The sequence below is a fragment of the Plectrocnemia conspersa genome, unplaced genomic scaffold (genome assembly GCF_051122295.1).
Source record: "Plectrocnemia conspersa isolate PC_06_02 unplaced genomic scaffold, ASM5112229v1 ptg000012l, whole genome shotgun sequence".
Classification (NCBI taxonomy): Eukaryota; Metazoa; Arthropoda; class Insecta; order Trichoptera; family Polycentropodidae; genus Plectrocnemia; species Plectrocnemia conspersa.
In genome coordinates, this window is record NW_028277176.1 from 10,284,370 (window position 1) to 10,428,548 (window position 144,179).

The 144,179-nt window shown below is 31.3% G+C and overlaps 8 protein-coding genes across 24 annotated transcripts; 5 read left to right on the top strand and 3 right to left on the bottom strand.

Moving 5' to 3' along the window:
- The first annotated feature begins 4,274 nt into the window (after window positions 1-4,274).
- On the top strand, window positions 4,275-44,908 carry Zasp66 (PDZ_signaling and DUF4749 domain-containing protein Zasp66). Of its 7 annotated transcripts, XM_088199332.1 has the most exons (12): window positions 4,275-4,506; window positions 6,905-6,989; window positions 20,806-20,954; window positions 24,347-24,466; window positions 26,906-27,134; window positions 41,663-41,806; window positions 42,185-42,235; window positions 42,762-42,850; window positions 43,017-43,055; window positions 43,805-43,955; window positions 44,032-44,070; window positions 44,147-44,908. In XM_088199332.1, exons 2-12 carry the CDS (start codon window positions 6,918-6,920, stop codon window positions 44,231-44,233), a joined length of 1,170 nt encoding a protein of 389 aa, XP_088055458.1. In that variant the 5' UTR covers window positions 4,275-4,506; window positions 6,905-6,917; the 3' UTR covers window positions 44,234-44,908. The 7 variants fall into 7 exon arrangements, with proteins under 7 accessions (XP_088055458.1, XP_088055457.1, XP_088055459.1 ...); XM_088199331.1 differs by lacking the exons at window positions 4,275-4,506; window positions 6,905-6,989 and adding an exon at window positions 18,273-18,644; XM_088199333.1 differs by lacking the exons at window positions 4,275-4,506; window positions 6,905-6,989; window positions 42,185-42,235 and adding an exon at window positions 18,273-18,644.
- A 1,520-nt stretch (window positions 44,909-46,428) lies between these two features.
- Nup205 (nuclear pore complex protein Nup205) lies at window positions 46,429-54,851 on the top strand. Its single transcript, XM_088199080.1, has 11 exons — window positions 46,429-46,540; window positions 46,772-46,923; window positions 47,471-48,159; window positions 48,227-48,598; window positions 48,670-48,852; window positions 48,921-49,127; window positions 49,192-49,382; window positions 49,994-51,489; window positions 51,571-53,761; window positions 53,827-53,948; window positions 54,469-54,851. The coding sequence occupies exons 1-11, from the start codon at window positions 46,525-46,527 to the stop codon at window positions 54,547-54,549; spliced, it is 5,700 nt and encodes a 1,899-aa protein (XP_088055206.1). The 5' UTR covers window positions 46,429-46,524; the 3' UTR covers window positions 54,550-54,851.
- On the bottom strand, window positions 54,666-57,886 carry LOC148228177 (pre-mRNA-splicing factor 38B-like). Of its 4 annotated transcripts, none has more exons than XM_088199086.1 (7): window positions 57,802-57,886; window positions 57,357-57,479; window positions 56,483-56,607; window positions 56,270-56,405; window positions 55,957-56,170; window positions 55,219-55,308; window positions 54,666-55,150 (listed from the first exon to the last, which is right to left on the bottom strand). In XM_088199086.1, the coding sequence occupies exons 1-7, from the start codon at window positions 57,818-57,820 to the stop codon at window positions 54,877-54,879; spliced, it is 981 nt and encodes a 326-aa protein (XP_088055212.1). In that variant the 5' UTR covers window positions 57,821-57,886; the 3' UTR covers window positions 54,666-54,876. The 4 variants fall into 4 exon arrangements, with proteins under 4 accessions (XP_088055212.1, XP_088055214.1, XP_088055213.1 ...); XM_088199088.1 differs by having other exon boundaries at window positions 56,266-56,405; XM_088199087.1 differs by having other exon boundaries at window positions 57,353-57,479.
- Window positions 57,887-60,562: 2,676 nt separating this feature from the next.
- LOC148228178 (tRNA N(3)-cytidine methyltransferase METTL6) lies at window positions 60,563-61,585 on the top strand. Its single transcript, XM_088199090.1, has 2 exons — window positions 60,563-61,321; window positions 61,398-61,585. The coding sequence occupies exons 1-2, from the start codon at window positions 60,627-60,629 to the stop codon at window positions 61,582-61,584; spliced, it is 882 nt and encodes a 293-aa protein (XP_088055216.1). The 5' UTR covers window positions 60,563-60,626; the 3' UTR covers window position 61,585.
- Window positions 61,586-63,928: 2,343 nt separating this feature from the next.
- Hsc70-3 (heat shock protein 70 cognate 3) lies at window positions 63,929-82,019 on the bottom strand. The gene is made up of 14 exons (XM_088200192.1): window positions 81,924-82,019; window positions 81,120-81,244; window positions 80,900-81,047; window positions 79,047-79,266; window positions 78,888-78,976; window positions 78,671-78,814; window positions 76,940-77,056; window positions 76,781-76,874; window positions 76,654-76,704; window positions 70,302-70,443; window positions 67,616-67,847; window positions 66,510-67,544; window positions 66,074-66,436; window positions 63,929-64,947 (listed from the first exon to the last, which is right to left on the bottom strand). Exons 2-14 carry the CDS (start codon window positions 81,236-81,238, stop codon window positions 64,735-64,737), a joined length of 2,967 nt encoding a protein of 988 aa, XP_088056318.1. The 5' UTR covers window positions 81,239-81,244; window positions 81,924-82,019; the 3' UTR covers window positions 63,929-64,734.
- A 2,311-nt stretch (window positions 82,020-84,330) lies between these two features.
- On the bottom strand, window positions 84,331-101,892 carry LOC148228180 (uncharacterized). Of its 6 annotated transcripts, none has more exons than XR_015811547.1 (13): window positions 101,743-101,892; window positions 99,539-99,795; window positions 98,803-99,030; window positions 98,526-98,705; window positions 97,448-97,671; window positions 97,241-97,372; window positions 93,064-94,227; window positions 92,872-92,995; window positions 92,707-92,801; window positions 90,922-91,016; window positions 90,370-90,843; window positions 87,340-88,646; window positions 84,331-85,454 (listed from the first exon to the last, which is right to left on the bottom strand). XR_015811547.1 is itself a non-coding variant. In XM_088199085.1 (13 exons), the coding sequence occupies exons 1-13, from the start codon at window positions 101,828-101,830 to the stop codon at window positions 85,364-85,366; spliced, it is 3,294 nt and encodes a 1,097-aa protein (XP_088055211.1). In that variant the 5' UTR covers window positions 101,831-101,892; the 3' UTR covers window positions 84,331-85,363. The 6 variants fall into 6 exon arrangements, 4 of the variants coding, with proteins under 4 accessions (XP_088055211.1, XP_088055208.1, XP_088055209.1 ...); XM_088199085.1 differs by having other exon boundaries at window positions 87,340-87,481; XM_088199082.1 differs by having other exon boundaries at window positions 87,340-87,565.
- A 2,232-nt stretch (window positions 101,893-104,124) lies between these two features.
- Hmg-2 (High mobility group protein 2) lies at window positions 104,125-106,751 on the top strand. Its single transcript, XM_088199972.1, has 7 exons — window positions 104,125-104,352; window positions 104,432-104,591; window positions 104,656-104,822; window positions 104,907-105,004; window positions 105,075-105,224; window positions 105,345-105,504; window positions 105,568-106,751. The coding sequence occupies exons 1-7, from the start codon at window positions 104,193-104,195 to the stop codon at window positions 105,702-105,704; spliced, it is 1,032 nt and encodes a 343-aa protein (XP_088056098.1). The 5' UTR covers window positions 104,125-104,192; the 3' UTR covers window positions 105,705-106,751.
- A 1,282-nt stretch (window positions 106,752-108,033) lies between these two features.
- Window positions 108,034-117,774, top strand: Vav (Vav guanine nucleotide exchange factor). 3 transcript variants are annotated; one of them, XM_088200058.1, is made up of 16 exons: window positions 108,034-108,353; window positions 111,621-111,796; window positions 111,867-111,926; window positions 112,819-113,041; window positions 114,432-114,602; window positions 114,673-114,900; window positions 114,961-115,080; window positions 115,149-115,265; window positions 115,345-115,509; window positions 115,587-115,786; window positions 115,973-116,090; window positions 116,164-116,315; window positions 116,387-116,518; window positions 116,773-116,922; window positions 116,994-117,162; window positions 117,658-117,774. In XM_088200058.1, the coding sequence occupies exons 1-16, from the start codon at window positions 108,144-108,146 to the stop codon at window positions 117,733-117,735; spliced, it is 2,469 nt and encodes an 822-aa protein (XP_088056184.1). In that variant the 5' UTR covers window positions 108,034-108,143; the 3' UTR covers window positions 117,736-117,774. The 3 variants fall into 3 exon arrangements, with proteins under 3 accessions (XP_088056184.1, XP_088056186.1, XP_088056185.1); XM_088200060.1 differs by having other exon boundaries at window positions 115,348-115,509; XM_088200059.1 differs by having other exon boundaries at window positions 112,822-113,041.
- Window positions 117,775-144,179: the final 26,405 nt, after the last annotated feature.

Here is a 144,179-nt window from a genome sequence, read left to right on the forward strand (position 1 = left end):
GTCGTAGTATGCCTTTGTCAATTTATTTGTTATTTCTTTCCACTTATTGGTGCATTATTGTGATGCAGTGTACGTACAAAAAAAGATTTTTCTTTATGAATTACATCGGCGCGCATTTTAAAGTCGTGCGTGATTGCGTTTCAGAATGCATTTTAGCAGTCTTTAGGTGTTTTCTTATCTGTGGACTAATTTTTTTGTGTAACATAATTTGTTATATGATGACTTATTATAGCCATAATTCACAAAAAAAGATAAATTAATTTATTAAAACGGAGCATAAATAAAACCTTTGAGTGTTTTTTTTTAATTTCGATTTTAAATTGGGATGTTGAGTAATTATTTTTTCAGATATTTGACTCACATTTCCATTTAATATAGATAAAACCATAGAATAAATTGTTCGCGTTGTCAAATATGTTTGTAAAATAATAACAAATGTTTTTTATGGATTTCCTAAATTCATCAGCATTTCAATTTCATTCTTAACTTTTTACTCAAAATCTAGTGACACTATATTTATTATTTTATTGCTTCAACATTTGCCAAAACATACTACAATTTTTAACAAGTCACTTTTCTTTAATTTTTTTTTTGCTTTTATTATATAATTCCCATTAAAGCAGTATATATATAAAAATCTCAGTTTAGTGGTCAACAGTCAAATACACGTTCCATTAGTAAATGAATCTGAATAAACTTCAAGCTGTGATAAAGAAGATAGTGCTCATCACTTTTATCTAAGTTTTTGAAAGTTATCATCTTCTGCTGAATTGTTTTTTCAAAGCTCTTAGTTTTATACGATATTATATTTTATTATTATTAGTATGATTAAAATGCGACATACATATGAATGAAATCATTGAACTTAGAGAGCTTTATTTATATAATTAATTAATTTTCAATGATCACCCTTGAATAATATTTATATAATATTAACAATCAATATTTAAAAATATATATATATATATATATATATACATTATTATTACATATTAAAATCATGTACGTAAATAAAAATTGTTTAGTGTTTAACCAGTCAGTAATTTTTGGCACTGTTACAAGGTATATAAACATGATGATGTATTTTTGGCTTTAACAAAACAGCTGTTACTAATGAAAGATAATTGTAATCAAAACCAATCTGAATACAGTTTTGTATTTGAAGTTATCATGGCATAAGGCAATGAATATATTGTTGATAAACATAGTGTTTGATAGATTATTTAATATAATATCTTAAGCAATATTTGCTAAAGCAATAGTTTTGATTAATAAATAAATTTCACTAACCTTAAGTCTAAATGCAATCATATGTTTCTACAATTAAATAGTGTTGAAATTTATATACATAGTATATTTATATATTATAGAAAAATATATTTTTGTGTAAAATCAACCTTTCTATACTAATAAAAGTAGTATTTGCTATCAATTATTATACAAATAAAAATAGTGTGTATTTTACATGATATTCGTATTGCTTATTCATTGTATTATTGTAAATCTATATGCACATGTTCAAATGAAAAAGTTAACGTTATCATGTTGAAACTATTTAAAAAATAGTCCATTTTTATACGTCTGATATCAACTTTAAATGAAACTGTGCCAAGAAATACACAATGGATCTGAAGCCTGATAGGATTTTCAACTATTTTTAAACATCCGCTGCTGTAATCTAAAATATATTGTGTACATAACATACATCTTACTCGAATGTAATAAATATTGTAATGTTAGATATACTCCAACTGCACATTGAATTATCGTTTCAAACAAATAATAATACATCACCTTCAAGTGAGAGATGCACTTTGAGAGGTTTGCCAAGCATCGCTTATTGATAATTTGCAACTTTAGCACAGTCAGTTAAATATGAATCAGTCAATTATTGCGTTCCATTTATTGTCGATTTTTCTTAGTCTTTTTTTAGAGAAGCAATGAAATTTTATTGAATGGATTGCACAATAGAGAAATGAGATTTTACACGTTGGATATGCTTCAGAGCAGTGTAGTCTTTCTGGTGCATGAAAATATGGCCTATTATTGGGCGAAGAGCCAAACATTTGATAGATGGAAATAGTTGGGTGTTTAGACATTCGTCCGGCGAAATTTACAGCAACCATCGAAGTTTACATGGTTCGTGGTGGCGTTTTGGAGACTTATTCTTAATAAAATCATTCATATTATATTTGGAATAATTATTTTAATAAATTATATTTAGAATAATGAAATTAATTTAATTATTAATAGTATATACGCCTGTTTCCTTACAGCATCCGCTTTTTGCTATCATATCTCTTTTTGCAACAATTTTGTGACTAATGCTCACATGATTCCAGTCTACACATTAAGATGATTTTTGAATAGTGTATGAAGTCTAAATTCTATCAATACAATGAATAACATATTGTAATATCATTACTTTTGCGGTCCCTGCAAACATCAGAAAAGTTAGATTCTATTCACACTGTGAATGAGAATCAGCTGCATAAATTGAACTAAGCTTCTAGTCCATTTATTTTAATTAATTCGTTCTTTAGTTACAACATATCAAGATTTTTGTTCTTAGTAAACAGTGGTTCACATCTTTTTTAATACATCACTAACATCTTACAAAAACAAAAAGTTGGTTACATCGAGTCTATTAGTACTTTCACCTAATTGAGTCACTATCATGAGTTATACGTTGACTCCACGCGTTGATCTAAAATGGGAGTCGGATAAATTATTTTCTGAAGGGAGAGATCGTTAATATCATAGGCTTGGCGGGCCAGGAAACAAATCTTAAGTGAGCTTCTAAGGAAAAGGAGTAGCTTTCATATATGAGCACTGTTTTTCCTTGTATTTTTAAGTTAAATTCGTTAAGAAATTCAATGATATTTGCAGCAAAGGTTAAATTTCCAAAGCCATTTACTATTCTGTAATAATATCTAAGGGCGTTTTTTTCGTTAAGAAAAATTTCAAACGCTCCTCTGAGTTTAAAAAATCTCAATAAAACTTTACCATAAATGAGCCATTGAACTGCTATATGCCAAAGCAGGATATTCGGCCTTTGTTTCTGATAAAATAAGTTTACGAGAGCGATTAAAGTTCACCGCTGACATAACTGGTTCAATAAATCATAATAGATTAAGATTTTTCCTACAGTGTACCTGCTAATAAATAATACAATGTATATAATCAGTCTTGCATTTTCACAATCTTCATATTTTTTAATCTGTTTCGCATGTATTTTAACCACCATCTTATAAGACAAATTTAAGTGAATTTCATGTTAGAATAAACATTGTTTTCTCAGCTTCGTTAATTTTTTTTGTCTATAGTTGTTCCATGTAGACTATTCGTTGAAGCTAATTTTACAGTTGACATAAATAATGTGGTCACTTAGTAACTAACTGTTTGCAGAATACTATAAAAATAAGTACTTACTGGTACTAGTTTTACATTCGCTATTTTGCAAAGTGAACTTGTTATATTATGACATATGCGCCTTGGAAAAATTATGATTCCGCAAGAACACCGAGAGTTGAAGAAGTGTGAAAATCACTGGGTGAAGCTGAAAAAACATTTTAAATTTAATTGGCTATTGATGTTACTCACAATGTACTCAACAAAAAAATAATTTAAATAAATTTATAACGCTGTCAAATTATAACTGTGTCACAGTGGAATGCAAAGCAATAGGAGCACCACATACTGTCATATCTCGCAACTCCTCAACTGAACGATTGACCGTTTCATTATAGCGCATATTTTGAAATTTTAAAGAGTTTAAAAATATATATTTTCCCTTCGAGGCGTAGTTTGCTGACCCGTGATCTAAAACATCCAAATTCTTATATCTTTGAACCTTGCCCAAGCAGACCAAACGTATATAAGCGCCCAAAACTGAACAAATAATTATTCCATATCACGTGTGCAAAGCTTTTTAGTTTATGGTTAATTAAATATTATTTGTATAACGTACATTAACACATATGTATACGTTTAGTTTTGCTGAATTTGTTAATATATTTAGATAGACCTATAGCTAAATGATGGGGGGATACTACAGTACTGACCTCATGACCTTCTCTACCGCCTGAAACATTTTTAATCCTAAAACACTGATCTAACGTCGCCTCGAATCTTCGCCTTTCGATGGTTAGAAAAGGCGGGGCCCCCGTGGCCCCTGCGCCCTGAAGCAACGCTGTGCTCCGAATCTAAAAAGTGACGGACGAAATTAAAATGGAGCATAACCCATTCGGCCAACCATTCCTTCCACCGTCCACAATACTCGGCCGGCAGTCGCACATCTTGGTCGGCGACCGCCAATCCTCTCTCTCCCTCACTTCCTCCTGCAAACTTTCACCAGCGAAAGCTCTTGAAAAGTTTACACAGGGTCTGGAAAGATTATCTAGTTCGCCGGCCGAGGTGTGCATTTGTGTTTCATTGCCAAGGTGAAGCGTGGCAGAAGCACGTGAGCCAAAACACCTGGAAACAGTAAATAAGCACCGGCCAAAGGTGAGTGCTCTCTCGAAAGTTTCATAGCTTCTTGGCGGGTTTTCTGGCGCGGACGCCAGACGTCCATTTTTCTTTCAGGACCTGACACATGTACCAATTTCCGAGATGTGAGATGTCATATTAATGTTGTGTGTGTATATTTAAATAATACATAAAGCATATAGTGAACGAGATATTAGAGCATAATGTTGTAACGTCTCAAAAGTGATGAATATATCATAAAGTGAAATAAGTGAAACTTAAATTTGCCCATAAAATTATTACAATAAGAAATAGATCTAATTAAATATAATCATATTTAGTTTGCATTAAATTACATACAAATAAAATATAACAATAATTATCAAAAAAACATTTTTTCGAAAGTTCGGATAAATTTATCTGTAAGTTATTTTACTACTATTTATTAAAATAAATACAAATTAAAAAAAAAACAATTATTAGAAAATCGAAGCCTAGATTCTATGTTCCATAAAAGAAAAATCAAGTAGCATTTTCTTAAGAAATGTAAAAAAATCATGAAATCACACAAATAAATAAATATAATAGAACTAAATATTTATTAAATATATTAAAGCAGTTTATCATTTTTAGCTAGATTTTTTTATACGTATAAATTTAAATAAATAATGTAATAAATATTGTATTGGCTCGTGTTTGATTTTATTTCACTCTTTAAAATCCAATCTAAGAATATAAAAAAATTGCAAATCATGTGATCTTTTTTTAACGAATGTATTAACATAAAACATATATTTAATACAAAAATAATAATTTATAAGTTTTGATTATATTTCTCGTATTAAAGCAAATTAAAGATATTTAAAAAATATAAAGTAATAATAATATAAAAATAGTGAAAATTGTAAAACTTTTTAATATGAGAAAATAATAAGTTGGTACATAAGAAATGATCAAAATTATTAAGATTAAAATATATTTACTTATGTATTTATTAAAAGTAAAATAATATTTTGAAAACATTTTTTTTATTTATTTATTTTATCAAATTTAAATTATAAAAAACACGATGTTTGCGCATTTTACAATTATTTTTAAATTTCTAAGTTAATACTTAATTTTCGTACTTTACCATAGTCTATTTTAAAACTTTTTAATTAATTAGTATATATATTATAGTAAAGATATTTGTTATGAATCAATCACTCTCTGACGTATGTAGTGTAGAATAAAATTAAAATATTAATTCATAAAGTTTTCCTTAAATAAGGAATAAAATTGTTAAAATATTTTTTACATTTAGTAAATTTATTTTTATTGTACCCTAATATTTACTTAATGTAACTTGTATCTTTTAAAATTATTATTGATATCTTTACATTGATAGTAATATCTATATCAGGGGTGGGGAATAAAAATATATTTCCATATATTTCCTTTGATCAAAGAATTATACGCAAGCCATCAATCCATGATATGTTCTCAAAATTTCTGGTACTAATTTTGAGGTCATCAATTGAAATTTCTTAAATGCGGCCTTTTTTGTTTGGAACTAACGTGAAAAGGTTCTTCCAATGTAATATGGCCTTCCAACGTGAAAAGGTTCCCCCACCCCTGATCTATAAACTTATAAAACTTAACGCTCATTTAAAATTTTTTCACATTTTCAGATAAGTTGACATTTCAGATATTTTTTAATTAAATAATTTTTATGTTTTATATTTTAATAAGGTACTATATTATATATATCTCATAATGGCACAAATAAAAAAAATTTTAGTCAACCCAGTATATTTAATAAGAAAACTATCATTTATACGATAAACCAAAAGTATCTGCGCATTTGATAATTAAATTATGTTATCCTTACAAATTATTACTATATTTTAAATTGTATAAAAACTTTTTATTACATTTTTTATTTGTTATAAAGTAGTTATAGTGTAGAAATTACAAAACATATTAAATTAAATGTATGTAGTGTTTTATAAACATGTTTTTGTTTTGTAATAGTAATTGATAATTCAAATTCACCATCTTAGAGCAAATAATTTATTAGTTATATCTGCAATATTAACTATTTAATAAAAAAAAATATAGAAAATATTTTTTAAATATCAGTTAGCATATTATTGCTTCATTGATTTAATATTTCAATTAAAAATATGTATATTATATTATTTCATACACTTAATTTAACAATATCAAAATATGTGAGAACCATCTATTAATTATTTGAGATGTATTTCTAAGACGAAGCATCAAATAATGATGTGTTTAATTGGAATAATTAGAGGTATGCTATAACCCTTTTTTTATAATTTTTTATATATTATAAATGATATTATCTAATATAATTTATTTTATAAATATATATATTTGTATTTACATAATATAATACGCTGATATTTAAACATATTTACAAATTATTTTTCAGAAAATTCAATAAAATGGCGTTTCAACGACCGGCGTTCTGGAGAGTACCCCATAATAGACCCGACCCTGACTTCAGAAAGAAAAAGGTACACTCAGCATTTAACTTATTTTATAATAGAAAATCTAATTCTGAAGATATCGTACACTCGTGTTAAATCGTAAATACGTTTCTTGACGGTAATACGTTCCAGAATTAAATATGATCAAATTCATCCGGCCGCTAATGATCAATCATAAATAATGAAATGGACAAATGTCTCCGAGGAAATAAAATATGTCTGGATCTCACGGAACATTGACTCGTGGAAGAATATTTTATTTTCATCGGGAAAGATAGAAAATGTAGAGGAGAGGAAGAACGACGAAAATAAATCGAGTTTCCGACAATGTAGACTATTTTTGTTCCAAGACAGATTTTTATTTCATTTTCTTTTTTGTCGACCGATTAGCCGAACGCATTAATTGCCCGTAAATCTATCGAAAGGATCGATTTACTCTAAACATGTGACTGCACGTGGAACTGTTTAGTATTGGAATGGAATTCAACGGTATAAAAATAGCTAGATATGTATTATGTGTGGAAGTTAAAAAAGTAGTTCTCAATCAAACTTGAGTAGTTTCTATAAATCTTTCAGTTTGGATATATTACAAAATATTAAAATATAAGAATTTCAAGGATATCTAAACACATCATAAGAACAATTTATCGTATTTTTAGTAGTTTATTTAGGATATTTTTAACTATTAATTATTTAAAGTAATTTTATCCATACACTTCCTTTAAGATATTTCGTCTATTATGTACTTTTTCTGTATGATCAACAGAAAATGTCACTAACAATTTTATAGAAAAAATCGTTTGTTTTTGAGTTTGTCATTTTATTATTTCAAATTGACATACAAGCAAATTTAAGGCAAGCAGTAAAGTTAGATCAGTGATCATATTCTTACTATTCTTACGTAAATTTATCATACACATGTTTTGTCCTGATATAATATAATATGTGTTAAATTACTTCTTTTTTTTCTGATACATTTATTAAATTTATAGGTATGGTTAAACTAATATTTAACAATTAAAATTGTTGATTTACATATTTATATAATTGTATATATGTATGTAAATCTTTCCTCTATTATTACGTATATCTATAAATGAAAATTAAATAGGGTAAGTGAAATTGGAACACTGAATACGATTATTTTTATTACAACGCAGGCGTTTGCTTATTGTAAATTGTATTGACTCATATGTTTAAACATAGATTGTGATATATTGAATACATGTTATAATGTATTAAGATAATATTAAACAGTTTCCGTTGGTTTAATATGTGTAGGTATTTACATGATATAATAAATATTTAAAAACTGCATTGTAACATATCAGCGATCTGTCGTCATCTGTATTATTCAGCGAAATACAATTTCACAGACCCTGACCTTAGTGAAAAAGTCGAAAAAGCTCGTCCAGCTTTCGTCGTGTCACGTTTTTTTCTTCTCGCTGTTGCCAAATAGTTTGTCGCCGTTCCAACGGAACAAAACGCCATTAGAAATATCGTGCGAGCTTATCGTTATTAATTGATTATGTTCGGGGGTATAAGCGCAGTAACAATAGAACTACAGTCCTTTTAGAGGTCTGCCAATAATTAAGCAATCGAGGTCACCTTCTGTCGACGATTTTCGTCACAACGTCATAACAGAAATTATAGATGATTAATTGTTTTCGGTCCGAAACGCGAGATCGACGTTTTTGCGAGACCGGTTTCATTCATACGTGAATTTGCGTCACAGGATTGGAGCCAAAAAAATCCAATTTAGATGCTTTATTGCTCATATCATGTGAATTCTTAGCTCCATGGATATTTTATAATATCTCTGGCGATTTTGTAGACATTTTATAATATTTTAAATATATTTAAACATTTACTATGTATATAAAAATATTTTGTTATAGAAACATTTAGAGTAGTAAGATTAGTAGCGTTTTTATTTTACTTTTTAACTATTTAAAAAAAAAATATTCAACAACAATGTTCCCAAGAATCTTGTTTTTTACATTTATTGCCTCATTTAATTTAAGTCTCTCGTTATCGTTATCACTTAATTTATTTCTAGTGTCTTAATTTGACACAAAGTAATACACTAAATAAGAAACTGTAAATGCAGAAAGAAAATTTTAAAATAAAATGAAAAATTGCGCTAATTATAAACAAAATAAATAAAAAAAACATATTGTTGAAGTGAATTTGAAAAAAACCTTATAACAGTTGTTGCTATTTCACATATTCATATACAAGATACAGATAAAAAAAACCTCTTTGGGTCCGCCGACAGGTTAATTTTATGACGTAAGTCTGTGAAAAACTCTCATACATTTTTGCAATCTGTCGATTTCTTCTTATCTAATTATTAATACAATTATAAGATTAGCAAAGCGAAGATAATGCTGATTAAAGTAGCTTAGAAAATTGTAAACAATTATTTGCCAATAAATACTTCCAACCTCTATTAAAAGCTTGCAAGAAAGCATGCACATTTTCAAACATCCAGCACGGATCCATCCTTTCTTATGCAGCGGTATGAAAAAATGGCTCTATAATTTTTTTAATTTTGCATTTGTCTCGAACAATTCTGTAAGCAAATACTAGTTACATACAATAAATTGAATATATTTTAAACATAGTTTTGACTCTTAGTTTTGGTAATCAACTGCTAAGAGTCTTTTCTGGCAAATAGGTAAACATGTATTTTAGTCATTTTTTACTGTTAATGCTACGTACAATATAAATTATTAACCGTAAAAAATTAAAAGCAACTAGAAAAAAAACGACTTATAGCAAAAGATTAATAAATCATTGATTTTCTGCTTAAAGCTATTAATAATACGCATATTAGCTTATTTTGTGATTAACAAAAGTAGCAATTTAAGATCATATAACTCTTTCATATGTACATATGTATATAAAAAATCAAATGGAACATTTTTGATAATGTTTGTTTTTGATAATCTATATTCCAAATTCAACTTACTATTTTATATAGCATTATATATTTTTTTTAATTTAAAGAAGCTCAATATAATAAATAAAATCACACGATTGACTTACGTGGATATTCTTCTAGACTTAAAAAAATTTAAATAATTAGTGAGATGATCATCTCGTATGAAAATCAATATCAACTATGTTTAATGATATTTGTGTTATTAGATATTTTATGTATATGTTATTTTTTTATAAAAAAATACATTTCTAGATTTCGTAAATTCAGTCACTGTAAAATCTCTAAATTAAGCATATCTGCTGATGATGTATCTTTATGAATACAATTGTATCACCTGTAAATCGTTCACGTGCCAGAATTTTTTGTGCCACATCTGGCACGCGTGCCATTATTTTTTGTTAGAAAATTAAGAAGACACGTATTGTTTTTTCGTATTTACTTAGGATCGAAGTCACCCGAAATCTATACTTTCATATAGCATTTATAATATATTTTGATGGACAAACTATTTATATAAACATTCTAAATACCTCACTAATATTCCACTATAAAACATCCAAAAAAAATTAAATTTTGAAGCAAATATACAAAATAAATATCACAACCTGTTTTAAAGAAACATAAATTAATTAAGTATAAATCTTTCTAATGAAAAAATATTTTTAAAAGATATGTTATTTGTATGTAAACAACATGCTTACTGTCTATCTGTACGACAGCATCTTGACAGTGATTTTCTCATTGAAGTTTTCAATGAAAATCTTTCGTTGTTTATTACGTAATTTTAACAAAAATACCATTATCTTCCCGCATTCTAAAAGCTCGTTTGTTTGTAATACAAGCAGGCGAACCAAATTGTGTCAATAAAATGGACCAGACGCTTTTAGCCATCGTCGCAGGGTCACCGATTGCAAATCGCAGAAGTTTCAACTTGACACACATATTGGATATGTCTGTATGCATATGACAATTTTTCGATTCAATTACCAAAACCCTAAATCTCGCATCGGCGTATGCCAGCAGAACGCGTCCGACAAAACAACGCCTAGCGAAATCTATTAATATCCCAAACCGCGAGCATTCGAAGAAAATTTACGACGTTGAACAGCTCAAACAATTATGTGAAAAATAAAAATTCTAAAGACTCATTTTCTTTAGAGATAATAATATGAGAGGTATCAATCAGTCTTGTTTAGTTATGTTGAGAAGCATTTAATACATGCTTATGCTTTGCTATAAAATTGTTTGAAACTAGCTTCTTGCGCAAATTCGAGTAATAGCGCCGACGCACAGGCGGCATATTTGTATTTATTTTTGGAAAACTATATTGCGAACAAATCGCAATTTTATCTCACAAAATAAACTCTAAAGTAGTTTAACTGAGTTGTCCCAGAAACATGTCTAAATCACATTAATTCGGGCGACAGTATGAATATAAATTTAAGGCTCGTATCTTTAATCAAAAAAATATTTTTCTTATAAAGATCTATCAGAACGTGCATTTAATGTTAAGAAAACGCGTCATTAGTTTAACGATATAATAAAAATATATACAAAATCTCGTTAACGTTCTTGCCAAGAATTAAAAAAATAAAAATATATTAGTGGTGTAGTTTTTTTTAATAAAGGTTTTAAACATATTTTTAAAATAAAATATGTGACATTTAAAACGTCTTTATAAAATTTGAGTTAAGTAGTACAGTGTTAAAAAAAGATAAATTATGAAGCTTCCTACTTTCTTAAGTTACTTTTACATTATGACAAATTCAATTGAAATAGAGAACGTATTTATAAACTTGTATATATGAATCTGTTTTATCCACATTGTATTAAAATAACACATAACTAAACCTGGACATTTGTAATGTTACTACCTAAAAATTCAAGATAAATTAAAATTTATATTATATTTTCTAATAAAACATTAATTTTTGCTGATTGAATAAGTAATTATTATGTATTGCAAATAAAATAAACTTATGTACTTTATCCTAGTTCCCTTTTGCTAGGAGCGTTGGGCCATAAGTCATTATATTTTTGACATAGCTTCTATTAAATGAAGTACTTTTTGAAGTTGCTGCGAGGCAGTATTGCTGGCCTTAGATTTCCCTTAAGAGTCGCAATCGCGTCCCTTATTCTAGTCAGATTTGTATTAAAATATGTATTATAAATTCAATTTGGTATTGCATAGCAATTTTTTAATATATAAAGCTATCTGAAAAAACTTGAATTTTAGCTAACAAGCATATTTTAATTAGTATTAATCATTCATATTAAAACATAAATTAACTTTGTTGAATTTAAATATGAAATATGTTTAAAATCAGATTAACGGGTATCGATGGATTGTCAACACCTCCCTTCAGAGTCCATGTTTCGTTGAGAGAACAATGAATTTTCCTCCAACGCTTCCAGCAAAATACACTAAGATAAAAATATGGATATGATCCATACTTCTCTCAATCCACTTCAACGACAAATAGTACTTTGCTGGATTTCAGGCAATGTAGTAATATTTGAAGACGCTGTAAATATACGTATCGTATAAAATGCAAAGCACTAAGAAACCGAGCATCTTCGACATCTTATTGCAAAATTCGCGATGAGCCTACTAAATATTCATTCACTTTTAAGTGCACGACGAAAGTATTTATGGTTTTAATACTAAACTGTAAACTGTAAGTTCTAGAAAATGTAGCAATGTTAACAATGTTGAAACGAATCTGCATTTGTGCGAATATCGGTCATTCGGCATATTTAATCCCTGTGATATGCCACTTGAATAATTCAAAAAGTTTATTAACCGTTCGACAAACGTAAGTTGTGCAACTTCCAAAAAATAAGTTCATGACAAACTTAATATTTATCATTCTATAAAGACTTTTCTAAAATTCTGTAAGCAGTATATTTCCTAATTTTACAAAACGGTTGTTCAAATTTAATAGCTCTATATTTTAATAACACATTTAAACGCAATATTTTAAAATTAAATTGTCTAATAGGAAATCGAAAGAGAAAAGCGCCATCGTGTGTTTATTAGTTAAAACTTCAGATTTTTATGTTATTTTTTTATAATCAAACACACTGAAAATTTTCGTTAAAATGTGGTTCAAAACTTAGCTAAGTGAAATTTTCTTTTCTTTTAATATTTTCTCTCAATAAAAATGTACATTTAAAAACGTTATTATTAGATATTTTTCACGCGGTTTATATAACTGTCTACTTTGAAGCGAGCGCCGCTATAAATCACGTTTATTGGCCGGAAAACTGAGTTCGATTTTGGATATTTACAGCAAGTAAACACGCTCGTAAAATAGTCGTGGAAAATTTGGGCGCTGTGAAAAATTCTTGCCGAAAATCTTCGGCGCTCGTCGCATTTCGATTGACCTTTCACTAGAATAGCGACCGTACTTTGCGTACAGACTTCCGTGTTCCATCCACGTGGCAAAAATAGATTTTTAAATATCGAGCCGAATGAAGAAGGGCAACGATCTCGCTTATGGCGAAACAATGCGAATTTATTTGCATCACCCAGAGTAAATAACCGAAACGTTATTAACGCGCTTAGGCTAACGCTCAGTGCGCTTGCGCGAAACGATCGAGACGGTTATTTCAGCGGCTAACCAAATAAATAGGCATCACACAAAAATATCCACAACGAACATCTGCGTCGCGGGCGAAAGTGTAAATTTGGAAAATTTGAGAAATTTCTGATAAATAAATAAGCATAAAAAATATTAACATCGATATAAACAATGCACAGTGTGAGATTGAAAGATATATTATATCTATAAAGCGTTTTACTATTCTTTTTTTATTATCAAATATATTTATTAGTTTACCAGTACATGGCGCAAAAGCCATGTACTGATAAATTTCTTTCAGTTTTTTTCTTGAAAATAATTTAGAACTAAACAATCATGTAGATATAAAAACAATCCTAAAAATATCTTACAGGATTCGAACACTTCAGATTTTTTTTAGGTAACGATTCATTTCAATAATTTTATTTTGGCCTTTTGGTTTACCAAAGTTGAGGCCTTCTGACTTCTTATTATATATTTAAATAAACGAAATAAAATCCATTCATGAAAAAATATACAAAAATAAATTACATAGTATAAACTGAGATATTTGAGAGATGTTTTATTCTTAATATTTAAAATACTTTATATACAATATTAGATAAAAACTATAGTTATCCTCAACCGTTGTGCCACGGACGATGCAGTGAGAAAAAAACATCCTAAATAACACTGTAGAGCAATATTTTTGTAGCAAAAACAATATTTTTATATAAAATTAAACATCTTTTCACGCATAAAAATCTAACCGATTCCTGCCGCCTTTGTTTTGTGCCAAATGATAATTTGATAAAACAAATTCTAAGCACAGTTTATTTATCAAATAGCATATAATAGACCAGTGGTATATATAGGTTGGTGACTAATGACGTGAGGTTCAAATCCCATATGGACTATAGAGTTTTTCTATTGTTTCTGTTAAATCAGAATATAATTATTTAATAATTATAATACCGATCAATCATTTCAGATTAGGTTTTCTTAGATTTTTATAATCTCAGGGTTTAATATCATAATTAATTTTAATAAAATTAAGCTTGGTCATGCACATATTTTGATAGTAAGCTGTGATAATATTTAATAATTAATATATTTTATATCACTAAATTACATACATTGATTTCAGTCTGGTGTCTCACTACTTACTTAGTAGTTGTACATTGTGTTTATTCTATTATAACGCGCTGGGTTGAAGCCTTTCATGTTGCAACGAAAGATTTATAATGAATAAATAAATTAATTATTAAAATAAAATCTTTCTTTCTTTAAAAAAATTTTAATGTTACAGCTAAATTAATGATGTAATTTTTCATCAGAATATTATTTTTATGTTAAAAATGTTTTACTCAATAACTTATTTATAAATTGCAGTACACATCGGTTTACAACATTTTTATTAGTTAGAATCTACAGAATAAAATTCACTTTAATTTTCATTTAAAGTCCACTAAGCTTTTCCATAGTTTAAATATCGTTTAAACTACCCTACAATATGATTCCACTGTAATAGTCTCGCATGGCTTAAGAAACGATCGATGAATAATTCACCTAAAATACCACCATACTATCACCATAATTTGTTTCGGGCTTCCATTTTATGGAACTTCTTTGCTGTTAAGCAATTGTCCTAATATTTACTGGTGATCGTAGAGGATTAATTTCTCATCACAAGTAATGCTTATCTTTAAGAGTAGTCCTCTATTGCTTTTGAGAACTAATGAAAAACAGACTTCGAAACGTTGTTTTTGCCTTCCAGTCAATTCTTGCGGTACCCATTTGTCCATTTATAGTATCTATATGTTGTTAAAAGGTTGCGATAGAAATTTTCTACTCCTCTGCTGCAAGAGTACTGACAGTTGCTTGTGGATTAATTAGCTTCAGCAGTGCTTCGCAATTTTTTTCATCAACAACAGATGGAGGGCTTACATGTAGGTTAATATGCCAGTACGATATTTTTCGAAATAACACTTTCTCTGAGTAACAATACCTTTGCCAAATTACAAATTACTATTCCTCATACAAAAATAATACGTAAATCTTTTGTCCACACCATGATGCATAAGAGCTAAAATATAATAAAAAAATATAGCACAAAAAATACCTCTCGTGTAAAATAAATAAAAAAATATGGTTATTCACTATAAACGTCTCGTTACAATCACTATTTTCTTTCGATAAGTAAAAATCGGTCAAAATATTATTATATTAGACTTGTATTATTTCTATCTATGTTTTTAACAATTCATAACAATATTTAATTTTCACTTGTGTACCATTAGCACATTCTTACAGCTAATACAAATATATTCATAACTTTTTACAAGTCCTTCATCTTTAGATTTCTTCATTTTAAAATGAAAATTCTGTGTATGCACAGATTTTATTGTATTTATTATATCAATGTTATTACATATATTTGACTTGTGGTGTGACGTTGGTGTTTGAAATGATTTTTTTCCAAAATGTAATACATTATATACTTGCCATTATTATTAAAAAAAAATTCCCATCTTCCTCTTAAATTTTAAATTCCCTGATGATATAAGAATTTTATCATAACAATAAATATAAATCTATTTGGACATCATCCCCTATATTAAACCGTCTCCAATTAATGTGGTACTGAGATATGAGAATATAGAGAAAGGTTTCGTTTAAATTGCCCAGTTTTGGTGTTTGTTTTATGCCATATAAAGCCTAGCATTATCGTAATGGAAAATGGCTACTATTTTGCTAGACAGTACTGGCCATTTTTATTCAATGGACTGTTTTGTCCAATCCAATTGTTGGCATTAGCTCCATCGTATTCCAACAAACGGACATCAATTATAAAACAATCTTTCTAGAATAGTGTCTTTCTTACGACTATGGCAATGGTGTCTCCTTCAGTTGATTGTTTTCGACGAATTATATTATTTTACACAATCTATTTCTCATTACCAGTTACATCATCAAACTCCTGGGGGCGTCTAAACTATGCCTCATATTCAAGTATATAGTACCAGGAATAAAAACTCTAGAATCACCTTTCTTCTTAACTCACACATAGTGTCTGAACCATAAATATTGCACAGTTTATTCACAGCTGTTGTTGCATTAGTGACGAAACTCCCTTAGCATGAATGCTGATCTTTATTTATAGAATTTATAGAATAAATTATTTATCAAATGACCTGTCTTTGTATTTTCTCAAAATTAAAAATCAATTTATCTGTGATAAGATTTTGACTTTATACTAAATATTTTTAATAATTCTTTATTTAGAAACACTATGTGTATACATTGCTTAATACGATCATTTTTTCCTTTCGCAATTAAAGATATCAAATCCTTTTAAGATTCGGATTATGATTAACTATCGCAATAGATCAAAATGAGTTCATTGGTTCTGGAATAAAGAAGGATTAATGATGGACCTACAGTAACTGTGATCCTAGAGAAGAATTCTCGTTTTCACTTAGTAATGTTGGAATCTTATTCTTGAAACTCGCCTTAAAGACTGTGACTAAAAATAATCATTTATCAACAATTGAGAGAAACAAGACAATATAGTGTAAAGAATGGGACAACACAAAAGCCCTCGTTACGACTAGAAAAAATGGACACATAAATAACACGCAAAGATTCTCCTATGCATTGACAGAATATTTTGTTGTTGACATGACATACGTCAACATGGTCATGGACGTCCATGACATACGGTCATGGACGCTCACATACTGAGAGGGACTCCACCATACAAGCACCGCAGCAGAGAAGGATCAACCTCCACTATACTGTCGCTGCCACACCAATCAGATCGTCCACTGACATCATCCCTCTGCTAGCTTATCCACCACCGCTCGGAGAATAACGACAAGGAACAGACAAGGAACATTACGAATCAAGCTTGCAATACAAAGGCAAAGCAGTAGCTTAAAATGGCTACAAGATTCAAACAAGTAAAGCAGCGTTCTGTGTAGTTAAGAGTAAATGTCACTTCAACAAGTATATGAAAATACGAAATAAAATCATATATGTATATCGTGAAGGAAATTTGTAGAGACAAATGAATGAAATAATCTCACTTCTGGAGATGTCATTGATCAGTTTTTCACCATCTGACTTCAGAATTTCAAGAAATTGATGCCTGCATAGTTCGTAAAATTCCGCCCACCGACAACATACTGTCATGAGCGTACACATCCTGACAGGGACTCCTATATACGAGCACCACCGTAGCAGAGAGGGATCATCTTCCACTATACTGTCGCTGCCACGCCACCTACAATACCTTTAAGTACCTCCTACGGAAATGTCGTGCGCCAGCTTTTCCACCACCGCTCAGAGAAAACATCTCGCCATTTATCGTCTGTCGCAATTGTAATACAATCTAATAAAACTCTTAACTAGATTTCACCAAGCGTCTCACTGGCTATGAAGTCACACCCCCTAGGGTTCTCAAACCTTAATGTTTTTATTATAAAAAATATGAGATAAATCACATTTAAAGTTTTTACTCAACTTTCTCTCATAAAAGAGTTGGGTTTCTAAGAGCGACTATCAGCAATGTGCAGTACTTCGGACATTTCATACTATATCGCGAAGGTATAAAGACAAGCTGGATTGAAAATTTGGCTAGTTAACTGATACCTGATATCTGGTACAAAAATAAATTCTAAATATTGTTTACAGCGTTTCATCTCAACCCCAGTCCGCCGTAGCTCTCGGACCCACTGCTTGGCGACCCCTATCGTCCGCGAATTTTGCAACTCGTCTAAATCGGCATCTGGCTGCACCAGTGTCGGTTGCATTTCGGTCCAAAAAACACGGCCGATAGACTCCGATTGACCGTCCGACAAAACGACCATCGCCATCGACAACACGCGCAGTTTATTCTCGGCGCGCGTTTAACCCATATACCCAGCTCCGGCAAAACATGTCTTGACCCAAGTGTTTTTCTCTCCACCGCGACTGAAACCAAACGTCAAGTGACACGTGCTAAGCGAACCACTGTGAACTAGTAATCCCTTTTTATACAAAAAATCCGAGAAAATGGGTGGAAAAGTGCACCACTTTGTTGTGACTCTGAAGAGAGGAGGCAAAGATTTGCCATGGGGGCTGAGGCTCGTCGGCGGATCGGATATTGACACTCCTCTCATCATCACCAGGGTAAATATCGTGTCATTGTGTTTGATAGAGAGTCCCTTAACGTCGATCTATTCTTGGTGCTAAGTCTAAGTGTTGAAACGGGTTGATAAGCGGCCAAAAGTTTCATACAAATTGATTATGACATTGTTTCTACGACCTTTAATTATACTTAATACACTATTTAATCCTCTCGTGAACTTATTTGTGTATATAGATATAAAATACAGTGATTTGATAAAAAAAAATACTATCGATAAAGCATTATTAATATGTTAGTGATCATAGAAAAAATCATTTAAAGATAATATTCATTAGCAAAAAAATACTTCAATGATATACACTTTTGTTGTGTACTCCATAATTTCCAGATTCACAAAAATACTAAATAAGTTATAGTTATATTTATAGTAAAGAATTTAGTATAAAAAAATCTGTAGAATCTTATTAAATAATATACTTTTTAAAAATATATATTCGATATTTAAAGTATAATTAAAAATTATTATTAGGACACATAATTTTTTTAAATTTAAAAACATGTTATATACGTTTAAAAATACATATAAAATACGTAATCTTCAATTAAATTCCTGATATTTTAGCTAAATAAAAAAACTTAATAATTTCTTTATTTCCCAATTTTTTATTTATATATACTATTAAATTAAAATTTGATTTTGTCTTTATTATTTTCTTTATTTACTTAAATTTATAATTAGTAACTACAATACAATATAACTATTACACAAGTTTTTTTAAAAAACATTGCGAAAGGTATAGTGTTTTATTCGATAGTATTAAGGTAATTAAAAGATTATAGAATTTTCTCTATGCATCGTTTTAACGAAACTGCTACATTTATTATTAAAATCTGATTACAACAGAACAGTTATTATGTCACATATTTAAAAAATCTGTGTTTTTATTTTTTATGATCTTTAAGCTGTGTTACAAAGTTTTTAAATGGCAGCCATTTAAAACAAGATGGCAAATCAGACGTAGTAGCAAACATAGCTGAAATATTTACAAGGTCAATTTTTCAGAATAGTTTAATAGATAAAATTTACAAGCTTTTCGCAAAAGGTAGTATTTGTAACTTAATCTACATAGTTATATGTAGATATCGTCTAAAAATCTAGTTCGATAGAAATATTCTAAAACGTGGTATGTTATTGAATTTATAAATATAAAATTGTTGTTTTATGTAAGTGATTTAAAAATACAGTATAACTATACTTTCATACTATAATTTCCTTTAAAATAAATCTAAGGTATTTCAAGTATTCAAAGTAGTTTTTAATTAAGCAATTATAAAACCGAAAATACTACATTTCGTAAATATTAACCTTGACATTTCAGCAAAGCTTACGCAAAATTTTTTCTTTGATTTTTTTATTCTGGCATGTCTTACATTTTTCAGAAGCGTAAAATTGCAAAGTCAAAAACGTCTGACATTGAACGTGTCTAGAGAATTTCATTTTAAATATATTCAGAACATTATAAATTGTCTGTAACAACCAATGAAAGCTATCCCATCCTCAAAGATTAACCTTAAAATCATCTCGATAATCGCTATACTCTTGAACTGATACGTTTAAAACGAAAAAAGTCTGGAACAGTTCCAAAATGCTACAAAACGTAAACGTTCACGGTGGTATTAATTTTCACGACACACATGATATTAAAAATCAGTTAACTTATCTAGATTAACTCAAATAAATATTGCGTGCCTAATTCTTTGCTATACACGATTACATGTATTATATATTTAAATGGCTGCTCTGAAATTATATTATTATTTTTGGGATTAAAACATATGTTGCTTATAAATCAATCTAAAGCTTTGCGTTTAGCGACAGACTATTTGTATTTCTATTATACGGAATATGATTTTTTATTGCGGTCTTCTGAAACGCTTTTAACCAGGAAGAGACGTTATAAACGTCCGATTACTCAATAAATTTGCTTTCAACCTATGACAGAAATGTAGTTCAATGTTTAAATTGAACGCAGAAGTAGGTCATGGGATAACTTAATATATATTTTTTTTGTAACTTGTCTTATGTAAGCATTACTCTAGGCGTCATAACAAGTTTATTCTGCGTCATGCCATTTGGCAGAAGCAGCTTCAGAAGAGTTGAAAAATAAACATAATAGTGAATATTTAACTTTGGTGTTTCAGGTGAATCCTGCTACTCCGGCTCAAGCCGAGCTGGTAAGAGGAGATGTAATCACGAAGATAGACGACTATGACGCTCGAGACCTTCGCCACGAAGATGCCCAGAATTTGTTCAAAAACGCGGGAAGCACCATCAAGCTGGCCATACAACGGTACATAGACGTTGGGTTAAAAATAAGATTCCATAAAGCTTAAAAATTCAACCTTTAGCATTGAACTTGAAGAGCGATTTTAAAATTGACATTCATGAACGATATGGGTATATAAAACAAAATGATTAATAACTATTGTAAACTGATTATAATAATATTTATATAAATCTTAAAGTATTTGGAGCTAATCAGAAAAACAATATCATTTTGCTTTATATGCTTGAAATGAAATAGAAAAATAATTAACTCATTACCATTTTGTTCAGAAGCAAAAATTTATTAAGAGATTTTTTACTCATGCATAAAATATTTTCTAAAAAGCATTAAAGTGCTGGCATTAAAATTACATAGAAAAGTAGTTCCTTATTATAATAAAATAAATGCTTACTATTAGGTTGCTAGGAAAATAATTGCAGTTTATGACCTTGAAATTCAAATTCAGCTTATAATTCACTGTATTAATCTGTTCAATTCCTAAAGTCCCCAAGTCGTATGAAGATGAGTCGAACTCTTGGAGATTTGATGTAGCCAGATTAGATTAAACGGTCGGAGTGAAAGCGGCTTCTTTTCTCGGGCTTCTATGGGTGGTCTCGGTCGATTCGGCGTAGCTCTGCTTAGTACGAATACGACCGAATTCTTTTTATTATATGTAAAAAGCCAATTGATAATTCTAAGCCAATGATTCTAAATGGAACTAGATTATTTCTGTACAATATATTTGGTGACGTTGTTATCTTCTAAAATTTTCCATTCGGAGATGCTATCTGCATGGCGATTTTTTTTCGTTAAATTAGGTTCCAACGGTGTTTAAGTGCAATTGCTACGACACTCTGAATGAATACCGTTAATTGATATCCGCACAGTTATGCATATCTACTCTATTGTTTGCTAACCACTAAATCTCGGATTCTTGGTTAATTCAAGGAACATTAATTTAATTTTATGACTCTTCAATTATGCGTGCATCATATAAATACTATTAAAATCGACACTTTTTACCAAATATTTATTCCGATGGTATACAGTTACAGAGTTCTAGAGTTAATATAACCTCGAAATTAACTTTTAGCAGCAGCTTGCTTGTTGAAGACTAACCTGTAAGAAGTTGTCAAAATCCTTTACAAAGCGATAAGCGAGATGTTTGATAAATATGCTGGATGTGGCAATATTTCATAGCCAAACATATTAAACTATAGGTCAGTCGTGCGATGTATTGCTCATTGTCGTGCAATATAATCAGATCGAATGTAGCTAATTATTAATTAAGATTTTCATTCGTGGGATTAGAAAAATCTTTGGTCGTCGTTTGGAATTATATATTTTAAACAATAACTGATTCTGATTTTATAGATTAATTCTAATCTCCCAGACATTCGAGTTTCACAGAACATCTGATTAAAAATATAGTGTGTTATACCGAGCGCATACTTAGTTTTAGTTTCACAAAATTATTTTGATTACGATAAAGGATCCACTTTTTGTCGTACGTTGAAATACGATCGAGAAATTTATCATTTCTGTAACATACAAAAAATCTGAACAAACGCTGGTTTTCATGATTTGATGTAGCACCTATTTCTCATTATTTTTGCTTTCTAGCATAGAATGGTTATATTTTAAATAATACCTTCAGTTGCTCTTTCCTTTTTTATCAATAATGTTTTTTTGGACCATTTAATTTATGATATTTTATCTGTTTTGAGCTCGAGTTTAAGGCCTTGTGCAGCCATTTCTCATTCAGTTGATTTATAAGATTCAGAAGTTTCGGTCCGTCAGAAACTGCGTGGAATGAGGCTAGGCTCGACCTCCTACCTCGGCTGTCACGAGTTAAAGCTGTGATTGGGTAATTGTACCCATCATTTATAGTCAAAATAAAAATATTAGATATAAAAGAGCTGGTGTAGGGGAGGTATGAAAAAATAAATTATCATAAATTTCATACATTGCTATAAATACCAACGCTGAAAAATGTAGATTATTTTATTATCTCCATAAGAGAAAATCACATCATTAATTCATTTCAATAAGTTTTTTTATTTATTTATTTTAAATCATCAATTCAACAGCACAGCTTAAAGCATAATTTACATGCATTTTATTGGCTTAAATAAAAAGAAAGCTCAATTATTATCCTAGAAAACTAATATAAATAAACAACTATTGGTTGTTACTATAACTAATTTAGTAATAAACATTCACTTATTAATTTAATTTTTATTTATTTTAAAATATCAAGTATACGGACACAAAAATATATATTTTCAAGGTAATACAATAAACACATTACTTTAAAAAAATGTATACATATATACAAAGTGATTATTTACATGAAAAATAAGTTTAAACACAACAAAAGCTGTACATATACAAGTGAAATGCGAGTATAGTAAATATCGTAGATTTATGCATGCGCAAAATATTAAATTGTATAAAAAATAAATAAAAAAAGGCAAAAAAAATAAATAAAAATGATATCACAGCATCCATAATTAGCACATTCGAATTACATATTTATTCAAAGATGTATTTCGTTTCATGCAATAACGCAATTTTAAATACGGATTAAACATACATATATACATTTTTGTAATTTTAATTAAATTTATTAATTGAGCAAATCATTTATTAATCGTTAGTTGTGTTTTTAATTAGGGGTGTGTCAAACAAACACCTGTACCGGGGCTCCTACGTTGGAAGATGTAGGACGCCGACGTTTAGAGCCGAAATGATGTCTCCGTAAGGTTTTAAGTTTTATCAAACAGCATCGTACAAAAGAGGATATGAAGCCATCCTGCAACAAAAAGGATTTAGCGCATTTTGATGCAAATTGTTATTAACGTCTGCATCTCGTTCATTAACATAATCATCATTTTAAATTATCCGTATTTCCATTGTAGATTATGTATTATACAAGTTGCGACACATTTGTGTAACTGAACTTATAAATATATAGCGTTTAACTTTAAAATGCTCTTTAAAAAATATAGCCCGGGTTATACAGGGTCAGTCTTTTGTGTCGCAGCATGTAACGTCACTCACCCTTATTTGTCTCGAATACGTCGAATTGTATTTGCATTCTGTCCAATAGCGACTGGACCTTGATAAGACAATTACTGACAATTTTGTATGTCAGACGCGTATCCGCAATGAACACCATAAACAGAAAAAGAATGTTTTATGCGATCGAATACATTCGAAAACGATCATTCGTCATTCGTCGTCCGTCCCGTCTGAATTGTTCTCACTCTCATTGCTCGTCCTAGTTGATATGAAATTTTGGTTGATGTAAGTTCACCCTTTCATAGTTATAGTCCGTTTGTACCTTATGTTAAGGATTATTTTTTATTGTGTTGTATGTTTGTTTACATATTTATGATTTGTTTATATTGCAGTGACGTTACCAGCACTAGACCAATACCATCCATGAGCAATGGGTCATCTCGTTGTAGCTCGGCTATGCTACAATCTCCGCTACCACCGCCATACATACCTGTGGCAACAACACCATACAAGTAATTTGATTACTTTTATTTTACAATAATATAAAAATAATATTAAAATCATATTTATAATAAAAAAAGTAGATTTGAATTAATAATTATTTTCACAGTAAGATGTCTCTTCTTAAATTATATTTTTTAATTATTTAATATAGTGAAATCAACTAAATACATTAAAAAATATATTCACCATAAGGTAGTTATGGTTTTATCTGATTTAAGTTGTGTTTGATGAGATTGAGATAAAAATTGCAACATCTATAATAAACTATATTATTATTTATTTTTCAAATATTAAAAACGTGGGGTCATAAAATTTAACAATAGTGATACACCAAACTGAAATTAGTATATACTTAATTATAGACTATTATTTTAGCTTACAATCATTTTGTCACTATGCACAACTCAATTTTTTTGTTTATGTGGGTGAGTTCAAATACATTATAACAAATAAATTGGAAGGTTTGGAAAGCTCTTATATATTATATTGTACAAAATATAATACAAGTAATTGGTAATTGAAATAAAAATATTACATATTGTGTATATTTTTTCAATGATCTTTATGATTTTTTTAGTAAAATTTATCTAATTTGTTTACAATAAATTGTAACACAGTTTTTATTACGATTTTCAGAGCTTATAAAAATATGTATGTATATCTATAGTGAAAAATGCACACTCAATGCTTTCGTCAAAATGCACAGTCAATGGTGTTTTGCACTTATTCGTTGGATCTGAACCTCTTTTCTTCCAACCAAGACACTAGAAGAGCAGATCTTAGAGCTTTGTAACCCTTGACAATTCTTCCTTTGAAGACATTACATTCTGCCTTAAATTGCTTGTAATTTAATAGTTAATTTATTGTCCAGTCGAATACTTTCTGGAGTAACATATTATATATAAACCACCTACTGATTTTTTTTTAATATAAAAAAAATATTCTCAATACAATGAAAATTGTCAATACCAAATAACCACGATCTAACTCAATTTTAGTTAATCATCACGATATTCATCTGCGAGATTCGGAAAATCTAAGTTAATCTAATCTGTGATAATCTATTGAAATTATAATTATACAATACCACACAAGATAGAAATTTAAAAATACTAGGGTGCATATGGGAATCGAACCCAGATCTTTAAGGTCAATAGTCAGTGACTTATACTACTCGTCCACATCTGTTAGTATTTGTATTATTCGTAAATTAAATTCATTTGTTCTAAATAATACATATAATGGTGGTCATTTTAAGCTTATGTTACATGCCTAATTTGTACTGCCATTTGTAAGCCATTCTTCAAACTATATGCAACACTCGGATTTTTATTGAAATTTTAAGGTATTTCTTAGTCAGACTATATGATATATAATAATATACTATATACTCGATTATTAAAATATATTTTTATTATTTTTTTAATAATGTTATCATTTCGTTTTAAGCAATAAAAACAAATTTATAATATATTATTTTATACTATTTAACTACAAATTTAATAAATTTTTATATAGATTTATTTTTGTGTTGTATCTTTGTATATTCAACTTATGAATTTATAAATATTTTTGTTGAGAAGTGATTGATTTCTGACTGATTTAAAAAAATTATCAAGCAATACATTAGTTAAAAATACATATTTAAATTGAATTATACAATATATTTAGAATATATTATTACTGCAGCAAATAGTGATATTTTTAATCAGTTCTCAAAATGTCAACATTTTCTTTCTTGATTTAAAAATTATATTTTTCATGAGATTTAATTTTTACAATATTTTCATTAGAAAATTAAATCATTTTATTCTTACAAATTTAATTAGGTGCATGTTATTAAACATTAATATATTTCAATTTACTATATAGATAGTTTAACATAATCAACCAGCGGTTTACAACGTTCTTTAAATTTTATGTTTATAAAAGTAATATAAAAACAAACTGTCTTATTACTTCATTTTAATTAAATATATACATATGTTTACTTGAAAATATATAACACATTTCTTTCAGATATCATAATATGTAACCTAAGTTAAATATATCTGATTACATATAGTTGTATTCTTATGTATTTAAATATACTTACACTAGAAATTATAGCAAAATCAACCACTGGTTCACATATTTTTTAATTTAAAAAATAAAATTAGTTATTTAATTGTTTAACTTTATAAATAAAAATAAATAAAATATATGACATATTGATTCCTAATAATATTATGAAGCCATCACTTATGCTTTGAAATTTGATCAACAAAAAAAAAAGGTATTTGTTATATTTATTATATGCAATATCTTGATAATACTTTTGTTGTTGTTAAAAATATCCTATTTGTTCAGTCGGGTCCGTGAAGGGTCAAAAGAAAACTTTATGAATATTTACATGCGTATATATTATTAGAGTTCTTAAATAAAATACTATTTTATTTTTTATTTAGTGGTAGCCCAATGCCCAGCGGACCTAGCCCGATGTTCAAGTCGACAATAGCAGCCCCAGTAGCCAACTTGCCTCATACAGTTTTCCCACCAGAGTTACCCAACGTGTTGTCACCCTACAGAAACTGCAGCACTCCAGTTTCCACATTGGGGCGCAAGAGTCCCGGACTTTTCACGCCGATCTACTTCAACGAAGAAACTCCAGAAGAAAACGAATCGCTTGTGAATCAGGTAAATACATACAATAATTCTATACTTATTATAAAACAATTATAGTAATACTACATTTAGTTACTACTGAAAAAGATTAGTTTTATATGTACGTATAAACCAAGGCCAAACTTGATACAGAAAAAGCCATGTGTTCGTATTTAGAAATAGAACCGTTTCTACCGATTTGCTGAATTAAGAAAAATATAATCGAATGTGTGTTTTGCGAATAATTTTTCAATGTGCTCTATCTGTCTCTCGTTTCAGATAGCTAGAATTTTCTCAGGATTAAAAATATGATATTTTGTTTTTGTACATTAATGCCGCAGTATTTTGCCAAGTTTAAGTATTTTTGGGTATTTTTTTATATTAAAAGGAAAAACTTTCCAACGCCTGCTTGCTGCCATCTGATATATTCCATATTGTAAATAAAAACTAAAATTAAATCGCGGGTCGACGACTTTCTCAGAATGAGTGATAAATTATATAAACGCGCATTGAAAACTCTCGCTCACGTTTGTTTAATACGACATTAGAAATAGTAGAAGTAAAGAAAAAATGGTTATTGGGACGAAACCCAAATATTTTATACAACCATTTTGTTTCGCTTTAATATATAAATACATACTTAGAAGTTTCGTGTAAAAAAATATTTATTTTGAGCTCATTAATTATGTTAAAAAAGCAATTCACTTTCTACATATATCTTACAACTTTAAAACCATGAATCATTTTTCCAACGTCTCCGAGATGTAATAAAACTATTTTCATTCTCAACATGGTAAGAATTCTCGATTAAGCCAATCCGTTCAATTATTAATTTGATTATTATTTTTAATCTAAATTATGTGTGTTGCATATATAAATTAATATCGACGGGTGATGAATGTTAATTATATTTTGGTTAACTTCTGATCTCTTTTTGGAATCTCATGAATTGCATACTACTTTGGCAAATCCCGAGATGTAGGATTTTTGCTTATATTATACATAAATATACATGTTTTTTGGAAATTTATTCATCTAGAATTATTTAATCTGGTTTCAAAATTTTTTATACCTCCTCTTAAATTATTATAACTTCCGTGTTGTAATTTTTATAAGTAATTAATTAATCACTGTTTATATAAATTAGAGCATCTGCTTTACACCCAATAAAGTTAATTAAATCAGCAGCTACTAAAAATATGTTTAATGTTAAAATCCGGAACCGTTAAAAAATATCAAACTTTCGAGACTTTTATTTATATGCTATTTTAATTTAAAGCTCTTTTTACTATTACAGAATCTTTATCTCCCTTTAGAATAATTGTATTGAACATTGAATATTTGTCTTCGGCTAATTATGAGTAATCAATACTTTAATTCTGAAATTTATTTATATTATTTCCCAAATTACCTTAATATTAAAATTATAGAATTTAATTTTGGCGTAACTTATTGAATTATTTATATTAAATATTTCCAGAGCTATTGTTAAAATATTACTAAATTATAATTCCAAAGTATATGTAATATTTTAGAATTTTTAATCGTCTTTACTATTATTATAATTAGAATTAGAATTTAAACTTCGATCTTGCATTTTTTGCACAACATTATAACACGATTTAAACATAGCTTATTTATTACATGACTTTCAGGCGAAGACCTATATTTTTAATTAAAAAAAATAATTAACACAGCTTTTTTGTTAATAAGTTTACACACTTTTTATGTGTAATTCATTTTTACAATATTAAGTTATTACCTTAATCTACAACATTATCAGTTTCTTAAAATTACTATCTTATTAAAGATGGCAAAAATCTCTTTGCAGACCTGTTATTTTTAATTCAAAGATTTTTTTAAATAGTTTTCAAAAACAGTTTTCAAACCAATTACGGCTAGCAATCAAAAATATTTTAACATATAACTAATTAACACATTTTACAATTTGGATGTACTCGCACGAGAAGCTTTACATGGCTTTTTTGTTTCAATGTTGAGTGCCGGAGCTCTTGTGAGGATTTTAAACCGAAAATTTGGCGCCCCCACTTTCTCCTAGGACTTGCAGGTGTCACAGCAGTAAGCACCTGAATGCAGATCATTAAACTACGGTTCGTTTCTTTATATATGTTTAGCTAGCTTATGCTTATACCTAAACACTATGTTATTGCTATATAATTATTTTTTTAATTAAGCTTTCTCGAGCAAAGTAAATTAGATTTCTATGTTTCTACTTTGAGAGTACCACATTATTCTGAAATTAAAGCATCGAAGTACATTACCCTAAAAGGTATTGGTTTAACTTAAAATAGTCAAGGTTACAATCTGTGCTCGGTTTTTCTCCATTTTTATTAGATGGACAGCTTTTTATGACTCGTGTCGTTTTTATTTCGCACATATAAATAGTAATGAAGAGTCAGATATATTTAAAGAGACATTCCCTAAACTTTTCTTGTCTTATTTATTTACTAATTTCTCTTAAACTTTACCATAATGAAGCAAGCGTAACATTTTAAAAGAAGGCAGATCTGCTTATTTCTGGATGTTACTACAAAGGTTTTTACAATTGCGGACGAGGAAAAATAAAAATATGCAGTAGTTTGCGTTATAAAGATACTTTTGAGACCGAAGGGGGTGGGACTATACAGCCAAATAACGCCGGAAGAGCTGGTAACAGTTTATTTTATGAACATATATATATTGCCACATACATAGAAAAATGTGGATGCCGCTATCAGGCGGTGGAGTTTAAATGGCAGTTCTTAAAAGTCAGAGAGTCTTCGCTGGCATGTCGAATTGTATTTTTGTCAGCTGTGATTTCTTGAAGCAGCTAGGATCTGTCGTGATGTGTCCCGTGTCCATATAGGGTCCTGACACGTTTATGTTTTTTTTTTTTGTACTATTTGTACTATTACTATTTTCAGTTAGTTGGCTTAGTTTGTTAATTTTGTATTTATGTTGAACTCTTTTCAGATTAAACATACATGGAAAATTAATATAAATAAATAATTAGCAAAATTAAAGTTATCTTTAAACATAATGACAATTTATGAGTAAGATGTTTGAAACGTGTTTTTTCATAATCTAATTTTTTCCTCAAAGAAAATGTATGCTGCTGTGGCAAATGAAACAATTTATTTTTTACAAAATGTTGTATGTATCATTTATTTTATGTTTTTGTCTATATTATTTACATATTTTTATGTAATGTATTTTCAATTTAATGATTATGGTAATTTTGTATTATTTTATCTCGAAAAATCCTGATGTAAATTGGCAGTAAAATTTTACACAAAAAAAATTGCGCTGCATACAAAGTTGATCTATAACATTAATGGAGTAATATAACCGTTATACACAAAAAAAATCAGTATTAAAAAATAGTTCGGCCCTGGTCTAAATAAAATATGAATGATATAAACCTCGACTAGTTGGCAATAATCTGAAAGCTTTGCCAATATATTGTTTCACGGTCGTTAGCTTTACAGTCGTTTTACCCCAAAATATTTTAATACCGTCTTATTTGGCACGTCTATTAGTCGCATTGGCTATACGATATGGCAGATTCTATTCGGATGAACTGCGTCAAAAGTGCACCAGGCACGACAGGGGCGGCTAGCCTGACCATCCACCATGTCCAATGTTACTCGTCGCAAATTTGAACATTTTGGATGCGAACCAAAGACCGTGGGCGTGTTGTATGTAATAGACGGATATTTCTGTATCGCCGTTGCAAAACTCGAACTTCGGCAACGGCGGCCCATGCGCGTTTCACCGTCATATTCGATATTATTATAATGACCCAATTAGTCTCGAGGTTTGCCTTCAATCGTCACGTCTTGGATGTTTTCAATTAGAGGACGCAATCTTATAGGTTCTAAGATATAAAAAATGCTTCTGACTAACGAGATTAATACAGAACATGACTTCATATCTAATAGAAAAAGAGCGTACAGAAAACATTTCTCCTTCTTGTATAAATAAAAAGTTGTATCATTATCTCCCTTAACTTTAAACTCACGATTGTATTGATACGTTATTCTGTTCTAGGAACTAGTTAAATTATGATTTTAAGAATCTATTACAGATATTATACAGATAATGAGTAAACAATATCATATGAGGCGTTAAGAATATTAAAGGCGTGCTCAACAAGTTTTGAAATAATGAACTTCTATTAAGTTATAATTGCCAACGAAAGTCACTATAATCGCCATCAATGTCTGGCCATTAACAGTTACTCATTTAAATCATTGAGTTAAAACGTAGTTTAACTTTAAAGCAAACTTATTTGCTATTCTATAATATAATTCAAACCATCTCCAATCACTCTCATGAAATCGGAAAACTTCAGAGGCTCAAAAAATGCAAACAATGTATGTATAATATATACAATTGATTCATTCATAGTGTAAATTACTTTCGTAGAATACTGTATGTAGTGTAAAATATTCAGTATAAACAAGCCAATAAAATAAATCAATATGTTACATATATTCAGATATAATCTATATTTTAATGTATAAAAATTCAGATAAAATCTATCTTAAAAAAATATTGGATCGATGCGTTAATATGTTTTCACGCATAAACATTTTTTGCGCTTTTAGCGTTAAATATTATACAGAGAGTAGCAAAAGCAATTAATCAATCAACGTTTTTATATATTGTAAAATTATCAATTTTATTTTTAATATTCGATCAATATAGATTAGAGAAATTATTCAATTTATTATTTAGTCTTATTGATGTTAGTTCAGTTAGATTGGTAATATTTGACATCATTTCGTCATACATCTAAATATAATTGAGTAATAAAACTTTCAGAATATATATTAACATCAATCAAAATACATTATTGATCAATTAAAGATTAATCATTGATGGGAAATCCATGCATATAATTTGTGTTACGCATTGTGTTTCATATACTTCCGATTGTATTGAATTGTTAATTTGGTATTAAATAATTGTTTTTTGATTCATCGATTAAGTTAGTAATCATCTCATTGTTCAGCAATGCGATGAATTTTGGCTTGAGAGTGATGTTTCTATTTACTCTTGAGATAAAATTATGTTAAATAATAAGATCATTAACCTATTTAAAAATATTTTCACTTTCTGTGAGACAAATGTTTTTGAGTCAGAAAAATCAGTATTTTTGTTATTATACATATGTAAATTGGATTGTTCCTTAGTCTTGCAAATTTTTCAATGACCCAAATCCAGAATCCCATTCATACGGACGATTCAAGATTTATTTCTGTTTCGATTAACGTCGTTCGTGGTGAATTGATCGACCAATAATAATCCTACAGACATACATAAAAATGTTCTTTAAAATACAGTTATTTTTCTCATAAAATATTGGCAAATATACAATAATCGGTAGATATAAAAATATAAAACATTGAAAATTATTTGTGTTATATTAAATTTCATAAGCAACATTACTAGCATGAATCAGTTTGCTATAATTACTAATGCAATATTGATCGGAAAATAGTAAAAAGCCTATACACAATTTCAAAGAAATGGTTGCATCTAAATTAACTTATTTATAAATTACTAAGAAAATAATAACTGTGTATTAGTTTGGACTTGATATTATTTATAGATCTAAGGAAAATGTTTTAAGTATTTAGATTTTTAATATATGTAGTCATAAAAATGAATCATTTCTATGCAACAACTTATAAAACGTTATTCAAGGAATGATTCAATTCACAAGAATTCTGTGTACGAATTCAATTTTTGTTCTGAAGTAATCAAAAGTCAGATTCTCGTATCTGGCGGCTATCAAGCACCCATCGTCGACAAATGTATATTATATTTATCGATAATAAGTCCACGTTACAACTGCAAATTGTGCAATCGTGACGTTTTTTGTACAGAGACGAATATATTTCTGTTCAAATTGTAAAAAATCTGATGCGCAGTGAATTCTTTTTACTTCTAAATATTTACGATCGAATATATTCGACTGTGTATTTTTTTAAAGATGAAATCATCTTGAAAGGTTTTCCTTGGGCATGAATTGCACTTTTATTTTGTTCTGTAAGATATTGCATATTGTGGAAAATTGGCAAGATTATTGAAATTTTGCAATCCAGTGCCAATATTTTCTGTGTCTGTGACGTTTGTTCATATGAGTGTCTATGAATAATTTATTAATGTTGATCATGTGTGCTCAATTTATTATGACATACAAAGTTAAAACTAGACCTTTTATCTAGTTGCGTTTAAATACTATTATTTATTACAAAAATAAATATTATTAGAATATGCAACGATAAAATATATGTGAAAGTATAAAATTATATACTTTCGAAATATTTGTTGTTTGCTTTTTTATCAACAGCATCTAACACCTGTCGATCGAAGAGTTGCCAATTTACGTCATCCGCCTTATTTTAGAATTACAATTATAAATATATTCTATTCTTATGTAGTTTAATCACTACACAATATCTTGAACGAAACCTAAAAATATCCACTATGTTCATAAATATAAAATTAATTATCTGAGTGACATATTCGAGTTTTATATAGATGACAATGGTAAATACTTTTCGAGAAAAATAATAATACTAAATAAAAGTAATTTGCCTAAATATAAAACATGTTTATCAACACGTCGTTAATGAACGTTGTGTACATTTTATGACGATCATATTTTCAAACAATTAGAATGCACGTATAAAATGTTTATTTTTAAGTACAATATAAAAATAAGTACATTTTTGTTGTCTGAAAAGGAAAAACATAAACAGCTTAGCTTACATATTTACTTATAAATATATATTTTTAATTTTATTATCTTTTTATTTCACTAGTAAAATTATAAGTTTATTTTAAAGCTATAAAAGAAACATGAAAAGAAGATGAATTTACACTATTTCATAGCTGTATAAAATGTTTTCTTAAAACGAGTATGGCGATTGATCTTAAAACACGTTTTATCCATCCCTCGTTTAGAACGTCTGTAATTTTTCCAACGTATGTAAAATTAGAGTATATTTACTATAGTTTCTGCCGTTCGTGAGATTTATACGTTTTTGGGTCACCTATTTATTATTATTAAATAAAATTAAAAAAATACTGCAAACCATTTAAAGTTTGCCAAGAATCGGGTTTCACCACGATTGTGATATATTTCGTGACTTCCGAGTATATATGTATTATTTGCGATAGATACTTGATAGATGCGTTCTTCAATGATTTAATATTTATATATCCTTAATATTTTTATCTTCTTCAGAGCCAATTAAATTATATTTTACGTTCATGATATTTTCAACTGAAGTGGAAAGCGGCTGCTTTCTCGATCTCAGTCGATAATGGATGTAGCTCCTCTTCGAGCGAGTTCGAATGAACTCTCGTGTGTCTCAAAATGAAAATATTTGGTGAAATCTCTAGATATGAAGGTTCCTACGGAAGTGTCTGATTTACGCGCTTTTTTTTAAATAGGGAAGGTACTGTAACTCTGCCTACCTTCAGCGTTTGGACAAATTCGACGATGATAAAGACACCACTCAATCATTGATTATGATTCATTTTAAGATGAATTAATGTAATGCGTCCAAATAATCGCGTAACTTGGCGTAACAAATATGCTTGGCAAGTCGTGAAGATTAATAATAATTTAATTTATTACGCTTTTAACACGTATTTGCGATAAATCTTTTCTTATGGTTGAGTGATGTGGTGCATATTTGTTGGCTGTTGTAGCCTTTTTTGAGTTTATTCGATGCGTTACAAAATTTTTATTCTTGCTATTTTACTACACAAAAAACTAATTCAGTAAATATAATATATGCTATAATTTAATAAAAATAATATAATAACGCGTTTTTAGGGTGTATGGACTTACGGTAAAATCAGGGCTGATCGCCTGGGGCACCAAAAATTAAAATAAAGGCAAAAAATGTTCAAACAATTTGGCTAAAAAAACTTAAATTACTAAAATAAATAATAAAAATAAGAGAACACTTAAAAGGTATGAAAAGCTCTCTGGCAAATCATAACCGTGCAGCGACTTTTCAGCCAATTCTTGCACTTGCTTATTTGAGCAACAAAATATGTCCACGCAACTAGAAAGTTACATTTGCTTAAGGTCGAATTGTGCAACGGGCTAAATTTTAACGGTGCTTTTTTGTCGTCGGATGGAGTGTTGTTTCCGCAACCGTTACGCAAAAAAAAATTCTATATAAAAGGACATCATGACTGTTGTTCGATTGTTCCCTTTTTTCTTCTGGATATAACGAGGGCTATTGTGGTGGTCCGCTCAGTTACAGTCTTTTGTCACGGTCATCTTTATAATTACTGTGGTTAGAACCCCCACAAAAATATTAAACTATTCATAGAAAAAATTACATGTTAAATTGAACCTAAAAATTTTGAAAAAACAGACGTGGCTAAGACTCTTTCAGTCTCTTCGCTATAGGAGTTGAACTCTGATGAATAATAATTATAGCTCACGATACAATTCTAGTAAAAGTTATTTTTATAGCTAATCATTATGAATAAAGAAGCACGTATTTATAAATTTGCGATTATGTGTCAATAATTATTAATTCTTCAATACACTTTTTATTAACAATTGGTTTCAGGATACTGTATATGTTGATTAAATTATTGCATATTTTTAAAATAAAAAGTTGGAAAATGCAAATATAAACTGTAATATATCTGTTAAAAATTATAATAATGAAAAAGTATCGCGTTGATAAACAGCAGATATAAAATCATGTTATTATGAGCAAACTGAAATGCGTGGCTCAGATTGGGTGCGATATAATACGTAAGAACTACGATAAATATATACATATGTATATAAAATATATATTTTTGTTTAAGGAACATAGTAAGTTATTGAATTATAAAAATATATTATTTGATATCTCTTTCGTATGTAATGAATCAATTTTTTTAATAATTAATGAGAAAGTTTTTAATGTAAAATATAATTAATGTAAAATATAATTAATGAGAAAGTTTTCGATTACTTATATAAAAGAAAATATTTATCTATATTCATCACTGTAGTTATATTATATTATATAATAAACAAATCTTACTTAGATGAATGAATGCGTCGGGTCACATTCATCACCACTATGACAACTAAAATAGCAACTAGCAATCTAATATCAACTCATACATTCTTTAAGCCTACGTATATTTTTAAATAATATTTCACTATATCCATCAGCAATTGTCATATATTCTTCGAAAAAAATTGCGCTCGTCACTTTCCCACGAATACTAAAAAGAAAAACAACGCCAGTGACGTGTGTCAAGATCACGCAGAAGCCAGAAAGGTTCCAATAAAATAATTTTGGAATCCCTCCGAAAATCGCCCACGGTCACCCGCCTCTTGAGCGAAAACACCAGTTGGCGTCCGGACGCTCGGCACTCTGCTCCTCATCCAAGAGGGCAATCCCAAGTCCCCGGGGACTCTCCAACCCTGACGATCCTTTCTTCCCTTCGCGACGCGTTTCTTTTCTAGCCAGTAAAATGTTCGCCTTAAGGACCATTACCGAAGGATTTTACGACGGAAAGGAGGAAGAATCGGCCTCTCTATGGGTTCGTCATGACATTAGTAACTCCCAAACTGTATTATATGCGACTCCATAATTTACCCTTCTAAAAATATATGACTAGGAACTCTTAAGATTAAGTCCTATATAAAAACATTAGAATAATAATTTAATCTGTGATTTGTGTAATGTGCTTCTAATTATTAATATTTAAATATTTTGAGAATCGCTGCGCTGGAGTATCATATTTCATCTTAATACTGATTCCTTTAGTTTGAGTTGCGCAATAGTTGCTAATCTTGTCTGAAATACATCGACTGTGCAAAAAATTCCTGAACTCTTATTAAAATGGCGAATCTACCCTTTTGCGGTAAGTGATGTTTCCTTGGATCATATTGCAAATATCTACATTCATTATTAAATATTTACAATCTTGCAAAAAAGTAGTTTGGTGAATGTGTGGTTTTGATCAACCCTAAATTTTTTATAATATTAATAAAAGCAAATATAATAAATTTATTGAAAAATCTAATTTAAATAGTATGAATCAAATATTAAAAACTTTCCTGAAAAAACAGTGAGTATGTTATGATAATTATATAGATCTATACTATCAATATAAATTTAGCCAAGTTTAAAACCTTTGTTTCACTCGCCACTAACTTTATGTGATACGCACGCATTTGTGTGTTTCTTACACTAATTGGCTTTCGTACTGAGTCGTTTTATCAAACGAATACTGAACAAAATAGTCAGGGGACTACCAAACTAAAACTAAAGTCGAAAATAGCACGATAGACAGTGGTATATCTCATGCTTGACATTTAAATGTCGAGGATTCAAATCACTCATCACATATGATGTCTTTCAATTTATATTGCATACGAAAGGTCGTAATAATTAATTATTATAATTACTAGAGATATGACTTGCTAAAAACATTTCTAAATTTCTGTTTTCTGATTATAAAATTAAAATTCACTTTAAAGTGTAAATGCATTAAATGCATTTCTTAGGCTACAGTAAACCAGTACCAAAAATATGATATAAAAGTCCGATAGATTTTTGAACAGCCCACGTACATAAATCTCATAGCAAAAATCATGCGATGGAAAAGCGAGAGCGTGTTGTAACATTCTTGAACTCCCAACACCTACAAAGCTAGAGCTACTCAGTTCGCCGACGAGAAACTATTTTTGATACGCTCAAGTTTATATTAATTACGATCCCTCTATAAATACTACCCGTTTTTTCTCTCCTTCGCATATAACCAAGACCACTCGGCGCTTTTATGTCTTAAATGCGCCGTTCCAAAATCAATTCATCGGTGGAAATTAAATTTAGAAAATTTCCAGATACTTCTGATGTGGGTTTGGATCTAAGTCAGGTGTGCGCGCGGCTGACCTAGACCTCGCAGGAATCATGCAATATAGCCACACTGAATTATTTAATTTATATATAGAAGTGTCAAAATGGGTCAGCGGTTATTCAAGACGGCCTGCATTCGAGCCAATTATACAAATCGCTCACTGTGCGCGTAAACAAACCGGCTGGAATTTGCCGTTTTTGCTTTTTAGATGTGTCATCGTGGAGATGAGTGCAAAATACATTATATATCATATCACACAAACAATCTCCTGTGTTTGTTTCTAAGCTTCCCATACCGTTTCTTTCGAATGTAACCACAATTTATCGAGAAATACTTGCTGATGTTTTTTCACCTCTTCTTTCAAAGTCCTCACACACAAGATCTCGTTTGTAACGAACACTAGAATGTTTTAGAAGATTGAGGCTCTCTCCTAATATTGAAAGTTATTTACGCCTATCAATGGCTTAAATTCTCCATAGTTTCAGCTAGTCCTGAATCTCCTGCAGATATGTTGACACGACTACAGAATCATTGTGTGATGGAAGTAGAACTGTATCATCCAAAAAATTGATATTTTGTTGCAGGAATATCAACATCAGGACGTTCCCATAAAACTGTCCTATATATTATTTACTGAGTTATATTCATTTCTTCTGGTAATTGACATAAAAATAGGTAAGCCCTCGTTCAGTAGTTGCATAAGGTTCAAAAGTTGTAGCCCATTAAAAACTACAACCCATATCTAATCGGGCTTTAGCTTCAGTACACTGCGCGAACTGAGGCTAGGTCCGACCTCCTACCTGAGCTGTCACGTGTGACAGCCGCGGTCGGATAAAACGGTCTGTAGCATCACTAATCAATTTTATAAAATGTTTATGGTGGAGATAGCAGTCATTCGCGCTCCGCATACCCAAAAATGATCATTGATGATCAAGACCTTAAAACAAAGTCATTAAACATTTCTTTATCTCCGTTTCCAAAAATAAAAATACCAAAAAAAATCATTCTCTTATTCTTTTTATAATACATGTCAGTGTCAGTATATATTTTCCAATTATGACTCTAGGTTATGATTATATAGATATTTTCCAATATGTAAAGCAGAGTAAACCATCAATAAACTATTTTTTTAGTTATTTAAAATCCTTCAGTAAAATAGATTAGAGTCAGATGCATTATTAAAATTGATCTTTGCCTTGCTAATGAATTTTACAGTTGGCGATATTCAGAAAGATTGCATAATTGTTTTATTTTAACCTTTCTGGCTTTTACGTGATCTTGGTACGTCACAAGAGCGTTGTTTTTCTTTTGAATATTCGTGGGATGGCAATGAGCGCATTTTTCGGTGAAAATATGAGAATTGCTGAAACAAATATTATTTTAATTTATACATAATCTTATAGAATGCGTAAATTGATTTTTAAACGCTAGTTGATATTTTAGCTATCATGGTAGTGATGAATATGAGCTGACACGTTAATTTATCTTTGTAAGATTGGTTTGTTATATAGTATAAAAGTCTAGCAAGTCGTTTTAAAAAATCACATGGTGAAAGTTTAATAAAAGTAAAAATAGTTCTAATGCTATACTTACATAAAGAAATAGATTTGATTTTATAAATAAAAAAAGAATAATAATTACACACGAAAGACATCATTATTTATACAAGTAGATATATTTTTTATGCAGATATTTGGTGCTTACGTATTATATCGCACCCGATCTAAGCCACTCATTACCGGATAAGTTTTTATCTACTTTATATCATCGCGGTACTTTGTTGTGATCGTTTATTTCTTAATATATACCATATAGTTTATATTCGTCATTTACTTACATATTTTTTAAAGAACCAATGTTATATTCAACATATACAGCATCTTGAATTTAATTGTTTTTGCTGTTTGCCGTATAATATGAGGTGTTGAGAATATTAAGGGCGAACTCAATAAATGTGTGTTCTAATATAATCAACTATAAAGGTATTAAAAAGTTGTTTTATAATATTAACAATCATCTAAACCCATGGATCTAATCACCATCGGGTGATTGAAAAAGTTTATTTTTCATATTCAGATAATATACTATTTTATAAACTGTTACAACTACATATATCCTATATTTTTTTAAGTTATACTGCGTATTATAAAAAACATTATTGCTAAGTTTAAAATAATAAAACTTTATTGCGAAGATAAAAATTGTGATTTTGCCTTTAATATTCTGAATGCTTCATCTATTGTTTAATGAATCAGACTCTAAATATATGTTTTTTTTATTTTTGGTTGTGTGATAATATTTTTTTAATAATCTAAAAGATAGACAGGACATATATAAAACGTAAGAACTAGATATATGTAGTAAAAATATAATTTTTTGGGATAAAACAGGATTATTTTAATGACTGGGAACGCCCTATTTCTTTCTCGCATCTCATTTGCCGACGTTTCGACAACCGATGTTGGGGTCATCATCTAGAGCGTAATCTTGACCATATCATGGAAACATCCGCAAACAAGATACAAGAAAGAAAAGGCGCAATACTCAAGCCCTCACATCTCAAAAAGCTGAGTAGCGTGTTGAATAAAGCCGTCAAAAATTTAAAAATAAAAACATACGTTTATTTAAAAAAATAATACATAATTGTGGCTTTCTAAACAAATACTACAATTTCAAAATTGAAATATTATTATTACCATCTCCCCTCTCAATATCGATTTTTATTTCTTTTCCTTAAAATTATATATTATAATAATTTGTATTAAACTGTAAATTGATATATTGTATAGTTTATTAAAAAATAATTCTAATCTATGTTGACGATAATATTTTCGCTTGAAAAATGAAAAAGAATTGAACGAAATGCAAGGTTCAGAAATCACAGTCAGTGGTCAATCTTTTTCGTCAGCATTCGTAAGTCAGCATTCGAAATGATAATATTTGGGTTACACCAATATGCTAATATTCACTCTTTTTATATTTTATTTTAAATGATCTGACAAAATAATCGGAATTTTCAAATATGCACTTTTTAGAACTCCTTATATTATACATACAATATTACCAGTTTTTATTTTTTTTAATATAGTATTTATATACAAATTATTTACAATAAAACAAACTTCTGAAGTATTGACAAAATAACGTAACCTGACTGGTTTATTTGGCGAAAACGGACCGATGAAAGCTTATGTAAGGTGCTTCTTACTGATGATTTCTATTAATATATAGTGACAGGTTATCTATATTTCTTTACCAATACTGTACAAGCTACTTACATATACATACCTGGACATCAATGTCAGATAAATGCTATCTGTTTCTATCAGTAGTCGAACTAGTAACTAGTCAGCGGTTGCTTAAAAAAATATTTGGCATAACTCATAGATATATAGTATAATATTAGCTTTTATACAAAACATATCCACCGTTAGGAAAAGAAAGACTCTTTTGCGGATTTTTTCAAACTAAATAGGGCTGATGGAGCGTAAATTGAATTTGCATAAAATTTGTAGTATTTTTGCTACCCAATCTTCGACGTATCCTACTTAAAAAAATTATGTTTTGTCAAATTAATGCTACACAATCATATCCTTATATTGTACATATTGAGGATTAATAATAATCGAATTTATTACCCGTACTTTCAGCCATACAGGACCACTCCGTTGGTACTCCCAGGCGCCAAGGTGAAGAAGGAAAACGGCCCCACCGAAAGCTATTTACGCCACCATCCTAATCCTGCAATGAGGGCAGCGCCACACCACGACCACGACGTGCTCATGAAACAAAAGGTATACAAGAAATGTAACCTAAAAAATGTTTTTAATAACTTCATGCTTTTTTATGAAACGCATGAACGCTATTTTTACAACACACCACACTCAATCACACAACCTAAATATGCATCAACAGAAAGTTTAATTTGCAGTAAGAAACTATTATTTTTACAATGAATAAAACTTTCTACTATGCCTTTAAGCGACACTATTGATTCGACACAACAATTACATATACTATTTAACCCTCAGACTCGGCATTTAAATGGTAAAGCTTTTTTGCCTTAGATTTAGACAGATTTGTAGTTCTTCATACACTTAATACACGAAAAATACACTCAATCGCACTCTTTAATACCAAAGGTAATATTAGATGTATTTTTTGGCATATAGGTGGCCGATACTATGTTGCATCGAGTAGCCGGAGAAGATGGACCTATTAAGGTGTTTATTTTGCAAAAAATAAGTTTTTTTTGTGTTCGACTCGAATCATTAATGCTTTCATTCACTACAAGCGATATTATTTAAATATAAAATCATAAATAATTATGACTAATATATCATGTTCATTAATTCATAAAAAATTAGCTTCCAAAGCTGTGCGATATAAATGTACCTTTAATATCATTATGTGTTAATAATAATAATTAAATATAAATATTTAAGCATATGACATATATAAATACGATAAAAATATCATACTTTAAATATAAGTGGAAATGATTATACTTGTTTTATATGAAAATATCTTAGGTTTAGTTAGTTTGTATACATACATATGTGTATATCTGATCAAGTATTTTTGTAACCACTTCTCAATGTCGTTTGAATCTTATTGTCAATATTTTATAAGCATAACTATTTAAAATATCATTGTTTTAAGTGTGAAAATTTCCTCAAATGCTTATACATATTATTATGCATTTATTATTAAATAAAATTTATTATATTATTTCCATTTATTTTTCAGTATGCACACAAGCAATTCAATTCTCCAATCGGACTATACTCTGATGCAAATATAGTTGAAAGTATCAAAAGGGATACCAATACTGTGCCGTAAGTATTAATTTTATAATTGTATATAAAAATAATTTTAATGAATATGTAAATATTAAATTATCATACAATTTATTTAAAAGTCAGAAAAATATCTATGTATTTTAATAGTATACTAGATTACTGATCTAAATTTTAATGCTTATACATTTTTATTTTGGATTAGAACGAACGGTTATCTAGGAAGACCCATAAAGTCTAAGAGGCAAGTGTACATATAAGTAGAAGCAAAAAGAATATATCGCCATAATGCTTTATTTAATCAATATTCATACTATTTTATTGTGTAGGTACTAAAAATTCGTTGTAGAATCTTTTGAAATCTTTCTCTGTCTATCTATCTCTATCAGTTATTCTCACAAAATTGACAACAATGCACAAAATATTGATGCACTATTTATGTATTTTATGTCTACATAATATGTATATTATATACTAATTTATTTATTTATAAAATGTTTTAGTATAAATTCATAGTGTATTTTATATTTATTTATTAGTATATAAGTCATTTTATTTCATTATTTAAGAACATCTTCTGCATTATTAATTTTAGTATTTTCATTGATCTTTCATTCATAAAACAAAAACAACAAATACTTCGCAATAACAAAGCCGATGACTAATAAAACAATTTTTACTATCAATCGCTTGCACCCTTCGTTTGTCATGTCATATGATCAATGTCATATTTGTTAAATAACGTTTAGTTTATTAGTTTCATCTTAACATTTTAACATTTATTGAAAAGCATTTTTATATATTTTATAAATAAAAAGAATACTAACTTTACATTGTTTTTTTATGTACACATTTAACTTTCTTACTAACTAAAAATATTATTATTATTATTATTATTATACTTGCGCTTTTTTAATCTTAACCATTTACTAACAACTTCTTTTTGTGGATATGAGCTCCCTTACATTATACCTCTTATGACACTACCCATAGCTACAAGAAAACGGTTCTTTATAACCCTGCAAATTCTGAGACCTACAAGGCACTTCAAGAAGATTCATTAGGCGACGTAGTCCAAGAAGTTCCGCTTCCAGCACAAACCAAAGTTTTCCATGCTCCTGTGGCTAAAACAGGACCAATCAAGGTACATTTTTAATTTTGTATAATTTCAGATTAATACTTATTTCAATATATTTATATTTTTCACAACTGCTTTCCAGAAACCTGCAACTCCACAACCACAGCAGAAAGTTACTTTCGTGAGTATAATACTTTATACTTAAGTTTTAAATTAATTAATATTAAATATTATTAATAAATCTCTTTTAATTGTAGGTGAGTGCTCTACACGACGAAACAATCCAACAATCAAATTCATTTAAAAGACTTATGCACAACGTTTTGGGAGAAAGCGACTATTAATTTATTTTTAAAAATGTAAAAATATATTTTTTATTAAAAAAACTAATTTTAATATTCAAACATTTTTTCAATATAACGAAAAAATATTATTAAATATTTCTCAATAAATCTCGTCGTAAAAAAGTGTTTAATATAATATTACATTATATATTATTATAATTAATATTAATTAACAGGCACTCATGAAAACAACTTTTTTAAAATACACCTTTGCTGTAATAATATATAACTAAGTTGTAAATTTATTAAGGGGTATATATCTATAAAAACGAAAGTATTTTTGTTTAATTTACTTTAATTTGAGGGAAGAAGTTTCAATGTAATGTTTTTACAGAATACAATCGAAATAATACGTTGTTTAATTATTTTGTTTGATCATCTGTGTATATATTTTATGTATTATATATTTATTTATGTGCAGAGTGTAATATCTAGTCAATGATTCATTATATTCTTAAAATAAATAATTGTGACTTTTAATAAAGTTGAAATTATTGTATGTAAAAACATCATAACAAATGTATATGATAGTTAAAATAGTATATATTTTTCCACGTAACACTTATATAACTAATTTCATTATTATAGTGGAATATATCCCACAAATTATGTCTATTATATATACTCCTGCTTTATTTATTTTAATAAAAACCAAATAAACTTGCTTCAGTTCTCGAATATGGTTTTATTTGTATTGATAATAATTACTAGTACATAATTCCAATTAATGTTACAGATGTTTCATAGCCAATGAAAAATACTTGATAATTAACTTGCCTTTGATATTATCTTTTATAATTAAATATTAGTGTTTTGATTTATTTTGGTAATGGACATTACAAAGATTATAATGGCCAAAAAATGTTTGGGCCAATTCGAACGCTCCCGCTTGGACTTTTTGTTCCTTCGGCTCGCGGACTGCGTGGACGCGATGGCGAGCCTGTATATTATTGATACATATAAATAAAATACATCCAGCAAAGTATGGTCTTTTGAGCACCGGTAAGATGATTTTCCAAGGTCGAACGAAAAATAAGAAATCCACACACCGATTTTTTCTCGAAAGAAAAAAATTAAGTTATTAGGAAACACGTATAATAAACTATATATGTTAAAAAAATCGCAGATAATAATAAATTTACAGTGAAGATTTGACTTAAAGGAATTGTTTAATAAGTAATTTATTTTAGTATATATCTTTGGTGATTTTTTGTTATGTTATTAACTATTTCATAAACTTTTTGTTGCTTTTCAGAAGCAATGATAATATTTTTATAAACCGAAGTAACAATAATATTGCATAAATAAGCCGTACATGTGTATGTAGTTTAAATGGCGTTTACTTTCAATAATCTAAAATATTGGGTAATATTATATTAATTACATTATTTAAATAGTTTCTTTAAGCTTTCAAATAAAATGTTTGCTCTAAATTTATATAAGATTAATGTCTTTACAAAGTAAATGAAAACTTGACAAATTAATTATAAGTATTTCGAATATTAAAGCACATATGTTTAGCTTAACCATTGTGGGCAATCTGTAACCAAAAATATTTTTAATATACTACATGCTCTAGTGGCCCAGCATCGCGGATTATGTCCGCGTCGTTCCATGGTTACTAACCAAGAATCATAATGCTTCTCAAAATGAATGACTAAATCACTCGATTCTGAAATCCAGGTCGACTTAGTTACTTTCCGACTTTAAAGAAAAACCCCCACAATATTTAATTTAGAATATTTTAAAGAAATTAGAATTAACACTGAATTAGGAACGAAATAGTTTTACTTTAACCCGTTGACCGCGGATGACACCTATAGAAGTAATCAAAAAAATCTCCAGTATGCATTGGGCACCTAAGTGTCATGAACCTTTGAGCTTTGTATTATGTTTTTTTTATATAATTTAAGGTTGGAAAACACTTTATTTAATTGAAATAATATTAAAATAACTTATGGCATAAATAGTTACTCCCTCACATATTAGCAAATTTCAAAATGGCGATAAAAATATCAGCCGCGGTGAAAGGGTTAAGATAAATAATTTGAAATTAATATAATTATATTTTTAAATATATAATAATTTGATTTGACAGATCTATATTATTAATATATTTAGTGCACATTATTTTTATACTTCAATTATAACCTCTTTTATTTTTAAATATTATTTACCCAAAACAAACATGCTTCGTGTGTGGCAACACTAGATTTAAAAGGGCGCGCTGTCCGGTACGACAGGCAGTTGCGCCCCCAGCCGACAATTCAGTTTCATTTCACTGCCTAAACATGGATATCTTACACGGTACGAACCAAACGACCTATTTATTAAATTCTGAGATATCACCGAGCAGCCATTTTGTACCGGCTAACCTAACTTTTTAAACAACATGACAAGTTGTAACGCGTTTTACGCTCTAAACTTGAATGTAAGAGCGATGACTCGTGTTTAATTTGTGATACATTGTGAAATTGTGTTTAGAACATATATTTGTTCATATTAATCCGATAAGTTATGTGCATTGATCATTTATAGGTACTAAGAGTGAAGATATGTGGACTCCTTACAAGGAGCTTCTGTCGATAGTCAATCACCATGTCAGTAAAGCGAGCTCAGGATCGTACGCTTCGTTTGAGGCAGCTTTACGGAGACACCGGCAGAATTTTTTGGCTGTTCTCAAGAATCCGGTAAATATAATATTTTTTTTATTAATAACTTGAAAGTGAAATGAAAGGAATATAAGTATTTGCCTGTTATCATATATCAAATTTATTCATTTGTTTATACATTTTATTTATTTATATACAATTATATTTTCATTGAAAATAAACGTGTTCAAACTACTTCATACCGAGACAGAAACAATTCCTGCAAGAACCTGTTGTCTTGTGTTCATGGAATGCTCATTCTAACCTGTTTAAATTTTCAATGTTTTAATACATAAATATGTTTTAAAATTTAAACAGGTTAGGTGTGAACGAACGACAGCTAGTGAGCATTAGTCAAAACAGTGAACGCCCTATGAATATTTCTGTCAGGAATCTACATAAAATGTATAAATTAATGAATAAATATTTTTTTAGATTAAATTTTACCCATGATAACAGGAAATTATCTAATATATATGATCATATAAAGTAACACTGTAACTTTCTTCTTTTGAGAAAGTATTTTACTACTCCACTACTTTATAATTCATATCATATATTAAATTTAATTTGTTGTCGATTTCAGCCTAAAAATCCATTGAGTCGCGAAGAAATAAAGCTGGGAGCTACAAATGGCGTCACATTATCCGGATGCGGCCACACTGTCCTTCCACAACAATTGGTCGACGAAACGTTAATTATATCGGACATGTACGAATTGAACGAATACTTAGCTTTGGAGCTGCTTTGTACTGCTCAACGGCAAATGCCAGCTCATCCCGGATTACCGAGAGGCGTTGTAGCAGTACTTTTATACTACGACGGAAGAAAATCTCTCGTACAAGCATTGAAAAATTTAGTTACAGCCAGGAGAGGTGTATCTTGGAGCACTGATGCTTCTGACGAAATCGTCAGTTACATCACTTCCTATACGGATAGACTGATCGCTGACGGAATCGTGGCTCATATATTAGACGTTCTGGAAACGTGGGATTTGAATAAAGAAATGGAACTGTTACAAACGAACAGAGCTTTAGGTGGTCCGAAGCATAGGCGACAGATCTGGAGGTTGTTAACGGAGACAAAGAACATGTTAGCCAGTACTTTGGTCTCTTGGGGGGCTCAAGGTGGTTTGACTAGGGAGCCGGTGATCAGACTCGTGGTGCATTTGAGGCGGTGTCCGGCCGAACCTGACTCTTCGGGGGCTTTGGATGATGTTACGTTGGCACTGATGATGGCCTTTCTCTATTCGATTGATTTATCAGTCATACATAGGTATGTTTTAATTGCTTTTAAGTATATTTTATTTTATTTTATTTTATATTTTTATTATGCATTTTAGACGTGAAGACGGTGAAGAACTTGTCAAGATTCTTCCGATAATGAAAGATGCCGATTTTGTCACGGCTTTAAGCGCTGAATTTGCTCCAAATAGAGGCAACTGGAAATGTCAAGGCCTCCAAGCCATCGCCATTTTAGGATGGTCTCTAACGCTAGCTGGCTTACGATTGACTTCCCACATTCCTCAACTGCCCGATAACGACGAGATCCTAGCCGATACCGCTATTAACATGAAAGTATTTGAATACTTACACGAGACGTTTCTCTTAAACGAAAATATACACAAAGAAGAATTCTACATGAAACGCATGCATACTTTAATAACGGATTTTATTATTCTGATGCACTCAAAACTCACAGATTTGAGATTAAAGTACGTGTGAATCAATCTTCAGTTTGTTACAATTAAAACCTGTATTAAACCGATTTATTAATATATTATAGAGCTGAAGAAGCAGCACGAACAGCACAACAATATGCGGCCGAAGGCTTAGAAGTTCCTCCGGCTTTACCGAAACATTTTGAAGCTCTACTATTAGGAGTCTCTCGCTTATACTTAAATGACTCTCATAATTTACGTTTGCAATATTGGGCCGCTCCAGATCATCCGTCTTCTTCTACATATAGGTTGATTAAATACCAAAATGCTCATTAAATCAATATATTTGATACTAATACCAATATGTTTATAATAGAGGATCGGCTCGGAGTATCTCTCTAGCTAAATTTGTAAGAACGGCCGGTTCTTTAGCTCCCACGAGGGTCTTGGCTCCGTGGGCTCGTGCCTGTGCTGCTTTAGCTGCTGGTCCAGGTGCAGCGGCTCGCGCTCATGCTTTACTACATCCGCCGTCAGCTCCGTTATCTTGGGAACACTTATTCACATCCTTAGATCGATATTACAGGTGAGTGAGTGATTTAAACAGACGGTTTGTGTGAATTGAGATTAATTCGTATTTATATTTCCAGTAATTTGAAACAAGAATGCAGTTCTATTGGGTTGATGTCGAGTGCAGGAACTAAAAGAGCAGTACGTTCAGATGAAGTGAATGCTTTGAGGGCTGCTTTGGAATTAGTCAGAGCTGTGGTGGCAAACGACGCTGTGGCTCGGCAGGCAATCTGTGACCATCCCAATTGGGCAGTTGTTCCAGTTCTCATAGGTATCTTAACTATTTAACAGCCAAACCTCAAAATTACTGAATCTGAATGACACATGAGCGCCACAGCGCGCACATATGCGCGTTAGGATATATTTTTAATGTTAAGGGATGTCACTATTATGATTTTACGAATTTCTTCCTCATTCAACAACCAAGACATTGTTATAAAGATAAATTTCTCTAAAAATATTTTAAAATAAAACAATTGCATAGCAATACATGATAAAATAATATAATATATACCTTACTAAAATATGGCGAAAGCTCAAAACTTCAAAAGCAAACACAAGCACTCTATAATTGCCAAGGGACAACTAATCTGCGGCTGGTAAACTGGGGATGGCAAAGCTTATTGTAAAATCTTGAAAATTGTGATATTTTTAAATTTAATTGGTTAGATTAGAGAAAGACTCACGGGAATTAATACTGATAATACATATATATATTCAGGCAAAAGTGGACACGGCCGCTGCAGCCTGTAGAATGAGGTTAATGGTTAATATGCACTTGATATAAAGTTATATATTTTAATATTTTTCGCCCTGTTCTTATGTGAACATGTGTGTTCAGAGTTCCCAGCATTCATGTATTAATTGAATCTTATATTTCAGGTCTCGTCGGATGCAGCATACCCATCGGTCTCAAAGCCGATCTCGTATTGACCTTAGCTTCGTTGGGAATGAGTCCCGAAACAGCAGCTTACATTTGGAATTCGATAGAAGCGGCTCAACTCATAAACACGGTACCGATCACGACCAACTACCAACCGTGCGGTGTCGAAACCGAGCTCGAAGAAGTCGAAGCCAGGAACGAAGAATTCCCTCTGACGAGAGCTCTACTTCAATTGTTCGATACACTATCGACATCGGGCATACCTCGCACTCTTGGCGCCGGACCGAGAAAGCCAGGATTCGATCCTTATCTGACGTTCATAATCAATTCAGTGTTCCTCCGCTTTCCGACAAGATCGTACAAGAATATGGAAGAGAAATGGCAGATTGCAGCTCTATGCTTATCGCTATTTGAGAAATTCGTGAATCAATACGAACCGAACGTCGCCGATTTTCCTATGCCCTTGAAAGAAAACGAGATGAATCCTCCTCCTGGACTGCATATCATGTTACAGATGAACACTAAATCAGACTTTTTACGCTTAATTTTATACATTTTAGATGAGAGCGTTTGCTTATTAGATAACTTCCAACCATTCCCCGGAAAAAAATATTTAGAATCATCAGCAATGAGTTGCTTGAATCTTTTAGAGAAAATCTTATTAACTCAGCATCATTTCATGTCTGAACTAGCCAACTCCGGATGTTCCATTCTAGTGATTGGACTCAGTAAATTGCTTTTAGGTGTCAATCCCCGCACCGGTAAACCCGATCATATGCTAAACATAACCAAATTCGTCACATATAACTCATGGCTATTGGAACATTCGTTGGCTGCTGTCAATATCTTATCAATGGTGGCTACACAGCCGACTGCATCTCAGCATCTAATAAGCATCTTAACTTCCGATCCTAATCTTCGCACTGACATAAGACACGGATTCATTGAATGCTTAGAGATGGAAGATGCCGAATGCGGTGACGATCAAGAAAAATCTATCACAACTGAAATAAAAGTATCGATCTTAAATCTACTGCAAGTATGTCTATATTGCAATCCACCGAATCTAACGCATTACCTTCTCGGATTCGATCTAAACAAAGACATAGGAAAGACGGCTTTTCATCAGCCCGGCATCATGGGCTTCCCGAGAACTTGCCTGCACTCAATTGTGTCAATCTTGGATGTAGCCATCTCGCTAGAGAGCGATAAAAAGATGGGGATTTTGGAGGAGTATTCATACAAGTTGCTGTATTCGCTGTGTGCAAAGCAGAATACAATGGGACCTGTTTTGAGATATTTGAGATCGTGCGGAGAATTCATTCCGAGACATGTTAGCATTTTGAAAGCGCCTGGAGTATCTGATTCCGAAGGACTTGCTGCTGTTACTTGGCTTTTGAGGCTGTGCGCTATCGAGCTTCACGTAACTGCTACTGAAAGACAAATGTCGCACTTTACAGCCTTGGCTAGACAATTGATAGATTCCCCTGATAAGGTAATGATCTTATTACAGTTATAAATTAGATACTGATCTATATTTTAATAAAAAATTGTTCTAAAGCTCATATTATTTCAGGTCGAAGGCGGCGGAGCTTTATTACGCTTGCTACCAGCATTATCTCGAGCTCCGGAAACTCCTTCCGAACCGAATTGGAAACTTCTCGACGCCTCAGCTCTATCGGCAGCCCGCCAAGTGTGCTTCGTAAACAGTGTTGATCCAGCTCAGATGAACACCATAAGCATTCCAAAACTGAGAGCTCTCCTAGCTAACGAATTATCGGCTCCGTTGCGTCCGACAGCACCAAATCGCAAAACGCTTTTACGAGAAATAGAAGAAGCTCTATCGCACGCCGTTTCACTCAACCAATGGGCCAGAGCGTGCTCTGCTGGAACACAATTGGCAGCAGCCTGGAGAATCGCAGCTGAAGCTTTATGCTGTTGCGGTCGAGCTCCAGCTGCTGCGGCTCCGTTATTACGTGCACTACTGTCGGCTCCAACTCCACATTTAGCCGATAAAGCTTCCGGGACAGTCTTGATTCTACTCGTGAGTCTTAGACACGGTTTTGTGGTAGAACGCCGTCAATCTTTCTTAGCCGCAAATCATCTAGAATCAACAATCGCGATTCCTTCTCTCGGACAACATAATAATTTGAACTTGAAGTTCATATTGGAACGCATATTAGACTGGATGCTATTATCTAGCTCGTCTTCTCAGAAAATGAGAGTCAATCTTTATGGATCGTTCCTCAATTTCATGCGAATCGTTAATGTTAAACCTTTTTCAATCAACGATTTAATCGATTCGGAAATAGAATTGGAGACAACGTACGTGAGCAGATTAGACTCGACTAAAAATAAATTGGTCAGGAACGACGATTCAACTTTGAAGTCGATTGTTTTGGAAACGATTTCGGAATGCGGAGATGCGCTGAGAGACTGTATCAGCACTGACGCTACCGGAAGTGGACACGAAGTTTGCAAGGTAGCGGCTCTAGCTTGCTTGGAAGAGCTGGTAGCTTTGGAACCGGGCGAGTATTGGCTCAAAGCTTTGCAAGTGGCCGGACATTTGAGAAACTTGATCGATTCGTTATTGAAAGACGATATAGCTTTAAGACAAGTGCTAGAGCTAACGCCGAAGACTATGAAATCGTTATTTGTATACGAATCTAAGATGAGTCTTTTGAATAAGATTGCTACTACGAGATACGGCGCCGAATTACTGCTCCAACAAGGCACATTAGCTTGTTTGGCTAACATGCAAGTGTTCGATAGTCACCCTGATGTTCAAAACGGATTGGAGCCATCTAGAGATTTTATACCTTCAGTGGCTAGTCGATATAAACAGATTTTAATACCAGCGTTAGCGTTTTGCGATAGTTTAATTACAACCTTAGGCTCTGAGAATCATAGTTGTTTGATACAGATCATTCATTTCTTATTGAGTCATTCGGAAACGGTCGAATCGATCTTGAGAGCTGGAAATCCTACAGTTTCATTAGACTTATTGACTGAATTAGAAGCCTTGACGTGCGTCATTGCTAGATCGTCGAATCAAGAAATATTCGGATCCGTCGAAACTAATACGGCATTACAAGATAGCGTCGTATCAGTTTATAGAATTCAAAAGCTGATGTTGTCTTTGTTCCCACGATTTTTATTATCGGATAGTCTATTACGAGATATGTCCGAGAGTACTAAGTTACCGGATGCCGATTATGAAAATGTAGATGATCACGATAATAGAATGATCTTATACTTCAAGATCATCTCAAATTTAGTTTGTTACGCTAGAAACATAACAGCTAATAACGGAGTCGACCACGGAAACATTGGGGTCGTGTTTCGACCCGTTTTAAACTCGGGCGGATTAGATCGGAGAGGACAATGGGCCAATCCTCCATCGGAGAATTCACCGCATCTCGGAATCATAGTGCAACAGTTGGTCAACTCAGTCATATATTTGAATAAAGAAAAGTTGGTATTGGAATTACTCGTCAGAAAGCTGAAGAACGTGCCAGATATGAGCATAGCCGAATTGGAAGATATCGTACCGAGCGACGTTATCGACGTGTCAATTGTCGAAAGCAAACTCGTCGCTTACGAAAAATTATCGAAGAAAGCCAGAGAAAAGCAGAAGGAGATGGAGTATTGCAGATACACAGTAGATAATTGTTTATATATAATTTGGGCACATTTGGACTTTTATATGTTGAAAGCACTGCCAATTAATGGACAAACATTTGCCTCGAATAATTCGCATAATCATTGTAAGTGTGACATTGTAATATGAGTAAGTAACGGTTTCAATTATTGATATTTTATTTTCCAATAGCTATTATGACGCCTGCGGATGCGAATTTCCAATCTTCAGTTCAAGACATAACTGATTTGAAGCATGGTTTGGTTTCTTTGTTCAATGACACGTTCTGCAGACAACTTATTGAAACGTCGATGGTAAATATATCAAATACTAAATAATTATATCTTCGTGTACCGAGGGTGATAACCCCAATGCCTTGACATCTAAGTTTTTTATCTAGTACACCGCTTTGTGTACTAGATAATTTATAAAGATACTATCATTGAAAGCTTCTTTTTGATTAGTCAATCAATTGTAGGGAAGATCTTTCTCATATCGTTCCTCTGACTTTTCCAGTGACTACATACCATTTTCATGGTGCATATTGTCGACACTTATACTGTGGAAACAGGTTCTTTCGTTTTTCAAATACAAAGACAATTTTTTTCTAACCCTTAATTGTTACAATATGTCTTTACGAGGTCTGTAAAATAGGTATGTGATGAAGGGAGATGGAATTACGGCAAACATTATTAGGTCTGATTTTTTCTTCCAAAATATTTATTTTATTTCCAAGCAGTACTCCCAATTTTATATGAATTAATAATGAATACGTTTTTTGATGTTTTTTTGACAAAGTTTATCAAATGTGGCTAATAAAAATATTATTTTCAGGATAAGCAGTCACAGAAAGCTTTCTTGGATACACTACTGAGGAAAATTAAGTGTTTGTTACAATTTGCACCTATTAGTTAATTTTCAATAAAAACAACAGGAAATAAACATATTTTTATAATAAAATCTAGTATTTTTACTATTTAAATTAACTCAAAATCGACTTCGAAGGAAACATTGTACATAAAACGAAAACAACAATTTAACAATTAATTTATTTAAATTCCACTGTACACTTAAGTCTCAAGGTTTCATGTTATTATATAATACACTGCAAATTATTTTTTATCTTTGTGAATTTTCTTACATATTTATGATAACACTATGGCATTGTTAATAAACTTTGTATATGATTAATCATTAAACTGGTTCTTGTACAAAAATTCTTTTAATTAAAAATTAAATCGACTATCTGTGTCGTCTGTCTCTCGGTGAGCGATCCCTGGTCCTATATCGATCCCTGTCCCTGTCTCTCTCTCGTTCGCGATCCCTATCTCTCTCCCTTTCTCGTTCTATTCTTCTATCCCTGTCGCGATCTACGTCTCTCTCTCGATCATACCGGTCTCTTTCAGGATCCCGATCATATCTAACTCGATCCACATCTCTGTCTCGTTCTCGATTATCGACTTCTCTCTCTCGGTGAGGTTCTCGATCTCGACGTCCGTTTCTTTCTCTTGTATATCTGAAAAAAATATGTATAAATAAATATACATAAATCAAAAACAAATAAATAGAAATTAGTTTGCATACTTGTCCGGTGGATTTGCTGGTTGCTGCTGTTCTCTTTCTGGCGCTCTCCATGCATTATTTGTGTTATTTTGTCGATCAAATTCTGATAATCTAAAATACAATTCATTAATAAGTAACATGATTATACCTGTTCTCGTCATATTTAACTGTAAAATAATTTTACTTTGTTTGTCACAAAGATTTCAGCCGTATCATTTTATTATATAATAGGATGTTTCTTGGATTAATCGTTTTTCAAAATTTTAACTTTAACAAACAATATAACAATCGACACATTATAAACATTAAATTCATTTAAATGTGAATTTTGATCTGATTATATTTAAATAGAAAATTTAGGTATAGAAATCAATTTTATTATTGTAATGAACGATACTTCAAAGCTGTGATTGGTTTTCGCCAACACATGAAATATTTTTATAGTGATTATATCATTTTTACAGTTAAGTATGACACATTATTTTTCTGGGATTAAACTCGATTATATTATTTTGCCACAAAAGTTGAATAACCTGATTTGTATGTTGATGCGCATATTGCAAAAAAAGTTATTATTACTTTTTGTCATTTGTTATTCATTGTTATCGAAATACTAATGTAGCAAAACATTGTTGGCTACTTTCAAACAAGAAAAAAGCAGAACAAATGTCCATAACCATTAGATTCTAAGTGTGGCGCCAATATTCTTAACAAGTATCGTTACATACAACAATATCAACAAAATATTACACAACTCACTTTTGTTCAATGTTCTTTTGTATCGGAACTGGAATGCGAGGGAATAAGGTCGAGAACCAATCTAATTTTGTAAGCAAGTGCCGCGCCATGGCTCCGATTGTCGTCGGTTGTCCACCTCCGGCTCTCGGATCGACTGCTTCTTCGTCATTGAGGTAGTCTTCATACCAGGTAAATAAGTCCGCAGGGGGCTGTGTGTATCTAACGTACATAAAACCTAAAAAAAGGGCATTCGCATGCACGTTTAAAATCGCATTCGCATTTTGAATAAGATAATCCAACGGGAGAGGCTCATCACTGCCATTTCCATACCTACCGAGGGATCTGATGAAAGGTGAATCGGTATGAGCAAGAAGACCGTTGAGTTGCTTACGTGTCAACCGTAAGGTGTATAACTTATACAAGAGACAATAAGCAGTCGAAACTATCCCGCCGGCGCCGACTCCTCTGACCTAAAATTATAATCCGGTTTAACGATGTGATGAAATTTGTCCAGTGCCAACGTGAAAAGATTAGAAGACATACTCACGCCGCCACACATTCCGGTTTGACCGGCCGTTTTTCTCGAGCCCCGCTCCCACGGTTCCAGATGCTTTACCTGGTAATAAATCTCATCTACTACTTCATGGTAAGTTTTCAGCTTGAACAGATGCACTAAAATAAATATATGAACTGAGTATGTTTTTGAATACAGGAATGTTGTACCTTAGTGACAGTTGTACATAGGGATAGTGTCTATATTTGTGAGATTATATTGTTTTGAGAACTTTTAGAATATGATAAGACAGAGGTGACTAATTAATTAGCACAATTTATACTCTTTGAAGTCCAAATAAAAAAATGTTTATTAGAAGTCTCGATTCCTAGAAAACGCTTCGTACCAAATAGGTTCTTGAAGTGAAGGATTTTTTTCAAATAAAGGATACTTAGTATTATTATTAGTTAATGTTCCTAGTTCAAATAAAAACAAAATCTGCCTTGTTTGTAAAAAATTTACTGATAAATCCCAATGAAACGACATTTAGTTTTTATCTGTTTTGCGTTAAAATAGTATATGATTTTAGTTGCTTATTGCTATGTTGGTACAGGCTTATGTGACTAATTTATTAAATAAAATTTCAACTTTATTTTATAAATTTAAAAAAATTACTTTCAAACGTTGCTTTCATTTTATTTATAATATATGACATCAAGAGGAAGACCAACGTGTGTAAAACTAATAGTACAATGCCCTTGGACCTCTGACAGTTGTGATATTGGTATCGCAAGTTTTAACATATTTCAAAAATTCAAAACCTTGTCTGTTTTTATAAAACGACACTCTCCCCTCATACACTCTGATCGTAAATGATAATCGTCAAAAATAAAGAAACCAATCGCAAAGTGACACATTTCTTACCTACCTTTGAAGTAACTAGAACCTTGTATGTTGGCTAAAATTAATGGATTTAGATTCATAGTGGATTCGTTGCCCCATACTGGCAACACGTTATGCAACTTTCCTGTTTTGTTTGGTTTAGAATATTCTGAAAAGATTCGAAAATGTTACTTTGACGCACATGACATACATATAAGTGAAAATAAATAAACATGGCGATGAACGAACGAAAACACCAGCAATCGACATCATCGTATATGAACACGAATCTGTATTGAAATCAGCGTTATTTGGAACTGAATCGAAATAAAAAAAATCCAAAGAACGCTAACGGTAACCATGATTGCTGATATATGTCAACGAACGCTCGAAAGGAATGCGCCTTCGATGTATAGATGCGATGTTGTTTTTGAGCTTAGCGACGAGCTTAAAAAGAGCTCGATCGTATTTGGATCTTGATTATGAGTCACCTTCCGAGTCGTCGGCCATATCGCAGAATTGCGATCGCGCCTCTCGAGACGCGCGGACACGCGTACGGTGTTGCCGCTTTGCAATGGCGTTGTGTCGTAACTCAATTATTTTTGAGCATGTCTCAATGCTTTTTTTAACTATGGGAGTAATATCGAACATAGCTTCCTGTTATATTAAATTTCTAACAAAGTAAGAGATATTGGAGAGTCAATCGTGCGCTGTGTGGTCGCAAATTTTCATGCAAGAGAATTATACTTTTGATTGACATGTGTGGGAATCAGGCGTTGCAATTCTTGGTGCATTTTATCACTTCTCAATGAAAACTCAAGCTAAAATGGTTTAATAGATTATATAATATAATTGATTGTAAATACACTAAACAAAACATTTATACAAAATATTAACATTAACCACTTGACAAATTTGCCCGAGCGCGACTCGGGCGCGGAGTTTGATCGTGTATTGACTAGCTCGAGCGACGCTCGGGCTAAACTTGTTTTGATTTATTTGGTAGTGATTTCCTCGAATGACGTTCGGGCTTATCATGTTTTGATTTGTTTTAGTGGTGGGGATGTCCCTGAGCGGAAAAAATATGTGCATACCAGAGAGGGAAAGTTTGTATAATAAAGTGGAAAGATAAAAAGAAGGTAACATTTATTATCAACAGTACACAATCCAAAAATGGTAAAAATCAAGAGAAGGGGAGATTCGAAAAGAATTCCGAAACTTGTCGGGGACTACAAAAATTTCATGGGTGGTGTTGACAGAATTGATCAATTCGAAAAAAGAGTAGATATTATTGCCCGGATTGTGATGTAGGGTTGTGTATTGAATGTTTTAAATTTATCATACAAAAAAAATATTGAATTAATTGTAACTTTTTGAATTATTTTTTTGAGATCTTAAAAATATATTACTCGGTAATTATTTACATTAGTCAGTAATTATTTTCCTTAAAAAAAAATTTTGTTTGTTTTTTTTTTTTAAAAAAAGGTGACATTTTTTTAAAAAAAAAACAACTGTTAAGTGGTTAACAGAATTAAAAAACTTAAATATTATAATTTATTTCTTAATGCACGAATGTATTTCTTTATTTTATTAAGGAAACCTGCTGAATTATTTCGGTTACACGACAACTGAATTACTGAACACGCAACAGTTGAACACAAAGACAATTGCACACAGTGACAAATAAACACCTAACAAATTATTGGTAAAACGATCATTTATACTAAACAGAATAATAATTTAAAAAATAATATAATACATACAGATTGTAAGTAGGTAGTATCTGTTATAATAAAAAAATAAACATGAATTATCGAAATTTTTGCTGTGAAGTTAAATAAATTATAATAATTTTAGAAATGTTATCTGGCAAGATAAAGTCGAAAATGTATATATTTTGTCTTTAAAATTATTTGTTTAAGCATATAGCAGAGTGAATGAAAACAAAGCTTTGATCAGGACAATGGCAGAACTTCATAATTAAAATCCTTATAGACACAGTATTGAGAGGCATTTCAAATTATAATTTAACGCCTTTAATTGGTAGTTATCTGACCTTTTTTATCTTCAAGCACTAGCGTAGCTAGGAGGGAGGGAGGTGGCATTTTTGGTCTACTGAAGTGGTTGGAGAACCTAATAACATATTTTGCTAATGAAGTGAAACCGTTTAAAAAACGAACTTTTCTTAAGTAACCTTCTTTGATATTTTCAAAATCTGGTCCCCTTAATTTAATTAATCAAGAATAATCATTTAAAACTCGTTTCAAACGAAAACCTCCTGTTGACGCCCATTTCGCCTCTTGTATGCGTTCGAGGATGTCCCCGAATCGACAGCAATCGGGTCCGATCGTTGTTACAAAGCGATCGGATCACGCCGAGCTCAATAAAGGCTTACACACAAACCCACGTGTTTTGGATTCAGACCTAAGAACTAACCAGCACGCGTATCCTTACACGCAACATATTGGTCCTTCGAACTAGATTCGTTAGACGACGTTTACACGTCGTGAAGGTCTGAATCTAAAAACAACGTCGTAACCCCGAAGACGTCCACCACGTGGACGAACTTTGAGACGCGGAGCCGTGCAGCGCTACAGCTGTCAGGTTACGACAGAGAGTGTTACTACGTTTTCCATTGCAAGAACCACTACCGTTACCGGTAATAGGGCCCTACGAGACCAACTCAATGGGCGGCATCCAGCTTTTATGGGCCGGATGAGCGGGATCCACCCCCCGTAGTACTACGTTATTTGTCAAAGTCTCAGTAGTGTTTCTTCCGAGCGTTTTTGGGAAACGCTCTCTTGACCACCAGCAAATCCGTTGCATTGCATTTTCATAGCATTAGCTTTGCATGCTACTGCATTTCTACACTTCATCCTTGTATATCACTTTCGTGATGCCTCAGTTCCAGATTTAGTCCCCGGTCTCTAAGGGCTGGGCCCTTATTAGCCAACTGGAGTTGAAATGCAATGCTTTGGAATGTTCCCGAATCGACACCAGTCGGCTCCGATCGTCGTTACGAAGCAATCGAATCTCGCCGTGCTCAATAAAGGTTTACACACAAACCCACGTGTTTTGGATTCAGACCTAAGAACTTAAACGAGATCGTTAATATGAGTACATCATTAAATGTTTACTTACTACCCCGTATATGATCTACAGTTTAATCAATTGTTTTAATAATATATTATTGGTCAGCGTTACTTAAATGTTTTCCTAATCCTAAATCTTGTGGCAAGGTTAAATTTTCTTAGATTATTTTAATTAATGACAACACTGAAACGCATGTGTCGTTTTGACGTTGACAGTTTGCGCTATGGAAAAGGCAAACGATGAATCGAGCGAATATATCACAAACGATGACAAAATGAATGAAGAAGTCGATAAAATCACTTCAAGATTGCGCCAGTTGACTGCCGAAGAATTAGATCTCCTTCAAAAGCAAGCGGCACGACCTTTAGCCCCGAACATGGTGAAGCGATTTGAAAAAGATTCTAGCAAACACTGGGACTTGTTTTACAAGCGGCACGGTGGCGATTTCTTTAGAGAACGACACTGGGCAGTTCACGAATTGACAGACTTGATAGCCTTGCCTCCGGAAGCTAATCTTTTAGAAGCTGGTTGTGGTGCAGGTGCCTTTTTAGCTGGACTGATAGCTGCTGGAATTCGTTGCAATTTGTACGGTTGCGATTTATCACCGCGAGCCGTTGATTTATTGAAATCAAAGCCACTTCTTGGAGGACGTGTTACGGCATTCAGAGCCGATCTGGTGTCCGGTGAGGGTTTGGATGAGGTATCGTTGAGTTCAATGGATGTGCTTACGTGCGTGTTTTTACTATCTGCGCTCAGTCCAGAGCGGCAGAAGATAGCTCTTATGAATTTATATAAATTATTGCGTCCTGGAGGTGTGTTGTATTTTAGAGATTATGCTAGATATGATATGACTCAATTGCGATTCAAGCCTGGAAGAATGGTTTACGACAACTTTTATATACGACACGATGGTACTGGGTAAATATTATATTTTATAACTGATTCAATCATCTACAAAATAAATATTTTTATATTATAATTATTTTTATTTCAGGAGTTATTTTTTCGAAATGGAAGAATTGAAGAAAATGTTTTTAGATATGGATTTTGAAATTAACACCATTGAATATATCGAAAGAAGGACTATTAACAAGAAAGAAAATATTGATGTGCCTCGGTACTTTCTACAAGCTAAAGTTAGAAAAACATTATTATGTGATCAAAGTAAACATATAAAATGATTTTTGTTTGTCTTCTTAAACCATTCCTTTCCTTATGTAAATTATTTTCACTATAACTTATTATTAGGGATACTGCAAAAATTATTATTATCGATTGGGGATGTATGGTATATATTAATTTAATTTAAAGCAGATTTTGGTACCAGATAATATATACAATGGAACCTTGACTTTAGAGTTTTTTGAAATACAAAATTTTTTCGTGTCGATCCGTGAAGCAGACAATTAATTTATTGTTGTAATTATTGCAAAAAGTGTTTTTTCTTAATTCCTGCAATCACAAAAGTAGCGTCGAAGCATATGCTGAAAAATTATTGCAACTAGCATTTTGTGACGCACAAAACGATTTTGTACGGGTATTTTGTCATAATCTACCAGGAGTGCATATGAGTGAGAAGGTAGTTGACAATTAATTTATTATTTTAATTATTAGGAAAAGCATTTTTTTTCAATTTCTGCAAATTAAGCTTGGATTTCAAATTAAGCACCTCAAAGAGTCAAGTCAAAGCATATTCAGAAAGAAAAAACGCTTCAAACTACCGTTTTTGTACGGGTTTTTTGTCATAATCTACCAGGAGTATAGAATAGGTGAGGAGGTAGTGGAGCTAATAATTTATTTATTATTATATTTAATTGTTAATAGCTATCTGCTATGGAATAATAGTATCTATTTACATATACATAAAGCCTATTATTGCATAATCGTAGTTCTCAACTCGTTTCGACCAATCAGAAAAAATAATTTAATTATTTTAAATTTCCATGGATACGCATGATCTTAGAAAATGGTTACTATGTACATAAATAAACAAAATACACAAGGCTCACTATTGAATGCGTATATAATGTTATTTTTTTAAGTTTAAGAGCTTACAATGATTAATCATACAATATAATTAAAATAATTCATATAAAATAAAAAAGATGGTCGATAACGCAATGACATCTGATGATAAGAGTATTTTCCATTGAATTACTGATTTAATATAATTATTCGAATTGCAAATAAACCAGGTACATGTTAATCATAAATATGTTATACTTATTTAGTATTATGTATGAGGATTGAAAGTTAATGTGGATCAAACTACCTAAACGGTAATAAAACGTATTTTTTATCCTGTGATATTCTGGGATTTGTCATGGCGATCGCGTAACAATGATTATGATCCAGGCAGTTATTTAACTGAATAAGTTTGGTTCCATTTCGGCGTAAAGTCATCTTATTAATAGCTCATTGCTTCTGAAATAATAAAATATAAAATTATGCACAATAATTAGAATCTAAGCACAATGTTCCCACAAAGAACTGATAATGATATGACATAATTTTAAAATTAATTTATAATCATCCTAAAATATAAGTCATAGGTGCTTGTCTTCTTTATTCTTACGTTTATTGTGCCATATAGTGATAAGCAGTGACAGCTGGTGAAAATAGAAACAGGTGGAGCCAGGGGCCAAAAAATATATTTATTTTTTATCAAAGTAAACATAATATGTGCTATACATATAGGGACAAATCATAATAAGTTTTTAATAAAAACAGATACTGAAAAAACAAAGACCAAGAGAATAAATTATATATGAATCCAGAAAAATATAACCAAATTCACTAATTATTTTATCTCATACATTTTTAGAATCTTCTTTCGTGTTTGTTTTTTTTCTTTTTAAATGCATTTCTTTGCTATCATCTCAGGAATAAAATCAGCCATGTGATTCTGTACGAGTTTAAGGGATGATTCAAATTTATTGCAGTTTTGATCACAATTTAATGTATAATATAATATTATAATTGTAAAAGTTTGATTATGGATGCCATAAGTTTCACATAATACAACTTTTGATATGTTATACATTTTAAAGATTTCTAAACATTGTTGTATGACATACCGCTGCACGATCACTTGTAAATGTTTACTGATTGTATTTGTTCCAGTAAAACAATAAATAAATTTTAGTCTACAAATGTCTCCAATTTTAATTTCTAGTTCTTTGGGGCACCCTTATAAATAAAAATAAATTCAATATACAGTAGTTCCCACTAAAATTTGAATGCAGACCATAAAGTATATTTAAAGATTCTTCGCAATGCGGAGAGATTGGAAGCTAAAAAGAAAACATCATAACCTCTTTGTATACATAAATTGAATATGGCTTATTTCAATTTTAACCATTGGAGTTCAATGGCATATGACAATATCATTTATCATATATCGAAATAACTCCATTGTTTCAAAAGATCACAAGCAAATTCAATATCAATTTTCCAATATAAACTATAATGGGAGAATGATTAAGGTAATAACAGGATGCTTAAATGGCAATGGAAAAAACAAGCTTAAAAAAAGAAATAATTTTTATTCATTATCATTTTTTTACAATAAGTCGCTGAGAACAATTTGATTTACATCAGAAAAAACTAATGCAAGGGACAGTCTCGCTCGCTTGGAAAGTTCACGTGGAGACATAGCCGCAATCGTTTCACAAATACCTATACATATTTGAATCATATTAAAAAAAAAATATTAGACAACTCATCTATGTCTCCACACGAGGAACTATAAAACATAACACGATCCGCACAGATTATAATCTAATTCGCAGAACAAACAGGATAATCTCAGTGTTTCCCGCATCTTCTCCATCTCTATCGCCCTCTTGAAATAAATAATGACATATATAAATACTATCAGACATGCCCATGGATCAGATTCATACATTGATCGCATGAAAAAATCATATTCCAACCGATCATACTCAAGTGCTCATAAATGACAAAATGTTTTGAAGATATTTGGTTCTATTTTATAAATTTAATTTAAATTCATAAAAGCTTCTCTTTAGGGATACTACGATACATCCATATTACATTATTTGAAATCAGTCTGAGATGTATAAACGTAACATTTTTACAACTATGACCGTTTGTGTAACCCGTGCGCTGGACTGTTAGTCCGTACTAAAAAAATCATTATAATAATTAAAGTAGGTAAAAATATCAGGTAGACGGCTCCGCTGCACAAATGTCTTGACCATCATCACACTGTTATTATTAATTCACTATATAAATGCACCCAGTTTTCGTGTCACACGCAAAGATGTTTTGAAAGTCTTTTTATAATTGAATATCATTGGACTAGTAGTTTACAGTTCATCCTTCATGTCATCTTCTTGCTCGGCAGAAGGCGGGGGACCACCTTGACCTTGGTAGAGTTTTGAGATGATCGGTTGCACTACGTCTTCCAATTGCTTCTTCTGTTTCTTATATTCTTCGGAGTCAGTGTCTTGGTTTTCTTCCAACCATTTGATGGCAGCGTCGATGGCTTCTTCCATCTTCGACTTATCCTCGTCAGCAACCTGAAACAATCATTTAAAATATAAAATAAAGAGATCGGCCCATAAGAATAGCATATTACTGTCTTATTCACTTTCGTGGATAGATGACATGATTTTAATTATACAACCCAGTTAATGCACAGTAGCAGTACTGGAAAATTTAAGCATTTTTATGTCACGTTTTGCAAGTTTGGTAAAAAAAAAATTAGAACAGAGAAAAGCAAAATAGAAGCATACATCTATTGCCATTTCATAGACTAAGATACATTTCACACTTACATGTCTCAAAATAAGTTTTCTATTTTGACTCTACATAGACAAAAAGTAATTATCACTCTGGGTAAATAAGTAAAAAAAAAAAGAGAAAATTAAATTTTGTCAGAACAATGGTTATATATTTTTTTAAATTAAAAAAATCAATTATTGTTGTTTTTTTAATATTTTTACTTTCAAGCTGAAGGCCCTTTTAAATAATTAAAATATGAACAAGTTTAATTAAAATATTTTTAAACCAGGCTAATGTCTACTATTTTATTAATTAATTTGTCAATAAAATAAAACAACAAATTATATGTAAAATTACACACCGACTTCAACTGTTTGTTTTTTTACATCACTGATTTTGTAACAAATAATAAAATCATTTAATTACATTTTATGGATTGATTGATACCTACTACATATTAATTTCATTCAACGTCAAGATTAAATATAATACTTATGGATTTTTTAATAGAAACAAATTGAATTCTGTATAAAATGTAAAATCTGTATAATCACTACAAAAATATTGGGGTTTTTTTTTTATCATGTCAATGTGTAATATTATATATAAATCAAGTTATTTTATATTGTGGCCAAAAAATTGTTATTCAGTATTATTAATAATATGGAAATAACTCTAATAAATAAAAATAAACCAAAACGAGCCAAGTTATAAGTAGAATATCAAAAAAATGAATACACTCGGTAGGCGTAAAAATTTATCTACTATAATGTATGATTTTGATCTGACCGAGTTTCACATCTCATCGGGGACTTCGTAGTGTCCGTGAGCAGACTGTTAAAAAAAATGGCTTTTCAATACTCTTCTGCCAAATCTATCGGCACTCTCGATCTTGTACAAAAGATAAGAATTTAAAATTACCTTGGCGCCAAGCTTCTCCTTATCTTGGAGCTGGTTCTTTAGCGAGTAAGCGTAGCTCTCCAAGTCGTTGCGGGCTTCGACGCGCTCCTTCAATTTCTTGTCGTCGTCAGCGAATCTCTCAGCATCCTTGATCATGCGCTCGATGTCATCGGGCGTCAGTCTGTTTTGATCGTTGGTGATGACGATCTTCTCTCGGTTGCCGGTTCCCTTGTCTTCGGCAGACACTTGAAGAATACCGTTGGCGTCGATTTCGAACGTCACTTCGATTTGTGGGATTCCACGAGGAGCCGGAGGAATACCGGTGAGATCGAACTTGCCCAATAAATGATTGTCTTTGGTCATTGGACGTTCTCCTTCATATACCTTTGATATGGAAAAATTTAAATCAGTTTGGATTGTACAGAATTAAATCGATATAAAAGATTAAAATGCTCACTTGGATGGTGACGGTGTGTTGGTTATCGCTGGCGGTCGAGAAGATTTGCGATTTCTTGGTTGGGATAACGGTGTTACGCGGAATCAATTTGGTCATGACTCCTCCGACGGTTTCGATACCCATGGTCAAAGGATTGACGTCCAAAAGTACGATAGCATCGGTGTCTTGCTCTCCGCTCAGAACTCCAGCTTGTACGGCCGCTCCGTAAGCGACGGCTTCATCGGGATTGATGCCTCGGGACGGTTCCTTTCCTCCGAAGAATTCCTTAACCAATTGTTGCACTTTAGGGATACGAGTGGATCCTCCGACCAACACAATCTCGTCTACGTCTTTCTTGTTCATGTCGGCGTCTTCCAATACTTTCTGCACGGGTTTCATGGTCGACCTGAATAGATCCATGTTCAACTCTTCGAATTTAGCTCTGGTGAGGGTTTCAGAGAAGTCGTCTCCTTCGAAGAAGGATTCAATTTCGATCCTGACTTGATGACTGGCTGATAGAGCTCTCTTCGCCTTTTCTACTTCACGACGCAACTTTTGAACGGCTCTGTTGTCTTTTCTGATGTCCTTGCCCTTCTTTTTCTTGTACAGTTTGATGAAGTGATCCATGACGCGCTGATCGAAATCTTCGCCTCCGAGATGGGTGTCTCCATTTGTGGCCACTACTTCGAATACTCCGTTATCAATGGTCAAGAGGGAGACGTCGAAGGTACCGCCGCCAAGATCGAAGACCAAAACGTTCTTCTCTCCGTCTTTCTTGTCGAGACCGTAAGCGATGGCGGCGGCAGTGGGTTCGTTGATGATTCTCATGACGTTGAGACCTGCAATGACGCCAGCGTCTTTGGTGGCTTGACGTTGAGCATCATTGAAGTAAGCCGGTACCGTCACTACGGCGTGCGTTACTTTCTTGCCGAGATAAGCTTCGGCGGTTTCCTTCATCTTTCCTAAGACCATAGCGGAGATTTCTTCAGGTGCGAAGATCTTGTTACCTTGGCCGGTAGCGACTTCGACATGGGGTTTGCTGTTCTTTTCGATGACCTGAAATTGTATCAATTTGATTAAATATTCCTCAAGATCGACGTTACAATTATATTTATTCAAAGACATACCTTAAATGGGAAAAATTTGATGTCGTGTTGGACATTTGCGTCAGTCCATTCGCGACCGATCAAACGTTTGGCATCGAAGACTGTGTTTTCAGGATTGGTGGTGAGCTGATTCTTAGCAGCATCTCCGATGAGACGTTCGCCTTCAGCTGTGAAAGCTACGTACGAGGGAGTGATACGGTTTCCTTGGTCGTTAGCGATGATTTCTACTCTTCCATTTTTGTACACACCGACGCTGAAAATTCATAATTATTAAGACACAAAATACAATTTTACAGGAGAGTAAAAGCTTCATACATGGACTTTAAATATAAATAATAAAATACATGAAAAAAAAATTTCATGGTGCAGTGTATTTTTTTCAACAACCTATTATAACCAAACTTTTATGGGTGGTTTTATAATGAGGCATTGCGAACGAAGGGCTAACTCAACGTTAAGCGAATTTTTTTCACATATCTTGGTTTGTAAGACATTAGTGAATAATGGTAGATACTTTTTTTGTTTTCTTTTTCAACCATACTGTCAGCCCTACTTTTATATTACAAAAGTAGCTCTCCTATCTTCTAAGAGCGGTCGAGATCCAGATAAGGGCGAACTCAACACCTTAGTGTCCCTTATACTCGCACCCGCCCACCCAACTCTACTTCTTTTCCCATGGCTTGGACATATTTAGAAAAAGGTTCGGCTTTTTTTATTCAAAAACATCAGAAAACACTACGCTGTTCTTAAAAAATATACGACAAAAGCTGAACTCCAAGGCACCAAATTTAAGGATGGTAAAATTTTTTGAGTTCACGAAAGACTACAAACAGGGGTTTTACATCTACAAAGCTTACAATTTGAACGTCAAAACCACAGAGAAATTTAAAAAAGGAAAGACCAACTCTTATGACCCATTAAAGTTTGATTTGGCCAAAGTTAAGTTACCACATTTTTAAGAGATCTACTGTCGTACATTCCATTGCCATGATCAATATACTTCACAACTATTCTAGAAAATCAACCTGGAGCTAGCTCCACGCTAAGCGAGGGTGACGCTGAGGAAATAAAAGACGACCAAGTGGATTACGAAAAATAAATGAAATACTGTTCAGTTTAAAATCAAGTTTTCTTTTTAAGTTGAATGAGAAAAAAAAATAAAAAAAGTTCTGATTTTTCTATTAATATTTTGGGCATCAGTTTTTTTCATTACAAGTCTGGTTTGCCCCAATTTTTTCCTTGGATAGTTTTGGTCTTTGCTCACTTTAGAATGTTGGTTATAGATAACATTCATTAAAAAATTGAGTTCCTAGAGTGCAAAAATAATTAATCTAGAAACCAGCATTTATTGAGTTCGCCCTATACCGCAACGCTTTAAGTGTACACATGTGTTTGATCGTTTGAAAAAATTAGACATATAGCAAAAAACACATCAACTACAATAGTTTCTGAAAAAATTATCCATTCGTGAAATTCTTTCGTATCGTTTAAACAATAAAAATTATTCATTGAAATATTTCTGAAGTACGTCTATTTGTCTAAAATAAATTATTTTATCAGATACAATCTCTGTCCATAAAGCTATATCTTGAGGAAAATCTAATCGTATTTCATTGTTGCCTTCTATCTGCTCTATTGGTTGCTTTTGCATTTCTTATATTTATTTGCATACTACCGATTGTTTTTCGATGTTTCTTTCTTTTATATCTTTGTTATTTTTCACACATTGTTTGATATATATTTTTGATAAAAAGCATTCTAAGAATTTGTTTTGCTCCATTTTCTTGTTTTTTTCATTTTTAAGCTCCAGGTGCATATGTTCGCTTCATTTATTGGGAGCCCAAGCATTTTAAAACGTTCAATGTTACAGTGAATTTTTTTCATAAAAAATCGTTTAATTGTACCCTTTAATTAATGTTTAAATGTATACAAATATTATAATTTAACAAAATTCGCACGTAAGTTTGGCAACAAATGTCTGATTTAGACTGATTAAAATCAAAGATTATCCACCAATGTCATTTTTGAAGACTAAAATTATTTGTTACCGAATGAAGACGAAAGCTGTGCATTCACATGCATTCTCAGAAATACGATATTTAGAGGAAACAATAAATCAAACCAAACTCAAGACTACAAATAAATGCAAATATGTAGCTTTTGGAAGTGTGATGCATTTAGTAAAATAACGAACGCTTTTTTTTCTACAGAAAGTGATTCAACTTTCATGATGATGCATTGGATTGCTATAGAAAAAGTATAATAATTCAGCAAAAAAATATTTTTCAGAAATGCTAGGGCCTTTTCGGGGACCGAGGCGAGCGCCTCTCCCGTCTGTGCTTAAATCCGCCACTGCCTATATTTTGGATTTGGCAGCCATCAATCAATGCGAGGATATTGTTAAAAAGATCATTGGAGTGAATAGCATATTAAAATTAAAGAACTAGAAAGTGATTGTAGATAGCTCGATACTATTTCTAACCTATAAATCGGATATACAATATCCAGGTCCAGCCAAATCTAATATTTTTTTGCAAGTTTGCATGTGCAATGAACTCGCATGTAAAAAATTCATTTTGAAGAAAAATGAACTGGTTCAGTCGTTTGAGCAAAAAATGTGTTCTTTAGAGAATTAAAAATTGGACGTTGTCAGTCTTCAGATTACGAATTAAAGTAGGTTAAGTTTAAGTAGAGAATTAATATTTACCAAGAGTATGTAGTTCCCAAATCGATACCAATAACTGTGCCGATATCTTTATCTTTCTCCTTCTTTTCGTCGGCCAAAACGCTGGCTACTGCCAAAAGGCAGCACACGCTGATGAAAAACTTCATTGTGCTTCGATTCACTCAACTTATAGTGTATCTGAAAGTATAAATAAAAATAGTTATAAAGTGATGTGTCAAAACGTAATGTAACGGGACCGTACGTCGTAACGGGATGTTGGCCAAAACGGGTCGATTCGCGGCTCGCGAGAATCCAATAGGAATATGACTCGACGAAGACACGTCACTAAGTTCACGGGCCGAAACGCCAACGTGGCGTCAAAACACGCGAAAATTCTAGTTACAACTTCGGGATGAGCCACGTCACGTAAGACACTCGACCGATTCGACACAGGATAGGTTAGGTTATGGCGGAATCGATCGAAATCAGAGGCGTTATGGCCAATTGAACAAAATGGACGATGGACGACGGACGTAAGGGTAAACTGGCGCACCTGGACTCTTCTCGCTTAGGGCCGATCGAATCGCTTCGGGACGAGCGACACTGACAACTGGACTGAGATCTTGGAGAAGAATGTGGTCCGCCGGCGATTCCGCCGGTTTTCTATGCGTCCGGGGCGCCGTGGGCCACCGCAATTGGTCGAACGTTCAGACGAACGCTACTATCCGACCGTCGATTGGTCCACACGCGCACCCCCACCGCGGCTGTCGGCGCCAGTTGTCTCAAGCGGATTGGCCCACGTTTTTCTCGGCCATTCTCACACGTTCCGGCGCCAAACTCAAATTGGGTGAGCTATACAGCGAAATTTTACGTTTTTTTATAAACTGTAACTACCGATTAAACCTAATAAAAATGATACCAAATTCAATACTTTCTATTTTACCAATTGTCTTTTTCATCAAAAGTAAGCCACGACTCTACGAACCGCCGTACTTATTTTAAAATAATAATCAGCATTTATACTCAATATAAAATTCATTTTTTATGTTTTTGTAAAATGCTGCATAAGTTATACAACCGCAAATTATTTATAAAAAGCGCAACAATGATCTGTTCTTTACTATTGTTTAACTAAAGAACTAAAGTGACCAGATTTTAAAAACACCAAAGGAGGACACTAAAAATAAAAAGACCATCTCTGAAATTCCAAGGAGAACAAAACAGAACAAATTGCAATGGGCAGGTGGGGGGGCATTTGCCCCCCACCTCTTGAATTTGACCAGAAAAATGCATGTCATTTAATGAAATACTATGAATCTTAATAAAATTTGAATATTAAGAAAACGATCACTGACTGTCCAACTTTTGCCCCCACCCTAGAAAATGCTGAAATGATGTCGCTGATTCTAAGCCAGAAAATCTCTAGTTATCCCTCAAAGACGATCTAAATAAAAAATAGGCTCGAATCTATCGCAAGTTTTTTTTATACATGTCATTTTAGTGAAATCATATCGGAATAAGTACATTTTCATCGCTAAATATATATTCTTACCAGTAAAATATAGTTTATTTGGCAGGTGCTAGTCAAATTATATGACTTCAACTTTTCCATATGTAATAATATATACGTTTACATACTTATCACTATTTATTTACACTCGATGTATACTTACATGTTAGAGTGAATCTATATATTCAATGAAGTTATATTTTCATTAATGAAGTCTAAATACATTTTCCCAAGTAGATATATATTTCTACTAGCGAAAACATAATTTAACTGATAGGCGCTAGTGAAATTATATGCTGCTCTAAAATGTCTATGAAGCGCAATTTGACAGTTGCGAAACGTCAATTTGCTGTTCAAACCCAAGCATAACATAATGAAAGTTTTAAAACTAATTATAGTTGCAAAACTTTCATTTGGTCAAGTCTATAATATAAACTAAACTCACTCAACTCTCAGGGAAAAATAAGCGGAAGAAGAAGTACAAACAGACGTTACATCTCAAATATGACAGCTATGTTTATTCACATTACTACGGACTTCTGATATTTGTCAAAGTGTATTCAAACCGAATTTTGGTCAATAGGAGGGCGCAAAAATAATTAACACTTATCGGAAGTCAAAATTTCATGTCAAAAGCAATAAAATTGTGTCGGCGCAGTTGCAGTGGGAACGCTCGATACCGAGTGCTTTACGATTTTATTCCTTTTGACGTGGATTTTTGCCTTCTGAAAAGTGATAATTGTTTTTTGCGCTCTGATATTGATTAAAATTTGGTTTAGACATGTTTCATTCGATTCCCACTTACTGTAAGTCATAATATTGTTATAAAAAGCCTTAATATGAACGCTAGATAACCGAGCGTTACCAGTGCGACGGTGACGGCGTGATTTTGCTTTTGTCGTGGATTGAATTTTGCCAGAAAAATGCATGTGATTTATTGAAATGCTATGAATCTTATTGAAATGGAAATATTATAGAAACGACTATTGACTAGTCAACTTTTGCCCCCTGGAAAAAGCTGAAATGACGTCCCTGATGGGACCTAAAAAATATAATTTTAGAAATTTTTGTTCAAGGAGGACAACATTTTTGAAGTGGACGTTTGGTCACCTTAGTTTAACGCTTATCCTAAAACAGTTTTGTTAATATATATGTTATCATATTTAATCCACTTCGAAACATAAAGTGCAGCAGGCGTGAATACGTCTGCACGAGTGTTCTCATTTTATTTATCAGTGCTGATTTTATTATCAGTAAATAAACATTACTTTCTAACTTATTGAACAAAATTATTTTATCATCGGTTTTTATAGTGCAGTTTTATAATTCAGAATGACTATCGATGCATATGCGTTATATTTTGACCTTTCGGTCAAAATATAACTTACCATTTAATTTTAAAGCAGAACTTAACTGCTTCAATAAAAATTATAGTAGATAAATTGTTCTTACATATAGGAGGTATATTTAAGAAGTTACATGTATGTATTTTCACTCTAATACTGTGATTTAAAATTTCGTCCTCCATAGATGAGAATTGTCCTCTTTTGTCCTTCTTTGTCCTCCTCAAACAAAAAAATCCGAAATAGCCTTTCTATCATATATTTAGTGTCCTCCTTTGAAATTTTCAAAATTTAGTCACCTTAGTATGGTTAAATTTAAGCTACAACTAAGAAGACGCACAAAAGGACGTCCGTCAAAGCTCGCACAGAAAACACATCAACTTTCACTCGAATCGCAGAAATCTCATAGAAAAAATATGTTATGTTGCGTCACTCCATAAATCTGAGGATAGTCATTGAGAGTTTTAATTAGAATTCCTGAAACCTTCTACAAACCGTCATTATATTACATTACATTTTATTTTTATTTATGTATTCTTAAGTTGAAGTTACATTAGATTCACTTTCTATAAATAATAAAATAATTGACCCAATAAAGCATTAAGCGTCAAATTTAGAGTTGGAGTTGCATCAGACTCGCCCGAACCGAAATTTAAGTTAACATTTTTTTAACATGTAAGATTTTGAAGTTGTAGAACGAATGTATGTGTCTTAGATATTTATATATAAATAGAAGAATTACTATAAAAGCAAATCTTTCAGTATATATATAAATGTACATGTAAAATTCAGGTAATAATTTCACGCTCATTTAAATCTCGTTATTTTCAGAAAACTTTTTTACTGTAAAATAAATATATCTAGATGTTCTAAATTTCAATAATATGACAATTTCTACGGCTAAATGCAATGATCTGGTCTTTGATTTGTAATTTCGTTCCATTCTCCTTATATAACTGGTGACTAATAAAATACAAATATTCTGAGAATATTATTAAAAAATATGATATATGATTCATTGTTGAAAATTTTTGCGTGGGCATAATCGAGCTTTAACGGGATTTTTTTCAAGCCCTTTGTAATTTAAGGCTAAGATTGAATATTATTTTTGTATAGTTCTGAAAAGTACAAGAATTCTATCATTCTTTATTTTACTAAAACAAATATTTAAAGTATGTTCGAGCATATATCAACAGCTGGTCGTACATAGAATTCGATTGCTAAAACAACTGTCAATTGTCAAATATTTGCTTAAGAACCTTCTGTAAAATTATATTTAACTTAGTCAAAATTCTAATATAACATATTCGAACTATTTATCTTCATAATGACCTAGAAACAGAACATATTTAAAAAATAAATCGAAATAATCGAAATATATAGTTTGCGTGTAAGCTCAATACACGTATACAAAACGAGTAACAATATTGTTATTTGTATTAAAAATAATCAGCAAAGTATCTTATTCATCACGGACACTGGGCATTCAGAAGTAACGGTACTCTGAGCAGAACTAAACAGGAAGTAGGTCAGTGTACTTCAAAAGAACTCGCTTTTTGCGATTTTTTTTAGTCGCTCTTTTACAATGGAACATATGAGACGTTGAATATGAATACGATTAAGTTACATGTGAATCGTAACGAATAGTAACAGTGTAAATAAATTATTTATATTACGTTTTGTTCATGACGTTGAAAGAAAAGACGCATTTTTGTAAACATTTTTTTATTAATAAGAGTACAATATCAGTACAATTCAAAGCTCAACAACCATTGAAGATTAAGTATATTTTTGTAGAATCATTAGTATTATATAATAAACTTCCACTACCCTAGGTTAGGATAAAATATTTTTCTTTACATATATAATAAAATATATGTATTTGTTCGTACACATAGAATACAATGCAACCCGAATTAAAATTAATATTTTTTTAACATTAAACAACAAATAAAATATGTTATGTTTTATAGCCTCAACAACAATATTTAATTATTTTCAAAATATGATCTGATAATACAGTATTAAAAATTTATATTTTATGCACATACATACAAAAAACAATATTGCTTAATTTTATAATTGTTGGCTTGGAATAAGACCACCATAACTTAAAATAAATTGATTTTCAGGAGAAGCATTTAAAAATATGTACATATGTATTATATATACTCTTAAAGAAATGCAGGCATTTTCAGTTATAATGAGAATTCAGTGTTTATTTATATACTTGCTCAAAACATAAATAAATAAAATAAAATATTTTAGAAAAAACGTTAACTATAAGTAAATAATGTTTTAATAGAATTCCTTTGCAATAGAAATTTATGATAAATAGCTGTTTTTTGCATATCGTTTCAAAATTTACATAATAATAAAATATAATAGGAACAATCGACTTTGCATTAACATCATTGTTTCTCACTTTGATAGAAAAAATACACATGCAAGAACCACTTTCATTTCATTCTCCTTACTTGTTCTTTATGTCAAACATAGCAACTAACTTTTTTACTTTACAGCTGATATGTAGATACATTGAAAACATTAAATTTTGATACATAGTAATAAGAACAAGAGGATGCATTCACATTTGACATAAGAGCACTGCTTGCAAAGCATAAATAGCAATTACGCTATTGAGTGACATAAACATAAAAAGCGACGATTCCACAACAACATTTAACACTCAGAATGGCAACATAAACTGTTATAAACGTTATCTAGCAATTTATATACGAGTTAGAACTTGCAACTTTCCACTAAATAAGAATATTGGTCATTTTTTGTTCTTTCAAATAAAACTGTGTAAAATACTATTCTTAGGTTGTGGTGGTTTTATTCCAAAACGGCAACAAAAAAAAACAATGTTTTTCAGATCTTTTATAATATTCAAAATTTATCTATGAAAAAAATATAGCTAGAATAAAAATCCACAATATCTTTCTGTGTGTTAAAGATTTATTAATTAGAAACCGAAATTTAAAATGTATTGAATGTGAAAACGTATGAGTTATGTATAAACACCAAATCTAGTATATTCCCTAGCAATAAGACTAAACGGGCTTAAGATAATCTGTCACCTTATAACTGAAACCTCTGAAAAAATAATAATATAGCAAACTTATACATATATTCTTTTTTAATAAAATAATGTTTATCATTCAAATCGTAGCTAACAACTCTATGACCAAAAGCAGATATCATGAATTATTATTCAGCTATATTTAATCTACTTAGAGATTGAACTCTATTTGTTTTATGTTGCACTAGAATGTTGTCAGAAAGTCAAAAACGAAGCACAATAAATACTAAAAAGTTGTACATTTATTCAATTTGTACATAATAATTTGTAGAATGTTATGGAATGTTTTCTAAGCTAATTAGGTTATTTTATTTATAAGACTATTTATTCAGTATTCATCACTACAATACATTTATGATATTTTACTAATTGGTTCGCTTTTAACTATGAAATAAATGTCATTGATGCATATTGTTCCCTAAAACAATAATAATTAAAGGTTGAATTCGTTGTTGCTGATCCACTCCAGAATGAGTGGCGCGAAGTAAGTGATGATACAATCAGCTCCTAAAAATGATAATATCGTTATAAGTAAAATAGGAAAAAAAGTCATTTTTAAAAATAATGATATACGTATATATACCTGCACGGCGCATTGAATATAATACTTCAATGAGGAGCATCCTGAGCTCTCCGTCTTCTCCCGCTTTCTGCAGCATAGTATATTCACCGGATACCTAAAAATAATTAAAAGATTTATTTTAACATTAAAGTTAATAATTATCAACGTAAATTTACATACCTGATAAATAAATAATGGATGATTTGGATGACGGTCTTTCGTTTGCCTCACAATGTCCAAATAAGGAAGTCCAGGTTTTACCATCAGCATGTCAGCACCTTCTTCAACATCTCTGTCCTAAAAATGAAATAAATAAATTCAACTGACGTAATTTATAAAAAAGCAATTTACAGCAGTGCTATTATAAGACTCGCATGTTCAATTGATTTTTTTCGTTTTAGCTAAAACATTTATTAAAGAAAATATTAATATTTATTTGGTCATACAGCACAAAATTACTGAAACATGAACTATTTTATAAAAATAGTATTTAACAAAATGTTTCAGTAACTTCAGAAACAACATGTTTAAAAAAAAGTGTAAATTAACTATCTCTACTTTTGATTAAAAATTACTTAATAATGCCACTTCATTTCTACCATTTAAATAAACATGCTATGAAAATCTCACTTTGTCAAAATCGCTGACCAAAAGAATTCCCTTCATGAAAGCCAAGAATTAAGTAGATTTCTGTATTAAAAGAGTAAAAAAAGATTTATATTTTTATTTATATATTATTTTAATAAATATCTTAGAATATTTTTGACATATTTTCTAGGATTTTTTAAGCGGAGTAAAAAAAATATTTTTATTGATAAACATTTTTTGAATTGTTTATTTTTTTCTTAGGATTTTATTAAGTTTTTGATTAGTCACTATTTTGAAACAAGATGGCGTATCTATCAGGCTGGCTAATGGGATTAGCCGAAATATTTATAAGATCTATTTTTAGAAAAAGTTTTATGACAATACAATTAAAACTATGTCAGTTAACGATTGCTTAAATATTACATCAATGACAAAAAAAAAATGTTTTTGACTTCTTTACTTATTTCGTTGGGATTTTTTTTTAAATTTTATTATTTCTTAGTAAATCTACCTGAAAATTGACATCTATAGAATCACAGAAAATTAACACAGTAAATTGTGTAATTTTACCATTTTTCTGGACTATTAAAAGTGTTTATTAAATTTTTAATTAGTTAACTAATTAAAAATTTCTGTAAAAATAACAGGAAATAGAAAAGATATATATCTAGAAGAACATATTGTAAAGTTGGCAATTGTGTACTAATTTACACTTATGGTCATCAATATGATGCACGTATTTATATAAAAGTTAACTAATGTGATAGTGGAATTTGATACCGCCAAGCAAAACGAATAGCTTTTGTTTTCACTATGACCCCAAAAGAACCAAGAAAAATAATTTTAGCTCTTGATTAACAGCCAAGTCACACAGCTATTTTTCATAAGCAATATTGAAAGGCAACTCACCCTTTCTTTTGATATATGTATAGTGTGTAACCAAACTGTTTGACAAGATGTCAGAATTTTTTAATTAAAATAGTGTAATTTTGTGTATCACAGTAAATTTTCATATATTTTAATTTTAAAATTATATTTACACTTATTCGTTTTTATTTCATTTTATCGGTGATTCGCAGACCACTATTTAAGTAGCACTGTTTTACAGTGTATGAGAAAACATTAAAGATTAGAGGAGAAATCCAAAGTTTATATTGTATTGTAAATAATTTCTTGCAAACTTTTCCCTTACCTTATAAGTTAAATAATTATAAAAATCCTAGTCAATTTAAGAGAAGAGAGATTCAAGAATCATTACTATTTTTAAAAGGGAAAGATATATTGGATCAAAAATGTGTGCTTCTACCTCACTCTAATACTTACTGCTGCTCGAGCGGCAAGAGTTGCACTACCAGGTGGCAGTTGATAGCATTTTCGATTACCAAACTGAGGAGCAGCATTTGCTGCTTCTCTAAATGGTCCGTAGAGAGCGGATGCAAACTTACATGAATATGACAAGACAGATACCTAAAATTAAAATACAGTAACATTAACATCAATAAATAATTTACAGGTAATCATAATCATAGAATATACTAACCGCATTATGAAGATTATTCTCAAACAAAAGTTTCTTAATGAGCTTGACACGATTATCGTTCATATCAGAAGGCGCTACAATATGCGCACCTATAAATATTAAAAAAAATTACTTTATATTCTAATATATAATATTGTAAGAATTAAAAAATAAAATTACCAGCTTTAGCATAAGCTAAAGCAATCTCGGCGATTCTATTTATGGATGGAATATGATTTAGTCTGCCATCGGATGTTAACAAACCGCAATGTCCCTCTATTGTATAAGGGCACAAACAAACATCGCAAGCAATCACTAATTCTGGAAACCAACATCTTAGCTCCGGCAAAGCTTTTATGACAGGATTAAATTCTGAATCTGCATGAGTGCCCCTATCATCCTAAAAATTGATACATAATTACAATTCATGTTTTTAATATACATAGTTTTTTAATAGTTTGAAGTACATTTTTTTAAATTACATTATTATTAACATTGCATGGTTGCATTTTTATATATTATTTGTGGTAGATTATAATAATACAACCACACAGTTTTTTCAAACATAATCATTTATAAAATCAGAACAGCGATATGAATTTTTTTAAATGATGTTTTGATTTCAACTTCCCAGTTAATTGTATTATTAATGCAACTTTTTTAAATGAAATTATGTGAGTAGGTACTATTTCTTAATATAAATTGAATGAATATACAGGTACATACAATAAATAGCTACAAAACAACTTTTGTGACATCAATTGTGGCTTCAATTCCTAATTTGCCATGACAATAAATAAGCCTTTCAATGTGAGAGGAATTGATTTGAGAGATGAATGCTTCTCTCATCGAGCAGAGTATCCAAATCACTTAGCTGTGCAAGCAGATGAAAAAAATTAGCAAAAAACGTTGTTTATGTATTGAAGGATATGATATAATAAAAGCTGGATAGTCAAACTTAGATAACCTTGCAATAAGGAGACTAAAAACATTGTATATATTAGCAAAAAATTAAATTGTTATTTTTAAAGATAAGTGGTCAATAACTTAAACAATTAGCATATAGTAGATAAGGTCATTTAAAAATTTGTTGATAAAATATATTATATGTTAAATTTTTAACAAGTTGTTTCATAATGTATAATGTCTAGGAATGTATTTTGCTAATTTCTTTTAAGATACAAAGCATCTTTTAAAATATAGCTAATGACCATATAAATATTTAAAATACTGTCCGTTTAATTAAATTATTAAAAGCTTTGAGCTTTAGATTATAATTATGAATTCTTAAAGTAGAAAATGTATAATATTGAAGTATTTTATTTGTTTTATTTTTATTTAAATTAAATTAAAACCATTGTGACCTAACAGGCCAATGCGTCACAATGGTCAAAAATAATGTATAGTATATAAAAAGGCAAAAAACTCCTGAAGGGTTGAAATATTCTTTCGACAATTAGCCAATCAGGAGGAAAACAAACTTTGCAATAAAAGGATGAGTAAAAAAGACAATAATTAAAATACCGTTCCACTGTTCTATAGTTTGCCAGCAAGCAGGTGACCATACATATTAGGTATACAACATAAAGGCACGGCTGTAGTTTAAAATGGCTGCAGCACGAACCAAAGCACTGTCATTAGAATTTTATATGGTAAAGGGTTGAAAAATTTAGTATGGTGACGCATGTCTGATGCTCCAATAAGTATATGAGTGAACTAGTGCATGAAAGATTACGGTAATTCTTTTTCCCAATAAAACTATTTTAATTTCCCCAGGAAACAACTTTGAAAGATTTTGTTGAAACGTGTCAATACTCAACCTCATACCGTAAGAACTGGAAAGCTTGTAAGATTGTTCTTTTGTATATTTAAAAATATTTAGGGTTTTCATTTGATTCAGTATTGTATATATAGAAATATAAACACTCTACAATATATAGTACTTCTATCGAAATCTACACAAAAACTAACAGTATAGCTGAAATCACAATGTAATTGTATTTTTGTAGCGTAATTAATTATTCAAGTAATACCTTAGCTAATGATTCAGGGACACCGAAGAGCAGAATATATTTCAGTCCATTTTCTACGAGGGGCAATAATGCCTGTCTCAATTTAGATAGTCCATAGCGATATACATTAGGCATGCTACTGATTTCCTCCTTAGCATCATCGTTGTCACTGCAATGTGTATTTTATTATTTATTATTTATAATGATTAGATTTTTTTCTATGAATTGGCGAAAAACTCACGATAAAAATACCGGATACATGATATTCATTGGTGTTACCCTAATGTTATTCTGTTGAAGTTGCCGAAGAGTAGGATGGAAAATGCCACCGTGCAACATGTGCTTCGCCTCGTAGTTCATATTTATCTATGGAGGAAATTGTGATATAATTGGAAATTATATGGAGGAAATTGTGGGATATAAATGAATAATGTAATTCAATAAGGTGCGTGCAACATGTTGATTAAATTAACTGATTATTTGTAGTAACATGAGTGACAATGGTAAAGCTTATCAAAATACATATTTTACTAGGTAAAAGTAAGTATTTTTATAGTTTCAATTACATATGGTTGGTCTCGAAACATTAAAAAAATGATTTGATTGAGATTAGAATGTACAATGTGATATACAACATCAAATTATTATTTTTTAAAGTAAAATCGCTATTATAAATCATAGATCTAACCACATCTTATGTTTTAATTGATTTGTATGGGTTTTATTTTATTTATGAAACTAATATGACCTCATTTATAATTATCGCATGCATTTAAGTAAGGTGACCAGATTTTGAAAATATCAAGGGACACAAAAAAAGAGGTCATCTCGGAAATTTTTGTTCATTTAGTAACGTCTCGGACATTTTTGTTCGAGGAGGACAAAAGGTGTCATAATTTTTGAGGACGACGTCTGGTTACCTTAATTTAAGTAACAAAGATTAAAACCAACTAAAAAACATGGAATCATCAATAAATTTTATACAAAAATCAGATACGATTGGATAAGATCCATTTTAAAATTTTAATTAAACATGTCTACTTACATTTAATTTTATATAAAATGATAAAAATGGCAAATCACGCACAGAAAAGGTACGCAACTAAAATATTTTGAGGTTATACGTCAAATGTTCTTGACGTATAGAAAGGTACATAAATTCTATTATCGATTGAGAAGAACTTAATTTTCATATCATACCATATGTTATTTATGTATATATATATTTAAATAAGTCAGCAGTAATAATATTTAGTTATTTTTGAAAAAATGGAAAAATAAGCAAAATTCATTATAAAATTTACAATTTACTTATGAACTGATAATTATCTATTAAAAAAATACTATAAACTATGTGGGGGCTATTCTTCTGTTTATTTATTCATTCATAATTGCCGGCACTCTGGTAACACTGACGTGACAGTGGCGATAGACAGCACATTCTTTTGGTGGACCTTGATAGGAAAACAACGGCCGGTGGTTCGTCGTCCGCCGTTCACTCGCATATATTTCAATAACAAACATGTAAACTCTATATACTTTTATAAAAAACACTACTGCAGCGGCTCAATCTGTGTGTAAATGGCACCCGTCACCATCTGTTCGGCAATATTACATAAAAAACTAAAATTTAAAAATACAATATATTACATCAAAAAATCAAATTTAATTATTAATTTATAGTAAAACGATTCGAAGATTTATGATATACACACATATGTAGCTTAAATGTAATCTTTTTTAAATTACTTTTTAACATATCTTTTAGTCAATTGGCTGTAGTTTCGGCGGCATATATTACGTATATACACCTAGTCTATATTAAGATATGGCTAATCGTCTCAAGTGTCCAGGGGGCACTTTAATCAAGTTACTAGTTGATCTTTGGTCGATTGCTTGAGTACAAATCGAGAAGTGGTGTAGTGGCAAATTAAATAGTGCTAGAGGGGAGGGGTAGTTATTTTGATCGGAACTACCCCCCCTCCTTTTCTTCATAAAATAATATAATTTTGTTTATAAGTTTAACAATTCTGTGATACTCTATGAACTGATACTGTATAGGAGCTTGAAAAAAGTACCAGCACCACTACATTACTGGAATTGAGTTTAAAAAGCAAATGATTGTATATGTGATACAATTTTGATGATCATTTGGTTGCGCATTGATTTCGTTTATGTGAGAAAGGGAAATGGCATTTTAATTTAATTCATTAATTCCTTTTAACATACCATCTAGCTGGTTGTTGACATTTACACTGTAGTTGTTTTCACGGTAATCGAAGGAAAATACTTCTCTTACAATTTTTCTTCGCTTATCAATATTGATTTTATATTCATAAATATTGCTTCAACATTTTAAAAAACATATATAGTCATATTTACAAAAACATACACACTTATTTCATAAATGCAGTTATAAGAACAATACTATATTTGTGATACGTCTTATGTCACTTCCATTTATATTTTTTTAATAAATGAATGTATGAATAAGTTAATTCAAAACAAAAAAGATATTATCCCCAACATTGCAGTATAAAAGTGTAGCTCTTTACCACTTCTATCTATTTCAAAGCTACTATTTTTATCGTAACGTTTTGTGATGTATTAGAAACTATGTTTGATTTTTATTTGTAAATCTTTGGTTGTAACCTGACAGGCATAAAGCTCAATGCGTTACAATGGGAGTAAATCTGTAGCAACTGGGTAAGTCAGACATAATGAATACCTACAAGTATTAATAACCACCAGACTGAAGTCTGGGAATCGGTGACATCTATATTATTAATTATTATGTGTAATATTATTTATAATCAATAGATTTCACTTTGCAGCTTTGGCTGGTTTAAATAATAGCGCATTTTTATAAATAAAAATTCAAGTATGTTGCCGTTGGGGCTTGAATCCGCCACCTCAACGTCACTAGTCTGAAACGTTACGGATTGCTATTCCGACCATACGTGATAAAATATATTTGCTTGAAACTCAGTTTGGAAATAAAACAAAATACATGTTTTTACGATTACTTTTTAAATAGTTTCGGGTAAAAGGAGCAAATAATAATAAACAATTATAATTTCTAAATATTTCCGTGAGTAAGTATACTACAAGACTTTTGCTGTTAAGTATTACAAGCTTGTATAATTATTACAAAGTTATTTGTATTACTGCAACGAAAAAATCGCTCTTATTATTGTCAGGTTATTTGACTAGGATCGATATGTTAATTTTATTTATAGTTCTCTGCAATCAAAAGGAAAAATTTTAACTGATCAGTTCCGAGGTGCGACAACAACGTATAATTGGTAACTCACCCAATTAAATAATAATATAGTGGCAAATATGTTATTTAGAAACATCTTATAAACCTACTGTAGCAAAAGATTCTAGTAACTCTCCAATTTTTTTATATTAATTTAAAAAATCAGAATTCATAAATCAAACAATGTATATTATATGATACTTTTATTTTATAAATCGATTAAAAAGCATAATTATCTCTTAGAAAATAAAATAAATAACATTTTCGTAACTAGTTTTCTTTCATTGAAAAATAGTATTTTTTAATAAACTGTCCACAATTAATCAAAACGATTGTTTTGATACAAATAGTGATGACTATAATATACGCATGTACGTATACACACAATACGATATATTCAATCCGAGTGATATTTCAAGTTATACAATAAAAAAATCCATTGTGTATTTCTTTACTTTTTAATTGTCTATCAGTAATTTTAAGACACTTGATGCAAATTTGATTACTCCAATATATGTAAATATACACGCATATATAATAATTATTGCACAAACGACAAAATCGAAGAGCGTGGCTCAGTAGCTACTGCCACTTAACTCAAAAATTGATTATAACTTCAGGCAAAACTTTTCTTCGAACAATAAGCCACATATTGGTCAAGTTTCAATGATAAAAATATATATATAGAGTATATCATTATTTTTTTAAATTAAGACTCGTCCAATGCGTTACTGTGACTAGGAATACATCAGGTAAAAATTTACAGTCACCAATATGCTTATAAAGCATAATTATCTTAACATATGCAGCATACCACAATTAAAAATCACATTTCAAAGACAAAACACAGAATAATTCTAAAAATAAGTGCGACTTTGTTCAAGATCAATGTTTAGATTATTTAAATTATTTTTTAGAGTAAACTTTATAGGCATGTGTGTGTAAAAATCGTCAAATATCTAGAATATCACAATTGTATAAGACTGAAACTTTGGATTATTGCGCTAAACTCAACAATGATTGTCAAACTAAACTTTCAATTACCAACCGTCCAATTCCCATCGAATACTAGCTGTCGGAATAATTATTGAAAATCATTAACAAGACCTTGCAACAGTGCGGTCGTTCTATTTTTTTAACCATCTAAAGCACTTAACTTCCATTTATATTTATAATTTTCCTAGCTTAATGAATAGAGAAAACAAGCTGTCGTTCTGCGACTGTTAGAAGGGACGCGTCGGCAACGGTGAAGCTGGTAGGCTCCAAGAGTCTGTCGTCCTTCTGGGTGGGGGCTGGGGTGGGACTCCGCTCACTCTGCAAATTATTAACAAAAATAAGTAAATCAAAACATCATATTAGAACATGCATAATGAGGTAGAACAATATAGAAGTTTGTTTCTCTCATGGGATGGTAGTGATATCAAAAATAAATAAAAATAATATAGCACAGATGGAGTAGGTAAATATATAATAACAGGTTAAAATGTGACATAATATAGTATCACGAAAAAAGGGACAAAAAATATATGGAATGCTTTTCTGAAATGGCTTTGCAAGAACGTCGTAGAAAAAAGGTCATCCGTCAGCTGCACCAAACACTTACAGATAAGCTTTTTATCAACTACATCTTACCTACCGATAAAAAGACACTAGAAAAATAATATTATATTTGTAGCGCTATCGCATAATGCAGGAGAATTACTGTTCTTTTGCATAATTCCAATATCTCACTAAAAAACTATAGTGATGATGATTTAGATGATTTCATTGATTTTTTGACTCGATTTTTTATTGAAACTAAACTTATGTTTTAATTTATCGTTTTACTACATCAATACTTGATTTAAAAAAGGGTTTCAGTATAAAATGCGTTTTCTAACTTCAAAAAGAGATAATATCTTTTAAAGCAAGTAGATTAGAATGTTTAAATTTTTAATACAAATATGCTTCTCAACATTTGGCAATAGTGCATTTAATATTTAAATTTGAAGATTCCTAGGTAAGAACATGTTGCAAAATATGAAATTTTATTCTGGACATGATAAATAAAAATATTTAAATACACATGGATAGTATTTTATAACTATTTTTATTTTTTATTTTTGAAAAGAAAACTGAAGTTAATTGTAAAACTACAGCTGAATCATTACGCAGTGTCATCTGTGTAATGGTAAATTATGGCAAATGAACATTTACTTCATTTTTTTAAAATAGCTAACCATATTTTTATGAAGGGCATGCATGACATAAATATTATAAACATATTTTTTTGATAAAATAATTTGTAAATGTAAGCAGAAGCAAGGTTCATCCCCCTCTAATGAATTTATAGTGTTTACTTAAATTCGGGTAATTCGGTATGAGAACTCTGCTATATTTGGTCATTCGGCTAAACATGTAAGGCACCAAAATAACCTTGCAACTGGTGGAGTCATTTATGCTTTGTAATATGCCCAATATTCAGAAGAACAGATGGCTTTGTTTACTGTATCGGTTCATACAAATGCCCTCTTTATTCTTTCTAATGTCACGCGAGCATTTTGTCGCTCGATGCGGTCACAATGCTAGTGCCGTGCGAGACTTTTTTCTCTCACAAAAAAATATAATTTATGCTAAGAAAAACTATTATAAGCCGTGTTGGATTTATAGAATCATCTATAAAGAAGCATTAAAAATTATGGTAACTTAAATAGCGAGTTTTAAAAGCAAGAAAACATTTTTTATCTTGAGCGGTGCCAGGTCTGTCATTACGTCCATACATAACGTCTTTCGTAAATAAAATATAAAATAAATATCAAGCGCTTGACTAAATGATTTACAGCATTGAGGCCTTTTAATGAATATGAATAACAGTTTTAACAGCAGAGGCAACTGTGAGGTCACCGCAGGTTGCTGTCGGTCCAAATCGTGGGAATATGAAATGTCTTAAAGACCTAAAGTGTTGCCTTAGTGGTGGGAATAAGTTATATAATTGCAATGATTTAACATTAAGTTAGCAAATCTAGTATTCACCATTATTTCAAAAATATTTCTAAATTAGGAATTATTAAAAAAAGATGGGAGGAGCAGTTTATCAGTTCAACCAAAGGTTAAATAAACATAAGTTAGTCTCTTATTGTTAAAAAAAACACTAATTATATTGTATTAAACTAATAGATATAAGTAATCATTATTTTTTTTACTGAAAGTAATTACATACCTTACGAAATTATGCGAGCAGTCCTGCATCCGTTTATTAATATCGTCGCAGTCACTGGTGGCAACCCGTCGCGGGAGAGGCGTCAGACGCGACGCCTTACCCGAGCCGCCGACTCCGCTCGGCGACGACGATCTACTACTCCCTGTGTGGTTGTTCGCACCCAAATGTAATTTTACATATGAAGTAAATCTCCTTTTCATAATGCCGGCTATCGAATTTAGCCAGCCTGCGTTCGTTTTTGTGATTTGTTGTGTCCGTTCGTGACAGATAGATAATGACAACAATAAACATCAATTGGTTAGAGATTAAAATCAGATTTTTAGATTAAAAAAATTAATAAAATAAAATTGAGAGCAAAATAGTGATGTATAATAACAATAATAATGATGAATAACAATATAAAAAATAAATCAAAAAGGACATAACAAATTACAAAAATTCGTTTTTTGATAAATTTAAATATTCAATCAATCAATAATCAATCAAGTGTGTGCAATAGTTGCAATAGTGACGTATCAGAATCGAAAAATAGTGTTTTTGTGTTGTATACAATATATAGATAGAATATTTACAAAAGCAAGCAAGCACAAATACAATACAATATACAAGCGTTCGTGTGGTGATAGAGACAGATAAATAGAAGTGAGTAACAACAATGAGTATAAAACAAATAAAATATACAAAAAAAAGAAGAAAAAAGAAAATATGATACAACTCGTTGGCGCCCCCGCGTGCGTCGTTTTTCGTCAATGCGGAGCGATTCCCATAGCCAAAGGAGGAGCAGACCCGAGAGAAGGCAGCCGGATGGTTATTCAGCGAGTGCGCACGAGCGAGACGGGCGAGTGATGGGTGATGTACGCATGATACACACAACAGGCAGTGGTGGATAGCAGGGGGTGTTGTTGGAAGGGACAGGGTGAGGCGGGGGTGACAATAAAACATATAACGTTAGCAATATTTTCAATGTACATTATTTTTTATATCACTAAATATATCTAAAGATCATGTTGGATTTTGATAAGCTTTTACACAGATGTAAGCGAGAAGGTATTTCAACAGCATAGCGTCTGTGATTCAATTCAGATTTTCAATATGCAATTCACAGTGAGACTATAGTGATCTAATATACTCGGACTATTAAATAACAGAGAGTACTGCATAAATAAATAGTAAGGTAGAGATTAAAGCGAAACAATTGTTTTTCCTGTTTTCATAATTGCATACGAGTGTTCAAAATAGTGTCTGAAGAAAATTAAATATATTTTTAATTTTGCAAGCATTCTTATGTCGCTTACATCCAGTGCTCTCTGTTAAAAAAACAACAATATGTACATAATAGTAAGAATATTATTTTAATTAATTAAAAATATAGTCCCATTCCATTGACAAGCATCCACATTGCTATACTTTGTCCAATATACTTAATCAGTTTGAATTTCTCGTAAATAAGCAACAGTAAGAAAGATGACAATCTATTATTATTGATATAATTTGTTTTTCAATGCCAGGTAAGTTAGGAATTCTTCGATTTTTTTTATAGTTTTTCAAATAAAGGCTCAAGTATTGGTAAGAAAATGAAAATGTATTACTTTTGATGAAATGTTGCTGCTAGTGTATCTGTAACAGTGAATACGTATTACCAGTGAAATTATATTTTCACTGGCGTTTCAAAGATATCATATTTGAATACTATTTTCCAGTGAAATTAGATGTTGCTCTAAACTGCTGTTGAAACTCAATTTGACGGTTACGAAACGTCCATCTACTGTTCAAACCCAAAACTAATCTAAGCAAATTAATACTAGATATATGGCACCCGTCAAATTGACGTGTTTCTGATTTGATTTGTATAAGCCAGTATTTTTTCCAGGTTTTTTTACGACTTTTTATATTTTATGTAAATATATTAATATTTTTATTTTCAGAAACTGGTCACTAAATACCTATTTTTAATGACACTCATCAAATTCATAGGTTTATGCCCATAAACCTGGAGTTAATCAAATCGAATATGACCTAATTAAAGTTCTAAAATTAACTATAGCTTTAGAACTCTCATTAGATTAATTCGTTTTCGTTAGGTTTACTTTATTTTAAATATCATACTATTTTGTCGAATGATTTGACATCACAATTCTGTAAATCTCTGATCATGTGGATGTATGTGTACTGAATCATACGTTTGTGAACAAATAGTTTTATTGATACTAAGCAGTGATATCATTTATTTGATACATTTTACTAGCCGAGCTAGTGAAATTATATGTATACTAGTGAAAATATGAATTTATTAATAATATATATTCACTGTAACATATATTATATATATAACACCAGTACTGATTGTGTATAACGGGCAGAGTATTCATTCAAAATTTATCATAATTTTTGGTATGTAAGAAATGTCATAAAAATATTTTTAAATATTTAAAAAAAATTATTTAATTTTCGAAAATCGAAATAACGTAAAGCACAAGAATTGAGGTTAAATTCAAAACCACCTTTGACACTTTATATTTTAAATCAGTGCATAATAAATTACATACAAATTTTATGGTAAAAAAATGTGATCAAATCTCATCTCAGTGAAATAATCTGCAAGATATGTATATACAACAAAATTTATGTCATGTTACCAAAAAAACTAAAGTAACTATACAAAAATTAAATTGAGAATTTTTGTAGTGAAATATTTGCAAAAATAGACGATATCTAAAAAATACATTGTAGGGATGAAATGATAGAGCTAAAATTAGTGTAATTTTAAATGTAAATCTTATTTATGTTTATTTTTAAGGCATGTACAGTTTATGAGATAAAAACATTGCTATGACTTAGTTATTGCTTCAAAATATTCTTGGCTTAATTTTTTTATAGATATAAATACGACATTTCATATACCATTCAATATCTTTCTCATTTCATTCTTACTGTTCTATTAATTTCTAACACACCCATCCCCACTCATTAAAGCAATTGATGAATTTTCTGCATCCAATCAAATTCCCCATATAAAAAAAAGGTACAAACCTTGTTCATCTCTATCTTTTCCGTGTGCCTTTCCATGTTTGCTGTGTAGTATGTGCAAATTATACGAATTTTCTTCTTTGCTATCGGACGATATTCGTTCGTTCTTCTTCTCCTTCTCGTTTGTACTTCTGCTCTTCTCCCGGCTGTTCTTCCTCGCCAGTTCGCTCCTGCTGTGGCTTTCCACATCCGGATTGACTTTATAACAGTCGCCGTTCTGTTCCTCCCTCATGTGATGGTGGTACGTGGACTTTTTGATCTTCGACTCAAACTGCGCGTTGGCTTCGTTTACAATCTTTTCTCTCTCGAGCCGGGGATCCGGAGGCGAGAAACACCTCTCCCTATCACTGTCAGCTCTGTAAGGCTTTATCAGATCGGGCTGCCTGTCACCGTCCAGATCGCATTGAGATTTGTATTTTGACGGTGTTCTCTCTCTTTCGCGCCACTCCCGCAACAACGGGTGCTCGGTAGCTTGAGCTGAAGATTTATTATTATAGAATTTATAATAACTTATCAAGTCAGCATTATCAACAAGGGACGACGGCGATTCCTTACAAGACGATTGATCTCGGGGTAGGCTGGGATCACGGTTAGTGCGGCGTGGTGGTTCTGGAGATCGGCCAACGCTGGTGTCTCTACTAAGGCTTGAACTTGGATACAAAAACAGACATTTAAACAAATTGACATTGAAATATTTTATTGTAGCACACAAGTCTTTATGTCATTTTAAGTAGAAAGATTTTAGATATTCAATTGAGCAACTGTTCTTGTGACCTATTTATTGACATGGCGAAGGCAAGGCGAATTGTGAATAAAACTGCTTGAAGTTAAAACGCAAATCATTAAGAATTCAAGTAATTCTGGAAATATATAAATATATCAGATAGAATCGTTAGCTCAATTAGATAAGTGTGACAACTGAATTATATTTAAGCATAATTCTGTAAATATAAAAATAGAACAACATACAATGCTTGGAAGACATTTACTAAGATTACTTACTGAGCTCCATAGAGTAAGTACAAAGCGATAAATTAGGTTTAGATATAAACAAAATGTTAATCTTAACTAATCAACCATTAATTAAAGCAATATATGGAGTAGAATCTTGGAACATGTTAAAAATAAAAATCTCTTGCTACAATGGGGCGGAAAAATAATTTGATGGCAAAAAAAGGATCTGCAATTGTCACTCTTTACCAGGACAATAGAACTCGGCGATATATTGCCTAAAAATTAAATATCTCTAAGACCACCGTGCAGGAAGATGTGAAATTTTTTAAGGATACAGGACTAAATTATAATAAACCTCGATCTGGAAGTCTTATACTTACATCAAAACAACGGAATCAGCATATAGTAATTTCAAGTAAAATAAATAGAAGGTTTACTCAACAGAAATTTGATTTCAAGTGAAAAAAAGTGGTGTTGAAAATATAGCAGTGTCAACCATTCAACATCGATTAAGAGTAGCAAAACTTGGAGGACGCATTGTTGCCAAAAAGCATTGGTTACGACAAGAAAGGGAAAGAAGAGGTATCACTAGGCTACAAAGCAGTGAAATTGGACCTTTGAAAATTTCAATAATCAGTGTGTCCAATTTCACTAATCAGTGCAAATTTTTATAGTCTGACGAAACCAAAATTTGAACTGTTTGGATCAAATCGGAGAGTATTTGTTAGACGAACTGTCAGCGAAAATATGAGTCCTGACTGCATTGTGCCAATTATAAGGAGCGGGAGTTGAAAACCTTGTGAAAATAAACGAAATTTAAAACAATTTTAGAATAGTAAGTACTACCTATGTGCAGACATTTAAACATGTCAGGTTTTATTTTTCAACAAGACAATGCTCCCAAACACTCTTCTAAATTGTGCAGGGGGTTTCTACAAAAAAAAAGAAATATTATAAATATGATTTGTCCACCCTAATCGCCAGATTTAAATCTAATTGAGCTTTTAGGGGATGAGCTTGATCAGAAAATTCGCCAGCACTCATTAAATTCCCAAATAGCCTTATGGAAACGATTATAGAGTGGGTGGGCTAACATATCAACCACTATATTGAAAAATTTAGTTATTAGAATAGGGTTAATTTTTTGATAAAAAGGTAATTATTTTTTTTTTAATTTGTTGCAAAAATATTATTTTAAATTGTAATTTTAAGTTTAATGGTGAATATGTATTTGATCTTTCATATAATTTTGTTTTCTTTATAATTTATCTAATTTATATTAAGAATATCAACAAAAAATAATTTGCTCTTAGCACTTTTGACCAGTAGTGTACATTAGAAAAATAAACAAAGACTTGTGAGACTATAAAGCATGAAGAAATATACCTAGATTGTCTAGAACTAGAATCCCAGTCTCGCCGACTACGACGCTGCCCTTGCTGATGATAAAATCTCTGAAGTACAATAGGACTTGTGTTACCCTGAGGTAAAAATAATGAAAATTAAACTATATGACATTTAAATCTACTAAGATTTTAGAATGACAAATACCTGCTGATGATGATTGCTTTCATTGCGCCACGAATCACGTTCCCGTTCTTCTTGTTCCCGCACAGCCCACCGATGAGCAGGCTGCGGTGACCACAGAGGAGGCGAGAAGCTCTTTTCAGGTGTTCTGATGAATTACAAAATATTAACCGTTTAATAATCATATAAATATGTCTTGTGTATTGAAAAAATTACCTTGAATAGCCATGTGAAGTCTGTCTTGTATCACCATACGCCTCCAAGCTAGCAGGTTGTGAGCAGCTTCCGCCCGGATTCTGATGATAAGATCCCCCGTACATCAAATTACTCCTGTTCCTTACAATTGGAGCACCCGGATACCTAGACATTGTGCATACTGAGGTAGCTGTGAAGTAGTTCGTTGGGCCGTTTGGTCTGAAGCAAGGCGGCGATGGTTCGATATCAGCTGTGATAACTTCACAACCGTCGTTCTTCAGCAAGACTAAATTTGTGGGCGATCCAAAGGCGTGCGGTGGCTCAGGATCTTGATACCCGTGCTCGTACGCCGTGGATGACACTCGATTGCGTGACGGCGAAAAATATTGCTTTCTATTGACTTCTGGCGATCCGTACGGTCGCATTTGAGAATGCATCAGTTCTTGCCGACGGTTCGGATTCGTATAATTATCGAAGCTAGATGGTCCACCTCCGCCTCCACCACCGGAGAACGGTTGATTTCTTATTTCTAGATTAGCAAAGTAGTTTTTTGTGTTGGGTGAAGTAGCTATGTGTTTATAAGGCCAACGTTCCGGATTGTTGCTATACACTACTGGGTTATTAAAAGGTCTATCTATGGATTTGATTCTAGGGCTGTAATCTTTGGGAGGTGTTTCGTTTTGAGTCTGAGCTGCACATTCAGAGTTCACTATAACGTTACTATCGGGCGATTCTAAGGTGATCTTTTCCGGTGATTTGTCTATTGGTTCATTAACTAAAGTATGCTGCTCATGAGTTATTATAGGATAAAAGGGGTTTGTGCTCGTATCTTGCTGATCTTTACTATTCACTAGAATATTTAATTCATTAGAAAAGAGTTTGTCGCTCGTAGAACTAGACGATGTTGATTTTTCACACACGTTTAAGTTGTCCATGTTCGGTAAACTGACATTATCGCGAGTCATATTGTCGTTTTGTTCACAGTTGTTTTTTTGTGCGAGTTTATTTATACTATTAACACTATTGCTCAAATGTTCGGATGCGTTGTTTGACGTTTGAATAGGCCGTTCGATGTTGGTGCTGAACGAAAACGAAGTCAAAGTTAAGCCATTTAGTAACGGATTTGATTCTTCAGCGTTGTTCAGTTGGTAAATTCGGCGGATAACAGGCGGCGTCTCCAACAATCTGCAATAGCGACACAAAAAATGTATTGAATAAGCACACAAATAGATTAATATTAATATTATAATCAAATTAAAATTAACTTAAGTGTAAATTAGCTAAACCCATTATTGGAACTAGTGTAAAAATATGTATTAGTCTTACCATATAGTTTGTATTAGAGATAAAAGGAATCCACACAACACAATCCATGCAAATTAAAAATGCCTTAATCGCTTCCTTGTCAAGTACAATCAATTTTTTGTTTATAATTGATCATACTTATGGGATGTAAAAAAATCACATTACACACACACAAATCAATACGTGCTATAACTAGAAAAAACAGTAAATTTACCAGAAAATACATTGATAGAGTGAAATTGTATCATTGTTTACGACTATAACTTTCTGTTGTCATACGACAAATAGATTTAGCTAATAATAGGTATAAGGTGAAGCCATGAAAGTTCATATTATAGAACAGTTGTGACTTGTTGTTACTTTGTAAAACACAATATTTGTTTTTACCACATAGATAACTCAAATTATGTGATCTTGCACACTGATTTCAGTTGTATCATAAATTGTTTTCTAATATTTAATATTGTTCTTAAAAATTCGTAATTTTTAAACATTTTTGCTTTGACAAAATAAGAAATATTTTTTAAGACAAATTATGATTAATAGTATATATTGAATATATTTCAACTGGTAAAGGTGATCCAACTTTAGTTTCCGAACTTTTTTTATAAAAACACATAAATTTAAGTCTTCATCAAATTTTTACAAAATTAATCGAACATTTGATGTATTTCATAAATTATGAAAAATAATATCAATTAAACGGGCGCTTTTGGACCTTTTGCAGCAGCCGATCCTTTCGATGATTTTTTCGTACATTTCGGGCGGTATCTCGGCTATAACTTGAGGGATGTTGGTTTTTAGGTGCTCCAACATCTTGGGTTTGTCAACGTAGACACGATTCTTAGCGTAACACCACAAAAAAAAGCCAATGGCATGACGTCACTGGTGACGTCAATGCAATTGACGTCACCAAAAGGTGAAATAATGCGACATGGGAACTTTTCACGCAAAACATCCAACATTGTACCCGATGTGTGGCAAGTTGCACCGTCTTGATGGAATATCTTCGATTTCGTGCCAAAAATATTCGATTATAATGCGACTATAGCACTCACCATTGTATGTATATATGGCCCAATGATGCCACCTGACCACAATGCGCACCAGTCACTTTTGGAGCATGTAATGGTCTCTCGTGAATCATATAAGGATTTTCCTCGCCCCATATGTGGCAATTTTGCTAATCAACATACCCAGAGATGTGAAAATATGCCTCATCAGAGAAAATTTTCTTTGAAAAATCAGCATCAACTTTCTGCTGCTCTAACACCCAATCTGCGTGAATTCTTCACTGTATCTGGGCTTCAATTCTAGTGTTATCTGAATTTTATATGGGTGTAGGTCCAGATGCAAAATGTGTCAAAGAGAGCCATATTAAAAGCTCAAAAGTTGCGAAAGCCAACGAGTTAACAATTCTAGGTCTTTGGCCACACTTTTACTACAGCAGGAATATTCTCAGCTGAACGGATGTCACAATGATGCACAGGCCCTACCCTTCTCCAACGTTTCCAATATCTTCAAATTTTATTACTACTTTGCGAATTGTTCGCTCAGTGGGACGATAAAATTGACCATAATCTTTCCGTAAATTTCAATACACAGTTTGTACAGAATTATTTCTGTAGAGCAATAAAACAATTTTAACGTGTTGAACGTTGATTAAGCGATCCATTTCGTAAATATGTTGTTGCAAACTAACATTCGACACTTTAAAGATTCGTGATTATTGACAGAAGTCTGATTTATAGTGCTGCCATCATAGGAAACTCGAATTGGATCAACCTGTACTAAATTATGAATTTTTCAAGTGGAAAATAATTATTATTTATTTACAGTGGCATTTTTTTCAGATAAAAATATTACTACAAAAAATTTTACTAGACTGTAACTAGTTTTTGCTAGCATATTTTTTAATAGACGATTTTGACAAAATACTTAATTTTTGATTATGATTAACATTAATCTTTGGAATATAATAGGATAGATTTAATGCTAAGTTTTAGGCTAAGTGGAAAAAGGGAAAAAAATCAGTACAAAAAAATGTTTAGCTTTTTTATATCGTATTTAAAAAAAATGCTAAAAACAAAAACAACTAAACATATTAAAAAAAATAATTACAAAACTTTAATAAAAAAAACTAATGAAATTGAAATTAGCATGTACTTTTACTTTTAAATCGTGCTATATTATCTTTATCGTGAAAACTGTAAGTTTTAAATACAGATTAATAAAGAGTAAATAAGAGTAATTAAAAACCAAGGATTTATAAAAAAAAAAATTAGACAATTCAGCAAAAACCCAAAAATATTTATATATCTTTTAAGGGTGTAGTCACTAGTTGAAAGGTAACTTATATTGTAACAATAACAATGATACAGTAAGTTACTAGGGAATGCTTTATACATATAGAAATTTAAGTGGTTTCATTGGGACACGTGATTATTTAATGCCGTCTAACGGCGATGCTCTAAATTTTTATTGTAGAACTATTATTCAATTTTAATTTAATAATCATCATTGTGCCTTGCACTACTAGCTTGACCATATTTAATCATAATAATAATCTAATCTTATGTAATATGATCAGATTTACATTTATAATATAAATTAAAATCTCCCAAGCACAATAGAAGTTCATGTGGGATTTGAACCCGCATACTTTCAAATTATTGTGCTGGAATTATAACATTACTTAAAAGCAATAAAATGCATTACTTTCAACTTTACGCTATCGCTGTTAGGTATAAAAATTGTGCCAACAGTGTTACATTAATTCAATTAAAAAAGTGCATTAATAACACAATTATTATTAAATAAGGCATGCGGAGACTTTTAAGTTTTTCTTTCGAGTTTGAGGACATACGTTAAAGTGGGGAGCATGCATACCTACCGCGGCGAACCAGGTGGTAGAGCAGAAGCGAGCCAATTTCCAACACATGCACTTGTGGCAGTCGCCCGTTTAACAAATGGGTGCTCTAATAAAGCAATGTATTTCGGACGATTTCTATAATCCTTTATTAGGCTGAAACACAATAAAACAACATCACTATTATAGCATTACATGATTATAAATATCTTATTAATATTAGACAGATACCACTGTTTGACAAAACATCTCAGCTCTTCGGAGAATTCGGGGCTATTCGGCAAAGCAGGCGGAGCTTCCTCGATCACTTTTGAGAGTACTTCGAAATCGTTTGTGCAGTCCCTGTAAGGATACCTCCCGGTGGCTAGTTCGACTAGTGTTATTCCTAATGACCACACGTCCGCCCGGATGTCATAATCAGGTTTTTGTGGATCGGGTGGATTTATACGTTCAGGCTAAGAAAAATAATAGCATTAATATTTAATCGGTCGCTGTGGTTTCCAAAATAATGTAATCCAATATATTATTTAAATTGATTTTGAAAGACTTTCAATAAGTCGTTTGTCATTTTATTTGTAATCTCACTAAAAACTTTTCTTATATTATAGAAAGTTCTTTAAATATAATATTATGTAAGTAGCTACTTAAATATTTAATTGAATTACTACATCATAATATAGCTTTAATAACAGGCTATTCAAGCATAAATGATATTTATTATTTTTTCTGCGAATATTTTTTGTCTTAATTTAAAAAAAAATTGTATAAGAATTTAAAACGAACAATACTTAGTAGATGATAAGAAAAAAATATAATACTGGCTGTAACTTTCATTTAATTCAATTGATAAGATAATGGACGAAGAAGCTACAGTTATTCAGTTGAGTTTAAAAATTTTCTGGATCCAAGTGGATTACAACAGCACACATTAACCCTGAAGGTTGGTAGCCCTTTTGTGCTGCTGATGAATTATGAACCACAACTGTGTAATTAAACACGATAAAAGCAGTGAACACATGCTATAGATATAGAGACAATGAATCTGACAATAACAAAAATAAGTATCAAGATAAAAATTACTTCATCCACGACAAAAATATTTTTAAATCTGTGATCTTGTTCGACATTGTACTGTTTGTTAGCGGCTGTTTCTTCACCGCCAAAATTAAAAATTCCCTCTTTGGCAATATTAATAAAAATAATACTCATTCTATTGGTATTTCAAGATATAATTGCTACAAAAAGTCATAGGTTGCCAATAACAGCTTTTGTGTCCATTTATTTAAAAAATAAATATGTAAATACTCACTGCCATATAAGCTGCACAGCCTGCTCCTCTTGTTTTCGCCTTTGAATCAACCAGTCTTCCGCTGATTCCAAAATCGCATAATTTGATGACTCCTCGTTCATCTATTAAAATATTAGAAGGCTTCACATCTCTATGGATCACGTCGTGTTCGACTTTGAGATAAGAGAGCGCCTTTACAGTCTAAAATAAATGTTAATTATATTTATTAACGACACTCGTGCAGTCAGTATTGAGGAAAAGTAAATTAGGACCAAGTCTGAATTATATGAATACTCACTGCTACAGTCAAATTTCCGAGTATATCTTCGGGAATGGGTCCACTGAGACGTTTTAAGATCTTATCAAAACAAGATGCCATCAGTTCCATACAAATCCAAACGTCAGCTTCTGTTATAAAATATCCTAAGCAGCGTACTATATAAGGGCACCCGTGCGATCTCAATACAACTTCCAAATCCATCAGTATCCTTTTATTTTCTTCGGAATTGCCGGACCGCCGCATTTGCTGCAATATCACTCAACATTAATTATTTCAATAGGCTTTAAATTTCACCACACCCAATAATCACTGCCTTTAAAAGATTGCAGAATCATCAGTTATATTACCTATATGGGTATAATTAGCACACGCAGAGTTTTAAACACTGCTATATTGTTTTTAAAATGCGGTTTTCAAATAAATATAATACTAACAACGTATTATATTGTATCTTTTTGTAAACTTTACTTTGTAAATATCTGTTAAATTCATCAACCATCTTAATTAAAAATAGCAGTTGTATAAGAAATTAAAAAAAATATGTTTGTTAAAAATAATAATCTAATTGAGATGTCAAAAATGTTTTATAACATATTTTTTAACTAAGAAAGCATAATAATTTAAACATTTTTACACACAGAAGTCTACCGGCTTCATGTAACATTTGCCGGATGGAATTTTTGTGAGGAAAACCTTTTTGGGAAAAGTAATGATGTAAGATTTTATATAATATATGTAATTTTACAATGCTTACTTTTACTGCTATGATGGTGCCGGAGGGTTTGTGCAGCATTTTGACTACATGGCCGCATGTGCCATTTCCCAGCTCGCCCAGATGCTGAAGGTCGGTTGTTTCGGATCGATATTTCTTACCATCTATTGTCAATAGGCCGCTCATTTTGTAGATCTCTCTAATTTTAGCTTCCGTTTCTATGGAGGCTTGAGAAACTGGCGGCGCAGGTATTGACGATAGTTCTAATTGGTTTCGTGGTCGAGTTCGTGCACGCATCTCTGAAAAGGATAAAAAATTAGCTCAGAATAAGACATGTGAAATGACATATATTATATCTTAAATAGCTACATTGTTAAAATGCCATGCACTTTTCAATTTGAGAAAATACCTTGTGAATTTGTGTGGGACTTCTTACAATCTAAAGACAGGTTTTATAGAGTTGAAGATTTCATAAGTTGCTTAATTAAATAAACAGAGAGTACTCTGAACATTGTTTCACAAAGCTACATGTATTATATACCATATTTATAGATACTTATACTGAGAGATAGAAAGAGAAGATATTATTGCTTGCAATCTTGGACATTCTTGCGATTGATTTGTTGTCCAGGTGATTTATATTGAAGCCTAGACAGATTTAGGTGGAACCTTAACTATATGGAACTATCATAAGTAACTACGGTTTAAGATCATCCTATATAAAATAAACTTCCTATTATAAAATAATAAACATGTCATGGTTCTTCCTGAGTTTCGTTTACTTCGTTATGCTGTTACAAATGTATAATTTGTATACAGTGTATATAACATATATGATCTTTATTTTTTGAATTCAAAGACCATATAACAGTAATTTTCTTAGATTAGTTGAATATTTAAATAAATATGATTCAAATACGAAAATCTAGTTTCATTATCTTTCAATGACAATATGGGGCAAGAGTATATTTGTGGCTCCTTTGTACGAAACTCAATTATCGGGAAAGTCAAAATGATTAAATATTGTTCAGATTTATCTTTTAAGGAACAAACAACATTGATTATTTATTATGTCAAGTTAAACAAATTGGAATTTTTAATTCAATAATGTTTTATTAATTTTGCAAGTAAAACCAGACAAGTGTACAAGGTTCCGATCAGTTCCAATTATAATGTTATTTTACAAGAAAATATCAACGGTACATTCTGCGTATATTATACTTTAAATCGTGTCAGATTGGATTTAGCAGAATCTTAACTTAATGAAGCTATAACATTTTGGTACTGTTTAGCAAATTTATAATTTCTTTACTTGTAGACCAAAAAGATGGGTATTAAAAAACATTTTGATTTATTTTACAAAATATCTCAAAGACAACAATCTGCTTTAAATGATATTGGTGTAAAAAGCTTTCTAGTTGATAAGCAAACACAGATTCCTTAATCTGAAGTTTTTTTAGCAAAATTTGAATGTGTTAATAATATCTATAATAGTTAGATTAAAATTGCTGGAGTAATTAAATCAAACGAATACTAAATGTAGAAAAATATGTAACTGAGAGCCTAACTAAACATATAAAATAATTTAAGAAAAATTTGACAAAATCATTTAATAATAAATGCCTAAATTTCAAACTGTTTTTTCTAGTTGTATTTTTTTAAGAGTTAATAATTTAATGAAATGGATTATGGGTAATAAAAGCAAGATTATTATAAAAGTAACACGAAAATGAATAAATGAAGAAGATTGTTTACAAATCCAATATTAAATCAGCATTTTGTGTTCTTAAACGGATTATAACCTTTCTATAATCAACAATGAGTCAAGAGCGACTAAATAAACATAAATTTGGATAATTTTTATTAAATATTTTTTTTATAATTCAACAAATATTGAATACCACTGAAAATAGATTACAATTTTTAAATTTCCATCTCCATAGTTTTAAATTTTAAAAATCCACAAAATATCATTTCCCTATAGACTCGCACTTTCTCTGAAAAGCATTCTTTCTGTTTTTAATGCAGATTGCATTGAAAAATCTAATTAGAATATCGAATTTGTGCAAATCAAAGTCGTTTACTCGTCAGTGTGAAAATGGTACACTGGGGGCAAGGTACGATATTGGAAGTTACGGAAGAAGGTATTGCGAGGCGAAAGGCGCGCGGGGGGCGACGAAGGCGTCGCGGACAAAGGAGGCGTTCGCGTTATAGTCGGCGGGCAGGACGGGGAGCGACGGCCTCACCCATTCTGGGGCGCTGCGGCTGGGGGCGCTCAGCGATGAGGCGCTCCTCCAGCACCTGCAGGCGGCTGTTGATCGAGCGGCCCGACATCTCGCACACGGCACCACTGACAGCGACACCCGCACCCCTCCTCTCTATTATTCCCACGCAGTGTTGCCGCGCTGTAGAATCGACGGCGCTTCCATCCGAAGGAAACTATTTTCTTATTATAGGATTATTAACTTTTAACGACAACATTTATCCTACAACTATATTATTATCATTTAAAATCTCACGTTCAATTCTGCTGCGTCATTATTTTACCCCCAAAATGTCTCGTTTTTAAAAGCAATTCAAATATAAAACTCAATTTACTTTTTCATATTCAAATTATATTTTTTTAAGCTTTCATTAAAATATCGTTTAACACGTTTACTTTTAATATAATATTAATGTATGAACACCCTTTCGAAAAATAATTATAAAATTCTTCCACTTCGCGAATAATTACCGATGGGTAGAGTAATATAAATAAATAAGTGAATAAATTGAATAAATTATAAATGCGGTTATAAGTGAATACAAAGATACATTGCTTACTGCAAGCAGCTTAGCAAAAATTAGTATATAACTATTTTTGCAATCAGTTGTGTTTATTATCATATTTGGGGGGGGGGGGGATAAAACTGTAAGTAGGGATTTCTTCATTTGTTTATTGTTTATTGTCGTGAGTGTGAACTCAACAAATGTAAAGTATTTCTACGTGCACGCGTATATGTTTAGGCCGGTTTCACACGTGCCGGATGGATTCACCCGGCACCGGGCCGGCGCCGTTTACAAAGCTTTCACACGTGGCCGGTCTCTGGCCGGTTTCTGGCCGGTTTCTTCCCAACCCGACCTATACCTCGTCAACTGATGCCAGTCATTTAGGATTAACGGCTTCACATAAGTCCTTCCACGCATTTCGCGTTATTTTTTTATTTTTGTATGTATTCTACTAAGATAATTAAAAGAGATTACATTAATATAATTAAAATTTCGAGGTCTATTTCTTCCGCTATTGCCTAAACACGAGGAATATATTTATTAATTTTATTACAAGATACCACAATCACTGTCAACGGCCCGGTTCATGTTTGAGTTTTACCCCCACCACACTCAACTCGGTACCCGGCGCCGGACAGTTTAGTGAGCGCGACCGGCGACAACCCGGCAGTCAGCGTCGGGCCGGCGCCGGGTAGATTTGTCCGGCACGTCTGAAATGATAGGTACTAGCCCATACAACACCATCCCCACTACACGGCGCCGGCCCGGTGCCGGGCAAATCCACCCGGCACGTGTGAAACCGGCCTTACTGAATAGAGTGAGAGACGGATTTTCAATGTTGATAGCCGTCGTAGGTTGCAATTGGGGCAGATATTTCAATGAGAACTACGGCTGGGAAGAACATTTACAAACTCACTAAACAAATGGAATCCACACTTAAATTATACCCACCAAGGGTAATAGTGTTATTACGTATTTTAACTACGTGGGTGAATACGGGGATGTGGCAAAATTTAATAATTTGTGAAATTTTATTTGCTAATAAGGATTTGTTATGTATTTGTTATGTGCAAAATAATTGGTCCATATTTATCTATTAAAATTAGCTGTTTTCTTAGTTTTTCGTTCATATTTTGCCGACGGAATTGTGACGGGTGACAATTAGATACAGATTAAGCGGCTGCAGTAGTAATTTATTGTGATATGGAGGTGTTCACATGGTTTACAAAGTACGGGGCGGGCGCGCCACGGTGCGCGTCCGAATCCCTAAGATTGCCAGGTGAGAGAAAAAACCATCACGCCAGTGTTACCTGAGTACCGCCAAGTTTTGGGCATAATGAAAATCTATATTTAAATATAAATAAGCTTCAACAAGAGGAGGCGAGAAACAGTCATTACAGCAACTCAGATACCACAACAAGAGCACACGCGGGAGCACGAATTTCCATATGTAGATTAGTTTCTATCAAAGTTATTAATTTATATTTGTTTGTAACGGTTATTTTTCTACCCCAAGATAAATTTTGAAAATTCGTATCGCCAAAATGGATTTTTTAAAATCATAATTAGATTGTTTTCTAGATAGCTGTTCTTTTTCTAAACGCCTTGTTATTCTTTTTATTGTAACAGCTGCATTGTGTCCTAATTTAAATTCGAATAAAAAAGACTCGCACAACATATTTGTAAATTACAAATATCCAAAGGGGTTGAAAATTGCTTAGAACGTTTCTCAATCGCAATACGGTACATACATTTAAAATGTATCACTAAAAAACTACTACATATAAAAACAACTAATAAATATTACAATATTTTTGGGTTGCTCGTCTTCTGTTTCTGCAAGAATTTAACACATAAAAGTTTTGGTCAATGGCCACTAAAAAAGTTGTCAGGGCATTGTGCGAATGTCAGCGTCGAGAGTCGAGTAATGGAGACGGTCGAGGCTCATTCGATCGAAGAAACGGTCGATCAGCCTTCGACGACCCCCGTCGCTGAACTAAATAATGCATCAACCACCAAGTTCCGTGGCAAAAAGCGTAAAACGAAGACCCCGAGAGACGTGACCGCCCCCAGGCAACCCCTCACAGGCATGTCCATTGAAACGGACAACTTTCAATGAAAATCTTATTTTTATTTAATAAAATCGATGCCAAATCGTCGCTTTAGGTTACGTGCGATATTTGAACGAGCGCCGAGAGACTTTGAGGGCTGCAAATCCTAGATTAGGTTTCGCCGAAGTCACGAGACGGCTGGCGAGCGAATGGAGTCAACTGCCGGCTGAGGAAAAGCAGCAGTACTTGGACGCCGCCGAACAAGACAAAGAGAGGTATTTAATAACTGTAAGTTGTAACTTTTGGTTATTCGAATGATGATAACTTTTATTCGGTTAGATATGTGAAGGAACTGTCAGCTTATAAAGAAACTGATGCTTATCGAGTTTTTCGTCAATTGCAATTGGAGCGAAAAGAAGCTGCTAGTGGAGTTTTAGGAAGCGCACCTAAAAAGCCACGTAATTCGACTGTTGTTCAACCTAATAAGCCGATAATGGAAAAACCTGGTATTGTATTATTACAACTTATTTTACTTGTATTATATTTTCATCAAGTTTTTTAAATTAGCAAAAATATTTTTTCATATCTAGTGGAACCAGTTAACATGAACGGCAATGCTGTAGGACCGTTGCCGATCACACCACACATACCACCGCTGCCAATAGCAAAAATAGTAACTGCACCAACTGTACGTTTTTTTCTATTATGAAAATATGAGCATGTATTTCAATTAACTAAAACTTTTTCTCTAATTTCAGACTGTTGTGAATCCTCTACCGAGTAGAACGGACGGATTACATCCAGAAGTAGACATTCCTATATTTACGGAACAATTTTTACAACATAATAAATTGAGAGAGACGGAATTACGGCAGCTTCGTAAAGCTAATACTGATTACGAGCAGCAGGTATTATTTTAACCCGATTGGTCCAAATCGACTCAATAAAATATGCCTTTACAATCCAAAATAAATATTTTTTTTTTGTTATGAGCTAATTAGTTTGTGTTTAATAATTATTCTTTTTAGAATGCCATTCTACAAAAGCACATCGAAAACATGAGAGGAGCTGTAGAACGATCCAAAAACGAGACTACAGATCAAGTGGATCGCACGGCTGCTCTTCATTCACATTTCAACTTTTTAGTTGAGAAATTGGTGTCTGTTTTTGGGTCAATTGCATTACCAGGTATTTTTAAATAAGCATATCTATTAAAAATGAAGTAGTACTTAATATATAATCGCGTTCTAGGCGGACCGTCAGGAGCTACGAAACAAAACATCGAACAATACATGGAACATTTGAAAACTATCGCAGTCGAAAATAAAAATAACGCCACAGTCAAACAGGCGAAAGACTTATTAAATAAGATCGATATTACTGTATAATGTGTATTTTAAGTTTATAATGTAAGTCTTTTTTATTGATTGTAAATATTATATAGGGTTTAGTTATTACCAATTATTTTGAGAGAGAGAGAGCATGTATTTTTTATTTCAATTTTTGAAGAATTATCTTCTTGGACAAACTGTCAATTTCCGAGAATAGAGATTGATCAATTCAGTTTTGTATTTATATGTACCATATAAAAAAAATGAATTCGTATGTGTAGAGAGTTTTGTGATTGTTGATTTTATTTTATACGTTAATTAGTTTTTATACGTAACGTATTAGTTCAGTAATAAATTTATATAAAAAATGGTTCGTTTAATTTAATAGGCTTATTTTGGATTTCCAATGGGTCTTAAACTTATTTTTTTGTTAATTCGGTGATTAAAAATTCAATTGTGTTAATGTTAATTTTGCTAATTGATTAGCTATTTTGTAGCACAAAAAGTGACATGAGTAAAAACAGGGTGGAAATTTTGCTAATTGAATGAAATTTAATTTTAACAAATGATGTCTGGATTGCTTAATTTAGGCTTAAAATAATTTTATAGATCACAGTTAATTAACTTACTATTATAAATAAATATTATTTAGAATTGTATGATTAGAATAGTTCATTAGTTGAATATAACTTTATATGACAATCCTAATATTATTTCAAAATTTATTCTCTGCAAAATATTCATCTCGTAAAATAACCAATACTTAACAATTGTGTCTATCCAAGTTCACATTTAAAAAATAAATCTATTTTACCTTACATTTAGTATTCCTGCTGTTCAAATTTGGGCAGTAAATTAATATTTAGATTATAGATTCACAAACTTAATTGACTTGTTGGCGACGAAATTCTTCATTGCCCACTTTCGGAAAACATTTCATTTAATAATAAATTGTAATCGTAGCAATGCCCGGATATTTTTTCAATTTTATCAAAACATTTATGTAGCTTGTGAAATTTTAAATTTTCAAATAGCAAGTTTTAAAATAAAACCTTTAAGAACTAAAATTATTTACTGAAATAAAACAAAAAATGCACACTTTTACATAAGGATTTCATTAATAATATATTATTGACTAATATCAAAGTAAGAGAATCTTTTTTGCTATTTAAATTTATTTTTTGTATTATTTAAAATTAAAAATGATATTTATATTAAATATTTGATACTTATAAAATAATAAATGCTATTTATTAAAATAGTATTCGCAATTTACAAAAACCAAAATAAGAAAGTAAGCTAATTCACGTGTATTTGGAAACAAAAGTTAAAGCGTCCACTTTCAAAAAATCCTAAAACGCATTATATTTTATGCAAAAGATATTTACCTATAAAATGGTTAAAACATTTTCGCACAACAATAATTTTTTTGATAACTTCTCCGTTGCCCTCTATGGCTCCTCCATCGCTTACCAAATTCCTCAGAACCAGCATTGCCCACTGAGATTTGACCATCGCCCACTAGTGGGCGATATTGCCAGCTTTGAAAACCTTTGATTTAGATGAGTTATAAAATATTCAATTCGTCTCCAAGCTCGAGTCAATTTCTAGTGATTCTAAGTGATCACCTGATTGGACCAAATCTGACGATCAGAGTGGAGTGACTGTTTTTCTCCAGATTTTCACGTTATTGTCTTAAGGGACTAGGCAGATTCTATATGAGCTCCACTAGTGCGAGCATAATGTTTGAGTTATAGTATATTTTCCAAATTAGAAATGATAATAAAATTCCGAAACGACCCTTTTGTAGCTACTGCCTCCTTCTTAGATATTTAAAAATCTGGTCACTTTAGTATTGGGACTTTGTATTTTATTATATACATAGATTTTAAATAAATGCTTCGTTTTGACTGGCAAATAATTTTATAAAATCCGTACTGAAATAAATGATTAACTACCTATATTAAAGTTATTTTCTTTCTTAGCCTTTTTATAAGTAATCCAAGCTTTTACCTACAAATTCTCAAAGTTCCCGTAGTTTTCCGTTCCGTTGAAAATTTTCAATTTTGCCCATCATTATATATGAACATACTGCATGTACTAATGGGGTTATATTGAACATAAAAAATAAAAATATTTCAAAATATAAGTTTATTCTAATTATTATTTAAATTTTAAAATGTTGTTAAATTGTTTATTATTGGTATATAATTATGGGTTTCAAGATAAAAACAAATAATAGGGTAATACCGAACACTAAGAGAGAATAAAATATTTTGTTTATAAATTTGTTTTATTTAAATATAAATATGGTTAAAATGGTCTGTTTTAAGTAAAAAAAGTAGAAAGAGAAAAAAATAATCGATTCGGTGCTGGCCGTTAGTTGGCCGAAGAGCTCGTCGGCTCGTCGGTTCGCCGTGCGGGATCGATTAGATCGGAGCTGTCATGCGGTAGGGCGTCAGTGGTCAGTTGTCAGCAGTCAGTTTGTAGTTCGCGATGTCCGGTGAGGTGTGGCGCGAGTGCGCGTCGTGGCTGACGCGATGCGGCCTGCTGAGGGCCGACCACCGCGCCAATTGGCCCACCAGCTCCATCCACGACCTGGCCAACACGCTCAGGGACGGCGTGCTGCTGTGCAATCTGCTCAACGCGCTCGCTCCCAGCTCCGTCGACATGAAGGACGTCAATCAGAGGCCGCAGATGGCGCAGGTATTATGCAATTCTCTCTAACTTATGATGCACCTCCTAATCTTTCGATTACCGATTAACATTTACAAATACAAATTTATTAGGAGTAATTTGTATATGAATATTTTGTTGATGTGTATTGCACAAATGTTTTTCTTTACTAAACTCGTATGATATTCATTATATTTACAAAAATAATTAGCAAAAAACATTTTGATTACATATACTATATTGAAAAATGTACTTAATTTATTCATGGAAAAGTGTTGCCAATAGCCATAACATGCTAGGCCTGCCGCCGATAATTTTGCGCTATGCCCTCATGAATTTCCGCTTCACACTCATAATCTCGATTCATACTGATATGCTGATAAAAAATATAAGTTCTTCCTTTTTTTAAATTTATTGTAAACTTCTGTATATACATATCAACCTTTACATTAGAATGATTTTCAACAAAAAATCTTCAATAATTTACTTTTGAATAACATAGGAACATACAAAAAAGGTCGAGGAAATTTAACACCTAAGTGGTTCATTATTAACTTTTACAAAAAAACAAAAATTAATAGAAAAATTTAATTCTATACTTTTATCGTTTCTTATGTTGATAGCTTATACCAGAGATTCTCAAACTTATTTTGCTTATCGCTCACTTTTCAACTATGATATGTTTCATCGCCAACTATTGAAGAACACCTTTCTATCTCACATATTCATAAATTATAAGCGTAGCTATGTCTATATATATTATATTATAATTTCACTACAATATTCATGTAGCTTGTACAATTTTAGAATTTTAAATAGCAAGTTTGAAAATAAAACAACATAGATTTTAAATAATAAAAATATATTTAATAAAATAAACAAAAAAATACACACATACATATATAAGATTTTTCACAATGTTAGTAATGACTAACATAAAATAATTAAGTAATATAATTAATCTTTAATGAGGAAAATGAGCCGGGTGTTTTAATACAAGTTCGCCTTTTTTGTTAGCAGCATCCTTAGATCTGTACATGATGGAAAAATCGCTATTTACGCTTTGCATCAAGTTCTTAGGTTCTAATCTAATATTATTTATCTTTTATAATTACATGGGAGATTTACTACACAACCTGGGAGAAATAATACTTAAACCCGGAGTCTGGAGACAACTAGCTGAATCCCTAAGTCTCCGGGTCAAACCCAGAGAAGTGACAACCCAAATCATAATTATATAAAATTGCTAGAAATTTATATTTATAAATAATGAAAAATAATACTCACCTTGAAATCAATGTGTATATTATTAATTGATGTTAAATTCTTTCGTTAACTCGCAACACTTATAGTTTTCGTTACTTATATGCTCACAGCTAAAATTAAATAAAGGAAACTATACGATTAAGTAGATTATTAATTATTATTGAATTTTATAGATGAGATGATAATCTAATTTAAAAAAAATAAGTCATAGAGATAAAAATATGTGTGCATAAGTACATGTAAAACTAAAAATTAGGTGCTACGATTTGTAAACAGCGTATCAAGTATAAATCTATTAATCAATAAAAATACGATAGCTAGTCAGCTAACGAATTGGAAGGATTAGTACTTTATCATTTTTTGTAGCCTTATATTATTGATGTAAATTTCGTATGGTTCGAGCTTAACCTCTAAACGTAGATTCTATATGAATAAATGTAGATCAGATTTTTCCATTCAATTATTTATTCTTAATAATTTATATCTATTTAAAGGAATAGATAGAAATATGTTGAAATAATCATCACTCACTAAAATTGTTCCTAATGGCCAGTTCAACTTTAGACAATATTTGGCTTACAGAAAGATTTATTAAAATTTCATTTTTGTTAATTCTTTGCATCTATTTATTATAGGAATTATATCGGTGTTAATTTCATCATAATTATTCTCAAAATATTCTAGTATTTCATTGCCTTGAACCATTTGCTTGCTGAATTTTGATATATCGGCTTTTGTTACTTTGGTAAGAATTGACAGATATCATAGATTATCATTGAAGATAGAATGGAATACGTTTACTTCAGAAGAAAATTACATTTTTTTGATAATATATTTTTTTATTACGTAATATTTAGATAACAATTGGTTGGGAGTCACTGAAGTAGGTCATTGTGATGCCTGATAAACTGGGAACAAAACATGTATCGACATTTTCTTGCTGTCAAGAGTATCAAAGTTCATGAGCGGTAGTGCGAATATCGCCACGTGGTTCGACTGTAAAGTGTTAAAAATAAAAAAATTGTAGAGGTCACAAAGTTTGATATTTGTTGTTTTAAAAATGAGTGAAAGCATTTCATCATCATTTTATCATAATCTATCGTTTTTATTTTTAAAATATGTGTATTTGGTGAATCTAAACGTAAATTATTTTCTTATATTATTGGTATGCGATCCATAGTTTAACGGTCACTGATTTTAATATTGTGAATATAAAAAACAATCATTACGAAACTATTCTAAATTTGACGTAAAACTGTTAACTAATTAAATTAATTTAGGGTTTAATTTTCAAATTAAACCCTAAATTAATTTAATTAAATTAAATTATCAATTTAAAAATAAACTCTCTTAACAAATCATCCTCGATAATTTCGACACAAAAAAAGCACAACTTAAACACGAGGTATCATAGGTTTGACTTTTCTGAAGGGATGACCTTCAGATCTTATTATATAAGATTGATATTTCTAAAGACATCATTCTCATTTTCATTCATGTTGAAGTAATAAAAGCAGTGATACGACACTTGCATACATTTTACATATTGCGAATTGTCAGCACGAGAGCATACTGACTAAAATTGAATGTTATTGTACAATATGTAAATTAATCAATGTGAACTCACAACTTGACCTATCGGTTTGAATAGTGTATGCATGCAGGCTACATCACACTATTAGCACTCAACTTTGTTTATTACTTCTATTAGAATTAAAACTGAGAATATCAAGAAATCAAATAAAAAAAAAATTCTAAAGAATAATTTTAGTGAGACTGTGGCTTTTTTGTCAATATACATTTGTACAAAATACTCATGTGCTCTACATATCTCTTAAAATTTGTATTATTTGGATAACCGCAATCGTTTCTCCGGTTGAAACATACTGTGTAATAAAATGAGTATAAGATAATTAAATGATAGTCGACCGCACATTTTTGATAAATACTTTACATTTTGCTTCGTAGATATGTTTATAATTTTCGGTCGCACTTATTAAACTGCTGATTATGTTTGTTATCGCTTTACAGTTCCTCTGTTTACGCAACATCAGAGTATTTTTGCGTGCGTGCCACGAAAAACTGCAAATCAGAGAGGCAGATCTTTTCGATCCGTCCATGCTGTTCGATTTAAGTAACTTCCACCGAGTGTTGTGCACCTTGGCCAAGCTCAGTCAGTGCCCGAAAGCAATCGCCAAGAATATACAGTAAGATTTCGTTTTATTAAGATGTACATTTTATATAATACAGTATGTATAATGTGTGAATTGTTTTCAGGGGATTTTCAGTGCAACGATCACAGTCTCAGGAAGATATCTACAAAGATTTGCAATCTATGTAAGATTTGTTCAATTATATTTGATGTATTTAATGTAAGAATATTTGAAGATCTCTTGACAAAAACGCTTAGAATTTCTTGTGGGATCATCGTTTATTTATTATCATTTGAAAAATTCGTGGAACCGGGTATTTTATTTTTCACACTGTGTAATATATGTATATATAGCGATATATTTTGTAAATGCTACTTGAAAAAAATACTAGCATATCCGCTTCCAAGAAATTTCCTGACAATCCTAGTAAATGAAAATATGTAAATACAATCAATGTATAATTTCCGATAGCTATAACAACGAAGAAGACACTTTAGCTTTAATGTCGTCAAACGACGAGTCGATAGTATCGACAAATGAGTTAACCGCCACTTCGGAGTCACCGTGGGTGCAGTTTAAAATACCCAACGTGGCTCATTCTCTAGAGCGCGTCGAAGCCATTTATGAGGATTTGTGTTATGTGCACGTCCCGGCTATCCGACCAGAGGTTATTATTATAGCAAACGACACTCCTAGAGCGAGTTTTGTCTTAATTTTTGTGATGATCTGTAATGTGTTCAATTTTTTATGCTTCATAATAGAAATTATAATTTGAGTATTACAATTGATGATTGTTTCTTAGTCATTACTGTTGTTGGTACACCGGGAAGAAATCTTATAAAATTGTTGATTCTAATTCTAAAGATATTTTCTCTGTGGATTAATCGTAGAATCATTCGTTCATTTCATACTAACTGTGTGACTGTTCAGTTTGATTCTAAGATTTTATTTGTTTAGTAGTTATATAACTTGATCATTAGTGAATTATTGTCAGATAGCTTGCTTGTATTTTGTGTTTTGATTTTATTATCATTTTTGTGTGTTTTTTTTTTCAATTTTTATTTTAACCGGGTCAGTAGCACTCCACCGAGACCCAAGAAGCCTGCCATCGATCCACACGAAGATGATCTGACCGAATACACGAGCTACTGTACTAGAATAAGAGACGAGGAGATATACCACGACCTCTGCTCAGTAAAAGGCACGTCGGCGAAGCCGCCTCCGGCTCAAAATGGCCACCATTCCGGTCATGTCTCTCATACGTTTGCCGCTACAAGGGAGTTTGGCGCCTTTGCCGCTGTATGTTTTGATTATTTTTATTTTTATTGTATCAAAAAGTGTTTACAAAAGATAGATTCAAACAAGAAATAGACTGTTTGTTTTGCTAGTAATGTTTTGTATTAGTTCAAATTAGAAGTATATAAAAATTATTTATATTCAATGAACCAAAGCAGACATGGTTTAAAATTTACAATGTTGATAGTTTCCCACTGCAAAACTTGTTGATGGTGTCGAGTCAGGATGTTAGTGTTTAAAAATTAAATAAAACAAACGATAAGACATATAGGTTGGTTTATCGAACACATTAACTTAGTGTCAGATTACTGTTTTATGGTCGTTCTTGTTTGGTATTAGATAAATAAGACTATTTTTATAACAATTAATTGTTGGATGTATGTGCTTACCAGTGGAAGTGCAGTAACAATCAATCTTTTTGTTTTGCCAAAACAGGAATACACATGAAATCAAAATATCATTATTATTTTTGTTATTGCTTTTAAGCAAAATAGGCAAAGGTCAAAGATACATTGCCAGTCATTAGATTATCTTAATGTAATTTCGATAATTAATTATTATTCAAGGTCATTGTGCTTGAGATAAGTCATGAATTCAATCTTTAATATCAGTAAAGTATTTTTAATGTTCCAAGTAAATTACAATAATTAAATTTGCAATGATATAAAGAAAGATAATGGACAAAAAATTCAATATTAAGATTTTAATAAAAAAATAATTGAGAATGTCTAATCAAAAGATAGGGTTTAACGAGTATGGTAGTAGCCATAGAAGAAACTTTTAAACTATTATATAAAAAAAAAAGTAATATAAATATGAGACCGTTGCGCAGGAGCAAGATCATTAGTTTACGTTATTGCATAGGAATAAATCTAATAAAAAATAAAATAAAATATTTATTATTTCACTCATGTTCGACTTTATTCAAAGCATAAAGAAATAAACGTTCATAGCTTAAGTTGATTTAAGTCACATTGAAACTTATTTATTGTCATGGTGAAGGCAATGCAAAAATCTTGTATATTTAAAATGTTCTGTGTTGATTTTTCGTCCGTATGATGTTAATTATTTTATTAGCTATAAAGCAAAACAAACATTTTCATTGGAGTTTGATTCTTGATATTTGAGATATTAATTGTACGAGGGTTGGTTTATAATTATTGTTATTAATATAAAATATTTCCATTACTTTAAATATCATCCATTAAAGCTTTGCATGATTTTATTATCCAAATAGCATGTTTATTTACAAATCAAAATAGTTATTTAAATTAAATTATATTAAAGTTATTTTATGTAACACGTAGAAGTAATTAATTTAATTTTGTATATGGATAAGTAAATATATTATTTTATTATTATCATTATTATTAATATGTAAAATATCTTTCAGCTTGCTACTTCCACACACAGTTTGGAAAAGCGCGATTATGTGATACGAGAATTAGTAGACACTGAATCAAACTACGTAGACGTGCTGGGAAAAATTGAAAAATATTACATGAAACCTTTGGTCACATGTATGAAACCTCAAGATCTCCAATGTATATTTTACAGAATCAAAGTATGACCATTTTTTTTTTTTTTGTAAAATTAAATATTTTGGATTTTGTGATGTCTAATATATTTTTTAGGATTTATATGAAATCCACTCTGGGTTTTTGGTGCAACTGCAACAAGCGACTGCCGCCGGAGCTGGAGGTTCTAACAATATGGGAGCTCCCCGGCTCGGTGATGTATTTCTCACCTGGAGAGAACGGTTTTTACTCTACGGAGATTATTGCAGTAATCTTACCAACGCTCAGGATATGTTGAAAGCCTTGTGCCTTGTGAGAGACGATACATTTTCAAAGAAACTATTGGTTAGTATTACAATAATTATATTGTTTTATCTATTTATTATTATATAATTTGCTTTGTAGAAATGCCAAAAGGAACATAGTGACGGTCGTATTCAGTTGCGTGATATATTGTCAGTGCCGATGCAAAGAATCCTCAAGTATCATCTATTACTCGATAAACTTGTCCAGGAGACACAGCCAGTGAGTTTAGTATTTTTATGTAGTTTTGATATTTTTTGTATTTCATATAACTTGATTTGTTATGATAGAATCATGAAGATTTCCGAGGACTAGAACGTGCCAAAGAAGCTATGGTAGACGTAGCGCAGTACATAAATGAAGTAAAGAGAGACAGCGAGGTCTTGGTGCTTTTGAACAATGTGAAGGTAAGATTCATGTTCAAAACTATTTTAAATTGTATCTCTTGTACGTGAAACATATAGTGAAATTATCAATGTGAATCAGGAGAGCATACAAAATTGGGAATTGCCTAATGGTGGAAGAGTGGCTGATTACGGAAGACTTCTACTTGACGGAGAGTTACGAGTGAAGGCACACGACGATCAGAAGCTACGCTCAAGATACGTGTTTGTCTTCGATCAAGTCATGGTTATGTGTAAAACTGTTAGGGTCTGTATTTTTTATTATTGTTGCTGTACGATGTTATGATTTAATATTTGTGTTTACGAGTTTATTTTTTTTTATAGGAAAATCAGTACTCGTTTAGATGCATTTTGCGACTGAGTGAATGGCGCGTCGACGAAGGATCTAGGGTTGGCGACGTAGGCGGAGGACGATGGTCTGCTAGATGGTTTTTGGTGAAGCGGTCTCAAGATGGTGCTTTAACGCTGTTTGCGCGTACAGACGATGCGAGAAGACGGTGGATAGCGGCGATAGGCGAAGCTATGTGAGTTGTATTATTGTGTATATTAAAATCAAAAGCAAATTGAACCTATAGGAGTGCTTTTGATCAAATTATTTTATTTCAAATTCATTACTATGAACCATCTCAGAAATTTCAATTAAGCTGGAATTAAGTGTTAGTCTTCAGCATTTCGACATATAATATTTATCATTGTTTTTATTGATCCAGAGACAATATCGAACCAGGAGGATGTCGAAGTACTGATCATAAATTTGTCCTGCACACGTTCGAGAAACCGGTTACTTGTCACCACTGTTCTAAATTCTTAAAAGGGAGAATATTCCAGGTTAATATTAATATTTTTAATCTACATCATTTAAAATTATGCTTTGTATTTATGCTATGGGTTATATTTTCAGGGTTATTTGTGTACAGTTTGTGGAAGTAACGTTCATAAAGCTTGCATCGTCATGTCGGGTCGTTGCGGTGCACCACCTCCAGCGCCACCGCCTCCGCCCTCTGCCCTATTGAATAATCCTCTGCCTGATCACAACTTGCACTATTACATGTGGTCCGTTTAATTAATTTTAAATGGTGTTAATGTAGTACTGGTAATGTTTTAAGTATATATTTTTTATTTAGGTACGTTGGTGAAATGGGCCGAGAAGTTGCGACTACGCGATTAGAACGCCGACTGGATGGCACATTCTTGCTGAGAGTTCGTCCTCATCCTGCTTTAGGACCTCAGGACACTCATTACGCATTAAGTCTAAAGTAAGATTATAATTATTTATTAGAAAAATTCGCATCAGTGTTGCTTTTATTCTGAGGTGAATAAGAATAAAAGTTCAGTATAGTGATGCATTATCAGATTGGAAATTTCCGAAAGATTTTTTTTCTAGAGATATCCATATATTGGAATATGTGTGTTGTTAAAGTTTTACAATTGTAGTTTATTTAATGTTTTTATTACACTCACCCTCTTATTGGTTTACATTTTCATTTTGTATTTTTTATAATGATTTTAGAACCGATAATACCGTTAAACACATGCGGATATGTCAACGGCCTATTGATTCAATCCAACACTACTTCTTGTCGGAGTCTAGATTCTTCAGAAGCGTTGTAGAGCTCATTTCTTACTATGAAAAAACTAGTCTCAAAGAAAATTTTGTCGGGTAATTAAATATGAGTAAAATGAACTTTGTTTGTGGTCTGTAATTTTTTAACTGATTGTTGTTTTTTGAAGGTTAAACGTCGTTCTACGTTGGCCGTTCCGTAGAGTCGTAGCAACTGCTACGCATGATTTTAGGCCTTCCGAAAGCGGACAATTACCATTGCGGGCCGGAGCTAAAATTCTAGTTTTAAGTAAAGAAGGTGATTCGCGCGGATGGTGGAAGGGCCGACCTCTCGATAGGGTAATTATTAATTCTAATAATATTCGGAAAGGCCTCTTAATAATATCCTAATACATACTACTGCACTTGTATGTGCGGAACATTTTTAAAAAATAAATTAAATAAATTGTTACAGGAAAACATTTTTTTTGCCTTGTTTCAAAATTTTTTGCTTAACAGAATTTTCAGATCACAGTCTTAAAATTCGAAAGCAATATCTTGAAGTTAAATACATTAGAATTCATTTGATCTTTTTTAAAAAAAATTTAAAACATCTCAGCACAGTTTTTACGAAGGAAATTTTTGTTATCAGTGATTGGTAAAAACCTAGCCTTAAAAAGCTTTCACACAGCTGTTTAATTATTGTGTATTTAGCTTGTTTATTAAAAGCATTCAGCACAATTGTATGATAATTAGTGGTAATCAACGCAAACAGTGTGGTTACAAAAAATTACTTAAAAATGATTAGTTTTTAATTCAACATTTTTGTGCTAATAATATTTATTTTTTCCTTAGCATTCTGATTACCAGTCTGGATATTTTCCTAAAGATTGCGTCAGAGAAGACCTTGAATTTTTAGGCACTTTGGATTGAAACAGCATGTTCGTACAAGATTTATATTCTTTTGCAAAACTGAAACGATGCCATTCGCACGTATAATGTATTGATTATATATTTTTATAAATTTAAACATATATTTAGATACATATTTATTTTTTGAATTATTAAATTAGACTGCATTTTTTCAGAATGATTATTTATTTATTTAGCGTTTTTAGTCTACATATAATATAAAAGAATTATGTATACATTACGATTAGTTATAATTTTAAACAGAAAATAAATATTTTACTCTTTCTATATATTTAAATAAATGTAACATGACGATTGGAAGATATTATCAATGGTCTAAAAAAGTAAAAGTAGGTTTATTTTTTTTATTTTTTGACATGAGTTCAAATACGATTTATGTAATAAACAATATTTTTTAGGATATATTAGGCACAATAATTAAATTGTATGTGTAATATTATAACAACAAAAATCGAAGAATCGATTGTCAATGGTCGCTCTTGTTTTTGGGCTAAAAATGAGGCTTTAATTTTTGGAAAAAAATGAATCTTTAAATTTAGATTAAAATATCATAGTTGTTATAATATATGGATCACTGTGATAATTACAGATTTTTGTAACGCACATGCACATACATAATGAATTTTATTTATATACCTATATGTACGAAGAAAATATTTATAGATCAGAATGAATTTTTTTTTAGATATTTTTGGCAATTTTCTAAAAATTGCCATGAATGTGCTTCTTGTGCCAAATATGAATTTGTATTTTACTATTATGATTAATATACGCAATGAGCGTCGAGTCCGTTGAATGTTTTATTATTAGTGTTGATATAAATTGTATACTATATATAAATATTAGTGTTCAAATGTTAATTTTTAATACATATTGCATCTTCTGCAATTATTCTTCTTCCATTTTTTTATGACAATAGTATCAGCTCAACTTTCGCTCAATTTATCTTTGAATAGTATTTTTACTCATACCATTTTTGTACGTCTTCCTGATTCATTTTAAATTTTTAGCTATTTTTGTGTTCCGCTAAAAATATATATATATATTTCACTATATTTATATGACATAAATATCATTAGATTTTATGCGTATTTTTGTAGGTCGGGCTTGGTAAAAAAGAGTCTAAAGATTGAATTCTTATTTGAGGAAAAAGTTTATGTACAGTTGCTTTAAAATGTTTATAGTTATTTAAATAAATTGATTAAATGTTAAAAAATCTTGATACAGCGAAAATTAAATTTATAATGTACAAACTATTTACAATTAAATATACAAATATCACACTGCTAAAGTTTTTTTTGAGTAATTAGAGCTTAGAGGGTTTGTCTAGCAATAAATATTATTAAGACGTATTCCTAAAATCGTTCTTACAACTGTATCATAAAAGTGCGTAGAATGAAATTTTTCAATCCGACTAATATGCTCAGAGGTTAAGTTTGGAGCATTAATTTAGAAAATATTATGGTTGATCAAGATTCATTTAGACATAACTTTTGGCAATAAATGTCATTTTCTTTTCCTTAAAATAAGAACTCAATTTTTATTGTACTTGTTTTAGATGATCCCTAGTGTAACAGAATTGTGATAAATTACATATTGTAGTTTTATTGCAAGGTAAACAAGTTTGTCTTTCTCTATTGGTCAAATATACATATATTTAAAAACAGTGATTGCACTATTAGTGACAATATGTGTATTTGTTAGGTTTTTTTTAGTTTAATGACAAAAAATTAAGTGTGTCTTAGATGTATTATATAAAGAAAAAATAATTAAAAACTTCACATCTGATGTATTCTCTCGATGTGCTTGGATATTGAAATGTATTTTTTACATAAATGATATAAAATATGTAAATAATTTAAATATATATATATAATACTATGAATTTTTAAACATGAAGAAATGTATACTTTTGATATTTTTTAATGTGAATCAGATTCGTCTTTTAATCATGATTTTTTTTGTACAATTATTTAACGCATGTGAATCTATTAGATATTTTGATACGGATTTGTAAATCTATTTACAAGATTATTTTTAAATGGACGTATAAATCGTTTTATTCCTTGAAAATATATTTAACGAATTTAGAAATATACGTATATGTATATATATAAAAATAAATATATCGATGTTCTATCACTGTTCCATCCAATGTTTTGTGTCAATCGATTATTTAACAGTGAATATTAAACTTTTATCGGATGTTGTGTGTATTTCACTATGTTGTATAATTTTGCACAAATTGAATGTTTACGAGTTACATATGAAATATATATCTGTTGTATGTATGTAATCGTCCATGTGTTTCTAAGTCACTCGACTTGAATGTATCAATTATTGTAATTTGTTACATGGCAATTTTATGTATTGAAATAATATTTATCTATATATAAATCTCATATGTATGCTTTAAAATATGAATATTTTTAATATGACAAACCTTGGTAATCAAAAATGCTATAATAATATGCGATTAATGTAGATCTCAGATGTGAAATTGATTGTCGAGGTTTGATCTTGTCTATAAATAAAATGAAACGAAGTGATAATCACGGTAATGTTAGATTTAAACGACGAGTAAGTGTGTTTAGCACTGAGTTTGACTTGTAATATGTAAGATGTACAATAAAGGCTAAAATATATATGCCATTCTACGATAACTTAAAAAGTATATGGAAAATAGCTAGTCGGCATGCAAGCTAGAATGGAGTGATTAGCGCTCCCGCCAAGATCTGACTGATGTGGTTTGGCATGCTATTTAGTTCATTTAAGCTTCAAATTCAAGTTTATTAGATCTTTTTCCTATTTTTCTCACTTATAAAGATCGTGCATTACAATCGCTGTTTGTAAATCGATGCTATTGGTCGTCATAAATGTTTAAAAAAATTTGGGCTCATGATCTTATCCCACTACAACATCAAATCTGTCCAACTCTTCATTATCGAGACATTCTTAGCTGCCTCTCTTTCTCTCTCTCGCGCCAGTTCAGGATTATGATCCTTTTATATAATTGTGGTTTGTATTGAAGTTATCGTAGAATAGTAATATTTTATGCTTTTTGAATTATTATTGTCGACAGCCAAAGACGATCAAGAATGAGAATATGTTAAGAATAATATGTATTTTAATTTTCTAGATATAAAAATATTGAAGTTTAGTCGAATTTAGATCTTTGGCTAGATTTTTTGAATGGCTCTATATATAATATATATATACATACATATATATTTTTTGAAACGAAAGCTAGATTAATGATTTGTTGAAGTTTGGCCAAAGATTTGCGGATGGAATGCAAATATTGTGTGTTTTATTTAAAGGCCAACTGTGGCGCTAACTTTCTATCCTAATAGCAATACTATTTTTAATTGAAAAACTATATCATTCTTGTGCAATATTGCTATATTTGTACTATTAGTCTCCTAGGCTACCTGTCGTACCTTCACGCACCCAACAGTCAATTTATAACAATCTGAAACGTGCACAAATTAGTTATTATTCTAGTGAAACACTTAAGTATTATATATTTTGTAGAAATGTCTATATATTTAATTTGATTTTAAGCAATAATACTTAAGAATTGTTTCTCTATTCCTAGATTATTTATATAATTTAGTGATTTCTTCATTGTCTTTATTTTATATTCAACATTCCGATTCTGATTTTTTAATACATAGACTGATAACAAGGCAATTATTTGTTGGGTATTCGTTATACATTTTTTAACATGCTGCTATTGCTATTTTCACTTTTAGGGTTACCGTGCAATTTTTATACAATCAAACTGTTCATGCGTCTTGTGCTGTGTTTACATCTTGATGTATTTTTATCAACGAATGTATTTTTTAATATCGAGTGAATTGGATGTAAATTTAGTGCAGTCGCGTATCTTGTTTCTTTTATTAAATATGTTTTCGGTAGTCTTTTAGTGATTCAGACGTGTTTGGTGTAAGGATATTAATAACAAGGTGTCATAAATGTGTATATTGGGTGAATTCGGTGAGAAATGAAAAAATGTAATTTTTTGAAAGACGTGATTAAAAGCAGCTTTATGAAATTTAAAAATGATAAATAAGCACTGTTACCACTTTTTAGTGTAAGAATTCTTTGCTTGTCTGATGTACAGTTAGTGATATTAGCGTGTTAAAAAAAATTGAAGAAAATGTATAGTTAAGCTAAGTCATTATATTGTTAAGATGATGGTAATTTTTGGTTTATAAATGTATATCTGGATTGTTTTTTTTTGGATGAGAAATTGAAAAAAATCTATGTATTTTTTTAATTGTAACAAATTAAATAAATGATTGTTAAATAAATATTGTTTTTATTATTGTAGATTATTAAAGTTACAACAATTAAAAATAACAATTCAATAAGAGGACTTCAATATTTGCTTTGAATGCTTTTAAATTATTTAATATAATACTAAAAATGAGATATACTTGCATCAAGTTGAGGAGGAAGACGATAACAGTTTAGTTCTTATATCCCCCGAATTCAAGTGGATTATTATAATACAAACTAGTTCTCAAGCTAGTTCTATTATAATGCTAAGGAACTTACAACTGCGAAAAAATGTTTTTATTCCTAGAAATCCACTCGCCTATTTAGTTTCAAGCAGTTTCAACTCCTTATTCGCATTGTCTTAGCCATGACAATACATAACTAACAAATATGGCAGATGAATGCTTCTTTCATTGTCAATTTTATATCGCAATGTCATGAGTGGAGCATCTAAAACACATTCAAATGTTGCATTCATTTTGCTTTATATCTATTTTATAGTTTGGAAATGGTACCACTTTAGAACTAGACAGAGGTTTTCAAATCCGTTTGTGCAAAACTTTTGCACAAGCTGCAATAGAATTCGTTTTAGAAACTAATAAAATCAAATATATATAGGTGTGTCGTGGATGATTGTAGCTTAAACTATTCACCAGGTAATTTATCACAAAATTAATTTGTAATAATTAATATGCATGGAGATTTCTGATTGCATTGTGAAGAGAAAACTAAAAAAAATACCTCATGTCATGTCAAACGCTGCTCTCGTAGAACTGTGTGAAAAAATTAAGTTTAGTTCTTTATTTTATGGCGATTAAACTTCCATCTGAGTCACGGCTCAGATGGAAGCTTAATCACCATAAGTAATAATTATGAATTAAATGTGATCGACAGGTGTGAGTGTCCACCTGTCGATGATATTATTTAATTAAAATTATCTAGTTTAATTTGGACATTAATGCTGCAATTAATAAATTATTATTACACACGTTTAAAGACTGAAATTGGACTGCTTTGGCCATGTAATCGAGCATTCTTAAGTTGCCAATCGAGCCAATCGAGGATTCTTAAGTTGCCAATGCAGGGTAAATTGCTTTAAATATGTGCGGTAATAGGCAAATATCATCACGCAATGTGTGATCTCCCATACTCCCACCACTTTGTATTATGACTCGACCCATGCGTTCAAACACAATTGATATGAATAGCACCCGTAATGCTTCAAATATCCTTAGTATTTTATTATTTAAATATAAAATAATATATGCACGTGTGAAAACTATAAACGAATAAACATGTTGCTTACACGGTCACGTTTAGTGTCACTAGCCCAACAAATTTGTATTCATAATTTAGACAACGCGTGCCAAGCAAGAATATTAAACCATGTATCAAAAGTTTTTAATTAAGTTTCGAAAAGTTTCCTCTGATGGACTGAACGTGGGCAAATTTTGATTTCGCACATTTGCTATGAAATTCCGCTATGTTACAAAAAACAGAAAAATTACGCACTACCCTTTCGGCTACTTGAGTAAGTTTCTCTGAACTGGTACTTTTATTTATATTAATGCAATCGTTCTCCTTGCGTTGTCTCAAAGCTTAATAGGTGTGTTGCAGTTTTACAACCGAATTTTTCAAGGGGTTCTAATTATACTTTTTGTGTAAAGTCTCGTTAAGTTTTATAGCCACAAAAATACTGTTGAGGGTGCTGATAAAAAAATGAGATCTGATTCAAATTGTAGAATAACATAACTGATTTGAAATTGTAAATCCAGGCGGATTCTCATCAACATTATAATAGTGCTACAGTTCCAAGTGAGCCTTGCCTTCAACACCCCGCTCTATTCTAGACCACACAGCGCCAGTCGCTGATGCCGAGCACTTGGAGATATGTTTGAATTTCATCTAATGTAGTCGTGGTCTATTTGTGTTCCTCACCCTCAGTTTTATAGAACGTTATTCTTTTCAGTGGATATCAATTCATTTATACAAGACAGTTCAGCCCATCTGAAAAGTTTTTTTTAATATACTTGACGATGTCAAGCTCATGAGACAACTCGTAGATTTTATTGTTATATAGACCCTCACACGTAGGTTTGAAAGTTTTACTCAGGATTCTCTGTTCGATAGTATGCAGCCACTGAAAGACACTGGTGCCGTGTCCACATCTCATCCGTATACGAGAACTAGTTTAACAGGGATCTTGAATATTTTTGACGATAGTTTATTTTTTGTAATTATTATTAACATCATTATGTATAACGCCACTCTACTTTCTTTGGCGTAAAATTACACCCCTCCCCTAGATTCCTCCAAAGTCTACATCCTCCAATGAAAATGCAGCAAACCTAAAATTGCCTTATGATTGATAACTTACACCACAAAAAGAAATATGAAGAGGAAAAAAGATGTATATAAACAACACCTAGTAACACTAGGGTCACTAATTTAAATATCAGCTATAAATAATGTATACTGATTACGTTACAGTTGCCATGATGAACGAGCTAAGCGGCGACGCGTGTATTCTTCTAATTAATAATTTAATTAGCAAAAAATATGCTAAATTAAATATGCAAATTATAAATATTTGACCTGGCTGTCTTGGCAGCTTCCCCGAGCGATTCGCACGTCTTTGCGATGCTCGTAAATTTTTAACGTCTCGCACTTTCTAGGTGCTAATTAAATATCTTATTTTGCCCTTAAGGAGTAATATTTCGGGTGGGGAGAGGTGTTTTTCCGAGGGTACGTGCGAAGCAAATATTTTTGAAATTCATTAACGATTCACCCCGAGGGGCTGTATTACACACACACAATGTATTGTATTATACAGGGTGGTAATAAAGACTAATGCTTTATAGGGTATACGTATCGTATACAAAATTGTATAAGCAATAACCGAACAGAATTTAAATGCCTATATTTCATGAACTATTAATATTATAAAACTTAATTACTTATAGTTGTCACGTATTTCAACAATATCATACATTAAGCTAATCTCGAAAAAAATCTCATAAACAATTAATGGCTGGAAGAAAAGTTGTCATAGTGCAAAGTTTCATCGGCGTTGACCGATGTGGTTTGCCAAGCGGTTTTGTCAAGCTATGCTTTAAATCCGAATGTATTAGGCTGTGACCCACAATTGAGTGTATATATTTATTTAAGATTCTTCTTTACCTCTTCAGAGACTACGAAGATCTGTGTGCTTTTGCTAGTTGTAGTCCTGTAACATTTAAGTTTTAAGTGGTATGTCGATCCCAGGAGAGATCTTTCTCTTCCACTACTTGACTTTTTACTTGTATTTTTGTCTCTGCGATATATGTATGTACGAATAATTGAAGAACTATTTTCATTATTGTTGCTGAGATAATTATTTGAATTACCAACTCTTTTATTATGGCGAAAATGGTTTTAAATTTTCTTTAGTATTATTGCGTTTAGGTAAAGTGTCAATGAAATGAGTGATTATTGTTTTTAAGATAGCATTTTCACCACCTTTTTATTTTAAAAATACATTATTCGATTACATGTATTATAAAGGTATAAAGAAATAATGCAAAAGTGTTATGGTTCACGCCTACTATTTAAAATCATGATACATTTTATATATTATTTACCCACATCTTACCTTTTGAAATAATATGTAAAACTATATCACCATCCTGTATGTGCACATACATAAATATGAGTATATAACACAACGCGCCCACCTAGTTAAACTTGAAGGGTTTATCGTTTCGGCGAAAAGTTGCCGAAATTGAAGAAGCAGTTCAAAACGGAAGACTTTGAGTTTTGGATTTTATGAACATTAATTTTGCAAATAAACAGGCATGATACTTTCAACTTCGCGGGAAGTTGATGAAACGTGATACAACTTTCCGGCGCGAACTTCCACCGAGTGGATGTGTTTTCTCTCGCAGTCTCGGGTCGCACGGAAAAGGGTCGGATGCGTGCCGTTTTTGATATACCAAAGCCTACCAGCGGTGACCCTAGGAGCGGACATGTGAAAATTAACCCTTGTTTCCACCTCACCCCTACACGCGCCCCACCCTGACATTAATATTCGCGCCAGAAGCATCTGAAGTTATTAGCGAAATGTGATATTACCACTGGCGGTGATCAAGTTTGTGATGTAATTTATTGTACGCGCGCAAAACATTTGGTTCAAAGGGTTTTAGAGTTAAAAACTAGGTAAATGGTTATAACATACAAGGTGATTCACAAACTATAAAAAATATTAAATAGTTTTATTTTTATTGATTTTTACATAAATCTTTAAAAAAAATCTATTTAAATTTGATATTTTATAAATCATTTCTCTTTTTTTTGACATGTGGATAAATTCACAATTAGAAATTTATTGCATTATTAGAACTATATATGTATCTCATTAATATAATATATACAGCGATACACCAGCTGATGAAAAAAATACACAAAGTACATTCATATAGAGCCAAATTATTAATTTACAAATAATTGAAAATAGTGACAAATATTTTTTTGGCCCAGTTTTTGTGCGCCTATTGCATCTGGCACTTATTATTTTGCATTTTTTTTGTTAAAGTAAATTGCACTAATAATTTTCAAATATTTATCAGCAAAAATAACTATTGCTAACATATGTATTTTGTACTGTGAGATTTTAGTGGACCAACCTGTATAATATTCGAGTATTATATTATATGTATGTATAGAAAGATCTAAATATATCAATGTCAGACTTGATAGGGTAGTTTAGGATAGGCTTCGCAACGTAAGGAGACATACTGGACGTTAAATTTGCTGATTTGGCCCTGTCATCATTGGATTTGTTACTCTAATGTGAATATACTATGTGAGTTAGTGGATGATAATTAATATTCCTATAGTACATATCTGATGCGTAAAATTAAATTATTTAGAATTTACTAATATTAATTTTAATTTCTGGGTTCGATATCGTCTATAAAAAAATAATTACACGTTAACATATTAAAGGTTTATATAGATGATCATAGTTTTAATACGTTTTAGCATGACAAAATTAACTAACTAACTGAACAAAATTAACGAACTAACGTTGCATTTGAGAACATAGATAGTTACATTTTTGACGACATAGTACATGTTTGCCAGTTTGGCGGCGAAAATATTGTATTGTTTCACCCAGTACCTATCTAGATCAGTGGTTCTTAACTTGGGGTGCCCGCACTCCTGGGGGTGCGGGAAAGTATATTGGAGGTGCGGGAGAAGCCCGTAACAATATAAATTATTAAATATCATGCAAAATGTGCCGATCACTAGCACACACGAGGACATAATAAGTGCGAATGAGCTAGGTAGATCTCTCCAACAAAAGATAGTGATGCCGGGAGACCATCAGTAGCTCCAGACCAGAAAACTAAGCGCGGTCGTCCATCGGAGTGACCCAGGTTGATACCGGAAGCCAGGGCCGGCCCGAGGGGCAGGCAGTACAGGCGATCGCCTAGGGCAGTGGTCGGCAAACTTATTGGCCGAAGAGCCAAATATGTACATTACAACGACTCAAAATAATTCTGAGAGCCAAATCTGTTTTTTAATTTAGTAAACCGGTAATATAATTTTAGACCTTCATTAAATTACGGGTACACTGAATAAAACTGGATTTCACACTTAATAAAGATTTATTCGTTGATAAAAAAATATATGAAAGTAAGGTATCCATAAATTTAAATCATGGCAATGACTGACAAACACTTAATGCGAACAATGTCCTTGCATCTCCTTGGAAAGTTTCAGTAAGTCAGGTTTATATGTTGTTGTTTTTAATTTTAGGCATGATTCCAGGTTCTCATCAATAAGACGACTTCTCAGTTTACTCTTTACAGTTTATGCTTGAAAAGGATTATTCGCATGAATATGTAGAACTAAAAAGGGAAAGAACAGCAAACGCAAGTTTTTTTAGCTGATCGTAAGAGTCAGGAATACTATTCCAGACGTTGAAAATGATCATGTCTTCATTCTTCAGGTCTTTCAAAGCAGACTACTTGTGTTGTGAACTAAGATCACATTCGTTCTTCTCCATATTTCCAAATCAATACAGAAACGTTGAAATTTGGAGCTCTATATTTCCTTGTTTTTTAAATCCTGCAATTGTATTTCAAAGTTACCAATGTCAATGCCAAAAGGAGAAAATTTCAACTCAGTTATTGTAGCATTAAGAGGATTTTTGACGAATGAAACCTGCTGAGAAATGCTTCCCTCATATTTAAAATTATTGTTTTGAAATGGTGTTTGTCAATAGAGAAATTATTTTCTTGGCGATGCTTCAGCAGGCTCGGAAAGTGAAACAAGGTTGGTCTTTCAAAATCTTGATCAAAAAGGCATAATTCGTTTTCGAATGAAATGACTTCTTCTAACATCGAAAAAATTGGGTTTCCTTTCCCTTGTAGTTTACGGTTAAACTGATTTAGATGAGACGTAACGTCTACCATGAAATGAAGATTGTCTGTAAGTTCTGGATAGTGATCACCCTTCTCAAGGAGAAATGCTTCAATTTCTGGCAATAGGGACGCGAAATGTTTTAAAACGTTTCCTCTTGATAACCATTGAACCTTGTTATGAAGCAGAAGATCAGCGTACTCACTCTCCATTTCAACTAAAAATTCTTTGAATTAACGATGATTAAGAACTTTAGCTACAATGGAGTTGATGATCGTGATCACTAATTCCATAACTTTACTAATTTCTTCCGGTAATGTCTGCGCACAAAGCGCTTCTTGGTGAATAATGCAATGATAAACCAATATCTCGTGATTCATTTATTCTTTCAAAATGGCAACAAACCCTTTTCTGACGCCGGTCATACTTTTGGTCCCGTCTGTAACCGCCAAATACGCAGATTGATAACTGTCATACTACTACGCTGCGCTGCGCCCCTACCGAACGAAACAGGTACTACGTCAACGCTCACGCACACATTCAACGTTGCATGGAAAGGACACTCAACCAAAATTAGCGCCCGGGCCCGTGGATATTTGTGCCAGAGCCGCACTCAAGGAGCCAAAGAGCCGCATGCGGCTCCGGAGCCGCACTTTGCCGACCCCTGGCCTAGGGCGCTAGATCTTGTGGGGCGCCATGATACCAAATAAAGGCGCAATATTCACTTAGAATTATCAAACAATATTGTTAAAGAATATAATCTGATATTATTTTTTTGTATCCACTACTGTGCACTCTTTAGATTATTTCACGAACAAAAAATCGCAACGAAAATAAAACTACAAATTCTTAAATACCCACAATCTCAAAAAATAGTATGGTGTCAAATATCATATTAAATTACTTTAATTTGATTTATATTTTTGTGCTCATGTAATGAGTTATTAAAGAATTAATAGGGGGGGGGGGGAGGCGCAAATTTAGTTTTTGCCTGGGGCGGCAAATAACCTAGGGCCGGCCCTGCCGGAAGCAGACCATCGGCCCTGTCGATGGGAAACATGTGCTCAAGTGCTAGGGTCGCTAATGAGCCGAATTCGGCTTACACACGACCTGAGGAAGCGGGTGGGAGCACCCGGGGACTGTCGTCCTCATCGGCATTTTGTCGAGAAACCTATTGAAACAATCACGTTTACGCATTTAAACATCCGATTATGAACATAACTACCTATTTAATACATTATTAATTGGTCAGTGACTCAAGCCGAATAGGATACATTGATAATACAAACGTAAAAATTTTTCTCACTAATTTGAAATAATATTTTGTTATTTTTTGAAAGTAAGTAATATTTTGGTATGTATATATTATTTAATTAAAATATTTTCTAAAATGCTACTCTTAGGCGCATAATTATTAATGATTTGTGAGAGAAATCTTTGATCGACATGTGTCTATAATACAAATTGTGTGATTTAAATTTAATCGTATATAGTTGATTACTACGAATATGATCATATAATCGAAGAGAGGGTTAATATATATAAGAGGGATCCCTTAGTTGCTAATGGATAAACACTGGACCGAATGAAAACAGATCTCTTGGTTTAAGAGTGAGTCAATAATTAGACCGATTAAATCGTAGAAGGTTTGTTTAGGCTTGTTTAAGACAGAGTGAAATATAGAAATTGTTTTAAAATATTTTAAATTTTACTTAGTCTTTTAGTTAATACTCACAAGTTTTAAAATCCAAAGTAAAATAAAGTAAGTGGAATAACATTAAAAGTGCTAAATTATGATTGTTTGTGTTGATATTTTTTGCCACCGGAGACAAATCCAGCAAACTAACTTATGAAAAAACTATGTGTGTGTGTATGGCGAAGATAGTACATGATGGCAGTTAACTATGATTGAGTTATTGTAAAGGCGGACGGTTCACCTGAGAGCTACCGTCAATATTGATGTTTGAAACAAGTTTGCCAGTTTAAGTAAACCCGAGACACAGTCAAGTGTACGTGTACACTCTCACTTAGCGCGCGCCGAGTGCACGCTTTCCGATGGCATATTTGGAAATGTTTCACTTTTACCGAAGGACTTAAGTGCTTTTGCCAATACTCGGCTACGTGCGCGCAAAGTGAAAGCTCCGTAATTGCAACAAAGTCAACATACACGTTTGAAATTAGACCTCATTAAATTTATGCCGTTTTGCTTGATATGGCGTCCAATAGAAGCGGAGGAAGCGCCGCTTCCCTATTGGTAATCTCATTTTTATTATAATTGATTCATAAATGAAGGAAAATTTTTTTAAACTTCGGTCCATAGTAATTTTTTTAAGTACAAAATAACTTAAAAAAACTACAGTGGACTAAGATTTGATATTTGTAAAAGTCCAGACCATTTTTATGTACATAACTTATGTTAAATAAATGTCATTGAATAACTTTTATATGTGTCAACATAATTTTATTTTAAATATATGTTGTAATAATGTCAATACATAATTATATAAAAAATAGCGTTCATGGTTAAGGATTTCTTGACTCATAATGGAAGCAGTGTAAAGACTATAATGCCTTAATATATGTATAATATGTATATACAATACTTCAAACTAGCAATTTGTAAGGCAAACGGGAATTCACCTTCAAGGTATGATTTTCCAAAGTGTCTTTAGGAGATCTGGTACCGTAAAATATATTTTGCCTAGTTAAGTGCTTAAATATATTTGCGTCTATGAAGTATAAGGTTCTTTTTGGCACTGTTTATCTCAAGAAAAACTGCTATATCAAAAATGATTTTCATCTCTGTGTTTTTCATACCCTTTGATAGGGATTTTAATATTTTTTCATCTATTTAATATTATACACTCTTTTGTTTATATATCATGGTTACCCGTTTTTCAATATTAAATTTCAATAATACAAAAACTCGTATTGATAATATACTTCAGTGTCTCAGGTCCTAGTTGTAGATTACTAACAATGCATATCTTCTTTCGTTTACTTAAAACAACTTTAATAGCAAACAATTACAAGCTTAATTAGCCACTATCCGCCATCAACTTAATCGACTACCCTCATATATTGGAAAATGCAAAGTCTGAGTTGTGAATTTCTAACTTAACACCCCACTAAGCCACTTGAACTTTGTGCCGGGGCTCAAAGCGAAGATTTCACACGTGGGTTGGGTTGGCTGAGACCACATCTCCCACACGTGCGAGAGTGTATGTGCACTCTCATCACACACACATACGTGGGTGTGTGTTCGCTCTCATGAAAGTACTTCGACTTAACTACACGGTGATTACCATTTATATTGGTCTCTTTTCCGACCATACACACGCCCCCGTCGCCCCTCACTTCGTTCTTGGAGTTTTAATGAACGGGGCGGGCCACCCTGTATATATTTTGTAACGCTCCAATCAACATCAAAAAGCCCAACTTTTTGGACATCGAATATCTGACGGATGGATGTGTGTTCGGTCAACGGCGAACAAAGTGTCCGAACATCGAGCACCATTTCAATATCAAACAAAGGCTTTTGTCGATGAAGCAATTTTACTGCGAAATTTGATTGCACGTTTAAAAATGTATGGAACTCTTTTGTGTGCAAGTGATTATGATTGGGAGCGATTGCAGTTCTGGCGTAATAAGCAATCTTTTTAGACGAATCAAAAATGCAGGGTTTAAATATAAGACTGGAAGATTTGTAACATTTAAAAGATTTGTCTAACTGACCACCATGACTTGATTAAGTCAATCGATAATATACAAAAGATTGCCTTGCATAATCGTTTCACTTGAATAATAATAGAGAATTACTTAAAGAGAAGAAAATCAACTCTAAATGCAAAATTATTAGAAGTAAATATATTTGGATCTATATATGCATATAGGATCTGTTACAATTTCGGCATAAAATATTCAGCAACGTTAATACAAGAATAAATAATAATTTATTTATTTCTAATTATTCAATGAAACAAGAAACAAGTTGTCTAAAGTTTGATAAGAGCGCTGCATTATGACAGCACTCCGTTCCAGTTTGTGGGCGAAGGGCATCAGTGATGTTTAAAATAGTAAAGGAATGAAAGAAATACTTGGTGCTTATCAACAAGCTGGTCAACAAAATCTTTAATCTATAATAAGAGATATCACTAACAGAAATGGGAGGAATGTAGTCCAAATCTTTATATAATAGAATAATATTAATGAAAAATAATAGTATTAGATGTATTCGCACAATTAAACCAGTCTGTAGTGATTTTAAATGAGATATTTAAGCTCTGTTGTGACTCATACAATTGTAAATACTAAATTTAATGACATGCACATGTATACAACCAAAACATAAATAAAACCGATTAATATAAAATTTATTTAGTATTTCAATTTTAATTAAAAATGTATATTAATAGAATTTTTTTTTCTTATTACAAAGGGTCGAAACATGGATTCTCTTTAAAATATTAGCTTTTTTTAAACCTGCTGCTAGAATTACAATGAAGTAAAAGACAAATAAACTCGAGTCTATTCATCGTCAGTACAAACCGCGTTCTGAGAAAAAAAATCCGCAATCCCTTGCTTAAAATTTATTAGCACAAAAAATTACGTTGTTTTTTAATAACGAATATCTAGCTGTTACTTTGCTTATAAGACAATTATGTCGCATGACCTGGTTAATTTTTAAAAATCGCGTTTCTAGGGATCCTAACTTTACCGAGCAAAACTTAGGCTGTGGCGCAAACTTCATTTATAATTGCTATTATACGGTGGTTGCGTATTATACTGTAAAAACATTGTTATTATGGTTTACTATGAATGTACTATTTATGTTATTATTTATTACATACACAATACTCAATACACATTTAATAAAAATAACTTCTAATTGAGAAAACTAATAATATCAAGTATAAATCAGATTATCAAAATATTATTTTACTGCAAAATTATTATGAAACATATTCAACTAATAATTTATTACTTTGTACTGATTTTTCAACAAGTTTATGCAATTTTAAAATAAATCAGTGGTTAGCATCTGTTTCATCCGTAGCTCAGTAATGCAGTATATATAAATTCAGGGGGCAAAAGCAACTAGAGTGCACACATGCACTCGTTTCGGCAGACAATTGGATTCGCGTTTGACTGAGAAAACTTTAATAAAGGATCACTGGTTTTTCTGGTCATTTTTTAGAGAGACGTGCCATTTTGACTTTCCTCCTGTCCGATGCTTTTAGCCGTAATGGGCACGTTAGTTTTTCTTTCTCACCATCCTGAAAGACAATGGCTTTCGTTTCCGATCAGGGCACTTGCGTGGCTTTTATAAAAACAGTACGTAAGAGGGAGACTCAATATATTATTAGAAAAATATGTCGTAGTAAATTTACTAAAGAGAACACTTTATTATTATCCATTTTAGTTCTTAATAATTTGAAAGGTTCTGAAGCATGTTTAAACTTTTTATTTACCAAAATAAAATAACAATTTAAAGGATTGTGCAGGCTAACTAGCATTATATTTTTTTCTTGTCCTTTAATTACATGCTTCTATAATAATGATAAACCCACAAAAAAGTAAATCATGCATCGTTGAGAATTATAGGAAAATAATTATATATGTATTTTTACCAATAATGTAATTGCAAACATAAAGTAGTAAGGGTAGAGATATTTTATCTGACAGCGAGGATAAACTTTTTGACAAATTCTGCCGTGTACAAAGCTATCCAATTGTTTGAGGTTCTCTCTAGGGATATCGACATTTTTGTAATTAAATATAATTCTTTGGTAGATAAAGTTAAACTTAAGTTACAGTTGGATATTTTATTTTAATGTATTTATTATTTATGTTGCCATTATTTGTATATGTTACAGTGAATAAGTATTACTATTTTCATTGGCATTTCATTGAAATTATATCCGAATACATTTACACTGGTAAATATGTTTCTACTATGAAAAATATTATTTAACTGGTAGGCGTTAGTGAAATTATATCCTGAATTAAATTTTCTATGAAATTACGAAACATATATTTGCTGTTTAAACCCAATTAAACACAATGAAAGTTCTATACCTATAGTTTGGTTAAATTTATTTAAAATATTGATGTAACATCACAGTAAATATGAGTACTAAATCATACGTTTTTTAGTAAATATACTAAGCAGTGAAATTTTAAATCAATTGTTTGTGAATTATACTTGTTCAAATATAACTTCACTAGTGGTAAAAAATCACAATATTTAAAAAATTTTAATTTGATTAAAATATAATTGGCATAAATTAAACTAGTTTTCTTATATAATGCTGTAGCGACTCATATGTAATAACACCGGTCTGAATTTCTGCGAACGGTGCCTGCCGAACTAGCAGTCGACGAAAAATACGGCCACACTCTTACGATTCTCTTCAACGTATGGAGTGGGGTTTACGCGCATGACAGCACAACATCATTTTTTTTCAACTTGGATCAACAAAGTTCGTACGAATTTTAACCAAAAAGAGGCTGTCCCATTTCAGACCATTGAATATCGTAAAAGCCGCAGCTTCTCTCTTCGCTTCCACTGGTACAGCTCGACGGCTGATATCCAGAATTGAATTCAAGAAACGCCTGAAGCCTCTGGATGTATCCATGGAAATTTAATGTATAATTTACTATATAAACTGTATGTGACGACTTAAATTGTCGCACAAAAATATAATAACAGCAAATTTTGTCTATAAACAAACATTTCTAACACAAAGATTAGAACAAATTTTTCTAAAAATCAGTCAGAAGTTAATTTAGGGATTTTATTATGGAAAATTTTTTAAGTACGGCGATTATTGCCGTATTTCGTAAAAAAATAGGATTTGGTTGCGTCAAAGGATTTGCCGATGCTAGATTGCTCTCCAGAGTCACAATACTTCGACAAAGTGAAGCTATATTTTAGAGAAGAAAGTTGGTTGATTAAACTAAACGGAAAAAAATAATATCGCGTCATCGATGGTGAGTATTCGCCTCCATCGAACGAAATGTGTTTTTGTTTCGCTTTGAACTCTCAACCGCAAAAATCGAATTACCATCGCCTACAATGATCTCCCCCCAAAGCCCCCACCGTTGTTCGCTGCCAAAGCCTCCATCGCCGGTGTGTACATTTTCACTTTGACGACAGATGACTCTGCTTGTCACCGGTTACATATTTTAAAAACTTTGTATTATATCGGCGAAAGTTGTCGGAAAACTTCTGCAGGTGACACCGGCCGTTTATTTTCTCTCTTCTCTCTCTTTCTCCCGCTCCTCCAAGTCTTCACCTGGAGATTCTTCTCCACGTCGAGACGCTCGTAGGGTGGGTGGTTGGAAAAAAACACATTTCCCAAAGTATTCGGCGTTATTAAACGTATATAAACCAACCCCTCGGTTTTTGCGGTTTTTCGCGGCGCGAAAATCTGAATAATTTATTCATAACACGAATAAATATATTAGTGTGCGACGGCGGTTATAAAATTGATTCTTTTCCCGTGAAAAAATCTTTCAGTACGAAAACATACATATGCATACATATATTGAGCGCGTATCGAGAGTAAATTTTCAAGTAACGCCACACACTTTAACATCATTTTTATGATAATTTTTATTTAACATTTCTGACAGTAGTTTTGAGATTTTTTGATATTGCATAGGTTCTTATTATGTGATTGTAGGAAAGGTGTTATAAATTACTATATCCAGATTTATATAAGACAATGAAATCTCAAAGAAACATATGGAAAGAAACGCTAGAAATTCTAAATTAAAAGAAAGCTCGATTACACTCATCAGATATTATTACTGAGTTGTTTTTTAGAATAAATATAAGTTCAACGTCAACATATTTTTGTGTGATTTTTTTTATTTAATTAATTCAAATGTTCTGCAAGAGTGTATTTTTAATAATATCAAGCTAGAGATAAATACGAGAACATTTCTTAAGATACTAATTAAAATAGTTTTTGAGTTTGTGGTTTTATTAGATACCGTAATAATGTACTCGCTACCTGGAAAATAATTATAAATTGCAGGACTTGTATTTATAGATTTATAAATTATTTTTTTATTTTATTTTCATATATGCTATACTTATACGACAAAGAAAAAATAATAAGTGAGCTATTTTATTCATTTTATAATATTTCTTTACATATTTTGGCAATCAAGAGGTTTATTACATAATTTGATAACAGAAAATGCATTTGTTTTACTATAAAAAACTAAGAAGATTTTAAGATTTACAGTCACTAATCATAGGAACATAAGGAGGTGATATTGTTTTTATGAGGTTAAGTTAGAGAATCATCAGTATCGCAAATAGAGAGGAGCTGAAAATTGAACCTTGAGGAACACCATTAGATAAAGTCAGTTGTAACATAGTAAAAACAGTTTAATAACATCGTATGCAAACAAGTACTGAACTTAAAACAGAAAACCGAAATAAAACGTTATTTTTGTCAGAACGAAAATTGGCAAAAATAACATTGTATTATTTGCAGCCCAATTGTGCTCTTTTTAGTTTTGCAAAATCTAAATTCTTATCTATATGTTATTAAAAACATATATGGCTTAATTTCTCAATCAAAAGTGATCATCAATATACATTTAGGAATAAAAATGTAAGATTCAATAATTAAAACATATTAACGGGCTAAGACAAATCTAAATCGAAATCCTCGAGGAACTTCTAATGTGAGAGTATATTATTTTATGTATGGGAAAAAATCTGTGAGGTGAGATTAGTTACATTTAAACATTTTTTGTATAATCTAATTAATTATTTTTAGGATTAAGGTATGATTTACTTTGTTAAAAGCATTTTAAAATTTATTGTGTGGATAATAATATACTTATATTTAATTAAGATATATTACTTCAGTAGTCATATAGATGTTGTTTATATACAGTGCTATTTTTTATTAAGAATAATGTCTAGATACACCCCCTCTCTCTATTTCTTATAATGCAAAAGGCGCATAATTTAAAAAATAATAATAAAAGAAATAAAAAAATAATAGGGACTTGAACTAACTCCATCTATTTTTATCGTCCATAACTTTTATCATACGGCATAATGTGTACGAGAGAATCGTCTGAAAACTTATCCACGATGCTCAGTTTGCATTTTTAATTTTGGCGACGCCGTTTCTTTCAACTATTTCTTTTTATTTCCAACTCGGAGCGAAACTTGCCGAAGAAAACACCGACCAACTCGGGCCCAAGCCCTTTTGTCACAAATTTGTGTATTAGGTAGCAAAGTTTTAATTAAAATCTGTTAACTTCGCTTTATAATAATAATTTTGCACATGATACTTATGTACATACATACACACATATACTATTAAACATATTCTAAAGTATAATCGGCAGTTCAAAACCGGTCACTAACTAATCCTTAAAACGCAAAGAAACATAACTGCATATAATATCTACATCTGTTTGTCGGATGTATCTGATATCAAATGACAAATTGTAATTATTGTTAAAAGTATAATAGTGATCATATAAAAGTTAAAAAGCACCGATATATGGTAGGTATATTTAATTACACGTCTGAACATTTAATAATTGGTTGCTAATCGCGTCTCTCTCACTCTTGTGAAATTCTGCTTTGCCCCATAAAGGCGGTCGAAAAAGGTGAGTTGTAATTTAATTTTTCTACATCCCCTTTTAATTAGAGTCAGAGTGGTAGTCCGTAGTAACACAATCTTAATATCTCTGTACTAATTACTTATTACGCGGGTCGCCATCGTGTACATTAAAAGATCAAAGTACACGCTTTGTTAAATATTCAAAGGACACCCTATAAAATGAAAGCTCATTCTCTCTCTCTCTCTCACGCTTTCTACAGTTCACTGTAGCGAATATGCAAGTTAAAGCGATAACTGCATGTATACTATATAGCAAATCCGTTTTTATATAGTTTATACTAATTTAAACTGATATATCTGGTTGAGTTCAGAGAGCAATACAAAATATCGATAAACACAAAAATTTATTGCTTAATGTTGATGTGAATACTAATAGAAAAGTTTCCTATACAAATTTATAGGAAAATTTCTAAATTGTTATGTTACTAAAATTTGCCGCTTTTGAATTTGTCGGCTCCTGTTAAAAGTCTGTGTTTAGTAGTTCTTTGTCAAAAAACTTTTCTGAGTAAAAAAAAGTAAAAATCAAAGGATATGAAATACACATTTGTATTTCAATATCATTTTAATATTTTAATTCTTTTATAGTAAATAAAACATAAGTATTAAAAAATTTTTTTTTTACTAGTAATACAATCTGTTTTTTGTACTACAATATTAAAAAAAAGTTTATTAACATTCGTGAAAAATCTAAACTAAACTCAAGGATTATTAAAGAAGGCTTCTGAGAACAAAAACTTTGTATATTTCATTGGAGCGTATGACAGTGTCATCAGCATGGTTTGTGCAATTAATGCAAGTAGTTTGTATTCTTGTACTTTTGGTATTATTATGATACAAATATTTGTTCAGGGGTAAAGGAAAGGGCGTTGGCGTCGGTTTATAGTTTATTTAGAAACTGTGCATTGCAGAGGTTTCGATGTGGCCATTTCAGTTGCCCAGGAGGCCTTTAATGGTGCCGTGTAGCGACTCCCGTGAGACGCACTCAAGCCAAAGTTTCCTTCTTTTTGTCACAAAATAATCCTTGCAAGGATTCCCCCAGCCAGCTTGGCGCGTAAGTCTTCCTTGTCTTCAATTAGTAAAGTTCACTCCAGACGAATTTCATCCGAATAGTTAAATTTATCGAACGTGTGTGAAGCCTTGCGCCAGACTAAACTTCATTAAGGTTGTGAGTCAGCCGTTTAATTAGTAATTGATATTGTTATTAAGCAACATCATCTTATTCAGTCCGTTTACACACTGGCGGCTTAAATTAAGTAAATAGCTTGGGAATTAAAAGAGGGACTCAACGGGAGTACTGCACTATATCAACACTTCGTTCCAGCTCACAAGCAAATTGTTACTATTCTATTTTATGTAACAAAGTGAATCGTCTAATAAATTTTGGATATATTTAATAAGCGAGTGTCCTAAAATAAAAAGGAAGACAGAGATGTTTGTCTGTTTAATTTGTGTACTGTTGGTACTGTTCTTCTGGTTTATATGCATCCGGTTTTTCGTTATATACAATTTAATAAAAAAAAAACACGCGACGTTAATTTTGTTTTATCTCACTTTCAACGAACAGGTGCTTCATCAGATATATTTTCGCGAATCCTGTTTGGTAAAACCTCAAAGTCGAAATTTCCTCTCTCAATTCCATGCCTATTGTGGCGTCGAATCCTGTTCAAATTCAATAAATTCGTTTTTTTCGCGAGGACATATTCATCAGGACACGAAACAAGCTTGTCGCTTTGCATACTACAACAGCGCGTCCAAATATCGAACAATTTTTCTATTAATAATACATATAAAAGTGTTCTCTTTTCTATTTTTAATAACATATTTATGTATGTAAAAGATTTGTTGAGATAGTTGGCCGATATTCCGAGAGCATTGTGAATTTATGAATAGGCTCCGTAAAAACCTTTCAAACGTCTTGTCACGCTTCATTTGCTGATTTAATCGGAAGCAACAGACGGAAAAGAGGAAAAGGAAATTCGAAGTTTTCCCCCCACTTTTTCTGCGAGAGAAGAAGAAAATACCGCCCGTCAAAACGTTGCTTGTCAAATGGATTTCAATTGTTTTATCTTAGAATATATTTTTAAAATATTCAAATCGTATTCACGTATACGCATATTAGATACGATGTTTATAAAAGCCTGAACGGTTATGTACATATGTAAAATTTATCGTGAAAATAATAACTATTGACAGTTAGGTCAGTTATTACTATTAATTTATTTAAAATAAATTAAGACTTTCGTAACCTAACAGGTTACCCCAATGCGTCATCATGGTCGATAACAATACATTGTACTTTTTCAATACACAAAAAAATATATGATTAAAATAATACACAGAAAGAAGCACAAAAAAAATCATTAAATATTAAAATCAGCTTATTGTAATAGAGCATTGTGCAATATCAGCGTATTAAGGAGCCGGATGGCGACAGCCGATTGGCGATTCGGAAAGTGCGGACGTCTTAGCCGCAACCGCAATCAAACGTTCTGGAACGCAAAACTGGAACTCTTTGAGAACAGATGGATTGTCGACAGAACCCTTCAGTAGTTTGAAGAAATGTTTAGCGACATACAACTTTCTGCGAATCGTATCTCAACGCTCTTAAAAGAAAGGCGCTGGGATATAAAATCGGATAATAACCAAATATCATTTTATAAAAGTATGTATCTTGAGAACATTTTTTGAACCTTTTCGAATATTTGGTTATTCCAGGATTCCAAATATACATCCAAATTTAAGAATGCTACGAACTAAGATAGAGTACGCGAAAAACTGACGGATCGTCAAAATGAAAGGCGTTCCTCATAACAAAGCTAAGCATCTTGGAAGATTTATCACAGACGTCGTGTATGTGTAAAGAGAATCTCCGCTTGCTCTCAAAAGTGATTTCGATATTTTTAGTACAAGTTTTACTATTGTATATAAATTAATTAATAAATTAGTTCTAGATGTCATGGAATTTCAACTAGAGCAGCGGCTCTTAGGCTTATATTTTTTTATTAAATTAAATCTTCCGTTGTAACCTGACAGGCGTAAGCCCAATGCGTTACAATGGGAAAATCTGTATTAACTGAATAAGTCAATCAGACATAATGAGTACTTACAAACAAGTATTAACCACCAGATTGAAAGTCAAGGAATCGGTGACATCTATAATCTATTATTAATTACAAATTATTATGTGATATATAATTTATGAATAATATATGTTACTGCAGCTGGGGATGGTTTTTTTTAATAATAGCGCATTTTTATGAATAAAAATTCGAGTGCCCCTGCCGGGGCTCGAGCCCGTAACCTCAGAGTAACTAGTCTGAGGCGTTACGGTCTACGCTATTCCGTCCTTATGTAGTATATATGGACAGAAGGCTCAAATGGCGGAAGCATATCCTTACTAAAAGGAGACAACTTGCAATTCAACATCAAAAATTTCACTGGATCTGGGATGAAGAACCTACTGGATAACAAGTTATAATCGTAAAAGTCAATTATCAATTATCTTTGGGGTAGTGTCTGTGCTTCCACCATCACCATCATCCAGAGATTCGACGCTCTCTGGTATGTTCCTAATGACGTAATACATAACGACTTTTACATAGAATCCATAAAAGACGAATTAACGAATAAATAAACGACTTATGGAGACGGACTAAAACTCCACTCAAACAAAATGGCAACCGAACAACTTGACTGTAGATATGACGACACTAGACGATTTAAACGGTTTAGAGCATTTTACATACCTGATAGACACAACAAATAATAAATGTAAAATAGTAAAACAGTATAAATAAATAAATTAGTATTATATAAAATAAATTAGATGTTATTTATTATTATTATTTATTTTATTAATTTATTTAGCTTTAACAAACTTAGTAAACACATATAAAAATATATAAAAAACACATAACAGAAAGAAAAAATAAAAATATACAATAATAAAGTCTTAATATTATAATTTATTTCTATATGTACGAAGGTGTTTTTTTATTCCATTTATGAAACCCGTTATATTTTTGCTGTTTCGGATTTCTCTTGGAAGACTATTATATAAATCAAAACCTCCGTACATAATTCCCCTAGCCGTACTCGTTTTCTTATACTTAATTATCTTTAAATTTTCTCTATTTCTAGTATTATATTTATGTACATCTTTATTTATTATTAAATACTTATTAAAATATTTTGGTAACATATTATTTTCTAACTTATATATAAATACTAAAACATTCATACTCAATATTTCTTGAACATTCAACCATTCTAATCTATCAATCATACTTTTACAATTAGTTAATCTATTTTTATTTAAGATCACTCTCATTGCCCTATTTTGTAATTTTTGCAACATTTGTTTATCTAATTTATTTAACATATTTAATAGTGTTGCACAATAATTAAAATGGGGCAATATTATACTATTGTAAATTATTTTTTTTGTATTTATACTTAATATATTTCTTAATCTAGATAATAAACCTATTTTTCTACTAATTTTTTTTAATATGTAATTACAATGTTCTTTAAAATTTAATTTTGTATCAACAATTACTCCTAAATATTTTATATTATCCACTATTTCTATACTAGAGTTATTTATTACTATTTTGGTACTATTATCTAACACATTTTTATAATTAATAAACATACATTTAGTTTTATTCTCATTTAATTTAAGTACATTATTCTTTAACCATATTTCTAATATACTTAATTCATTATTTAAATTATTTACAATTTCTTTAATGTTATCACCTATGCAATACATTAATGTGTCATCCGCAAATAGATGAATTTTACATTTTTTCACGTTATTAACTATATCATTAATATACAAAACAAATAACAATGGTCCCAATTTAGACCCTTGTGGTACTCCATAAGACACTAATTTCTCTTCAGAATATACATTATTTATTTTAACTTTTTGTTTTCCTTTATATAAGTAATTATTAAACCATCTTAAAACTATATCACTTATACCTATACTCTCCAATTTCTTTAACATTATTTTTCTGTCTATTGTTTCGAAGGCTCTCTTGAAATCCAAGAAAACTGCTCCAATGATTTTGTTTGTATCCTTAGCCAACAGCCAATCATTTATCACTACTTGTAATGCAGTTTCAGTGGAATGCTTTTCTCTGAATCCCGATTGTTGTTCACATATTATGTTTTGAGAAGTTATAAATTCCTTTAATTGTTTGATTACTACTTCTTCTATTATTTTTTCTATACACGCTTGTTTTTGTTGTAATAATAAATACGGAAAGGCATCCATTGGGATGTTTTCTTTACATGCCAATATCATAATATTTTTTTTACTTATTGTTTATGAATAAGCATACAAAAAAGTCAAATAAAAGTATTCAATGTGGAATATCAGTGCAATATTTATGTATATATACTAGTCTAAAATATTTTAAAGTATAAGGAAAATTTGTGTGAGCGTAAATCTGGAATTTATCCAAGCCGGGTGCTTCACACAGTATCAAACGTTAAAAAATATAGTTAATAAATAAACTTATTTATACAAAGGTATATTTTAACATTTATGTATATATACATGTTTATTTTTAAACGTTAGTTGAAAGTAAATATTATTTTAAAATTGCATTGCAGATTCAAGCATAAGATAAATTTAATTGTAAATAATATATTCTTCTAAATTTATCGTTTGGAGTTCATCATGTACATATATAGAATACATACATGCATCATATTCAGAATTACCCACAAAATTAAGTGCCACACCGCTATGATATGCGATAGTAACCAGTAGTTACATGCTGCAAATTCTGAAATCGCAATTTACTTTGTACATGACCGAGACATTACATTATGCAACACTGACAGCGCAATTAACCTACGTAGCGAACTAGTCAAAATATTAATTGTGTAATAAGATTACTTTGTCGAAAATTATCCAAAAATTTCGACCTTTTAAGTAGGAACACATGGTGCCACCAAAAGGACCTCACCTGGGCGCTAATGGATCTTCGCTCGGTGCGATTACTTAGGAGCGTTTAATGGCTCCTTATTAAATTTGGTGGCGCCAGACGAAATTATACGCGGAACAATAATTAA

Excerpts from the sequence above, each read along its gene's own strand:
- Vav (XM_088200058.1), top strand. The coding sequence starts at position 108,144 with ATGTCCGGTGAGGTGTGGCGCGAGTGCGCGTCGTGGCTGACGCGATGC. Across the intron at positions 115,081-115,148 it reads TTGTCCAGGAGACACAGCCA|AATCATGAAGATTTCCGAGG; the intron begins GTGAGTTTAGTA and ends TTGTTATGATAG. Across the intron at positions 116,091-116,163 it reads TAAAAGGGAGAATATTCCAG|GGTTATTTGTGTACAGTTTG; the intron begins GTTAATATTAAT and ends TTATATTTTCAG.
- LOC148228178 (XM_088199090.1), top strand. The coding sequence starts at position 60,627 with ATGGAAAAGGCAAACGATGAATCGAGCGAATATATCACAAACGATGAC. Across the intron at positions 61,322-61,397 it reads ATACGACACGATGGTACTGG|GAGTTATTTTTTCGAAATGG; the intron begins GTAAATATTATA and ends TTTTTATTTCAG.
- Zasp66 (XM_088199331.1), top strand. The coding sequence starts at position 18,528 with ATGGGTGGAAAAGTGCACCACTTTGTTGTGACTCTGAAGAGAGGAGGC. Across the intron at positions 18,645-20,805 it reads CTCCTCTCATCATCACCAGG|GTGAATCCTGCTACTCCGGC; the intron begins GTAAATATCGTG and ends TTGGTGTTTCAG. Across the intron at positions 20,955-24,346 it reads ATCAAGCTGGCCATACAACG|TGACGTTACCAGCACTAGAC; the intron begins GTACATAGACGT and ends TTTATATTGCAG.
- Hmg-2 (XM_088199972.1), top strand. The coding sequence starts at position 104,193 with ATGGAGACGGTCGAGGCTCATTCGATCGAAGAAACGGTCGATCAGCCT. Across the intron at positions 105,225-105,344 it reads ATACTGATTACGAGCAGCAG|AATGCCATTCTACAAAAGCA; the intron begins GTATTATTTTAA and ends TATTCTTTTTAG. Across the intron at positions 105,505-105,567 it reads TGGGTCAATTGCATTACCAG|GCGGACCGTCAGGAGCTACG; the intron begins GTATTTTTAAAT and ends ATCGCGTTCTAG.
- LOC148228177 (XM_088199086.1), bottom strand. Across the intron at positions 56,608-57,356 it reads AGGTTCTAGTTACTTCAAAG|TGCATCTGTTCAAGCTGAAA; the intron begins GTAGGTAAGAAA and ends TATTTATTTTAG. Across the intron at positions 55,151-55,218 it reads CCAGCAAATCCACCGGACAA|ATATACAAGAGAAAGAAACG; the intron begins GTATGCAAACTA and ends TATTTTTTTCAG.
- Hsc70-3 (XM_088200192.1), bottom strand. The coding sequence starts at position 81,238 with ATGAACTACGAGGCGAAGCACATGTTGCACGGTGGCATTTTCCATCCT. Across the intron at positions 81,048-81,119 it reads ATGTATCCGGTATTTTTATC|TGACAACGATGATGCTAAGG; the intron begins GTGAGTTTTTCG and ends TACACATTGCAG. Across the intron at positions 79,267-80,899 it reads TCCCTGAATCATTAGCTAAG|GATGATAGGGGCACTCATGC; the intron begins GTATTACTTGAA and ends ATCAATTTTTAG.
- LOC148228180 (XM_088199081.1), bottom strand. The coding sequence starts at position 101,830 with ATGTCGGGCCGCTCGATCAACAGCCGCCTGCAGGTGCTGGAGGAGCGC. Across the intron at positions 94,228-97,240 it reads CTACCACCTGGTTCGCCGCG|ATTGTTGGAGACGCCGCCTG; the intron begins GTAGGTATGCAT and ends TCGCTATTGCAG. Across the intron at positions 91,017-92,706 it reads TCTAGTTCTAGACAATCTAG|TTCAAGCCTTAGTAGAGACA; the intron begins GTATATTTCTTC and ends TTTGTATCCAAG.
- Nup205 (XM_088199080.1), top strand. Across the intron at positions 48,599-48,669 it reads CTCACAGATTTGAGATTAAA|AGCTGAAGAAGCAGCACGAA; the intron begins GTACGTGTGAAT and ends AATATATTATAG. Across the intron at positions 49,383-49,993 it reads AGTTGTTCCAGTTCTCATAG|GTCTCGTCGGATGCAGCATA; the intron begins GTATCTTAACTA and ends CTTATATTTCAG.